Raw genomic sequence first — 144,179 nt, 5'->3', positions numbered from 1 at the left:
TATAAACAAAAAAGTACACAAAGGTATAAAATGATACATACCACTGCAGCAAAAATCTTTTTTTTTTTTTTTTGCAGCAAAAATCTTAAATCAAGTTTTAAAGTCTAAAAAGTATCATTTAAATTATGGTATGGCTGTAAAGAGAAAACCATAAAGACTAAGACATGCTCATAATGAACCACACACTATTAACAGTGAAAAAAAAAAAAAAAAAAAAAAAAACAAAAAAAAAAACAGTGAAATAGAGGGAAGGTGAGGGGCTGTAAGAAAAAAAGCTTTTCTCCCTTAATTTTATAACCTTCCTCTTATTTGAATGTACCATATGGGTGACCTGAATTTATCATTAAAAGGAAAGTTAAAACGTCAAAACAAGCACAAGTATTCCGGGCTAGAATTAAATAAGAATTGGAAAAATTTTATATTTATAGATTTAATAGGTGTATTAAAGAAATCCTATTAAGATATATAACATGTCAACAAATATATATAATATAAGGAAATTATATTAAATTGTATTAAAGTTATAAAATTTATTTTAAAAATAAGATTTTAGCAATTCCTTTTCAAATGAACACTTTAAATTCTTAACCTACCTCTATGTCGGCCCAAATCTTTTCTTTGTCCCCTCTCCAAATCTTTCCTTTGTGATGAAAGGAAGTTCCTCTGTTCAATGGCTTTTAAAGCACATTCTCTGGAAATGTCTTTTATTTTTTCCCTTTGATCACTGTGAGTTAACTTAACTGTAAAAGAAATCATTCTTAAATAATATAAATCATTTTTTAAACTGCTCAACAAAAGTACAAACTGAACTATATAAAATTCTTAAGATGTTATATATTAAAAACAAAATATAAAGTATAGAATGAACTCATTTTTATGTTTAACCAAAAAACTCAATGTGATTTATCCTGACACTGTAGATGCATGTTGACTTTTAAAACTTCTTGTATAGCTCCTAAAGCTAGAGTAAAAGGAAAAAGAAGAGATCTTGTATTGAAATAATAAAAGTAAAGGTAACTGAGTGGTCGCTATGTATCAGACATTATTAAAGTCTTAACTCATTTACTTCTTTGAGGTGGTACAATTACTGTCTCCATTGTGGATCAGGAAATAAGGCACGGAGAAGTTAAAAACTTGCCCAAGTTCACATAGCTTGTAAATGTGAACCAGGATTATGAACCCAAGTTGCCTGGTTCTGATGTTGTGTTTGTAATCACATACATAGTTTCTGAGCTTAAAAGTAGTCCTCTTTTGACAAATAGCTTAATCTAAGAGTATTAACGATATTGACGGTAACAGTAATACTCCATTAAGAACTTTTTTTTAAATTTTTTTTCCATTAAGAACTTTTAAAAGCATTTACTATAATTCTTTGTTGACAACAATTGTTAATTCTAGATCCTACCCACCTTGATTAAATGGGTCACTTTTATGGTTAGACATTATTTCATTAATGGATTTTAAAGGTGCTCATAAAATCAAAGTTCAATGTATTTCTAAACCATAACTATACACATCATGCTGCAATGTCTCATTTTGGACCCAAGTCACAGAACTTGGTTTGTGAAAATCAAAGTTGTGGGATGATGATAACGAGGGAGACTTGAATAAAAATGAGGTTAAGTATCAAGTATGATTATAATAACTTTGAACTACTGTTGCATTCACTAATGGCAAATTTAAATTTAGCTCGTATGCTTGTGTTTTTCCTCTACAAGTTAATAATTAACTCCTAGAAGGAAAGGCCACATTATGACTTTCTTTGGTAACTGTCCAGATTGCCTCCAGGATGCTGTAGCTCTGAGTGTATGGAGAAACCCAAACAGTAGTCAAGTTCTGGCTGTTCGGATCAAACTACAAGTCTGAGAGAAATGCATAAGTTAAAAGACAAAATCTTGTTATCTAGCTGTTATTTTTTCTTCATGGTCAAGGTGAAGCACTCTTTTTTTATATGGTACTTAGCAGAAATTACAGATGCAGTAAAAAAAGGAAGGGGGAAGTGTAATTACTCAGGGACAATGTAAAAATGATGATTTAAATACATACCTGGTCCTCCACCACCACTTGTTTGAATATGGCTCCGACTAAATGCTGAAATATTATCTGTTTGAAATTTCTGATTTTCTCTCTGTTTCGCCTGATCACAAAATCCATTTTCTTTTGAATGATCTGACTTATAAATTGAGGGCTTTTCACATCCTTAAAGGACAAACAAAAATGTATTATTCCTATCCTCCTCCCCACCAGAAGAAAAGAAGTTTGAATATTTTTTTTTTGGCAATTTCTACACCCAATGTGGGGCTCCAGCGCACAACCCTGAGATGGAGGGTTGCATGTCCGACTGAGTGAGTTGGCCAAGTGCCCCTGAATCATTTTTAATACTGGGGATAATTAGTTATTAACTCAAAGGATTGACATTTTTAAAGGATTTCTACATGCTTTGTAATGCATCCAAAAATGGCCTAGCTCCTTTAGACTTTTTTCAGCATTATAACTCACTTTAATTCCCAATATTTACTACTAGAAAGTTTGCAGTCAAGTATCCCCTTCTGTGCTTGTGTGATCACAGAAGTGGGTAGCTCCTGAGTGTGCTTTAGAGGCCACTGGTAAGGAAAGGCTTCCTTATAAAGATTAACTCAAAGTAAAAGAATTTTCCTGAACTCTGCTTCACTGAAACTGAATTTTAAAATTATCCTCAAAATTCATTTTATCTTCAGTATATTAATACTTAGTATGACTATGATACTAAAAGAACACTAAAAAGAACTTTTAAAAATTACCCATGTTTTCTGCAACGGATTTATAATGTGACCAGTTGATGACCTGCCTAAGCGCATCTTCAGTAGAAACTGCTGTGCCATCTGGGTTTGCGTAAAACAAAAGCAGTGGCTGGAAATGGCATCGGATACATTTGGAGACCACATCCTTCCATCTAGTTCCAACCTTTAAAAAAAAGCCACGATGAATAAGAACAAAACAAAATACTGTAATCAATGTGCTACACATTTGAATAGCAGAGACTAAATTACTTTGTATACTAAAAATTTTTTTAAGAATTCAGGTAACAGCACTTCAGCTGTTCATATTATATGATTACTTTTATTTTAAACTAGTCTAATAAACATCTTTTAAACAGTCATTATAAAACTGATGGGCAAAATTATACACTTACTATATCAACATTTAGACTATCAAATTTTAAAAAGCTTTTCTACATACATGATAGATTGACTTTTGACAAAGATTTAAAGGCAATTTAATGGAGAAATTTAAGAGTCTACTAAGCAATGGTTCTAAAACAACTGGATGGCCATTTTAACCTTGGAGAAGGTAAAGATTTCTTAGGACATCAAACAGTGGCTCAGTTGGTTAGGCATCTGACTCTTGATTTCAGCTTACATCATAATCTCAGAGTCATGGAGTTCAGCCCTGAGTAGGGCTCTGCACTGAGTGTGGAGCCTGCTTGAAATTCTCTCTTCCTTTCCCTCTGTCCCTCCTCAACCTTTGCACATGCACATATGCTCTCTCAAAAAAATAAAATTTAAAAAAAGGCAGGATATGAAACAAACCACGTAAGAAAAAAGTCTTAAAATGGGCTTCATATCAAAATAAATTAGTAACTTCTGCTTATCTTTAAAGGTTACCATTGGGCAGCCCGGGTGGCTCAGCGGTCTAGAGCCACCTTCAGTCCAGGGTGTGATCCTGGAGACCCAGAATCAAGTCCCACGTCAGGCTCCCCGCATGGAGCCTGCTTCTCCCTCTGCCTGTGTCTCTGCCTCTCTCTCTCTGTGTCTCTCATGAATAAATAAATAAAATCTTAAAAAAAAAATAATAAAGGTTATCATTAAGAAAATGAAAAAAAAAAAGCCACACACATCTAATAAAGGATTTGTGTGCAAAATAAAGAACTCCTACAATTCATTAATATGAGGATCCAACTTAAAATGGACAAAATATCTGAAGTCACTTCACCAAAAAAAATATATATATATAACAATGGCCAATTAGCACACACAGAGGTACTCAAAACATTATTAATCATAAGGGAAATGCAAATTAAAACATCATTGAGATAACATTGTACATTCATTAAAAGGGCTAAAATTAAAGACTAAAAACATAAAATACTGCTGAGAATACAGAGCAACTAGAACTCTCATAAACTGTTAATAGGGATGTGAATTGGCATAATCACTTTGAAGATCAATCTCCCAGTTCTTTATAAAGTTTAACATATACTTATCATACAACCCAGAAGTTCCACTTCTGAGTATTTAATATATATATATATATTTTTTTTTTAATTGAGAGAGAAAAGGGGGGGGGGGGGAATGGCAGAGGGAGAAAGAGAGAAGAGAGCAGGTTCCACATCCTGCTCAGAACCCAACGTGGGACTCCATCTCATGGCCCTGAGATTATGACCTGAGCCAAAATCAAGAATCTGATACTTAACTGACTGAGCCACCCAGGCATCTCCACTTCTGAGTACTAGCTAAGAACAATGGGGAAAAAATTATGTTCACACAAAGTAGTCATACTTCAAAGGTAAACGGATAAATTGTTACACAGCCATGTAATAGAACACAACAATTAAGCACTGACATAACATGAATGAAAAAAATTTTTTTTCTGAACATGAATGAATCTTAAAAGGTATTATGCTTGGTAGAGGAAGCCAAATACAAGGAATAGAGACTGTGAGACACTATTCTTACAAAACGGTAGAATGAGAAAGACTAATCTACAGTGAGATCAGTGATCTCCTAGGGCCCAAGATAGGGTGGGGGTTTGGCAGAGAAGGGATCTTTAAAAGTCCTTGAGCTTTTTCAAACCACACATATTTAGCTGTTTACCCTTCTTATCTTGGATTCTGAGATACTTGAGGAACTAAAGTAATTCAAAAACAAAACAAATGTAAAACTCATAGTGACTATACACCCAGTTCTTCCTTCAAATTTTGACCATTTAAACTATGTGGATAGTAAGGAGTGCCAAAATGTTGCTACATACTAACTCAAGATGGAACTTGTTAATAAACTGCTCTATCAAAGTACTAAATAACTTGAGCAAATTGTTTATTTTAGAATATAAATATCCTTTTCTCTGGCTTTGAATATAATTTACATGAAATACAACTACCCAGTTACAGTATACCAATGAATTTTGACAAATATATACATGTAATCATGTATCTCCTTTAATAAACTTTCTTTGTACCCCCTTTGCAGTGACTGGCAACCGATGATTTAAATTTGTCACTTTGTTTTTTCTGTTTCATGAATTTTACAGAAGCAGAATCAGTTGTTGTTGTTGTTTTTTAAGATTTTATTTATTTATTCATGAGAGACACAGAGTGGCAGAGACATAGGCAGAGGAAGAAGCAGGCTCCATGCAGGGAGCTTGATATGGGACTCGATCCTGAGACTCCAGGATCATGCTCTGGGCCAAAGGCAGGCACCAAACTCCTGAGCCACCCAGCCACCCCCAGAATCAGTTTTTATGTCTCACTTCTTTCATTTAACATACTGTTTTTCAGATTTTTCCACATTGTTACATGTATCAATAGTTCATTACTTTTTTTTAAAGATTTTATTTATATATTCGTGATAGACACAAAGAGAGAGAGAGAGAGAGAGAGAGAGAGAGAATAAGAGGTAGAGACACAGGCAGAGGGAGAAGCAGGCTCCATGCAGGGAGCCTGACATGGGACTTGATCCTGGGTCTCCAGGATCACGCCCTGGGCTGAAGGCGGCGCTAAGCCACTAAGCCACCGGGGCTGCCCTCTACATGTGGTTGAGTCTGTTTCTTGGTTTGCCTTTTTCCTTTTGCTTGTTTCTTAAATTCCACATGTGAGTGAAATCATGTGGTATTTGTCTTTCTCTGACTTATTTCATTTAGCGTAATACTCTCTAGCTCCATCCACGTCACTGCAAATGGCAAGATTTCATTTTTTATGGCTGGGTAATATTCGTGTGTGTGTATGTGTGTGTATGTGTGTGTATACACCACTTTTTCTTTATCCATTCATCAGTTGATGGACATTTGGGCTGTTTCCATAATTTTGCTATTGTAGACAATGCTGATACAAACACTGTGGTGCATATAACCTTTTGAATTAGTATTTTTTGGAATCCTTTGGGTAAATACCTCATAGTGCAATTGCTGGATCATTGGGTGGTTCTATTTTTAACTTTTTGAGGAACCTTCACACTGCTTTCCAAAGTGGCTGCACCAGTTTGCATTTCCACCAACTGTGCAAACCATTCTCTGCATCCTAACATCTGCTGTTTCCTGTGTTATTGATTTTAGCCATTCTAACAGGTGTGGGTGATATCTCATTGTAATTTTGATTTGTATTTCCCTGATGTTCAGTGATGTTGAGTAACTATTCATGTGTCTACTGACCATCTGTATGTCTTCTTTGGAGAAATGTCTGCTCATGTTTTTGGCCCATTTTTTAATGAATAATACAAATTCATTTTTTGGGGTGGTAAATTCTGTAAGTTCTTTATATATTTTGGATACTAACCCATTATCAGATATGTCATCTCCAAATATTTTCTCCCATCCTGTAAGCTGCCTTTTAGTTTTGTTGACTGCTTCCTTTGCTGTGCAGAAGTTTTTTATTTTGATGAAGCCCTAATAGTTTATTTTTGTTTTTGTTTCCCTTGCCTCAGGAGCCATGTAGAAGGAAGTTGCTATGGCTGTCAAACAGGTTACTGCCTGTGTTTTCCTCTAGGATTTTTATATTTTCAAGTCTCATATTTAGGTCTTTAATCCATTTTGAATTTATTTTTGTAGATCGTGTAAGAAAGTGGTCCAGTTTTCCCAATACCATTTTTTTTTTTTAAAGATTTTATTTATTCATGAGAGACAGAGAGAGAGAGAAAGAGGTAGAGAGACAGGCAGAGGGAGAAGCAGGCTCCATGCAGGGAGCCCGACATGGGACTCGATCCTGAGTCTCCAGGATCATGCCCTGGGCTAAAGGCGGCGCTAAACTGCTGAGCCACACGGGCTGCCTCCCAACACCATTTAAGTGACTGTCTTTTTCTCACTGCATATTCTTTCCTACTCTGTTGAAGATTAACTGACCATATAGTTGTGAGTTCCAAGTTTTCTATCTTGTTGCATTGATCTATGTCTATTTTTATGCCATTATCATATTGTTTTGATCACTACCGCTTTGTGATATAACTTAAAGTCCAGAATTGTGATGTATCCAGCTTTGCTTTGCTTTTTCAAAGTTGCTTTGGCTATTTGGGGTCTTTTGTGGTTTCACACAAATTTTAGAATTATTTGTTCTAGCTCTGGAAAAATGCTGTTAGTATTTTTTTAGGGATTATTATTAAATATGAAAATTGCTTTAGCCAGTATGAACATTGTAACAATATTTGTTCTTCCAATCCATGAGCATGGAATGTTTTTCCATTTCTGTCATCTTCGATTTCTTTCATCAGTGTTTTATAGTTTTCAGAGTACAGGTCTTTCACATCTTTGCTTAGGTTTATTCCTAGGTATCTCATGGTTTTGGATGCAATTGTACATAGGACTAATTCCTTGATTTTTCTTTCTGCTTATTTGGTAATTTTTTACTGAATACGATCTTGAAAGGACATATTGAAATTTAAATTTTGGGGTGACTTTTATTGTGTTCCTTTAAAAAGTACTGGACTTCATTCCACCATTTGTTAAGTTATGTGGGATCATCTTGGTCCTTTGAAGGCTTCATTTTAAGCTTTTTATGTCAGGTCCAGAGCAGTATTCAGTCTAGGTATAACTTAGCCCCACTATTAAGATGATACTTTTCTGAGGATTCTATTTGTTAGCTGTATGCATTACAGTGTCTTTCCACTTTTGCTGGTGAGGATGCAAACTATTCCTAGCCCTGTGTGAATTTGAAAATTGTTTGACCTCTTTTCCAGTAATTCTTTCCCCCACCCTGTACAGGTCTGCCCCACATATATCAGATCACTCTTCAGCCAAAGATTCACCACTCTATCAGTCTCCAGAAATTTCCCCCTGTGCAATCTTTCTGGTAAGCTGTCCAGTGATTTTAGCTATCTTGGCCTCCTTCCTGAATTCCGAGTTTGGTTTCCTCAACTCACTAAGACTTCTAGGGTTTATCTGAATCCTGCCCCCCTGCATTGTACAAACTACCTGTAGGGAGTAAGCAGTAGGCTCATCTTATTTGTTTCCTTTTTTCTGTTCAACTGCCTGCAATCTATCTAATGTCTAAAATTGTTTCATCTATTTGGTTTTCTAATTTTTGTAATATTCATCCTTCACAGAAAGAATTAGAAATCCACTAAATACTGAATATTTGACCTTCTACTTACTTAGTAATTCATAATGCTGATAAATGGCCCTTTTATATTAAAATGAAAGCAAATGGAATTGTACATCATTTGCTTATAACAATGAAATAACCTGTACGTTTAAATCCATTTACTGCTTAATGATAGGATTCTCAAAGCCAATAAGCCTAGGAATAGTCTTGACAAGATCAACAGTTTTTAAATGTACAAAATCTGAATCTCCTATAGAACTTTTTTTTAAAAATCGGGTATTGGCCTCTACACCACTGAATTGAGAATTTAAGAGTCCAGGCAGGTCTAAGTTTTTTCAAAAGTTTCAAAGGTAATTCTGATACAAACTCCTTATTATAAACCATTACTCATGAGTTTTCTAAATATTATAATTTTTTTTTTTAATATTATAATTTTTAAAAAAGATTTTATTTATTTGACGGTAAGAGAAAGAACACATAAGGAAGAGGGAGAAACAGACTCACTGCTGAGCAGGGAGCCCAACTCAGGCCTCAGTCCCAGGACCCTGGGATGATGACCTTAGTCGAAGGCAGACACTTAACTGAGCCACCCGGGGACCCTAAAATATTATAATGCTTGAATAAATTATTTACCAAAAGGTATAATAGGTATATCTAATTCTAAATACCACAAAGGTTGAAAAGGCAGTCATAATTTAAAAAACAAGCAGATTTTCATCACTAATTATACAAAACAATTGTGAATCATTCACAAAGAAATACAAAGAGCGACTATGTATCAGACACAAAATGTTTCAGACATACAGATCATCGATAGTTACATATTTGCATTCTAAGATTTATTAGTCACCTTTTTATTATTCTGGAAATGGACTGGTTTAAAAGTTGGCTTTAAAATAAACCAGATTTGGGATCCCTGGGTGGCGCAGCGGTTGAGCGCCTGCCTTTGGCCCAGGGCGCGATCCTGGAGACCCAGGATCGAATCCCACATCGGGCTCCCGGTGCATGGAGCCTGCTTCTCCCTCTGCCTGTGTCTCTGCGCCTCTCTCTCTCTCTGTGACTATCATAAATAAATAAAAAATAAAAATAAAATAAAATAAAAAAATAAAATAAAATAAACCAGATTTCAAAAATCAATAAAAGGAAGTATGAACTTAACAATGCTATTATCATTAAGGTCATTTATTATTTTATATAATAAAATATGATCATTATTTCACATATTATGTAATATACATTTTATATATTATTATTTAATTTACTCCTAAAAAGTAAAAGTCAGAATAATTATCCCAGTTAGTGGGATCCCTGGGTGGCTCAGCGATTTAGCGCCTGCCTTTGGCCCAGGGCATGATCCTGGAGTCCCAGGATCAAGTCCCACATCAGGCTCCCTGCATGGAGCTTGCTTCTCACTCTGCCTGTATCTCTGCTTCTCTCTCTCTGTGTGTGTCTCTCATGAATAAATAAATAAAATCTTTAAAACAAAACAAAACAAAACAAAAATTATCCCAGTTAGTCAAAGTGTCACTTACCTCTTTCACATTTGCATCATCAAAAAATACCCATTTGGAACTCTTGGTATGAAAGGCAAAGGCACAATAATGTCGGCTGGTGTAGCAGATCATACCAACTAGGTGAAGTTCACTATTTTTGGCATTTTCATCAGTAACTCTATAAAAAAGCTGTTTAAAAAAATAACAATGTACATTGAATTCTGTATTTTTTTAAAATAAGGAACAGTAACTTGATGAGTCACACATTTGACTACCTACGAAAAATATTTCTCATGACAAGCTTCCCTAATCCAATATTATATTGGATTTAATATTATATTAGTAATATACATACATAAACTGGAAATGTGGGATAAATTAAACAGTTCCTAACAAATTTTGATTAAATCACATATTTGAACATACATTAAACATATTATCTTAAAGTTTAATTGTAATATAAAGCAATTCAAAATATATTGATGTTAATAAGCATATTAAGAAATTGGTGCTATAGATGGTTTTTGAATCTTAAATCTTTCTAGGTTAATAGTCATACGTGTCATTACCATACACACACACACAAATCACTTGTCATTCTAGAATGATAATTAGAACATGAGATAGTTTATAATTGAAAGCCATTACTAGTCTATGCAAGAAATACATTGCAGTTAGCCTGTTTTGATGAACTTTATCAGCATTACATACCAATGTTATTTCCTTTAGGAAGAAAATTTAGTTCTGAAAAACAGTGTATTATAATATATGAGTATGTTTTAAAAGAATTTAAAAACAAAAAAGAAGAGAATGAAAACAGTTGAGATACCCCAGGAAGATAAAGATGTGTTGCCAGATTCCGAACAACATCTTCTGTCAAGTCAGAATGCTCAGAATCCCATACTAAACCAATTGTAACAATCTCTGGGCAATTCATTAAAACACGGCGAATTTTTATTTTTTGGCCACAGTTACTCTAAAGAAAAACACAAAGGGCAAATTTTGAAATTATTGAAACAGATATATCACAGGTAATAATACCTTGCACAGTTCATATTAAACAGTAACGATATTTACATGTATCAGAAAATTATTCAGCCTATTAAAATTGACTTTTATCAAATCATTTGTCTAATTATTGATTAAACAGGAAGTTTATTTTAAATCAAAGTACTTTTCTTTGGCATTTTTAAAATCTGTTAATACAAGAATTCAATCTAAAAATATGAGAAATAAAACACTGAAGTCATTAATATTACATTAGAAAAGAATGGTACCACTTGTAATGTTTAAATGAAGAAAAGAAACTTTCTCTTTAATCAAATAGATTTCAGAACCTAAAAAAATTAATCAGGGGCACTTGGGTGACTCAGTCAGTTAAAGTGCCTGACTTTAGATTTTGGCTCAAGTCATGATCTCAGGGTCATGAGATGGAGCCTCACCTATGGCCTCACATTCAGCAGGGAGCCTGCTTGAGATTTTCTCTCTTGGTCTCCCTCTGCCCCTCTCCCAACCCCTGCTTGCATGCTCTCTCAAAAAAAATTAATCAGCAAACACCAACTTAACTCCTTCACAAAGTTTTTAAATAAAGAGTGCTCAAATAAATAGCTCACATGGTATAAAGAGTTGCTAAAAATAACACTGAAAAAATAAATTCCTAAAATTAATTTCATGTATAATTAATATTGGTAAGGTAATTTCTGAATGTCTATTTTCAAATTTACAAACATAGAAGCACACTGATATTCTCCAAACTCTACTTACAGGACATTTCCTATAGTCATCAGTTGTATTTGCTGCTTGCAGCAATTCTGCAAACATTTCAGGTTTAAAACGTTCGTGCCTTTCCATCATTCTTTCTACTTCATTGCTACAAAAGAAAGAAGCAGTCTCAAATGTGTCCTATGAACTTTAAAAAGATCTAACAAATTATGCATGAAAAATACGAAGTTATCAACATGGGAATGATTGCTTTTTCTATCTTAAAACAGGTTTTGTCTGAAAAATTAACCATAAAGTAAATTTCCATACAGTGAAAAATTATGAAATTTGGCAGGTGTATGATGAAAAAAATTAGGTCAAGAACAAAATAACACTAAATTTTACCATTGTTTGGGACTACACGAATGAGGCCATTAAGATGATCCATCCACAGGTAGTTTTAAGTCAATTGTTTCTTTTACATCATTATTTAACAAGTAGGGACTTGAATTTAAACTTTGGCTTAAGAAGAACAACAAAGTGTTGGAAAGGCTTCCTCTCTGATCTAAGGTTCTCAGAAACAAAGTTATCATTTTTAGCTAACAGAAGGGCTCTTTGCTAATTAATGTAGAAATCAAAACCAAAACTATTTAGGTCAGGTTTGTGCCTTATGAGTGCTAACCATTTCATTAGAACCTAGGCAGAATATTTGTGCCACTTTTTGTTTAGTCTACCTTAGAATCAAGTTTTTATATATCAAGGTATTAAGTATCCTTAAACAACTATTTGAATATTTCCAAAAAAAATGTTATATAAGCTCAAATATCTTTACTACTTTCCATTTTAGATGCTCTGGTTCTCCTTAGCAGTAATATTAACTGTCCTAGAGCTGGATATATTTTACAGTTCCATGGTTTAATATACAATATTCAATAACAACTAAATAACACTCATTCTTCTAAAGCACTTCACAAGTATGTTGGAAAGCACTAAATCTGACAAGCTCATTCAAACTGTACATTCAAAACAGTGTTTTAGTTCACATTAAAAGTGACAACTTATGTAAAGCCTAGAATTTAGTAATTGGTATTCAATACTTATTACCAATTTGAAAAAGTGATTATAGTAGACCTTTAAAGGACATGGGGAAAAGGGATGTCAAACCTTATACAGTCCCAAATCCCCATATAACTTTTGACCCCACTCTCAAAGTTAACTTCTAATAGTCTAATATTAACCAGAAGTCTTATCAATAATAGTCAATTAACACTTTGTATGTTTTATGTATTATATACTGTATTCTTACAAAAAAGCTAGAGAAAAGAAAATGTTATTAAGATAATCATAAAGGGGGCACCTGGGTAGCTCGGTTGGTTGAGCATCCAACTCTTGATCTCAGTACTGGTCTTTATTTATGGGTTTTGAGACTGAGCCTTGCATCGGGCTCCACAAACAGCAGGGAGTCTGCCTGAGATTCTCTCTCTCCCTCTCCCTCCGCCCCTGCCTCTACTCATACATGGGTGTGTGTGCGCTTTCTCTCTTTAAAATCTATAAATAAATCTTAAAAAAAAAAAAGAAAATCTAAGGAAGACAGTATGTTTACAGTACTGTACATACATTTATTGAAAGAAAAATCTGCACCTAAGTGGACGTGTGCAGTTCAAACCTGTGTTATCGAAGGGTCAATCACAATTAGAATCAAAAGTCTGGTTTCTTACAATTGGTGGTGTGGAATAGGGAGAGACTGATGGGCTCCAATTCTTGTCACATAAAATACTGCCTCAGAGTGCTGTCATTTTATATGAGAATTTCAGAGTAGACTAAAGTTTTACAGTTTTTAATGTATGGCCTATCCTTGTTTAAACACCATCCTAATTTTCATATAAAATGAAAAAAAAATGAACCTATAATTCCCTAAACCAATGTTCCCCATCTCTGTATATATTAAGACACTAAACACATTCAAATAATCAAATTGCTATTATTCAATAATCTTTAAGAAATACTGTGTCAGATGCAAAAAAGCCAGGAAGTTTAATAATATAATGAAACAAATAAGCAACTGACACCCATTTTGCACAATGATAAAAATATTGGTCACATTTAGTAACTAACTATTGTACTAATGTATTGATTGACAATTATTGATCCATGTTTTGTTTTATGTATCAAAACATCTGTAAACATTTATAATTTTATTTGATGTTATCATATATGAAATATTTATATTTTCAAATACCTGTTAGAAACTGTTTAAATAATCCCTATTATGCAATGTCTAGGGAACTCTAGATCCCCAACTAGCTAATGTTTCTTGGGCAGGGAGGGAGGAGACAGGCAAGCATGGCAAATTTTTATTTTAGGTGAATATTGAGGCCTTAAATGCACTTTTTTCTTACTTTTCTGCTTACCCTAGCTTCCATCACCATGAAGGGACATGAAGCTGATTGGAAACAACATCATACACAGCTCCATTTACCAATGAGCTTGTCATTTCAAGATCTTTTTCACAAGTCCAAAAACTTGCTGCAAATATAAAGAGATGCAAACTTTGACTACTATATGGTACATTTCATCAAGTATACATTTTTGGCCAAATCAGAAACAGCCAGCTGAGACAGACATCATTAGTACCTCTGATAGTAGCATATTTCCATGTCTAAGAGAGTAGATATTCACATATATTATGGTTTTATAAAATAAATGTTCAATATGCTTAAATGTGTTATTAACATCTTTGGTAAACATGCTTTAATAGATTCTTACCATAGGGCTGTTGTAGAAATGTACCGCACAAATTCTGTAAAAGGTAGAGGATCTGATGATGCTCCACAGCTACGACACACACACTACAGGTAAAAACATATGTTTATCAGTCATAAAACATAAATATATATGTTACATATATTTATGTTATATATACTTTATATATGTATAAATGTACACAAATAAATATAGTAATAAATATAATATCTAATAAAGTGGTTAAGATATCTCACCTGTTCATACAGTGTCATAGCAAACTTCTGGTGAGTGATACAAGATTTAGAGGTACACATGTCTGCATCTCTGCTTGGCACTATATGAAAATGAATCCTCTCCAATATATTTTCCTGATTTAAAAAATTAAGACAAATGAGTTGTGAATCTTACAGATGACACTTTACAATATAACTCTTTTTAACTCTACAAAAATCTTTTTACAATTTTCCAAAGTGTTAAATTTAATAGTGCTATATATACTGTCAGTTTTTCAGCTTTCCTCCTTAATCAACCCTTCAAATGCTGTTCAATTATTCATCCTTTGTAGCATTAACTTTTTAAAAAAATGTAATAAAAGAAATATAATGTCACATATGATTTTAATAAATATTTTTAAAATCCTTTAAAAACCAATTCATGGTAGCTAACACCTAGAATTTAATATTAGAAAACATAAGTTTCCTATGTTACCAGCATTCTCACATTGAGGAAAAGCAGTTAATCTTTCAAAAATCCTACTTGGAACATTTTTATAGTCTATAAAACTCACATTAAAATAGCAGCAATAAAGGTTTACATATCTACACTAATATCCTAATGCAAGGAATCTGCTCTGCAAACAAATTTCATATGAAATTTCAAATTTGTAATACAGATCAATAAGGAGTAGTTATTTCTTTAGCAAATAATCCTTCTTTTTAGCAAAGCTTATCTAATGGATTCTTTAATTAGCTAACTTTCCCCTCCTTTGCCCCAGGAAATTTAAAACCATTCCATTATTTAAACTGAAATTTCTAGATATTCTATAAATTATCATATCATGTATTAGTACACTTCATTTAAGTGAAACTAAACTACAAAGTTTGGTATTGTACAAAATATATTTTAAGTAACGAATCAATTAGGAACATGAGAAATATGAAAGCATATGACAATGTGTGCTGTTTTTGACACATTTTAATCAACATGGAAAGTATGCTAAGCAGTACACTAGTCAAAAAGCTTTCCATCTGTCCAAGGAGACAATAAAGATGCTTATTAGAAAAATGATAACAACAGGGGCACCTGAGTGCCTCAGTTGGTAAAGTGGCCAACTCTTGGTTTCGACTCAGGGAGCAATCTCAGGGTCCTGGGACCAAGCCCTGCATCGGGGTCTTTTTGGGGATTATGCTTGGGATTCTCTCTCTCCCTCTACCTCAATCCCTCCCCCAACTCGTGCTGTCTCTCTCTCTCAAATAAATAAATCTTTAAAAATTGATAATAACATATAAATGAAAAACGAATTTTTTATTTTTTTAAATAATAAATGGGGTAAGGGCAGAGGGGAAAGGGAGACAAGCAGACACCCCATTGAGTGGGGAGCCTGATGAGGGGCAACACCAAATGAATTCTATACATAAGAAATTCTACACAAATCCAGTGAATTTAAAATGTGTTTGAGGAATATAACCATGTCATTAGGAGGGAAAATTCCAGGAGAAAACGAAGAGGTAAACTGGAGTTAACTGTAAATGGCCTTAAATGTCAGAAGAGAGTCCAGATTTTTTTTTTTTTTAAGTTTTTAAATTTTTATTTATTTATGATAGTCAGAGAGAGAGAGAGAGAGAGAGAGAGGCAGAAGGAGAAGCAGGCTCCATGCACCGGGAGCCCGATGTGGGATTCGATCCCGGGTCTCCAGGATCGCGCCCTGGGCCAAAGGCAGGCGCCAAACCACTGCGCCACCCAGGGATCCCCGAGAGTCCAGATTTGAATCACAGGAATATCTGAAGGGCAAAGATTAATCTGAAGAAAATTTTATTAACCTGTTGATCATTAAAAAAACACTCTAAGGGGATAGGCTGAAAGGATACGAGTACTCCCTGCTGAGAGTAGGGGTCTGAACTAGTAAGAAGTGGTTTCATGGAAATAATGTGTCAAGGAAAAACTCAAGAGGTTTTCTGATGAAAGAATTTATGGAATTAGCTAAACAGATACAAGACTAAGGAAAAGAAATGACTACCTCTTTAAATATAGGTAACATTGATAACACTGACACATTTAATAATCAACACATATACTGTAGAAGGTATATGAGGTTTAGTTACTATTCAAAGGAATGCTGTCCTTATCAATATGGTGGTAACACAAAGTCTTGGAACATCAACCCCAGTCAGTGATTCTCCACCCAGAATGAGATGTATATCAGAACTGCTGCCCCTGATAGCTGCCCACCAAGATCCTCTTCTCTTCCAAAGAGAATCATTGCATGTCATGAGAAATGCTACTGCTCAGAATACATTGCACATAAACCCTATGGAGGCAGAACACGGACTTAAGTGACATAATTTATATTTAATAAATGTCTGTTCCAATAAATAAATTTTAAAATATTCCAGGAGTCTAATACCCAATAAAAATGACAGTAGCACAAATAACCAAAATCAAAAGTCATGAGACACAGATGGTCTTAAACTGAACTTTGAAGGGCAGGTAAGACATGGATCCATTGAGCAGTTATGATTCTTTCCCACTGTTAGAAATTTATGCTCCATTTGTCTCATAATTCATATCATCTAAGGAAAAGGAACTAGTATCCTGATTTAAGGATTATCTGAAATACTTACAAAGCATTCTGCAGCATCATCCATAAGACCCAGCTGAAATCGCTGCTCATCTTTGAAGCTTTCCGCTAGAGCGTGCCTTATGTTATCTGAGGGAAGTGCTTTTTCTCGACTGTGTTGAAACTGTGCAAATATTGTCTGGGGATCAACAAGTACATCAGTAAGTTTAAAGCCAACAACTAAAAGAACAGTTCAGTAATTTCATTATAACACAGTGAAACTCGTAACACTAAACCCAGAAACTAATAGTCTTTTGCTCTAAAATTCCATATAAATATTATTTATATCAGTAATGTATAGAAATGCATGCCCCAGCCTCAAAATCAAATGTTAGTGTGCACAGAATTAAGTGAGTTTTCAGTTCCTATCCTCAGAGATTCTGATTGAGTATGCTGAAGTGAGGGCAATTTTTAAACTGTTCCCAGCTATTCTGACTCAAGTTGTTTTTTTAAAAAGATTTTATGTATGTATGTAAGAGAGAGCATGCACAAGAGAGAGCACAAGTGGAGGAGAGAGGCAGAGGCAGAGAAAGCAGATGCCTTGCTGAGCAGAGAGCCTGATGCGGGTCTCAAGCCCAGAACCCTGGGGTCATGACCTGAAACTAAGGCAGATGCCAAACCCACTAAGCCATCCAGGTGCCCCTGATCCAAGTTGTTTAATGAATTCTGAGATAAGTTGCTGTAAATCTAAAAGTATGTATAGGAATTAAAGTTATGTTAACCAAAAATAAATATATAATAGCATAAAAATTAGTAGGAACTCACTAGTCTTTAAAAAAAAAAGTAGCTTAAACGAACTTTTAGAATTTTTTGTTTCTCCCTAAATAAACCTCAGAAAATTACAAACTCTGATTATATAAACAAAAATTGTATAACTTCAATGGAATGACAATTTCCTGCTAATCAAGTTTGCTTTCAAAAACTGACACTACAATTTGCATGAAGTGAGAAAAAAGATTACTTTTGATTTTTAAAATAGTTTTTTTTCAAATCATCAGTTTTCCTCACTTAGAACATTATTTCTAACCTAAGCCTAGGAAACAGTGAAAACATTCAGGAACATGTGATTATAGATGTTAATCTGGTTTTCCACTTTCCTTAGACTTTAAGCAAGAAAAACTTTCTAATAATTTCCAGTTTTATGACATTCATCTTAGGGGAAAAAGAAGATTTTCGGTGACAACCAACCATATAAGGACTGGCCATATTAAATTCTTAATTAATTAGCTCAAGGGGTATGTCATCTCAAAAACATTTTTTTTCCAGATCAATATATGGCAGGCTAGGAAAATATTTCAAAAAACTGTTCCACTATTGCAAGAAAATCTAATTTGTAAATTAAAAATTTAAGAATAAAGATGACAAATGATATTAGATATCTAGAACTATAATTTTTCAGCTATGATTACAAATATGAAAAAATAAGTATTTTCAGATGTCATTTCTTATTTATGTAATTAACTTTTCAAGGTAATGTTTAAGATATTAGTCCTACACCTGAGTATCATTCATTTGTCATCTGTTTTCTGGTTTTTTTTTTTTAAGATTTTTATTTATTTATTCATGAGAGACAGAGAGAGAGAGAGAGAGAGAGGCAGAGGCAGAGGCAGAGGCAGAGGCAGAGGGAGAAGCAGGCTCCACGCAGGGAACCTGATGCCGTCAATCCCGGGACTCCAGGATCACGCCCTGAGCCAAAGGCAGGCACTAAACTGCTGAGCCACCCAGGGATCCCCTGTCATCTGTTTTTTGACTTAGTATATGTGAGGTATCTTCACTAGAAAACAAAAACCCTGCCCTTATGGGGCATACATTCTAGTTGTAATAAGGAGAAGGCAAGTAAGTAATTATATAGAATGTCAGAATATGATAAACACAATGGAGAAAAATAAATAAATAAAATACAAGAGAGACAAAGTATTACAATAGAAATAAAGATGCTGAGAGTAGGAGGGAGGTTAACTATTACTTAGGGTAGTCAGGAAAGGCCTGATTGATGTCCACATTTGAGGATTAGCATAAAGGAAATAAGGTGTTAGCCACAAAAACATCTAGAAGATAAACATTCTAGACAAAAGGAATAACAATATGAGTCAGCCAGGCTATCTAAAGAGCAATATGTGAGACAGAGAGTGTGTTTTGGGTAAGTGGTAGGGAGGTAGGCAGGTGATTGTGTAAGGCCATGAAAAGATTTAGGCTAGAAATTTTAACTATATGAGTTTTTACAAATGGACAAAATATCCAAAGTTAACTGTGGCATAAATAAAATGTGATACTGTAATTTGATCTAAGTTTATTCTTTATTCCCTAACAATAACCCTATTTGCCATGTTCTAAAAAAGAGAATATAAAATTGTCTTCTTTGGTGAGTTATATACAGGAACATAAATCAAAATAAAGCAGGAAAATGGTTTTTATTTTCTTGTATGTACGTATGCATTTAAGAATATTCAAGAATGTAAAAGAATGAAATGTTTATCTCTGTAACATGTTAATAAAATCTTAAATTCTTGGGCAAACAATGACATAAATGAGATACTAATATATACATGATTCCCTGCTTCTACCTTTGTCTCTCTTCTATTTATTCTCATCCAAGTAGCCAAAGAGATCTAGTCCAAACATTCTATCTAGTTCAAACAGATTATATCACTCTTCCACTCAAAACAATCTAGAGACTTCCTAAAACACTCAAGAGAAAAAGCCAAGGTTCTCACATAGGTCTTGAAGGATCTATACAATAAGGACTCCCATTCCAGATAACATACAAACCATAACAAACCACCGCAAAACTCAGTTACTAAAAATAACATTTATTTTGATCACAAATCACCAAGTTCTGTGAGGATAGCTCTACTCTGCTCCACTGGGAGTTATCTGGGACATTATGAATGCTGGGACCTAGAATCATCTGACTGTTGCTCACGTCCATCAAGCAGTTGATGCTGGTTGTTGGTGCTGCCTGTCTGCTTAGACTTCTGCTTTAGCTGTGGCCAGCCTGGCTTCCTCACCACATGGTGGCTCACTCCCAAGAATGACACCCTAATTTACAGCCAGGTGGAAATTTTATCACCTTTTCCAATCTAACTTAACCTCAGATGTCTGCAGCATCATTTCTGTCAGTTTATTTGGTGAGCGAATTGTTAAGGCCAGCCTATATTCAAAGAACTAGACTCTACCTTTTGATAGGAAGAGTGCAGAAGAGGGGTGCCTAGGTGGCTCAGTTGGTTTGGTGTCCAACTCTTGATTTCCACTCAGGTCATGATCTCAGGCTTGTGAGGATCAAGCCCTGTGTCAGGCTCTGCCCTGGCATGACAGTCTGCCTAGGATTCTCTCTTTTTCTCTGCCTCTCCCCGCTCATGCTCTTTCTTTAAAAAAAAAAAAAAAAAGTACAGAAAAATCTGCGGTCATGTTTTATTTTTAAAGTATCTATCTATCTATCTATCTATCTATCTATCTATCTATCTATTTAGAGCTGCAGGAGTGTGGGGATGGGTAGAGGGAGAAAGAGAGAGAACCTCAAGCAGGATCCTCACTGAGTGCAGAGCCCAAGGTGAGCCTTCTCAATGTCACAACACTGAGATCATAACCTGAGCCAAAATCAAGAGTCTGATGCTTAACCAACTGAGCCACCCACACGCCCCTGCAGATATGTTTTACAATCACCACAACTTACCTTACTTCTAAGTTCATCTGTTATCACTCTCTGCCTTGCTCACAAAGCTTCTGCCACTGAGATTTCCTTGAATATGTCACCACGTTCACCTCAGGGCCTTTGCAGTTACCATTTCCCTGCTTGCTCAGAATGCATCACTCCATCACCTTTTCCAGATAATGGTTTAAACTTTCCCAGTGAGGCTTTTCTGGCTATTCAACATTCTATTCCCTTTCCCTGTTTTATTTCCCCCCTCCCCTTTAAATTATTAGCATCTAACACACTTTATATTTTGCTTACTTATTTTCTCCTCCCCTACAAGAATATAAGCTCCATGAGAACAGAGGTTTTATCACCTTGTTCACTGCTGTAAACTCAGTAACTACAGCAGTGCACAAAATTCAGTAATAGTTCAAAAAACATTTCATAAAATGAATAAAGAATTCCTCCAGGGCACCCCGGGCGGCTCAGTGTTTTAGTGCCACCTTCAGTCCACGGCGTGATCCTGGAGACCCAGAATTGAGTCCCACATCAGGCTCCCTGCATGGAGCCTGCTTCTCCCTCTGCCTGTGTCTCTGCCTCTCTCTCTCTCTCTCTCTCTCCTTCTCTCTGTGTCTCTCATGAATAATAAAATCTTAAAAGAAAAAAAGAATTGCTCCAAAATAATGAAAAATGTAACATTTCTAATGTTTCTATACTATTTAGAATATTTTTAACTGCCCTTACATAAAAGTGAGGGAAAAAAACCCATAAACCTGAATAAATCATACTTTAAGAATTCACATTCAAAGCTCTAAGTCACTTGACAATGAACTTTATTTTCAAATAAAGTGGCCAAATATGTCAAACCAAACAATCAAGTAAAGTGAAATTTTTGGCAAAACAATTAATAGTAATTTTCCAGTACTATTAAAAGGTTACCTTTAATGCACAAAATATGCAGGCATCTCCCTGACAAACATGCCCAGTTAGAACCCGCAAGCTTCTTCGAAATATATCCAATTGCCATAAAACCTAAGAAATTATAAGAAAAAAACAATGAAAAAGGAAATACAGTAAAGTGTTTCTCCCTATAATAAAAGATAGATTTGAGTATTTTTTAAATTGCAGAGGGCTAATAACTTCTTTTAATCTCTTGTGCACAATCAGACATATGTAACTACTGAAACTAACAGCAATTATTAAACTGCTATATACATCTAGTGAATATATGAAAGATGGATTTAGAAGATATTCCTATTGATTCACATGTAAAAACTGACAGACATGGAATAAGAAAAAACTAATTCCTCAGCTAAGGATTTTATATGAAGAGGAAACATGGGACACTGAATAGAGGACTTGGCAGTGACATGAAAGAGGAAGTGATTATAATACTTGGAACAGACTGAACTTTAGGAAGGAAATATAATTGGAGTTGAAAGCCAGGGTGTATCAAATAAGGGTCAGTAGGTAACAGCCAGAAAAAGTGAGCAGAGGCCTGTGGTCTCTGTATATTGAATGACAAAGTGCCCAGCTGTGTGGTAACAGAGGGACAGTATGGTAAAAAGCATCAGTTAAGGAATAATATGAATGTATTTGCTGCAATTATCCATTCATCATTCGCTGCTGAAAGACAAAAACAAATAACATCGTAATAGTTTAAATAAATCAGTCCAGTATTTAAAATCATTCTAAAAAAATTTGAAAACTATACAGTGGGGATAATTTTGCCTGGCTCATGGCATTCTTATAAGGATTAAATAACATGTATTAATATATAAAGTGCTTAGAGGAGTGCCCAGTACATAACTGGCATGCAATGAACGCCAGCTGCAATTTGTTGCTGTAATTACTACTATAAGGAACAGATCGCCAAGTTTCCCTATATCTTTCCATCATTTCCTTTTTAATATTTTTTTTCTTTATTTATTTATGATAGTCACAGAGAGAGAGAGAGAGAGAGGCAGAGACACAGGCAGAGGGAGAAGCAGGCTCCATGCACCAGGAGCCCGACGTGGGATTCGATCCTCGGTCTCCAGGATCGCGCCCTGGGCCAAAGGCAGGCGCCAAACCACTGCGCCACCCAGAGATCCCTTTCCATCATTTCCTAAATAATATAACTTAGAAAATCCATTTGTGTCGTCTCATTTCCCCCAACTAGAAACAAAGATTAAGAAAAACAAATAATTTTAATACATATCCTATATTTTCAATTACTCAATAATTGAAAACGGCCTCAATAACTAAAGGCCATTTCAGAATTTCCCTTTGACAGTTTTTTTTTTCTTAAGGATCACAAATAATTCAGTGTTTTTGCAAAGCACTTGAAAATGTTTAATAATTTTCTTGTAAAGCGCACACCTCTGATCATAACATAAAATACACGACATTGGAATTCATTCATCTGTCAAGATGAAGACCAGGACAGCACAAACTTGGAAAGTAGGCTTAATAATACAACATCTGAAGGCAGGCTGCCTGGGTATTAATTCTGGATTTACTAATTACCACCTCTTGGGCTGACTTCAGCAAATATTTTCTGAAACTCAATTTTCTTATCAGTAAAATGAAGATAAAAGCAGTACCTACCTCTTAGCATTGTTTTAAGAATTGGAGTACAGAGAACATATAGTGTTCAGGAAATACCAACACAAGTAAGAACACAATAAATATTAGTTATTAAAGATTATGACTTTGCTTTTAACTTAGAGAATTTAAAACCACACCATATGTCATAACTACTTAATTGTAGTCATGTCATCAGATAAAATCCTAAAATATTCAGCCAAAAAAGAATACCCTCCATAATGTTTATAAGACTAATGAAGTAACTCTTTCAAATATAACTGGAATGTTTTCTGGATTAGCAAAATGTTTAAGTTACACTAGATCCAAACTACAGAAAAAATATTTTATGTGACTTCTCTATACATAATTCAGTATAATCATTTAACCCCTATTTTTAAAAAATCTGTATCAAAAGTTATTCTAATTGTAGTTAACCCTTATCCTACTTCATTTTAAAATGTTGATTATAAACAACCAATAGGTAAACAAAGAAATCTTGCTATTTGCAACAACATGGAAGGAACTGGAAGGCATAATGCTAAGTGAAATAAGTCAAAGAAAGATAAATACCATTATGATTTCACTTATGTATGGAATTTAGGAAACAAATGAACAAACAAGGAAAAAAGGAATCCAACTAAACAAGAGACTCTTGAAGAGTTTGGGGATGGATTAAATAGTTAAAAGGGATTAAGAGTACACTTATTTTGATGAGCACTGAGAAATGTAGAGAACTGTTGAGTCACTCATAGTACGTCTGAAACTAAAATAACACTGCATATTATTTACACTTGAATAATAAAAAGACTCGGGTAGGGTTGAGGAGAAGTGCTTAGAAATGTGAAGGGGGTAAAAAAAAAAACAACCCTAGGACAAATGAAAATGGAAACACAACTTTTTGAAATCTATGGGATACAACAAAAGTAGTTCTAAGAAAGAAGTTCATGGCAATACAGGTTCTACCTCAAGAAATAAGAAAAGTCCAAATAAATTAACTTTACATGCAAAGACTCTAGAAAAAGAGCAAAGCCCAAAGTTAGTAGAAGGAAGGAAATAATAAAGATCAGTGTAGAAATAAATGAGAGACTTAAAAGGGAAAATTAGAAGAGACCAATGAAATTAAAAGCTGGTTCTTTGAAAATATAAAAATCAATAAACCTCTCACCAGACTCATCACAAAAAAAGAGAAGACCCAAATAAACAAAATCAGAAATGCAGGAGAAGTTACACCTGACACCACAGAAATACAAAGGACCGTTAAGAGACTACTATAGATGATAATAGGCCAACAAACTGAAAAACCTAGAAGGAACAGATAAATTCCTAAAAAAACACAACCTTCTAAGACCAAACCACAAAGAAATAGGAAATCTGAACAGAATGATTACAAGTAATGAAATTGAATCAGTAACTTAAAAATTCCCTCAAACAAAAGTCCAGGATCAGATAATTTCATGGTGAATTCTACTAATCACTAGAAGAGTTGGTTGGGGTGCCTGGGTGACTCAATTGGTTGGGCATCTGCCTTCAGCTCAGGTTGTGATCCTGGGGTCCTGGGATTGAGCCCTGTGTCAGGCACCCTGCTCAGTGGGGAGCCTGCTTCTACCTCTTCCTCTGCCCCTCCCCCTGTACTCATTCTTTCTCACTCTCTCAAATTTTTAAAATCTTACAAAAAGAAAGAGTTGGTAATTATCCTTTTCAAATTATTCCAAAAAACTAAAGAGGAAGAAATACTTCCAAACTCATATATTACCAACATTGCCAATATTACCCTGGTATTAAAACTAGACAAAGATACAGGAAGGAAGGAAGGAAGGAAGGAAGGAAGGAAGGAAGGAAGGAAGGAAGGAAGGAAGAGGGAAAGGGGAGAGGGAGGGAGGGAAAAGAGGGAAAGGGAATATAATAGGCCAGTATCACCAATGAACATAAATACAGAAGTCCTCAACAAAATATTAGCAAATGAAATTCAACAGTACATGAAGAGGATCATATGCCATTATCAAGTGAGATTTATTCTAGGGATGCAAAGATGGTTCAACATCTATAAATCAATCAATGTATTACACATTAAAAACCAGAATAATCATATAATCATCTTTATACAGAAACAGCATTTGATAAAAATTCAACATCATTTATGATAAAAACTCCCAACAAAATGAGTATAAAAGAAACATACCTCAATATAATAAAGGTCATATATGACAAACCCATAGTGAATATCATACTCAACAGCAAAAAGCTGAAAGCTTTTCCTCTAAGATCAGGAACAAGACAAAAACACCCACTCTCATCACAGCTATTCAAGAAGTCCTAGCCACAGCAATTAGGCAAGAAAAAGAAATGAGGCATCCAAATTGAAAAGAAGTAAAACTGTCACTATTTGCAGATGACATGATACTATATATAGAAAACCCTAAAGACTCCACCAAAAAAACTATTAAGTCACAGAATACAAAATTAACATAAAGAAATTAGTTGTGTTTCTACATACTAATAATAGGCCATCAGAAAGAGAAATTAAGAAAACAATCCTATTTATAATTACATCAAAAAGAATAAAATACCTAGGAATAAATTTAACAAAGGAGGTTTAAGACCTGTACAGGCATACTTCTGATATATTGCAAGTTCAATTCCAGGCCATCATACTAAAGCTAATACTGCAATTAGCCAAACTTTTTAGTTTCCCAGTGCATATACATAAGCTATGTTTATACTATATTGTTGTTCATTAAACATGCAAGAGCTGTATGACTAAAACACAACGTACATACCTTAATTTAAAAATATTTAATTGCTAAAATGTTAACCATTATCTGAGCTTTCAGAGTTTTTTTTTATTTTTATTTTTTTTTAGCTTTCAGACTTATTATTTTTTTTTTCAGACTTTTTATTTCTTAAAATAAGACAATAATGAAATTTGATTCACTCTTCTTTTCATCAGCTATTTTTATATAGCATGCAATGTTTGGTAGAATTTTACTCACAGAACTTTCAAAATTGGACTCAATCCTCAAACTCTGCAACTGCTTTATTAACTAAATTTATTGAAATATTCTAAATCCTTTGTTGTCATTTCATCAATGTACACAGCATCTTCACAAAGTAGATTCCATCTCAAGAAACCAGTTTCTTTGCTCATTCATAAGATATTCTTACCCATTACAGTTTTATCATGAGATTGCAGCAATTCAATCACATTTTCAGGCTCTATTTCTAATTCTAGTTCTCTTACTTTTTCCACCATATCTGTAGTTACTTCCTCCACTGAAGTCTTAAACCCCTCAAAGTCATCCATGAACCTTGGAAGTAACTTCTTCCAAACTCCTATGAATGTTGATATTTTGACCTTTTTCCATGAAACCTAAATATTTCAGTAACATCTAGATTCACATTCTTCAAGAACATTTTCAATTTACTTTGCCCAGATCCATCAGAGAAATCACTACCTATGGAACCTATAGCCCTATGAAAACTATAGCTTTATGAAATTTCTTAAATAGTAAGACTTAAAAGTAAAATTACTCCTTGATCTATGAGCTGCAGAATGGACATTGTGTTAGCAGGCATAAAAACAACATTACTTGCATTGTCCATTTCTATCAGAGCTCTTGGGTGACCAGGTACATTGTCAATCAACAGTAATATTTTGAGAGGATTTTTTATTTTTTTTTTCTGAACAGTAAATTTCATCAGCAGGATGATTCAGTAAACCATGTTGTAAACAGTGTGCTGCCATCCAGGCCTTGTTGTTCCATTTACAGAGCATGAGCAGAGTAGATTTAGCTTAATTTTTAAGGGCTCTAGAAATTTCAAAATGGCAAATAAGTATTGGCTTCAATTTAAAGTCACCACCTACATTATCTCATAACAAGAGAGCCAGCCTGTCCTTTGAAGCTTTGAAGCCAGGCATTGACTTCTCCTCTCTAGCTATGAAAGCCCTAGATGGTATCTTCTTTCAATCGAAGGCTGTTTTGTCTACACTGAAAATCTATTGCTTAGTGTTAGTCACCTTCATGAATTATCCTAGCTAGATCTTCTGGATGGCTTGCTGCAGCTTCTACATCAGCACTTGCTGCTTTGCCTTGCACTTTCTGTTACAGAGATGGCTTCTTTCCTTAAATCTCATGAACCAATCTCTGCTAACTTTGAACTTCTCTTCTGCAGATTCCTTACCTCTCTCAGCATTCATAGAATTGAAGAGAGTTCAGGTTTTTCTCTGAATTAGGCTTTGACTTAAGGGAATGTTATGGCTGTTTTGATCTTCTATCCAGATGAGTAATACTTTTTCCATATCAGCAAAAGGCTGTTTCACTTTCTTATCATTTGTGTTTTCACTGGAGTAGCACTTTTAATTTCCTTCAAGATATTTTTCTTTGTATTCACAACTTGGCTAACTGTTTGGCACAAGAGGCCTCCTTTCAGCCTATCTTGACTTTTGATATGTCTTACTTACTAAGCTTAATCATTTCTAGCTTTTGCTTTAAAGTGAGAGGACATGAAGTGCCTGGGTAGCTGAGTTGGTTGGGTATCCAACTCTTGATTTTGCCTCAGTTCATGGTCTCAGGGTTGTAAGATCAAGCCACACAGAGGCCAAGTTAGGCTCTGTGCTCAGCACAGAGTCTGCTTCAGATTCTTATCCTCTCTCTCTCCCCCCATTCATGCTCATGCACACTCTCTCAGTAATAAAAAAATAAAATCTTTTAAAAAACAGAAATTAATAAGAGGACATGAACTCTTCCTTTCACTTGAACACTTATAGGGCACTGTAGGGTTACTAACTGGCCTATTTTCAATGTTGTTATGTCTCAGAGAATAGAGAGGCCTAAGGAGAGGGAGAGAGATGGGGGAACAACTGGTCAAGTGAAGCAGTTAGAACACATACAACATTTATCAATTAAGTCTGCCATCATATATAGGTGTAGTTTGTGGTGCCCCAAAACAATTACAATAGTAACATCAAGATCAGCAGTCACAGACCACCATCACAAATATAGTACCAATAACAAAGTTTGAAATATTGCAAGAATTACAAAAATGTGACAAAACCACACAAAGTGAGCAAATGCGATTAGAAAAACAGTGACATGTTTGACAAAGAGTTGCCACAAACCATTAAAATGTAAAAAAAAAAAAAAAAATACAGTATCTGCAAAGTGTAATAAAGTGAAGCACAATAAAACGAAGTCTGTACTCTAAAAGCTGTAAAGCACTGTTTCAAGAAATAAAAAATGACACAAATAGATATTCACGGATTGGAAGAGTATTAAAATATCCATACTACCCAAAGTAATCTACAGATTCAATGCAATGCCTATCAAAACAGCAATGACACTTTTCACAGAACAAATAATCCCAAAATTTGTATAGCACCACAAAAGATCTTGAATAGCCAAAATAATCTTGAGAAAGAAGAAGATGGCTGGAGGCATCATGCCTCCTGATTTCAAAATACACTACAAAGCTAAAGTAATCAAAATGGTATGGTATTGTCAGAAAAACAGATACATAAGTCAATGGAACAGAATAGAGAGCCCAGAAATAAACCCATGCTTATATGGTCAATTCATGTATGACAAAGGAAGCCAAGACTATACAATGGAGAAAATACAGTCTCTTCAATAAATGGTGTTGGGAAAACTGGACAGCTATGTGTGAAAGAATGAAACTGAACCACATTTACGTGACACACAAAAATAACTTCAAAATGGATTAGAGACTTGAATGTAAAACCTAAAACCATAAAATTCCTAGAAGAAAAGAAACAGAGTATGCTCTCTGACATCAGTCTTAGTAACAGCAATATTTTTTTGGACCAGTCTCTTCAGGTAAGGGCAAAAAAGCTTAAAAAAAAAAAATGGGATTACATTAAAGTAAAAGCTTTTACACAGCAAAGGAAACCATCAACAAAACAAAAAGGCAACCTATTCGATGGGGGAAGATATTTGCAACTCATATACACCAATAAGGGGTTGTTATCCAAAATATATAAAGACTTATAGAATTTAATATCAATATCAACAACCAACAACCTAATTTAAAAAATGGGCAGAGGACTTGAATAGACATTTTTCCAAAGAAGACATACAGATAGATAGCCAACAGACACATGAAAATATGTTCAAGAGGGAAATGCAAATCAAAACCACAATAAGATATCACTTCACACCTACCAGATTGCCTATTATAAAAAAAGAAGACAAGAAATAACAAGTGTTGGTAAGGATGTAGATTAAAGGGAACCTTCATGCACTGTTGTTGGGAATGTAAATTAGTGCAGCTACTATTCAAAACAGTGCACTTTAATGATGTCCACTTTTAGTAATTTCTTACTAGATATATTCTATAATTTATTTCTCAGCAGTTTTTAAAACTATTCAATCAAATTGCATAATAATATTTATAGTCCGCATTTTATAAAATGAAGTCAGGCCTTTTTTTTTTTTTAGTCAGGCCTTTTCTAACAGAAAATCTATATTTGAATAGTTGTTTGTTAGTGAAGACTGGCTTTGCAAATTTGTTTTTATGGCAGACACTTTAACATCTGGGCCAGCAGATCTCCTGAGTTGAAGAGAGAAGTGGAAGTTCGGGGATGTCAAAGCAGCTAGAATTGGCAGGGAGGAGTGCTGCTAAGGAGAGAGCTACACAAAGAGTGAACATCACATCTCTCCAAAAGGTCCCTCTCGAGTATTCAGGCAAATACTGTGAGGAAACTACCTGAGGCTGGTCCCAAAATTAGAGGAAATAGTGCCAAGAGCTCATACCTGCGGGACTGTGCCTGCTCCTAAGAGCCAATGTAAAATGCTTCATAATTCACAGAGCACTGGCTAAAGAAGGGTCTTACTCAGGAGTAGACAAATTAATCTTGGAAGAAACACAACTCTGGGACTGTTTAACAAAGCTTAAAAGTAAAGTGATCAAACTGTTTTCAAATAAAGCAACCCTATCCCCAGAACAAAGTTAAAGAATATTTCTAGGAATATAAAAATATCCACTGTCCAGTAAGATAAAACTCAAAACCATCTAACATTCAATAAAAAATCACCAGGCATTAAAAGAAACAAGAAAATATATCCCAAATTAGGAAAAAAATCATTTAAAACTCAGAATTTGCAGAATGACAGACTTAGACAATTAGAGCAATCATTAGAACTGTATTTTATGTTCAAAATTTCATAGAAGAGTCCAAACATGTTAAGTATAGACTTGAAAGAGATTTTTAAAAGACCCAGATCAAACTTCTAGAGGTTAAAATTACAATGTCTGAAATTAAAATACACTGGATGGGATTAATAGCAGATTAGACATCGCAAAGGAAAAGATTAATGAAGTTGAAAACACAGTAATAGGAACCATACAAAATGAAATGGAGGGAAAGAAAAAAAGACTGAAAGTGAAAATTAAGAGAGCATCAGTGAGCTGGAGGACAACCTCAGGCAACCAACTTTATATAACTGCAGTCCCTCAAAGGAGGCAAGAAACAGAAAAATTTGAAGAAAGAATGGCCAAAGACTTTCCAAATTTGATTAAAATTATAAACCCCACAGTTCTAAGATGCTCAATAAACCCAAACACAGAAAAAGATGAAGAAAACTATGTTAAGGCACATCAATATCAAATTGCTTTACAGTAATGAAACGGGGAATTCTTAAAAGGACCCAAAGAAAAAGGACACGTTACACACAGAAGTACAAAGAATGACAACAGTTTTTCATTAGAAATAATGCAAGCTAAGACAAAAGGACCAGATTCGTTAAAAGTACTGAACAAGTAAAACTACCAACTTAGACTTCTTTAATGAGTAAAAATATCTTTCAAAAACAAAAGTGAAACAGATTTTTTTCCAGAAACCCAAAAGCTAAAGAACTCACCAACAGACTTGATGTACAAGAAATGTTAAAAGAGGTCCTTGAAGGAGAATAAGTGATACCAGATGGAATGCTGAGTCTACACAAAGGAGTGGTAAACAGCAGAAATGATCATAACTATGTAGAAGAACATAAATAACCTTCATGGTAAAGATCAATGGAATGTTCATTTAAATATATATATATATATTTAATCATTGGAATACTTCTTCATTTTCCTTACCAAGTAAGTGTCCTTCTTTACTCAGAATTTTCTGTTACAACATTCTTTCCATCTCACTACCTACACACAGCATTTGGGGAGCCAAAGAGACAGAAATAGAGGGAAATATATAAACGTAAAAAAAGAACTGGAAAAGGGTTAATAGAAAAAGATTTAAAGTGATAAAGCCCTTTCCCACAGCCTGATTTAAACAAAAACACTTAATTCTAAGTCTTTTGGTATACAGTATTTCCCTAAATCCAATGCTATTCAATAAATATTTGTTTGCAATTCTCATAGCACTTAATGCCAGTAGGATCTTTTGGCCAGAGTAGAACAGTGACCACCATTTAAGGGTCTCAATGTGTATTATTAGAATGCTGCCTTAATACCAATTAGATCTCTTTCCCTGAGTGCCTTATAGAACTTTCAAATTTGACATCTGACAGAGAACAATTGAGAAAACAAATCCGAGTCAGCTGTCTGAGCACCTGACGCATTCTAGGTATGTTCACTTATCATATGAGTTAATTAACCAATATTTCTTTTTCTACTCTGTTTTCAGAAGGGGGGGGAAACTAGTGGAAAATGTATAAGTGATTTATTTTAAATAAATTCTTTTAAGGTATAATCTATGGTCAATAGAATAACACTCCACTATTCTAAATCTTCCTCCTCTTTAGTACTATAAAGTCAATGGTCAGAAAGATACAGGATCCCACAAAATCTGGAACTACTGAATAAAGACTACATCTTACATAAGAAAGGATATTTATCTAAAGAAGAAAAGCAGGTTAGTACATACTTGTTAATTAAAAGAATTTCAACAAGGACTGAAGCAAAATGGATTAATCTTCAATTCCACTAAAACAGTGGTGTCCAAATTATGATTCCAGAGAATCAATTTAAGGCCATAGTGGATGGAGGCTGAAGGGAGTTTGAGTCCTGAGAATTAAAACTGCATTCTTATTTCAACCCAAGCTCTCTATGGGGATTAAAAAAAAAAAAAAAAAAAAAAGAGGGTGGGGGGAGGAAAGGAAGATGAGCTCATTCAAAAAAATTACTTTAGAAACATAATTTTAATTTACTAAGTAAACATTTTAAGTCAAAAGATATTTTTATATCAGAGTGATACATTATTCTGTTGCAAAAATCATTCCCATTTGTATTAAATAAATATCTAATCCTATTTATAATTTAAAAAAACAAAATTCCAAGTCAAAATATTTTTGATACCATTAAAAGTGATATTAAAAAGTCATTCCAGGCAATAATAACTTTATTCTTACAATATAAGAAACACTAAACAAAGGACTTCCTGAAAAGCATTTTTGTAAATTTAACAAGAAATTATGGTCTCACCTGTACAGCACTATTAAGAAAGCAGCTGTTTTGTCCTGGTTCATTTAACAAGCCTTTGGTAGGGGCTAGGGATAGCATACTTCCAGGTTGATAAACTTTTCCAAGATTGCCACTAGGTTTCCGTAAGAATTTTACCCATGCCATTTTCAAGAAAATTTGTTTACATCAAAGTTAAGAATTATGTATTTATGTGATATTTCTGATGATAAAAGGGATGATGTCTTGAAGTGTCCACTTAAATTCACTGCAGTCAATTACAGTAACATAAGTTTCCAAGTCCATATCCTTCCTGATGGTATAAATTTCTGACGACTTTGTCAAGCAAAAATGGGGTAAACATCCTAGTTCTAAAAAAGGAAGCTATTATAAACAGGAATTTAAAGATTTTTATATGTATTAAATTTTATGAGAGTTGTATATTTACGGTAAAAAAATTTTTTTTTTAAATTACTAAAAATAATGTTGATGAAGAAATAATTTTCCTTAAAACACAAGCCATTTGTCGTGATGGTTTAAAAAACAGATGATAAAAAAGATGTTGAGTTCGCATCCGGCATGATTCCTTTGGTCATTGTTTTCCTTATGTTTTTTTAGTAAGAAAGAAGACTCTCTCTTTCATAGGTGAAGTTATCAAAGGTGACTCCATATTTCTTATCAATGTGACCTCAAAGCAAATCTACAAGAAAGAAAATAAATGTTTAGATAAAAGTAAAGGCTAATCAAGAAGGGCTGAACAAAATTCCTACTTTATTATACGAACACAAATATTGAATATGTAATCACAAAAGGATTATAACTAATAATGTTCTAAAATATAAAGATAAAAGCATTATTCTTCATTAAAATTTTTTAAAATACCAATGTACATCAATCGCTACCTACTTCAAAATTTCAGTGGCCATTGGTTTCATAAGGTAAATATTCTAGAGAAAACTGTAAATTAGATCTCAGGTAGTATTTTTAAAAGTACCAACTTTGTTGTCAACACTAAATTGCTTTGTTTATTAAAACAAATACATGTACAAAGACTCTATGTTGTTGCCTGTCTTACACAGAATCATGGTATTTTTCAAAAAAACTGTAGATTTTACATAAATTGGTATACATTAAAATTCAGAAGAAACCATATATTGGTAAACAAATACTAGTGAGCTAAAGTACATTTCTGCATTAATCACAAATGCATGCTCCTGACGAAAAGGACTTTAAACTTCATTAAAAGCAAGTATTACTAACAAAGTCTTGTTTAACCAATTAAATTTCTTTCCTATGTTCATTCACTCAACAAACATTTACTGAGCCAGGTACTGTGCCAGATCCTGGACTAATTTAATGAGGAAAGGCAGACATTAATATAATGAATAACAAATTGTAACTTGTACTAGAAGAGTTATGTGCTGAGTGCTAACAGAAAAATAATGCAAGGAAAGAGGATGGGAAATGCATATAATGTGAGAGAGTTTGCACTTTTAAATAAGATAGTCATGGAAAGTCTAATTGACCAGGTTACCTTTGCATAAACATTTGAAGGAGGCAAAGATGCCACCTGGGAGAAGACATTTCTAAGAGAGGGAATAGCATGCTTGGCATGTTGGAAAAATAGTAATCAGTCCAATATGGTAGGAGAAATATAAACAAAGAAAAGAAGATAAAAAGGAAGGATGGGAAACAGATCTGTCAGGTACTGAAAATCCCGTGTAAGGACTTTGGCTTTAAATTCTTTTAAAGTCAGTGAGTTTCATTTTCACAGCACGAAAAGACAGAATGGCATAGATCAGTTCAATACCATTTGTCAAATACCCACTAAAACAGGAAAGCACTAGGAATAAAGAAACATCTTATCTAAAGAATTAAACTCAAGGCTTGTTTCCAGCCCCACATATTAATCAGCTCATCACTTATTACTTGTTTGGTCTTAGATAAATCCTTGTCCTCTCTGATGTATAGCTTCTTTATCTATAAAATGGGGACAACAGTAATAGCCTGGATTAAAATAGGTTAAATGTTTCAAAAATTCTAAAACACTATACGATGTTAAATGTTTTCTTTTTAACTGTAAGTTGCAACCTTCTCTAAAGTGATCTGAATGATCTCCAAATCTTACATACAAATTAAGTTTTTAACAAATGCATAATTTTACAACATTAAGGGAGCTCTATATTGGTAGTAATTTTTTTTTTTTTTAAGATTTTATTTATCCATGAGAGACACAGAGAGAGAGGCAGAGACATAATGCAGAGGGAAAAGCAGGCTCCCTGGGGAGCCTGATGCGGGACTTGATCCCAGGAGTCCAGGATCACGACCTAAGCCAAGGCAGATGCTCAACCAGTGTGCCACCCAGGCATCCCGTAAATTTGTATTTTTAATGAAAGAATCCTTTTGGGATGCCTGGGTGGCTCAGTGGTTGAGCATCTGCCTTTGGCTTGCGTGGTGATCCCGGGCTCCTAGAATCAAGTCCCACATCAGGCTCCCCACAGGAGCCTGCTTCTCTCCCTCTGCCTATGTCTCTGCCTCTGTGTGTCTCTTATGAATAAATAAATAATTTTTTTAAAAAAAAGAATCCTTTTGAGATGATATTCTTTCATCATTTACTAGGCACCAGGTTTATACCATGAACTGTCCTAAGGTAAATAAAACAATCCCTACCTTTACTGAGCTTAGTTTGGTGAAGAGCAAAACACGAACCGGTAATTTAAAAATACTGCAGCTTGCCTTCTTGTGCAAGATGTCAAACTAGTATATGCTCCTGTTTCCCTATCTCCAGCCCAAGTCTGGAGATTACACAAAAGCAACAGGTAGCCTAATGAGAAGCAGGGAGAAAAGGACACCAAAAATAACTGGTTTCTAAAGTGGGAGGGAAACAGTAGCTAAGAAATAGAGAGGGCCAAGTGTTACAGACTGGAAAAGTCTTTCTGGTTCAAGATCTTTTCCATTCCTCACATTTCTCTGGGCAGAGAATTCCCACCCCACACAATGCAACAAAATAGGAAAGTCCAGCTACCACCTATTGCCTTCTGGAGGATAAGGGAGATTATAACAGTAGAAAAGCACTAGAGCACAGCCCACAGTCAGTTTGAGAAATGGTAACAAGTGTGGGTACCTGCAAGGCCCCTGTGTGTTCTGCACTCACCCTTACTTCACAAATAGAACAGAGAACAGTACAATCTGGAGAAGATCATGCCACTAGGCACAGCAACAGAAAGTTCTTTTTGGAACTAATTCTCAAGCTGTATCATTCTAATAGCCCTTCTATTTAACATCCCAACTCTACTCACTGAAATCATCCAAAGAAACACAAATAAGAGCCTTGTGTTTTCACCCTTCTCATGTAAATATTACTAGTTTGTAACTTGGTACTTCAGGTAAAAGAGAACCAGATACTTGAAGAGGACCAGCATTGTGAAAGGCAGGCACAAACTGAACACTGTATAACACGAAAAACAGAGTGAACAGACCAAAGGAAATAGAGATTTGAAATAAACTTAATAAATATCCACAAATTGAATATGACAATTTAAAAAAAATTACCAAAGTTTTGTAAAAAGAATGAGTTAACTAGCAAAATGAATAGAAGTGAAAACCATATTAATGAGAAGTAAGTTCAGGTCAGGAAATTTTCCTACAAAGCACTAAAAATTGAATAAAGAAGTAGAATATATAAACATTCTGAAAAAGCTAAGAGGCATGGATGAAATCCATACTATCTAAAAGGATTCCCAGAAAGATAAAGTAAATTGGGTTAATAACTTCAGAAATGACTAAGACTTTTCCAGAATTAAAGACCAAAAAAACTCAGAGAAACAAAGAAAATAGACAACTCAAAAAATCCAAACATGATACGGGGAAGAAAGCAGGATGAAAATTATGAAGTTTTAAACCGAAAAGAGGGATCCCTGGGTGGCGCAGCGGTTTGGCGCCTGCCTTTGGCCCAGGGCGCGATCCTGGAGACCCGGGATCGAATCCCACGTCGGGCTCCCGGTGCATGGAGCCTGCTTCTCCCTCTGCCTGTGTCTCTGCCTCTGTCTCTCTCTCTGCGACTATCATAAATAAATTAAAAAATAAATAAATAAATAAAAAATAAAAAAATAAAAAAATAAAATAAACCGAAAAGAGAAAGAGAAAAAAGAGATTTTCAAGCCATTTATAGGCAAACAACAGGAAAAAAAAATAAACTAAACTTTTGTAAAAACTAATATAACAGATAAAATCTTCACAAGCCTGATTAAGGAAAGAAATGAAAACAGGTATATAAACACTAAAGAGATAGATAAATGAGAAATAACCAGAGATACATAAGCAACCAAAAGAACTGTAAAAGAGTATCACATAAGTCTTATGGCAAGGACTTTTAAAATCTAAAGGAATAGGTAATTTCCCAGCAAAACACATATTAACAAAATTAATCCAAGAAAAAATGGAAAACATTTTTACAAACTAGAATAATGTGGAAACAAAAGTTCTCCCATTGAAAAAGGCATCTAGATCAGATGGATTCAAAGTTCAATTTTATCTAAACATTAAAGAATTGTTAATTCTAATGTTATACTATTGCAGACCACAGAGAATATACAAAATTTCCCAAATCATTTCATGAAGCTAACACAACCTTAATATCAAAACTATATAAACCTCAGACTAATGTGACTTGGATACAAAACTTATAAATAAAGCACTAGCAAACATAATCTATCAGTGTCAAAAGAATAATGTACACTATTCAAAAGAATAATAATCAAGGAGGCTTTATTCCAGGAATGCAAATGTAATTCTATATTTACTCTTTCAATAAATATTTGGGAGGTTATGCAGAAAAGAGCTAACACAGCAAAGTTCCTAACAGCCAAAAGGTGGAAACAACCTAAATGTTCATCAACTAATGAATGGATAAACAATATGTGGTGTAAGTGTGTATGTGTGCATACATATTCATACAATGGAATATTATTCAGCTGTAAAAAGAAATGAAGTACTTTCACATGCTACAATATGGATGAACATTGAAAACATTTTGCTAAGTGAAAGAAGCCAATCAGGAAGGACCATGTGTCACAATTCCATGCATTCAAAATGTCCAGAACAGAGAAATCTACAGAGACAGCCCGTAGATTAGTGGTTGCTTACACTGGACAAGTGGGGCTATAGAGATAAGAAAGGAAGAGTGAGAGCTAAAGGGTACAAAGATTCTTTCTGAGGTGCTGAAAATGTTCTAAAATTGTGGTGACAGGTTTACCTTCCTGTAAATATACTGAAAATGAAACTGTACTCTTTCAATGAGTGAATTGTGTGACATGTGAATTATATTTCAATAGAGCTACTTAAGAAAAAAAAGAAAAATACAATATAGCAGCTCAAAGATTGCTATCCTTAGAAAAGCCTGCTCACAAGGTTTTAGGCTTTTGGAATTTAAATTTTTGGGAGGATTCCCACTACAAAAATAAGTGAGAGTTGGTCACTGTGCCCAAACTGTGCAAACAATGTGGTTTATCCTGAACACCTGCTTTCGTTCTGGAAGTCTGGAATTCTGATAACAAATGAGGTAGAGGATAACTATGTGAACCACTTCGCAATAAAGACTCTACCACTGAGTCTCTAAACAGCTTTCTGGTAGATGACATTTTACAGATGTCACCACAATTTGTTGCTGGAGGAACTCATGTGTCTCATGTGACTCCACTGGAAGAAAATTATGAAAAACTTGTGCCTGATTTTCACCAGATTTCCTCCCATGATCCTTTTCCATTTGCTGATTTTGCTTTATTTCCTTTCGCTGTAATTAAAAAAAGCATAGCAGTAAGTACAACTACATGTTGAGGCCTCGTAATTCTACAAAATAAGCAAACCTGGGAATGCCAGAGACCTTGGAGACCTCAACACAGGGATAAAATCAAAATAATTAAGAGGCACTTTGTTTCTTTCAATCAGCTGGCAAAAACTTAAAAGAAACAGTCTTGGTGGAGATAAATGGAAAGAGCTACTTTCCCTTATTGCTAATTAAAAAATGTAATTATACTATAATACCCTTGTAGCACTATTATATCAACCTAGCAACAACTAAAATTAAAAATAAACATTTTAATATAAAATCTGAGAATCTATGCCTTCTCCCCAAAAAGCACTACCTTATTGAGATATATATAGTTGGTCAGTGCAATAAGTAAGAAACAAAATGAATGTCCAGGGGATTCCCTGGGTGGCTCAGCAGTTTGGCACCTGCCTTTGGCCCAGGGCACGGTCCTGGAGTCCCGGGATCGAGTCCCGCGTCGGGCTCCCTGCATGGAGCCTGCTTCTCCTCTGAGTCTCTCTCTGCCTCTCTCTCTGTGTGTCTCTCATGAATAAATAAATAAAATCTTTAATAAAATAAAAATTGTTTACAAAACGAATGTCCATAAATAGGGACATAATTATATAACAGGTGTTTTGAATGACAAAGGCAAAATACAGAAATGTACTATAATCCTATTTTGGTAAAATAATATATGCAAAAATATATATGCTTCGTATGAACATCTGAGCAAGAAGGAATGTGTATACATCTTATTAAAATGGGGATGGACAGCCAAGCTTGAAAATAAAAGTGGAAAAAAAAAGCACGTACTAAAAAAACCTGTAGTATGTATATTATAGTTATATTTATGCATTATGTGTATATACACACAAAAATAAAATTAAAATGATATACCAGAAATATATACACCAAAAGAAACTTGATGTAGCAATTTTAGGGTCAGATAAAATTGAACAAAAATGTAACTGATCTCTATATGTTGATTTTGTATCCTGCAACTTACTGAATTCAAGTATTAGTTCTAAGTTTTAGGTAGAGTCTCTGGGTTTTCCACATATATGTCATCTGCGAATAACCATAGTTTTACTTCTTCCTTTCCTATTTGGATGCCATTTATTTCTTTTTTTTAACTAGTTGCACTGTTCCAGTGCTACGTCAAATATATGGTGAGAGTGGGCACCTTTTTTTTTTTTCTGATCCTAGACGAAAGGCTTTTGACTTTTCACAGCTGAGAATAATGTTAGCTGTGGGCTTGTCATATATTGCTTTTATTATACTGAGACATATTCCCTATGTATCAATTTTGTTGAGAATTTTCATACTGAAAAGATATTGAATTTTGTTAAATGCTTTTTCTGCATCTTATCTTTCCTGCTTTTAACGTGATTTATGACTTTTACTGATTTGCAAATGTTCAACCATCCTTGCATGCCAGGTATAAATCCAACTTGATCATGGTATGTGATACTTTCAGTGTGCTACTGAATTTGATTTGCTAATATTTTGTTGGGAATTTTTCCATCTATATTCATCAGGGATATTGGCCTGTATTTTCTAATAGTATCCTTATTTATCTTTGGTATCAGGGTAAAGTTGGCCTCATAAAATGAGTTTGGAAGTATTCCCTTCTCTTCATTTGAAAAGTGAATATTAAACTATAAAAACAAGTTGAATTGTGTACACCAAAGTCCTAACCTCCAGAGTTTGTGAACATTTGGAAATGGGGCCTTTGCAGATGTAATTGGGTTAAGATGAGGTCATCAAGGTGGGCCCTAATCCAGTAAGACTAGCAGTTATTATTAAAAGAGAAACACACAGAGAATATACTGTTTAATGACAGTCAGGGATTGGAGCAATACAGCTACAAGTCAGGGAACAGCAAGGATTGACAGCAACCACCAGAAACTAGAAAGGGGACAAAAGACTTCTTCTCAGAGCCCTTAAAAGAAACCAACTCTGCCAAACCTTGATTTTGGACTTCTAAGCCTCCAGAGCTATGGGAGAATAAAATTCTATTGTTTTATGCCATCCAGCTGGTTGTACTTTGTTATAGCAGCCCTAGAAAACTAATATAATAGCTGAAAAAGCCACAAGACTCTTTTGCTCTTTTACATTTATTGGGTTTTGATTATAAAACAGAATATTATATAGATTTCTAAAACAACATAGAAGTACTGCATAAATAAAATTAGAAATACCCATAATCCTACAGAAGTATAGAACTGCTGCTAATAAAGCTATGGAAACTATTCTGGCCTAGCCATCAAATTGTAATGTAAAATTTCATTTTAACATATTTTCACTAATAAGAAATACAGCAACTCAAGGATATACTGAAGACTTTTTACAGATATACTACAACTGTTCATCTAGCTAGTAAAAGTACTTAAGGTTTAATTTTCAATAACTAGATAGTAAGGTAAAGATGCATAGCAAGTTGAAACAATTAAAAATCTAATTTATTATAGAAATATCTTCACTTTTATAAGATGAAGGATTAAAGAAGATATAATTGAAGAATAGATGTCCTTTGATGTACAAAACCACTGTCAGTCTGCAATTGGAGGTACTGGAGAAAAGTATACCAGAAAATTTATAAAACAAAGACAGGAAATGAGGTTAAAGTAGTAAGAATACACTGTACCACCACCAACAAAACCAGCAAATTTTAAGTAATCTCCAATGTTCTTCATTTTTTTGCATTATTTCTTTTTGTTCAAAAAAAGAAACATGTTTTGTCTTCTGGTTTTTACCTACTCATTAGTTTCCAGTGGTAACTAATGAGAGAAAGATATGAGTTCATGTATATCCAGAATATAGAGCATGAACATTAAAAACAATGGGTTTTAACAATCTGTTCTGAGATACATCTCCTGAAGAGGATTATGCCAAAGCATGCATAATCTAACATTTCTTTGCCTTAACAAAGTGCAAAAGTGGATTCTAGCTTTATCTATACCTTCCTTCCCCATCTCAGTTGATGGTAACTTTGTCTTTCCAGTTGCTCAGAACAAGTATCTTGGCATGATCTCTGACTCTTCTTTCTCACATATTTCTATTAGAATGTGACCAATTCTCATCACCTCCACTTCTATGCTCATCTTACCTATCTTCAAATCTTACCTAGATTGCTAGAATAGCCTAATTATCTCCTAGCTTCTACCCTTACCCTTCAAAACCTATCTTTAGGAATAGACAAAAAAGTCCTTCTAAAATTAAATCATAATGTCATACCTCTCCCTATAACCTTTCAGTGGGTTTTTATTACATTCATATTAAAGCCCAAAAAGTCTTTATAATGGTCTCCAAGGCCCTGTACTGCTTGCTAAAGTAAAAATAATTTTCTTCTATACTCTCACAGCACTTGAGACCAGACGGGTTTTTCCACAACAAGCCATTCTCTAATTCTCAGTCAATACCAACAGGGTACCCTGTCCTACTATATAACTCAGTTTTGACACTATCTAATTGAAGGTAGTGTCAGAACCCAAGTCAAGGGCTAATTCCCACAAAACCATCCCTCCCACTTTAGACACTGATCACATGTCCCAATTATCACTTGTACTTCTGGTCAATTGCCTATAATTTGGGGGTTCCCACAACCTTTTCCATGGATGATTAATTTGGTTGATTTGTTAGCATGGCTCACAGAACTCAGCTTACTGACTAGACTTCAGGTTTATTTTTAAAAAATACTCAGAAACAGCCAGATGGAAGAGATGCATAGGCAAAGTATGTGGGAAGGGCCATGGAGTGTCCATGCCCCCTCCAGACATAGTGATTAGCTCAACCTCCACCAGACTCACCTCCCTAGAGGTGAAGGAAGGTGGGAAAGCTGAAAGCTCAATTTCTCTAATCACACAGTTTGTTCCCCTAGCAACCAGCCCCCATCCTCAGGCTATCCAGGAGCTCCTAACCACAGTCATTAGCACGCAAAAAACCATCACTTCCAGAAATGTTCCTAGGGTTTTAGGAGCTGTACGTCAAGAAATGGGGCCAGAGGGATGCCTGGGTGGCTCAGTGGTTAAGCGTCAGCCTTAGGCTCAGGACATGATCCAAGAGTCTCAGGACTGAGTCCCACATTGGGCTCCCTGCATGGAGCCTGCTTCTCCCTCTGCCTATGTCTCTCTGCCTCTCTTTCTCTGTGTTTCTCATGAATAAATAAATAAAATCTTAAAAAAAAAAAACAAAAAAAAAGAAATGGCCAGAGAGCAAATATAAGTCTAAGTCTTACTATGTCACACCTGCCCATTCCCTCACCTCCATCTCTAACTACTTTGCCTTTACTTTTTCTATTGCTGTTGAATCAGACTCCTTATTTCTGAATATGCCATGCAAACACCTGCTTTAAAGCCCTTACTCTGGCTATTCATCTGCCGGGAATACACTTCTCCTTGATGCACACATGGCTTCTCCCTGGCTCCACCCTCATGATTGCTTTGTTCAAAATCACTTTCTAAATGAGGTCTAACTTGCAATCCATCACAACCTCCACTCCACACTCCCAATCTCCATGCCTGCTTGACCTTTTCTTTTCTCCTTGGCATTCATCATCATCTTATATACTATATAATTGACTTATTAGGATTATTATTATTTTGCCTCCCAAACACCTTAGGATGTAAAGTGAATTCCAGGCACGTAAACGAGTGCACAATACACAGTAAGTACTCATTAAATATTTAGTGAAGGGGATGCCTGGGTGGCTCAGCAGCTGAGCGTCTGCCTTCAGCCCAGGGCGTGATCCTGGAGTCCCAGGATCGAGTCTACATCAGGATCCCTGCATGGAGCCTGTTTTTCTCTCTGCCTAGATCTCTGCCTCTCTCTGTGTGTGTCTCTCATGAATAAATAAATAAAATCTTTAAAAAATATATTTAGTGAAGGAAGCTCAGGCAATAAAGTGAAACCTTAACCAACAAACCAGTGTTCCTAACAAAAATGACCTAGGCAATCAGAGTTCAGGACAATTTCCCTGTCTGGCAGCTAGGTCAAGGTCAAGACTACTGATTAAGAGGTAAGATTATTTCAGGCCTATACAGCATACTATACAGGAGGAAAAAATCTTAGGGTTCAAAGAGTCTACTTGCCTAAAAACAGGGAAGGTCACCATGAGAGGGGGAGTTTATTACACAGGCTAAGAAGTCTAGAAGAAGCCAAGGCATAAAGCATCTAGTGGACAAAGAATGCCCTGATAGGTTCTTGACAAAAACGGAATCTATGTTCTGATTCTGATCTCATGTGCCCCACAATTACTTATTCCATCTGATAAAACTTCCAGTAGCAGAGAACATTACTCAACTATTCAATCATTAAAATCCTATCAGTTACATAATCTATAATTACATAAAAGGTTCATAGTTATAAGTATCATAAACATTGTATGTAACACCTAATAAATGCCCAAAACATAGTAGCATTCATAAATGTAAGCTAATTATGATAGCAACAACACTATCTTTGAGGTAAAATTATTTTTAATAATATAAACAAACATTTGAATAGAAAGTAAAAGCTGTATCATGATATTTTATACCTCATTTTGCTATCTTTCCCCATTTCCTTAAACTGATTTATCAATCCTGACTATAGTCTTAGTTAGGTCAGATATATTGTACAATAAAGTAACCAATTTCTAAATTTTAATATGTTATTAAGTCATTCTTAGTAGAAAATAAGTGATTTCATCTACAGAGCTATCCTACTTTAAGAAAACATGAAAAATTCTAATTTATAAGAAAATGTTTGGGAATGCTTCATTTTACAAGTGGATTCATCACACTATTATTTTAAGCATTCATCTATAAACTTTTGGACTAGAGAAGGAGAAACTGAGTTAAAACGTTAGAAGGCAATGTATAAAAAATAAATGGAAAGTAACTGATATAACAATGTAAACAACAGAGATTTAATTTTTAAAAATTCAACCTATGTACAACTTTTCAGAAAATAACTCCAAACTTCCTTAACGACAGTTTTAATTCATAAATAACATAATCCATCGAGCTATAAAAAATAGCTAGAGGACCCAAAATGTACCTGAATATTGCTCTCATCCAGTCTCTGGGTCCCCTAGAAAGCTCCTCTGCCTGCCTACCGTCCTTTGTGCTGTCCATATGGTACTTTCCTTACACTTAGATGACGGTACATGTACCATAATCTCCACATTCCCTTATTCTGTCTTCCTGCTACAGCAACACAGTATATAGATCTTCCTATGATACAGATCAAAGAACAGTGGCAACACAAAGTAATAATCTGTCTTTTGATGGATTAGAAAAATACAGGTGTAGCATGGGTGACTGGGAAGTTGAAAGGGAAATGGGAAGAGGAGAAGCAGCTTCTTGCAAAGGCAAGGGTACAAGAAAAAAAAAAGACTATTTTATCTTTGGAAACTCAGTTCAGTTGGGGGAAAACTGGGAACAGCCAGAGATAAGGCTCAGATAAGGAAGAACTCAAATTTTTTACTAATGTCTTATTAATTTTTGAATCTCTAGTGTCTAGCATAACAATAGATCAATAAATGTTCATTGAATAAATTTGCTAAATCAGAAAATCACAAAAAGTAAAAAGGTTTCCAAATTTCAAAGGAACGGTATTTCTTCAAATTGATTTTTGCAGGTCAGTATTTACAAAATAGAAGTAAACAGAAGTTACATTTACAAAATGTATTCAAAAATATCAAACTGATTCAAAACTACAACTCAGATAACTGAAATGATAGCTAAGAGACTGAAATATGGTTTACGTTGCATAATATTTTATTTTCTGATGAATTACAAATATGAATATATGCAGCAACTTATCTGAAGTGACTTAATCAAAAACAAAAATTCTTCAACCAGGTGCAATGGTGTGAAGCAGTCTTCTGAATGTCAGAGACACTTTTGGTGGCTCTTCTAATGAGGCCTATGGGCTCCTCAGACTGATGTTTGTAAATGCATAAAATAAAATTCATAGGATTGAAAGAAAGAAAAAATCATAAGATCACAAAGAAAACCAATTATATTAAAATTCAGTTCTAATCACAGACCACAGCTCTAATCATAGACCCTGCTTTAAGAACTCCTGATAGAAGATATGGGTTAACTTAGAAAAGCAAAGACTAGACACTTCTTCCCTAAATAGTCTCTCTCTATATATATAATATTCCCATTATCTTAAGAGAAACTCATAACAACTTGCCAAGATTAGGATATCATATAAAATTATTTAAAGTTTAAATAACCTTTGGAAATTTTATCTGTGGTAGAATACGCTGCATTCATTTCTTGTTGCCACTATGTGCATCTTTTGTAACACAAACATTTCTAAAATCCTTACATCTGTATAAAATTAGTAACAACATATTAATGCTTCATTTGTATCATCACTAATCTCTAGCTAGTTCTCCAAAGATGACATAAATTAGTACACTTCTCTTAATCCAAGAACTCATGAGAACCAGTAGGCTAGACTGACAATCTTTTGGATCCTAGCAGACCTAGCACACTCTGGATTCAAAATACTTTTTTTTTTTTTTTAAGATTTATTTATTTATTCATGAGAGACACAGAGAGAGAGAGGCAGAGACATAGACAGAGGGAGAAGCAGACTCCTCACAGGGAGTCTGATGTGGGACTTGATCCCGGGACCCGGAGATCATGCCCCGAGCCAAAGGCAGACGCTCAACCGCTGAGCCACCCGGGAATCCCTCAAAATACTTTCAGATGCACTACATAAACGACCTTGTGGTAGATTGTCTTTGAGGTTTATAATTAAGAAACACCTTATAGTTAAAGCTGTCAAATAACAAGATCTGCTAAGTATTGTTATAAGTAAACGTCTTGGTAGGTTAGCTTCATCTACCACTTTACGGATTTCAAACACACTTTTGGAAAATTGTAGGGTAAAGCAAGCAACATCCTCCCTAGCATCATAAGTGAGTTCGTTTCAACAGAAAAAATAACTCTGATTTTGACTTTTTAATGTGTACATCATCCTAAAATAAATCAGAATTTTCATTTTTTAACTCTTTGTCTTACTAAAACAAGCTTCTAAATCATAATTCTGGGGAATCCCTGGGTGGCTCAGTGGTTTAGCGCCTGCCTTTGGCCCAGGGCATGATCCTGGAGTCCCGGGATCAAGTCCTGCATCAGGCTCCTTGCGCGTGGGGCCTGCATCTCCCTCTGCCTGTGTCTCTGCCTCTCTGTGTGTGTCTCTCTCATGAATAAATGAATAAAATCTTTAAATATATATATAAATAAATCATAATTCTGAAACTGTATTTCCTGATACTACAGTTTAAAAGAAACAACTGACACTAATACAAAAGACCTTGAATCATGTACATACTAAAATCATAAGAGTTTTTGAAAAGAGATTTTCTTTTTTTTAAGGAATAGAACTAGGTGGAGGGATCCCTGGGTGGCACAGCGGTTTGGCGCCTGCCTTTGGCCCAGGGCGCGATCCTGGAGACCCGGGATCGAATCCCACGTCGGGCTCCCGGTGCATGGAGCCTGCTTCTCCCTCTGCCTATGTCTCTGCCTCTCTCTCTCTCTCTCTCTGTGTGTGACTATCATAAATAAATAAAAATTAAAAAAAAAAAGAACTAGGTGGAATAGGGTACCCCCTCACATTAAAATAGCTATCTTTTTTTTTTAAAAAAAAAAACATGTTTTGTATCTTCTAGAGAAAATAATATTAATGAAGTGACTATTAGTGTCAATTTCTATGAACACTACACATTTATAAAAAGGTTTTAAATTGATAGAGAAAAAGGTCTGTTCTTGGTCACTTATTTTTACACTGTTGGAAAAAATACACATAGTAACCACCAATGGGTTTATGAACAAATTCAAATAAATCATTTTCATGGTTTATTATCACTAATCATGAAGGTAGGCAAATTGTTTAAGAAGCTCATTTTAAGAGTCTCTAAAATGTAAAACAAAAACAAAAACTGTATTTTTTCCAGACTATAATTAACTCTTACCTACAGTGAGTGTGTCTATTTGGAATTCTTAAGACAACGGCGGATAAATCACAAATTACTTTTGCAAAATAAGTTTTGTTCTTTAATTTCTCTTCCACAGGATGGAGGAGCCTAGGCCATCAGCAGGGAACTGAAAATAGAAAACTAAACTAACAAGCAAGCATCTCAGTTTAGCCAAAAGTACATTCGATCAGAATTTGTGTTAGCACTCGCTAACTCCTTTTAAATACTGAGAACTAACGATGCTTTTCTTTAAAGAACAGAATTAAAAGCGAATCTGAGTCTAATCACCCAGAACTTCCCAAGTTCAAACATCCTTCACAAGCAGCCTTGAAAATCCTTTGAGATATACACACACACACACACACACACACATATATATATTTTTTTCCCCCAGATAAGGAAACATTTTGGCATACTCTACTAACAAATAAAGCCTTGCAGTACATTTTGCAAGCATTAATCAGACTTCTGCATTGATACAGAAAACCCTGTAGCAGGATAACAAAACCTCAGAACATGCTCGGATTGCAGGCTTCAGAAAGCCTCCCCAGCACACCTGTACAAGTACTTCCTGTTACCAACGATGTTTAAAAGTAGTCTGATAAACGTCCCATAAGTCGCCGTTTAGAAGCTACACATTAACTTTGTAAATTACAACTACCACCCAGAAGCCACCAGCCCAAAGATTCTCACGAATCCAGTTCTCTCTCTTCTCCCCCCAGGAGCGCCCCGGAACCATCCGGACCCCTTTCAAAAGCTGCGGCTCGGGCGGGGCAGTGGCTGCGCCGCAGGTGACGGGCAGGGGCCAAGCCCAAGTAATATGCACAACCCCAACGCGCTAAGCGACCCGGCAGCCGGACTCCGGGCTCTGCTGGAGCAGCCGTCAGACACGCCTGCAAGGAACCGCCACGACCCGGTAAACACGGCTCCTCCTCCCGCCTCCCGCCTCCCGCCTCCCGCCTCCCGCACGCCTCCAGCCCGGCCGCGGGCATCTCCTCCGGGGCCGGGACCCGGCGAGGAGGAGACGGGAATGCGGCGTGACCTCGGGTGACTGAACCCGGGTAAAAAAAAAAAAAAAAAAAAAAAAAAGTCCTCGGAGCTGGGGGCAGAGGATGTCGCAGGGCTGCCAGGAGAGAGGCAAGGTCTGGGGCTGGAACGACGGTCTCCACTCGGGCCCGGAGCGGGGGTCGCAGGTCGTGGGGGCTCGATCCAGGGACTAGTTTTGGAGACTCACCTGGAGCTCTGCCCTCCTCACGAGCGTAGCGTGTGCGATCCAGGTGAAGAAATACGGGGCCTTCCACTTCCGCGGGGCTACCTCCCGCTGGCGCCCTCCGCCTCGAGCCAGCCCCGGCGGACACTACCAGCCGCCGCCGCCGCCGCCGCCGCCGCTCACCGGGAACTGAAGCGGAGGCGTCCGGCCTCGCCGCGCAGAGCTCGACCCCGCGCAAGGAGCATGCGCACACGCCCCAACACCCAGGGCCAGTCGGGGCAGCGGCACCTGCGATCAACAGGTCCCGGGAGACCCGCCCCGCTCTCCGCCCGGCGCCCGCCCCGCCTCCCCGGGGAGGGCCCCGCCTCCACGCTCACCGACCGAGCTGACCCCGCCCCGCCCTCGCCTTCCCGGCGTTCCGGACCCGGCGAGCAGTATTCCCGCGGGGGTTCGATGGGGCGCGCGATCCGCTTGACTTACTCCAAGGCGCGAGATCCCGCGAGAGCCGGAGCTGGCCCGTTTCCCCTCGGGCGAGAGCGGGGGCTGCGCTCGTGGGAAGGGCTCGCGCGGGGTGGCCGTCTCGTGGTGGAAGGAAGGAGGGGCTGGTTCTCCAGAAGCGGAGGTGATTGCTCCTGGCTTCTTGGTAGGTATATAAGGGATTTCCTCAGCTCAGGAAGGCGGACCCACCGAGGGCCGGGTTAGGTGTCGTTACCCGAGCAGAACCCTCTGTGGCGCCCGGCACCCAAACGGCGTGCGGACCCGCAGCTCCTGGAGCTCTCTGCGGATCCCCGCGGTCTGCTTGCCCTGAATGGCTTCCAGGGATGGGCTTGAGTGCATCTGCTCCCCAACCGGTGGTTCCGTGACTAGTAACAAAATGAAAGCTTGAATAAGCGTGTTGACTCGGTTAATAGTCAATTGTGGTTAAGGAACATTGGGCTGCCTCCTTACTCTGCTTTAGAACAGGTCTTAAGTTACCAGCTACTGCTGGGGAATTGGGCTGAGCTTTGTTTTGTGATAGTTTTTTTAAGAATAGAATTAAAAAAAAAAAAAAACAAAACAAACCCCACTGCCATCTTGAGTAGCAAAGATCCCTCCGTAAGTAGGAAACACAATGTCGGAACTCATTTCAAAGCTGGTACAGGTAGAACGTACAGGTTGTGACGATTTAAGTAAGCTTATAGGTCACTAAAAGTTTATTTGAAGAATTAGAAAGGGGAAACATCTTACACTGATATGGGTGCATTTTGCTTGAGACTGATGAGTATTTATTGAGCATTTGCTATATTCCCTTCACTGAATTAAGCGCTAAAGGAAATACAGTGAAAGTTAAGGCACAGTTCCGCCTTCAAGAAATTTTAAACTTCTGGAGGAGGAGCATTTTAAAAAACTGCATTAAAAAATAGGAACACTTAGGCAACCCCGGTGGCTCAGCGGTTTAGCGCCGCCTTCAGCCCAGGGCGTGATCCTGGAGACCCGGGATCGAGTCCCACATCGGGCTCCCTGCGTGGAGCCTGCTTCTCCCTCTGCCTGTGTCTCTGCCTCACTCTGTCTCTCATGAATAAATAAATAAAATCTTAAAAAAAAAAAAAAAGTAACACCATTAACTCTCCTCTTGGTTTCCCTGATACCATTATTTCTTGGTTCTGCGGTTACATCTGTTACATTTTAAATGTTTTTAAGGCCTTCGCTGTTCCCAAACTCTCCATTTTCTTTTGCTGTCTGACTTTACTGTTGTATCCTTCAGCAACCTCTTTTCCATCATGAACTTAGCTACTAGGTATCGCAGTGCACCAAGGACACCCAGATGTATATCTTAAGGTTAGACTATTTTAAGCAACAATATCTTCGTTTGGATATCACACAGATACCTTACATAGGTCTCAAATTTACATTGCTATCTTTAACATTCTTTATTCCTGATACCATGACTCTCTCCACCCATCTGGAAACTAGCCCATTTTCGTACCCTATTTCAGATAATGGCGCGTAGTTACCCAAATCCAGAAATCCTTGAGTACCCTTATATTACATTTCCTTCACTTCCTCTAACCTAATATCAAATTCTATTGACACTTATCTCCTTAAGTATCCCTCAAATCCAGGCTTCTTCAATCTTCACTCTCACTGTCTTGGTCCATCTAGTAATTAACACCTCTCCTGACTCATCTCCCTTGGACAATTGCAGTAGCCTCTTGTTATTTCCCACTGCAGTGCAACCTACTACATTCTATTAATAATTCGTCTAACATGAAAATATGATCGCAATATTCCTTTGCCAAGAATTTTTCAGGAACTTCCTTCACCAGCAGGGCCTTTCATGATCTGGCCTCAGACTGTTAACATCATCTGCCATTCTTGCCCGTCTACTCCACAGTAGCCATTCTGAACTCCTTGCTTTTCTGTGATCCTATCACATTCTTTCCAGATCCTTTGGTTCTCAGTTGAATTAAATACCTACCTCCTTGATAGAACCTTTCATAACTTTCTAAGACAGACTTGCCTTTCTTTCACCCTTTTTGGGACTTATTTCTATTATAACAATTATATTGCACTTTATTTATTTACAAATGTAGTTGACTAGTCAACCCCTATCTCCACTCTTGAAAAATAATTTGAACTGTGGATGATAAAGACTCATAGTATTTCCTTTCCTCATTTAGGGATTACAGAAGAATGCCCTTTAGTTCACCCTGCATGAGAATTTGACTAAACCCCGACCGAACACTTTGTTAATACTCGAAGTTCAAATTTTGGGGGGATCCCTGGGTGGCTCAGCGGTTTAGCCCCCGCCTTCGGCCCAGGGTGTGATACTGCATGGAGCCTGCTTCTCCTCTGCCTATGTCTCTGCCTCTCTCTCTGGGTCTCTCATGAATAAATAAATAAAATCTTAAAAAAAAACTCTCTACCACTTTTTGATATATCCAAGTACTGAGTTTTACATGATAGGCATGTAAAGGTCACAAGTTAAGCATCAAGAGGGCAGTCTGAAGCAAACAGATGGGAAAAAGGAAAATTGATACTGCTCTACATAACCCACCCAGAAAACTTTGTAGGTAGGAATGTGTTTTCCTGCTTTTAATAATAACACAACCACAAGTTTTAATAATAATTTAGCCACATGGTGGGAATAACTCCAAGTGGGATATTTCACCCTTTACTAGCCCAGTGATTGATGTATGGGCGATTTAGGCTAATCAGCATCCTTTCACAGGAGCTTCAAATTGGATCTTTTCTCTGGTTACAAAAGTAAAGATGGGAGCTAGCTCAGAGCTGCTTGTGGTAGTTTATGTTGCTATTTGGAGTAGGTGGTCTGAAAGAATAATATAGATAGGGGAGGAAGTGCAAAAGAGAAGAGAGTCCCTGAAAGTTCTCTATCCTCTTATAAAATAGGAAATTCGTGAGTTGAGTGCTCAGTAGACTCCTCAAAATGTTTAACATTTTGTTAAACATCAGAAGGTCAAATTCAATATCCTTAGCATCTTAGCCAGCTCTTCCTTAGCCAAAACTTGACTAGCCATACATCCCAATACTTCTAAGCCTCACCTATACCAGTGTTAACATTTGTTAGTTAACCACAGTTGGTTAGGCAGTGGCCTCCTTAATTTTTGCTGAGTAATTGTCAGCTTAGGCACTTTTATAACCCTTATATGTTATTTCACTTTGAAAGATTCTAATTTTCTTATCTGTAAAACTCTGATGAGAAATAATACTTACATATGCTGTCTTTTGATACTGCCCCAGATAAAAGCAAGTAAAGTCCTATACTGTGTTATTATGGCCATTAGTGCTATTATTATGATTACCAATAATACTGTTGCCATCAATGATAATGTAATGCTGTAAGAACTTATGTATTGTTTTTCTTGCTGTACTATGTATTTTATTACAATCTCAAAGATGTGGGAAGTTTTAGATTACATCTGGCCCATCCTCCCACTCACTCAAGGGACGTCTCCATCAGTGGTTAAGTTCTGTTCAAATATACTGACATGATAGAAAACTTGATGCTTTGTGAGGCAGCCTATTCCTTTTTAACAATAGCCTATTGCTTTTTAACAATAACTCTTAAGAAATTTTCATCACAATGAATTGAAATCTATCGGTAATTTCCACATGCTGATCTTATTTCTGTCCTTTGTAGCAACAGAAATCTATATTCTCTTCCATAAGACACTGTTTGACCATGAAAATACTTTTGTTTTTTCAAGCTAAAATTATTCAGATCTCTCAATTTTTTGAAGGCATCGTCCTACAAAGAATTTGTTTTAAGATTGATTGATTGATTGATTGATTGATTTATGACCGAGAGAGAGAACACAAGGGAAGAGGAGGGTCAGAGGAAGAGGGAGAAGCAGACTCCCCACTGATCAGGGAACCTGACTTGGGGCTCAATCCCAGAAAGAAGTCTGCGTGCGATTGCAGGTCTGCGATCATGACCTGAGGCAAAGGCAGATAGATGCTTAACTGACTGAGTCTCCCAGGCACCCCTTATAGTGAATTTTCTAAAGAATAATGATAATAAAATGAAATCAAACCTATAGTGTAAAGTAGTGATGAAATATAAATGAGTCAGAGCTATGAAAAATTAAAATACAAGTAGAATGTAAATGATGAGAGCCAAAGAACAAAAATATGCATGAGCCTGTAGCTTAAACTTGTTGAACTCTGATCTAAAATCAAAAATGGATATAATATTTAAGGTACCAGTAATAGGAAAACATTTTTCTGTCTTCATCTAAAATATTTTTTTCCCATGTGGGCCTTCCTCTCATCTAAGGAGGCTCCACTGGCCGTGGACTCATCAACATGTCCCTGGAAAATGCAGTAACAGGCTTCATATACATCCATGAAACTGAACCCAGGATGTACTTTTCCTGTCAACTTTTGAAAAAATATGACACCAAAAATTTTTTTTCAACTAGCCCAATTTCCGTTTATGCATAAATATCCTTTCTCCATGGGGCACCTGGGTGGCTCAGTGGTTGAACATCCCCAGGTCTGATCCTGGGGTCCTAGGATCAAGTCCTGCTTCAGGCTCCCAGCAGAGAGCCTGCTTCTCCCTCTGCCTATATCTCTGATTCTTTCTGTGTCTCTCATGAATAAATAAATAAAATCTTTTTTAAAAAAATCCTTTCTCCTTAATTTTTTATAAAACAAGTTTTATGAAATGTTTTACATACAAGGTTCTTTAGAATCTTAGAAAGGATCTTAGAAATTAAAGTCTCTCAGGACACCTGGGTGGCTCAACGGTTGGGCATCTGTCTTTGCCCCTGGGCATGGTCCCGAAGTCCTGGGATCCAGTCCCATATTGGGCTCCCTGAGTGGAGCCTGTCTCTCACTCCGCCTGTGTCTCTGCCCCCCCCCCCCCCGCCCACCTTGTGTCTTTCATGAATAAATAAAATCTTAAAAAAAAAAGAAATTAGTCTCTTATTGTACAGATGAGAAAACTTAAGTTCAGGGAAGTAAAGTTACCTAAGCTTGTGCTGGACACTAGTAGAACCAGAATTGAAACCCAATTCTGAAACACTTGGAATTGGCCTGTGTGAAATATTTTCCTTGAAATATTCTGAGGTTTCATAGAAGACAGTACTCTTTTGTTTCTTCAAGTGCAATGAGGGGCGCCTGGGTGGCTCAGATGGTCAAGTGTCCACCTTCAGCTCAGGTCATGATCCCAGGGTCCTGGGATTGAGCCCCACAACAAGCTCCCTGTTCTCTAAAGAGCTTGCTTCTCCCTCTCCCTCTGCATGCTGCTCTCCCTGCTTGTGTTCTCCTTCTGTCAAATAAATAAAATTTTTAAAAATAAAGAACAATTAAAGTTTTTCTATATTCAAGTATTGGTGATAAACATACTTGTCATCTTTGTGTCCTTTTGTTGTTGTTTTTTTATTTTTTTAAAGATTTTATTTATTCATGAGACACAGAGAGAGAGAGAGGCAGAGACACAGGCAGAGCGAGAAGCAGGCTCCATGCAGGGAGCCTGATGTGGGACTCAATCCCCGGTTTCCATGATCACGCCCTGGGCTGAAGGTGGCCCTAAACCGCTGAGCCACCCAGGCTGCCCCTTTGTGTCCTTTTGAAAGACAAGAGAAGGGGAATATAAGAAGGAAGTCCAGAGCATTTCACAAGTAAAGATTTTCTTTTTCTAAATTGTGATAACTATGGTTGTACTTTGACTTCTTTATGAAAAATACTAAGATATTTGGAAATTTACCAAACTTATTTTCTCACCCCTGGGAAGCTAACAAATCTAAGCCGCATGCGTGTACGCATAAACACGTGCGTGTGCACACATACACACTTTACGTCTTGGACTGACTTGTTTTTAAAATAGTTCTTTAAGAAATACAATAGTAGAATAACACCATATCTTTTGCTCCTAGCATATTGGCTGAAGCACTGAATCCAAAGGAAGTTGCCCTGGAGAGCACTTTTCTTTGTAAAGATGACAAAAATATTCAGGGCACCAGTGTTTTCAAGTTGAACTTCCTTCTTGAAATTCACTTCACAGTCAAAAGACATACAACATTTTAAAAAATAGAGTGATAAGATTGTTGGAAAATATTCAGTGGTAGAAATACTTAAAAGAATTATAGGTACATATAAAGCCGAAATTCTAAAGGACTAATTTTATTTTTATTTCTCAACTATTAGTGTTCTTGAGTCATTCATTTTCTTATCTATAAGACAAGCCCTAAAGCTGAAATTGTTTTTGGGGAAAACAATCAAACTCTTGGCAAATAATATCCCAGGAATATTAATATGTTAAAGACTTTGTACATTTTATTTTATTTTTTTAAAGGTTTTGTTTATTTATTTGACAAAGAGCACAAGCAGGGGGAGGAGCAGAGGGAGAGGGAAAAGCAGACCTCCCCCGCTGAGTGCGGAGCTAGACTCAGGACTCCATCCCAAAGTCCTGGGATCATAACCTGACCCAAAGGCAGACACTCAACTGACTGAGCTACCCAGGTGCCCTACACTTTGTACATTTTAAAATCAAAGTTTTCTGATTAAATTGTGTTCCACAAGTTTTGTTCTGTTGCTGTTTCAAATTCTTTTATTCTGAGTAACTCTATGGAATTAGTTGTAATAGTTTTAACATAATGAAGAAAAGCCATTTCAGTTGCTAAAAACTGTGCTGACATTTAAATTTCAAACAGCAGCTAGCAGTAGGTAGAACAATAGCTTTCAAACATCACAGACTGCAACCTAGAGAAAGCAGTATATTTTATATTATGATTCTGTTCTTATGGACATGTATAAAGCAAAATCAGTGGTTTCTTAAAACAATATTACTGTGAGTAATACACTCTGATATTTTATTCTTTTCTATTTCATTTAAAAATGTTCTGATCATAACCAATGAAATTGATTTCTAGACCCCCTAACAGAACATAATTATAGTTTGAAAGATGTGAGCAGGAGGTTTGTAATAGAAGGAGCAGTTCACCCTTCAGTATGATGTGGAAATTTACTGCCTTCCAGTTAGAAAAAATATTCTTTTGGTTTGACATTATCATATTAACTATTTTTCACTGATTAAAAACTTCCTAACATTAGGGATCCCTGGATGGCGCAGCGGTTTGGCGCCTGCCTTTGGCCCAGGGCGCGATCCTGGAGACCCGGGATCGAATCCCACGTCGGGCTCCCGGTGCATGGAGCCTGCTTCTCCCTCTGCCTGTGTCTCTGCCTCTCTCTCTCTCTGTGACTATCACAAATAAATAAATAAATACCTTAAAAAAAAAAATTTAAAAAAAAACTTCCTAACATTATAAAAAGGCTTTTATTCTTTAGCTCCACATTTTACTAACATTACCCCTATTCACAGTTTTAATTCTCTATGGTTAATGATAAGATGTACAAATTTATGTAAGTCTCTATCCATATAGTTATAGATAAATATGAAATCATTCCAGTATAACATCAGAAGTATGTGAATAGATGTGAATGACTATGCTCTCAACTGAGATAGGAGAGAGAGAATAAGATAGGAGGAGGAATATGAGATCAGAAGCAGAATTCTTGGGTCCTACTTTTAGATATGCAATGTGAGATTGAGCTAGTTTCTTAACTTCTCTAAGCTTCCATTATGTAAATGAGGGAACTGATCTAGAATACTTGAAGATAGTATCTAAAGTTCTTTAATTCTTTGATGGTTGTTTATTTAAACCAAAGAGAATGTTTTATTATCCTATTAACATAGTACTAGTAGATTATATCTGGCAATATAATAACTTGTTCTGTGCTTATTATGTTTAAAATATTAACGTCCTTTGCTATGCTAACAAGAGAAGGATTAAGTAAACATCAGGGTATGGAATTGTACAAATTGCATAGTCTAATAATTCGATAATTATAATCATTAACCATAACTGATACATTTATACATACATGCATCTGAGAATATGATGATTTTTCTGTGTTGCTATGTGTCTTCATCTGTCTGGACTACTATAACGATATCATAGACTGGGTAGTTTATAAACAATAGAAGTTTATAACAATCTTTCTATGTATCAGAAGTAAAGAATATTTTTCTTAAAGAAGTGTGGCCATTGTTCACATTTGACTTTATGTTCCAAAATAGGTGCTGATCCTGGAGTGCTGTATGGCCCAGAACAGAGCCTTGCCCAGGAGGCCTGGGACCTAAGGCAAACCGGCTATGTTGTAGAATTTTCATTAGCCCCGATTTTTCATATAGGTAGAATTAAGGTAAAATGGATATTAGAAAGTGAGTTTTAAAATTAAGCTTGAGAGTGAAAATTGGGAAGTATTCCCGCCTGCTTTTACAAGGTAACATGGAAAAGAAAAAAGATTATTTCAGGTACATTGCATTTAGGTGAATTTTTCATTATTTTAGCATCGGCTTATAGAGGAATCAAATCCTTCCTCTGGTTATAAACTCCAGATGCCTGATTTATTTAAGCAAGGCAGGAATTTCCCCCACTTTCCCACTCCCCCACCTCATCCCCCCCCCAAAGGGAATGGGAGTGATTGTTTTTATTCACCATACTCTAGAGATAATTCACCAAAACATTAGAATCCAGGGGCAAGGGGTGCCTGGGTGGCTCAGTTGGCTAAGCGTCTGTCTTTGGCTGAGGTCATGATCCCAGAGTTCTGGGATGGAGTCCAACATGGAGCTCCCTGCTTGGTGGGGAGTCAGCTTCTCCCTGCGCCCCTCATCTTGCTTGTGCTCTCTTTCAAATAAATAAATAAATAAAATCTTAAAAAAGTCTAGGGGCAATATGACTCTTTTTTTAAATTTCATTTTTAAGTAACCTCTACACCAACATGGGGCTCAAACTCACAACCCAGAATCAAGAGATGCAGACTCCAATGACTAAACCAGTCAGGTGCCCCAGAGGCAATATGCTCCTTGATTTGAAACTTTCCAAACAGGTCTATCATAAATAAATAAATAAATAAATAAATAAATAAATAAATCTTTAACAAAAAAAAAAAAAAAGAATTTAAATGAAAATCATTTTAGTTGGAAAAAAAAGAAAGGCTTATATAGCCATCAGTTCCATGGGAACCCCATTCTGATTGTGTGATGTGTTTTCTGAAGAGTACACTGATCAAGGAAAAGTATCCACCATATTGATTTTTAAAAATGCATAAGTGACAGGCTGCCTGGGGCACAATGGCCTCGCTATCCAAACAGGAATTCTTTCCCTCCTTACTTCAGCAACTTCACTGATGCCGGCTCTCAGCTTACCCCCAACCCGGAGCAGTAGGATGGCGCGCAGCAGGGTCTCAAGATTCTGCCAAGAACATCTTGCCATGACTGGATAGGAATCCCAGATAAAAATGCAAACCTTTGATTTGTTCACTTTGACATCTTAGAAAGTTGAATCACCATTGGAACAAAAGCTAAGAGAATTAAGAAACAGAAGGATGGAACTAACAGTTCTGTGCAAAACAGCATTTGACTTTTCATAAGACAAAATAATTTGTCCATGCCAGACCACAAGCTAAAGGCCTGGGAACTGAAGTGGAATGAGGCCCAAAATCAGCACTGGATGAGGAAGAAATGGCTGACTTTTACAAGGCATTTTTAAGTAAAAATTTTCAGAAGCACATGTTTTATAACAGACTGGCACAACCTAATTTTGCCATCACTTTCTCTATGGGGAGAATGGCCCTGGAGAGGATTTGGAACAAGCTTAGATTGAAACAAAAGATCAGAGCCCACCTGATCCACCCACCAGGGTGTCTGAGTTTCTATGGGAAGCGGTTGGTTTGGGAGCTCATTTAAGGAGGGCTCAAAAACCTGTAAGTGATTAGTGAAAACCTCTAGGTCCCCCACCTTTGTTATGCAGGCCCCTTGTATTATACCTGCACAGAGGCAGGCTAGGAGAATGTGGGCCCTGGTGAGCCATGGGCCATGTGGCTCTGTCCTGACTGTGGATTCCGAGCTGGCTCTCCTTCTGGCAGTGATAGAAAATAGAGCCCACACACTAGGAAAAAAAATTCTTAAGTGACATACAAAATATGTGAAGGCTAACAGGAAGTAAGACTATTCTATCAAGATCCAAAAAAGGCTATCTTAACTGCAATTTTGAGTCTGGAGAATGGAGCTAATACTAATGCTTATCCTAAAAAAGTAGTCAGACCACTTCAGTGTTTCTGACTATGTCTATATTTAATAAATTCCTTGCTTCAACATATATTAGTTCCAAATCAGATCCAAGTATATTTATCCCAAAGGATTTCAACATAACCTTTCATCTAACTTAGTTCTAAATGCCTTTGATTTCTTAGTGATGTTGATAAATTTTTATTATATTCATAACAATTGCAACATTTATTGGGCACTTACCATGTATGGGGTAGTATACTTTATAGTGCATTTTATTTTTAAGATACTAATATTATCCCCATAATTCATATACATTTATTATCCCATAATTCAGATACATTTATTCATTTAACAAAATTTTGTTGATCTTTACTATGTACCAGGCACAAAAGGGAGAGCAATTAATAAAAAAGGCAAAGTTTATGCCCTGGGAGAACATTTATTCTGGTGGGCAAGATAAACAATAAAGAAACAAATACATATGTTTGGTGGGCAATAAGAGTGCACCTTGCTGATGTCCAACAACATTACTGCCCAAGGGCCCCAGTTCTGGTGCACAGACCTCCATCACTGCATTCATGCCTAGGCTGCCTTCCAGTCTGCTCCCAGCCAATGACTGACTGTGACAGTGACACAAAGCCAGAACCTTTTCAGGGAAACACAGGGCCTCTCCTGCAGGTGACTTTGGCTCAAGGATCCTCCAGTAGATTTGCTGTATCTTTCCTCGACTGCATGGCAGTGTGGAACAAGTCAATGCACTTCCATTTGAAGTCTCTTGGCTCTCCCAACACTCTAGACTCTTTCCCCATATCACTTTGGAGGGCATTTTTCCTAATAAAATTTTTTCACATTTAACCCCATCTTGGCATCTGCTTCTCAGAAGATCCAGACCAACATATTATGTCAGAGAGTAATAAGTGCTACTTAAGAAAGCACAATAATGGGGCACCTGGGTGGCTCAGTTGGTTAAGTGTGTGACTCTTGATTTCTGCTTGGAAATCTTAGGGTCTTGAGACCAAGTCCCACATCAGGCTCCACACTGGACATGGAGCCTGCTTGGAATCCCCCTCCCTCTCAACTCATGTGTGCACTCTCTCTCAAATAAACAAAATCTTTTTTAAAAAAGTACAATAAGGTGTTAGAAATATATGTTCTGAAATAAGGGTGGTTAGGGAAGGTCTCAGGCAGAGGTAGCACTTGAGCCACATGAAGAATTGGAGAAAACTGACTTACAGAGTGAAGTAAATTGCTTGAGATTACATGATTACCATGTAACCATGATTACATTTTGTGGTAGATCAGCAGACAGCTGGCACCTTCAAAACAATCGCTTTTATGTTATCTGTAAGTAAATGATATAGAAAATGTTCTGAGAGTAACTGTTTGGGTGATAATTCACATTAGACAATTGTGTACATGTAGAATCAGAACTACTCCAAAAGATATGCCGAAAAGCCTGCAGAAAGTGTTGAATAACACAATTAATTCCTATCCAGGCAAACCTGTATTTCCCTTCAGCCTGCTTCATTCTGGCATTCCTTTTTTTGCCTCATTCTTTTATATTTATTTTGCTAGTGCTGCAGCTTCTATACTTGTTCTTTAATCAGCACTTTTAAAATAGGGTATGGCATTGAGTTTATCTTTTTTCCTTCTGACTTTTTCCGGCCCTATTTCCTGAAACATCTCCATCCCCTACAGTGCCTATGCTGTCACTGAAATGTGTTTCAAAATATAACACAATACAGAAAAATAAGCACATTCTTTTTTAGATCTGAACTATAACCTCTTAAAATTAGCATTTCCCCCCTTCCTGTCCATATATACCAAATCTTCCTACTGATATCACATTATATTGAGAAAGCAGAAAAAAATTCTATCGTGGGTTAAAATGTAGCCCTTCTATCTAAATTCAAATAGACACACCCTGTTCTTTATCTAAAACACCCAGCTTAAGCTCTGGAAATCTTTACACAACTTTACATATTTTTTTCTTAGTTCTGGGAAGTTTAATGTTTTTAAGTATTATAAATTTCCAAAGATTCTTTGATATATTTGTGAAGTGCTTTGATCAGTAGATTCCCTTTGCTTGTTCTTTGGGCAAAAGCTGGCACTCTTCCACCTTTCATAGAAAGCAAACAGCCCTTCTTCCTACAGAATAGAGCATGAGGAGGTCGAAAGTATTTTTCGTAAGAAAAGAAGCATTCAAAGCAATACTTTCCTAAGCTTAATAAAAAGCAGTTGTGGCTGAGAAACTGCAATGATGTCATGTAAGTTTTATCTTGCATAAGCAGCAGAGTGAGGAAATTCCAGAATTAATAAGTCTGCTGGTACAGCTGTGCCCGGAGTTGGAAAGTTCAGGATGTTCTTTTCATACTCACGACTGGACATTTTGCTCCACATTAGCCTTTGCAAGAATAATTGGCTCCCTACATTTCCAAGCTGCTAAAACATTTATAAATGGATCTATTTAGAAAATGTAAAAGTTTAAATGGATTCATTAAATGGCCACTTGGGCTCAAAATTATTGTTTATATTTGTCTTGATTCTGTAATGGCCAGTAATTAGTTATTTTTAATTATCAAGTGCTTTTCAATAGTGAATTAAGAAATGGAAAATCCTAACTTTGAGAAATTATTGAAGGGAGCAGAGTTAAAAGCCATGGTTTTTAACCATAGCTCTAGTTATTAATGTAACTCTAGTTATTATCAAGAGAACAATTGGCCAACTGATCATCAGGAAATTGGCTTACATAAAATAGGGGATATAATTTCATGATCCGGAAGTCTGTTGAACAGTATAATGGAAATTGAGAGACTATCCTCTAAAGTTTTGAAAAGTAGAAAATATTTTTCTTTAAAGGAATGGCTTTGGTGTATTATCACACTAGATGACTTCTTTCAATCTTGTGGTTTCTTAGTGTCATGCATTTCTTTCCTTTCTTTCCTGTTGGTTCTTCCTTTGCCTCTACAGGAGAAAGAAAAGAAAGATTACACAGATCAAAAGAATGCATGATGCTGAGCTGAAATGAGAAAATTTAATCAGAGTTTGCTTTTGTGTTTCTCAAATTTCAAAATTAAACATGCATGTTGCTTGCTTTATTGAGTTCATATTCAACAGCCTAAAAGCACAGCCTCCTTTGATCATGAGTGCCTGAGTGACTTTAAAGGGTGACTCTGAAATTATTTAGTTTATAGCTGTATTTACCCCAAATTAAGATAATGGAGATTTATTATTATTTTGTCTAATGTAATAAAATAGCTTAAGGCTGAATTTTATTCAGAAAGAGAAGATAAACAATGACCAGAGCATATATTTTAGATCCAGACTTACCGAGTTCTTCCCCTTCTGAGCTAGAATTAAGCAAATCACTTTAGTTCTCTAAGGCTCAGTTTTCCTATATAAAGTTGAGGTTATTTATAATACTTTCCTTGAAGGATAATTAATAAGAATACTTTTTACAAATGTTTGTTGAGTATCCTTTCTAAAACCATGAGTACAGTGCCTGGCATTTAGAAGTCCATCAACAAAAGTTATTTTTATTCTTTTACTTTTTCTTTTAGTTTTCTTTCTCCTTTATTCCATTTTTCATGTACACAAATGTGGCTGGAAAAGATGCCGCGCAGTCTGTCTGCTGTTCTAAATAGACTATCACATTTCTTCAGACTTTGAAAGATTTAGCTGTTTTTCAGGTCAATGGAAACCTATTCAGAATTCCTTTCAAATTCTTGATTGTGTAGCAACCAGAGTGTGAAATTTTGGCATTTCTAAAGGTGTCAGACAGCTGAGCTAGAATTAATAGACACTTCCAGGAAAGGAAGAAATACAATAGTGAACAGAGAGTTATTCCATCATTTTCTACCCAATCTTAAAAAAAAGAAAAAACACTTAAGATTTTCCCTTTATAAATACTCCTTTATGGTGCTGGGGGTGGTGGTGAGTATTGTTCTTTAGCTAGCATATTTAATTGCTGGGCCCCCTTTCGGTGTTTGATAGAATGGTGACATTGAGCATACAGTTTAATTATTTGGAGATAGTTGAAATCATGCAATAAAACTTAATTTAATGAGAAATAGTAACTTGTTTCAAATTGCTAATTAAAACTAAATCAGGGGTGCCTGGGTGGCTAAGTGGTTGAGTGTCTGCCTTTGGCTCTGATTGGGATCCCAGGGTCCTGGGATGGAGTCCCTCATCAGCTCCCTGCAGGAAGCCTGCTTCTCCGTCTGTCTATGTCTCTGCCTCTCTGTGTGTCTCTCATGAATAGATAAATAAAGTCTTTAAAAAAACCCTAAATCATTTCATCATAGTGCGTAATACAATATGACTAATTTTCATTTTTTAAAACATTAAAAATGGACCCACAATGGCATATTATTATTTTAAAACAGATAAACATCAAACTTAAATAAAACTAAGTTATCTTAAAGATATATTTTAAGTTATACAAATTCTCTATAATTTCAGTATGTATTAACACAATATTTTGATATTACTACTTTCTAGGGATTGCATTGTTTCATTAGCAATTAAAAAATTAAAAATTTCTCTGCTTACAAGACTAGAGGATGATTAAAACAACCACCAATTCCAACACTACATATACAGATTCTTTTGTAAGTATGTAATGTTGTTATGTGGCATTTTCCTTACTATCTACTCTCCTTCCTGAACTTAACTCTGGTGCCTAGTTTTCTATGGATGAAACACTCCTTCTCTGGCATTAACATCTATCACAGAACTCTTAACTGAATTGAAATAGGAAAAAGTGATACTTATTTTTACTAGCTCTAATGAGATCTACTCCCTCAATCATATTTCAAGACATATCTATAACTTTATATTAGTTTGAATCTTTTATATCAAAATGTTCACATATCTCATGATTGTTGTATGCTACATAGCTTTCAGATGCTTTTGTGCTCTTTCATTTTTTTGTTTTTGTTTGCATCTTAGAGCATATACTCCCTACTATTTAAGGACTTAAGTAGAATTTAAAGATTCAGCAAAATAAAAAAAGCTACTAATTCAAATTATACATCTCTCTCATGTACATATATATGTGCATGTATATGTATGTTAGCATATATTTTGTTATTACTGCTCAAAAAATGCATACATAAGGTTGAACCTGATCAACACACAGCTTTGGGATTTATGGAGCTTAAATTCCAGGTACACCCTGGAGAGAGATTAAGACTAGTTTGACGTTCATTGAGTCATTGTCTCCCTGTCTCCTTGACTTAATACCAAATGAATACAGTAACCCAACTATCTTTGGAGAATGTCATCTGGAATAGCTATCTAGTGATTCAATGCTGGTCAAAAAATACAAAGCAGTTTAGAAATTCTAAGAATGGCTGATGAAAAGGCTTTATCCAGACATGCTGTTTTATCTTTGTCACCAGAAAGGAACTCTTTCCAACTCTTTTCTCCATCAATAATGTTTGTACATTGTCTTCCATAGCTTTTACCCCTTAAAGAGAACTCCAAATGAGTCTAAATATCTTGCACTGCACTTTAATTCTAGATTCCATTATTCAAGAATTGTTCATATTAAAGGAAAAGAAGATGCAACCTTTTGTTGTCAGTTACTCTTCTAGACTTTCTTAGTGAAGAGACTGGATTATTTAGACTAGGTGAAAACAAAATTATGAATAAAGACAAGTTGAGTTGAAAGTTTTTAAAACAAGATTTCAAATTGTTTATTAGTATATGATCTGAGATAGAATTTATTTATTTTTTGAGATAGAATTTAAATGCCATAAAAGGAGAATTGCTAAATTGCTACAAAATTATTGCTACTAATGAAGAGTGTAAATGACTGTGCCGGTAAATAGAATAATAAAACAGCAACATTTATGTTTAGAGGTTTTTGTGGCACATACAACTTTCTTTTCATAGGTCTTCTGTTTCTGGTACAGTGGTATCCTCTGTAGGCTCAGTTGTTATAACTATAGGAATATTCTCAGATATCCATCCCTTTGGAGTCCTATTAAAGGACCGTCTGCCAGAAAGAGGATTGGTAAAAGCCATAAATCGGGGATCTGTTAAAAGTAGTAGCTCAAAATCTGGAACCTTGAATTTAACCATTTTTGATGCTTTTTCAAAACCTCCAAATGGAGTGGCAACTCTGTGGGAAGTGAAAAGAAAAAGAATATATTAATTAATTTTCAAATTCATTTGCTAGAAAATAGAAAACAATTTAATTCATGATTTTATGGGCATGTTGTTATCTTATGTTCTTAGTACAATTTTCAGTTTTTGATCTCTGAGGCAAGTATTATTTAAGGACCATGCTTTTAAAATAAAACAGATAATTGTTAATACATTGGTATAAAATCCCTTTGTGTGTACTCTTTGTTTGGGACTAAATTAATCTATTCTATATCCTGAGCTCATTGAAAACATTTCTTGCCTTTGTGTCTTTGCTAACAATGTTTCTCTTGCTTAGATATTTCCTCCATGCCTTCTCTCCACCTGTGTATGTGTTATGGCCTTTACATATCAGCTTCCTCTCAATTATCCCAGCCTGCATACTGTTTTTAGCCAAATTCCTGTAGCATGCACTGTTTTGTATCAGTCATTTGGGTTCTTATGATATGGTACTTTGTCTTATTAGCTTTTTGAATTTTTCATAATCTGATTTGGTTCAAGTTTGTTTTTTTGTGATATGGTTTGGTATAATGTATGAATTATAAACTCTTTGAAGGCAAGAAGTGTGTCTTTTGCATCTTTCTATCTCCACCTCAAAAACCTCACAGTTCAGGACACCTGGGTGATTCAGTAGTTGAGCATCTGCCTTTGGACCAGGTCATGATCCCAGAGTCCTAGGATTGAGTCCTGTATCAGGCTCCCTGCAAGGAATCTGCTTCTCTCTCTATGTTTCTGCCTCTCTCTGTGTCTCTCATGAAAAAATAAATAAAATAGTCTTAAAAAAAAAAACCAAAAACCTCACAACTCACAATTCTATTTTTCTTTTGAATAAAGTCCAACTTCTTATCTTGGCATTCAAGGCCCCACATAGCATTCTAGCTTTCTTTGAGTTAGCCATTTGTTTATTTATTTAGTGCCAGGCATTTCTAAATGTTAGGGATGTAACAGTGAACAATAGAGTCAAAGTTTGAGCTCTTATATTCCTTTTTTTTTTTTTTTTTTTTAAGAGAGAGAAAGCATACATGCATGGGGTCGGGGGTTGGGGGCAGAAGGAGAGGGAGAATCTTAAGCAGACTCTACGCTCAGTCTCACAACTTTGAGATGATGACCTGAGCTGAAATCAAGAGTCAGATGCCTAGCCAACTGAGCCACCCAGGCACCCCAAGCTCTTATATTCTAATGAAGAAGATAGGTGACAAAAAACAAAACAAAACAAAACAAAAAAACCCAACATATAAATAAAACATCCAATAGTAATGAGAGCTATGCAGAAAATTAAAGTGGTATAATTTACTAGGGGTTACCAGGAATGACTAGAGAGGGAAAACTTCTCTGAAGCAGTGACATTTTAAAAAATTATTTATTTGACAGAAGAACAAGCAGGGGGAGCAACAGAGGGAGAAGGAGAGCACAAGCTTAGCAGGGAGCCCAACGTGTGGCTTGATCCCAGGACCCTGGGATCATGACTTGAGCCAAAGACAGATGTTTAACTGACTGAGCCACCCAGGCACCCCAAGAGGTGACATTTAAACTGTCATTTGAAGGCAAGAAGTTAGCCTTGGGCGGTACAGCTGAAGCACATCACTATTTCAGGCATGAGGAGTAGTTAATGCAAAGAGTACGAGGCAGAAATAATGTTGATATGTTCAGGAAAAGAAAGAAGGCCTGTGTTGGTAGACAAGTAGATGAAGGTTGGTAGAGGGAAGAGAAGACAGAGAGATGGCTTGTACAGGACTCTGTCCAAATGAGGAACATGAATTTCATTCTAAGTGTGAAGCGAAACACTGTAAAATGTTAAGCAGGAAAGTAGTGTAATCTGATTAAATTTTTGTAAGGGTTACTCTCCTTGTTGTTGGCTCTGTGATAAGAGAACAAGAATGGAAGGAGAGAAGATACTGGTAGCAGTTCAACTGATAAATCATTGTGGCCTGAATTTTTAGGTGTTTTCCATGAAGACGGAAAGAAGTGGGTGGTTTCAGGATGTGTTTTAGAGTCCACAGGATTTTCTGATAAAATGGATAAAAATTGCGGAGGAAATCTAGAAATCAAGGATTAGTTGTACCTTTAGAGTTTTAGCAACTGGCTGGTGGAAGACAGAGAGGAACAGGTTTGGTGCGTGGGTGGAAAGGTCACTTATGTCTGTTTACCCTGTTCTCTTTTTATGCCCGCTTTGTTCCAGCCAAATTGAATCCACTGCTTACTCTTCCCCTGTATGCTCTCCTACCTTTAGATATACTCTTTTTTTCTCTGGTGGAGCACTCTGACACTTACTACTACATTTCTAAGTATCCTTTAGGTTATAACTTACAGTTCTAATTTGCAATTCCAAATCACCTTCAAATTCTTTAAGTTCCACATATGTTATTTAAATCATGTATTTCTTTCTTCTTGAAGCTTTCCGCGATCTCCCACAGCCAGAAGTAGCTGTTTCTCCTCTAAATTTCCATGGATTCTGTTTTTACCTCCCCTGAAACCCCATTTCCTGTCTTCCATTATATACATCGGTGTATCTGCCGTTTTGTTTTGGGTTTTTTTTGTTTTGTTTTGTTTTGTTTTTTGTTTTTGTTTTTGTTTTTGTTTTTGCCAAACTGTCCCTCTGGAGGACTGGAATTCTTTCTGATCTTTGTTAACTCATTACGGTATACTTGTGTCATGCTTTGTACCTAGAAGATCTCCATACACATTTGGACAATGGAACTGGGGAGACTACATGGATTGCCCAGTATTGTGGAGATTATTTTAAAGCCTGGAAGAGATCTGATTTTCTTTGTAGCTCAGTCACTCTCTTCTCTTTCTTGAATATCTTAACTTCTATGTGACAATAGTGAGACCATGGAGTCTGGTTAGGTAAGGAGACAGTGGTTGATGGACTTTGAAAAATGGGATGGCTTTGACATGTGAGGTGTATTATTGAAGAAAAGAAGAAATGAATGATAAAGAGGCATTGTGATAGAGAGCGGGGTGCTTGACATTGAGATTTTGAAGGCAACATGGGAATTGGTAATGACAAAGCCAAGAATGGCTGAGGGGAGACTGAGAAAGTAACCCTTAAAATGAGACAAAGACTTGAAAGGGTGGAGAGTTCAGTAAATCATATGTGGATAATGAAGCCACCAAGAAGGATGACAGGAATAGTATAAAGGAGGAAGACAGCCAGACACTAAAATCCTCAGTGAGGAGAATGTCCACAGAGTGGGTAGAGGATTTCAACTATGACTGAGCAGATGGTACATGGTGTCACATGGTTAGAATCTCTGTCTTGTTTCCCATAATTTTCTTGTCTTCTACTAATTTGCTCCTCTCTGAAGAACAGTATGTTTTATTTTCTATTGCATCTGTTTTCATGATGACTGACCTGATGATATTTCCCCCAAACTGCTGTGGAAGATATGGATAATAACAGGTCACTGATTGATGCAGTAACCTCCATCCAAGGTAGTACTTAGCAATTGTATTATGTAGAATTTCACATCCAGGGCCTAAAACCATTATTCTGGAGGTAAAAGAGATCAGTTTAGAAAAGAACTTGAAGAACTTAAATTATTATTCAAGTTCTTTATGATCATTAAATTTCAGAAGGCATAGTAATAATTAAATCTAATATTTATTGATATGCCAGACCCTTTTTTTATGTGCTTCTCAAACTTTATTGGTAGAGAAGTCACACTGTGGTCTTGCTAAAAAGCAGACACTGATTCAGTCAGTCTAGTGTGTGTCCTGAGATTCTACGTTTCTAACCAGTTCCCAGGTAATGCCAGTGCTACTGGTCTGTGGGTCATATTTGAATACAAAGGTTTTACACATTTTTTTAATTAAAAACATATAACCATATAAATCGGTTCTATTTATATCCCTATTCTATAGATGAAATGGAGACACAACTAAATTAAATGATTTGTCCAGTCATGCATCTATTAAGTTGTTTAACCAGGATTTAAACCCGGTCAGCCAGATTCATGGGACGCCTGTTTTTCTAGTCACTGCTCTATACCACACCTCCATGAGATAATTCTTGGGGAATATTGGGCCTTCTGAGATCACTTTCTAAGTAGAATAGTGTATTTAGGAATGTCAACCTACTTGGCTGTGTCTAAGTGATGTTAAACAGGTTGTTGTCCCATTCATGATGCAACTAGCTGATGCAATGTCCCACATTTCGTCATTTGATTTAGTTAATTGAAGAGTCTTTATGACTTAGAGTTGATTTAGTACATAAGTAAAACTTCTTATTCTTGGGTGTCCAAGATGTCCAAAACAATATTTTATCATTTTAGAAGATGGCCATCATGTATCAAGTCTGTTCATTTGTTGATTCAGTCATTTATTTACACAACAAATTACTTATGGCTTATTATATCTAAACACCCTTTTAGGGAATTCAAAGTGGGAAATATTGCAGTAAATCTTACAGACAAGAGTGAAACGTGAGGAAAAAAATAACACATCATTGAATAAAATAGTTGCTCCAAGAAATAGTGTCCCGCATGCAGAGAAGCTTAGGGTAAAAAGCACCTTAGTCTGCCTGGTTGGCCAGTAACCTCTTCCTTAGCTTGGAGCTACCTAATTTGCAGGCCCCAAATGAAAACTTGGGGCTCCTTGTTAAAAAATTGTCAAGAATTTCAAGGCAAAGACCGCAAAGCATTGAAAACCAAGCAAAGCTCTTCAAAGCATGGGCACCCCATGCAATTGCACACACCTCACACCCACTCGTTGGAGTTCAAGAATATATGGTTATCCATTGGATACAAAAGGCTAGAGTTCAACATTTCTGAAGATAGGCTGAATTTGGCCAATTAACCTTGTATTTAGTAATTTCAAACATGAATTTTACTCATTTATTTATTTTTCCTAAATTAACTCAAAGAAGAAATGCTCTTCTGCCACTGAAATGTAATATTTGAGTTTGACATTTAATGCATGACTTTTTATCCAGCTTGGTTTTGTTTTTCCCAATTTGTAGGTCATTTTCATTTCTTGTAAATGAAAACATTCCCTTCCATTTCATCACCTATTTCCTACCTCCTACCACTGATCCAGTGAAGATTATTGCTTGAAAAGCAGATTTTCTTTTCTTTGGCACCATAGAGATTATATCTTACTTGTTTGAATGTTTATTGGCCTCACCACACAAAATAAAGTCCATTAACAGAGATATTAAACATTCAAAGTGAGAGATTATTTGAAAGATTCTTAAGATATCTAAAAACCAGTCAAGTTTTACTCAAATTTAGTGAAGCAAAAATTTCCACTAAAAGATTTGGAATGTTCTATTGAAAGATAACTGTGCATCTCTCTAATTCCTATAACATAAACACTTTAAACAAAGATCTGACTTAAAATGATTTTTTACACTTGTCATCTATGTAGTGAGTAAGAAGTGTGTTTCACTCAGATTCACAGTTAATAGATGCCTTCTTGATTATTTTGATTGATCAGTAATGGGATTACATTTGTTAAAACTAATAGTGCTAGACCTATAATATGCCCATAATAGGGCAGCCCCAGTGGCACAGTGGTTTAGGCCTGCAGCCTGGGTCGTGATCCTGGAGACCCTGCATCGAGTCCCACATCTGGCTCCTTGCATGGAGCCCGCTTCTCCCTGTGTCTCTGCCTCTCTCTCTGTCTCTCTCTCTGTCTCTCTTTCTATGTGCCTCTATGAATAAATAAATAAAATCTTAAAAAATAATATGCCCATAATAACTTCTGATTATTCTATAAGGTAAAGAATTATGTAAAATGGTTATATATAAATAAAAATAATTTTTTCTACTAAGTAGATATTGTACATAATACATTTAAAGGTATTTATGTAATCATAGATATATACAGATGAGGAAACTAATAGGAGAGGTTCAGTGACATGCTTAAAGTCATGTAGCTTTTTGAAGCAGAACTGGAAAACTTGCTCCTAGTTTACTTTTCTTCACATGTTATAAGGGCTGAACATAGTATTGTTTGACAAAGCACAATATTTAATATAAACTCAAAATGAGTACGAGAACACAAAGTTATAGTAAACCATGGGCCATTTAAAAAATATGTGATTAGGGATCCCTGGGTAGCGCAGCGGTTTAGCGCCTGCCTTTGGCTCAGGGCACGATCCTGGAGACCCGGGATCGAATCCCACATCGGGCTCCCGGTGCATGGAGCCTGCTTCTCCCTCTGCCTATGTTTCTGCCTCTCTCTCTCTCTCTCTCTCTGTGACTATCGTAAATAAATTTAAAAAAAAAAAAAATTAAAAAATATGTGATTAGATCTGGGGGCCAATTCTTATCCAGTCATTATTATTGCTGACTGCAGTTAGACTATATCTTACCCTTATATGCCTTATTAACAATATCCAATAATCATGTGTAATAATATGGTGCTACCAAATAATATTATTTTATTCTTTATAAAGGAATTTGGGAATATTGGAAACTACTTAATTTCCCTCTCTCTCTATTACTGTCATTTATTTTTGCAAAAGTGAAAAAAAAAGATATATTAGAAGTAAGTCTCAATATAATAATACTAAATTATATTTGAAACAGAAGGGTAATTATATTTCCTATTCCATTTTATTTTTATTTTTTTTATTTTTAAAGATTTTGTTTATTTATTCACAGAGACACACAGAGAGAGAGAGAGGCAGAAACACAGGCAGAGACACAGGCAGAGAGAGAAGCAGGCTCCAGACAGGAAGCCTGACGTGGAACTCGATCCCGGGTCTCCAGGATCGCACCCCAGGCCGCAGGTGGTGCTAAACCGCTGCGCCACTAGGGCTGCCCTCCATTTTATTTTTAAAACATGTAATACTTGTGTAGAAAAACTAAATTTCTGGTCAAATCATTTTCCCATAATCTCGAGTAGTTTGATAAATAAAGTCCTGTTAAATAACATACAACAAAAAAGATATTAACCCAGTTTGTACCTGGAAATATTATTTTAATCTCTTAAATTACTGGAATGTGTTCTAGACTAATTCAAAGAATGGCTTGTATCACATCTAGCTTATAATCACCCAGATATCTACTGAGATTATTTTACCAATGTGATTTTTAAATTTAACTGAAGTGTAAGATACATTATAAAAGTATTACAGGGATCCTGGGTGGCGCAGCGGTTTGGCGCCTGCCTTTGGCCCAGGGCGCGATCCTGGAGACCCGGGATCGAATCCCACATCGGGCTCCCGGTGCATGGAGCCTGCTTCTCCCTCTGCCTGTGTCTCTGCCTCTCTCTCTCTCTCTGTGACTATCATAAATAAATAAAAATTTTAAAAAATTCTATAAAAAAATAAAAAATAAAAGTATTACAAATCATAAGGTAAAACTTGATGAATATTATTTATTTTCTAATTATTTGTTATTAGTATATTAAAATATCATTAATTTTTATGTTGGCCTTGTGCTCTGTGATTGTGCTAAATTTACTTACTAATTCTAATTACTAACTTGCTGCTTTTGAATTTCATATGGACATAATCCAGCCGTTTGTGAATGAGGATAGTTCTATTTTTCCTTTCCTATACTTACACCTTTTGCTTATTATTGTTTCATTATCTAGCATGGGTCAGAAAACTTTTTTGTCTGAAAATGTGTAAGAATATTTAATTTTGACTTTTACCTGTAAAAAATATTTTCACTGGATATAGAATTATAGGCTGGCAGTTATTTATTTAATTTTTAAAGGTGTTATTCCATTGTCTTCTATAAATTCTAGTTGTCTTATTTTTACCCTTTTAAAATGGTTGTCTTTTATTCCTTGGCTTTAAGATTTTCTCATTCTCTTTGGTTCAGCAGATTTCCAGTCATGTGCCTTTGTATGGCCTACTTTACGTTATCCTTCTTGGGCTGTGTAGGACTTCTTGAACCTAAAGTTTGATATCTTTTGTCACTTTTGAAAAATTCTTAGTCATTAACTCCTCAGATATAGCTTCTGGCTAATTTTCTCTCTTATTCCCTCATAAGACTCTAATCAAACATGTATATTGGCATTTTTTACATTTTTAAGTTCCTGTTCCAGATGCATCTTCCTCCATTTTACTGCATTTTGAATCCTTTTTTTCTTTCTGCTTCAATTGATCATTTTCTGTATCAGTTTATAAATCCTCTCTTCAGCTATGTTTAATCTGCTATGAAATCTATTTATTTAATTTTTAAAGACATTTTAATCATTAAATATAACAAAAGTACAGAAAACCTGATCAAAATGGACAACAGCTTATTATAAAGTGAACAACTTTGTGGGCAGCCTGAGTGGCTCAGCAGCTTCAGCCCAGGGTGTGATCCTGGAGACCCGGGATTGAGTCCCGTGTTGGGTTCCCAGCATGGAGCCTGCTTTGCTTCTCCCTCTGCCTGTGTCTCTGCCTCTCTCTGTCTCTCTCTCATGAATAAATAAAATATTTTAAAAACAAAACAAAACAAAAACTCTTGTAACTACTACACATGTCAAGTGTTACTCCAGAAGCCCTAAACATGTCCGTGCTCAATCCCAGCCCTCTCCTGACCCTAGTAGTTAATATTTTGACTTTTATGGTAATACCAATTTGTAAAATATTTAAAAACCTTTCCTTATATGGTAATAATTCTATATCTCTAAATACTTTGGTTTACTTTTGCTTGTCTTTTTAAATTGTCTTTTAAAACATTTTTACACTATGGAGTTTCCTTTAATCTCTTCCTCCCATTTATTTATTGAAAATCCTGGAGTATTTGTCCTATAGAGTTTCCCACAGACTGAATTTTACTGATTGCATTCCCTTGGTGTTTTTAACATGTTTCTCTGTTCTTTATGTTTCTTGTAAATTTCATATGGATCCAACCACATAATCCTTTGACTTCTTAATTTCAGTTGTTACATGAATATTCCATTTTATTGTGCTTTACTTTATTGAGTTTGGCAGATGTTGCATTTTTTTACAAATTGAAGTTTTGTGGCAACCTTGTGTCAAGAAAGTGTATTGGCACCATTTTTCCAAAAGAATTTGTTCACTTCGGGGGATCCCTGGGTGGCTCAGTGGTTGGGCACCTGTCTTTGGCCCAGAGCGTGATCCTAGAGTCCTGGGATCGAGTCCCGCATTGGGCTCCCTGCATGGAGCCTGCTTCTCCCTCTGCCTGTGTTTCTGCCTCTCTCTGTGTGTGTCTCTCATGAATAAATAAAATCTTTTAAAAAAATTTTTGTTCATTTCATGTTTCTGTGTCACATTTTCATGATTCTCACAGTATTTCAAACTTTTCATAATTATTAAACATGGTATTGTGATCTATGATCAGTGATTATGACTTGTTGAAAGCTTAGAGTTAGCATTTTTTATCAATAAAGTATATTTTAATTAAGGTAGTACATGTTGTTTTAGACATAATGCTTAATATTCTATGGTATAGTGTAAATATAACTTTTATATGCACTAGGAAACAAAAAAATTCATCTGACTCACTTTATTATGATATTCATTTAATTACAGTGGTCTAGAACAGAACCCATGATATCTCCTAGTTATATCTGTATATTTTTCACTTATGTACAATTTCCATTTGATTATCTTAAAAATATTTTTATTAAATAAATTAAAATTTAAAATATTTTACTTATTTATTAGAGAGAGCATGAGAGGGAAGGAGCAGAGAGAGAGGGAGAAGCAGGATCTCCGCTGAGCAAGGAGCTTCACACGGGGCTTAATACCACTCCCCTGAGATCATGACTTGAGCTGAAGGCAGATGCTTAACTGACCGAGACACCCAAGTGCCCCTCCATTTGATTCTTTCTTAAAACATATTTCCAATCTGCTAAAATTCTTCATCTTGTTATCTATTTTCTTGAACCTATTTATCATAATTATTTTAGAGTAGCCAACATTCCAATAATTTGATCTTTTATATGTCTGTTTCTTTTGTTTATTTTTTTTTCTCTTTGTTTTTAGTCATTTGGTCTTGTCTTATAGTATGCTTGGTAATTTTTAATTGACTGATGAGCATTATGTATAAAATACTCTAGAAATAATTTGAGTCTCTGAATGGTGTTCTCTTCCTTCCTGAAAGGATTTACTTTTGTCTGTGGCAGGCAGTTTGCCATAAAAGAGGTGATTTTTATCCGGCCTAGGATTGTGTTGATTAGGACTGGCATTTATTTTCATGAAAGCTGGTCTATTACTTGTTCACCTTTATTCCAATGGTATAGCCTGTAGGAATCCCAACTAAAAGCTTAGAATATCTGGGTCTTTCCTCCTAGCAGACCATATATTCCTGTCTTTGGCCTTCTCTGATTCAAGACCGTTGAAAAGTTCACTCACTTTCTCTGCTTCTTATTAGTTGTTGCCAATAAATCAGCAAATGCCTTAATAGAGAAAAGTGACACCAAGTGTTGGGTTTACATCTCTAAATTTCGCTCATGTCTAGGTGGCCCTTAAGTCCTTATTTCCTTGATGGCTTTTCAAACACTTATAATAACTAGCTTTTCTAGTTATGTTTTGAATTTGTTCTGATATAAAATGGTCTTCCATAGCTAGAAATGGATTTCCATTTCCTAGCTACGTAACTTTTTATAGACTATTTATTTAGCAAGCATTCAAAGCAAAAATATGGTTATACTGTACTGTTTGTTGAGTAGGCTTTTAGAGCAATGTATAAGCAACAAATAAGGCCTCAAATTTTGTGTAGCAAGGAACATATACTTTAAGGGCAAAAAGACTCTTAAAGCTACCTGTTTGGGATTGCCTATGTATCATCATATTTTGTTTCATCTACTATTTACCAATGATAAAGAATCTAAGAATCTTGCAGCATTATTTACAATAGCCAAGATACGGAAGCAGCCCAGTGTCCCTCAATAGATGAATGCATAAAGAAGATGTGGTATATATATTCCATTCGAATATACACAACAGAGTATTAGTCAGCCATAAGAAAAAAAGGATAAGATCTTGTCATTTGTGACAATATAGATGGACCTAAAGTGAATTTCACTTATATTTTGCTTATGCTAAGTAAGATAAGTCAGAGAAAAATACCATGATTTCACTTATATGTGGAATCTAAAAAAACAAAATCAATGAACAAACAAAAAGCAGAATCAGACCTACAAATACTGAGACAAACTGATGATTGTCAGAGAGTAGGGGAATTGGGAGCATGGGCAAAGTAGGTGAAGAAGAGTAGGAGATACAGGCTTCTAGTTATAGAATGAATGTTATGTGAATAAAGGTACAGCACAGGGAATATAGTCAATGGTATTATAATAGCATTACATGGTGACATGGTAGCTATACTTGTGATGAGCATAGCATAATGTAGAGTGGTTGAAGTACTATGTTGTACACCTGAAACTCATGTAACATCATGCGGTAACCATACTCAAATTTTCTTTTTTTTTTTTTTCTTTTTATTTATGATAGTCACACACAGAGAGAGAGAGAGACAGAGAGAGAGGCAGAGACACAGGCAGAGGGAGGAGCAGGCTCCATGCACTGGGAGCCCGATGTGGGATTCGATCCTGGGTCTCCAGGATCGCGGCCTGGGCCAAAGACAGGCGCTAAACCACTGTGCCACCCAGGGATCCCTCAAATTTTCTTTAAAAGTTGAGCATTACTTATGTACTGTCTCATAAAATCAGTGACTATGACTAAATAAACATTGACATATTTGTGTGAAATGACATTCGAATGCATTAAAATAATAATGAAATGTACATTGACTTATATCAATTTATGTTCATAAAAAAGAACCTAAGAATAAAATGTAATATTAACATTAAGCTCTGATATTGATGTATATATAAAAAGAAATAAAAATTTCTCAAGTAAAGGGGAGGTATTAACAGGTTAACTTTTCTTTTTCTTTCTCTCACTGAAATAGCACTCACTTGGTATTTATACAATCAATAGGCATCTCTTTATAGCCAACCCAAATATATCAATGTGTTTGTAAAACTGGAAGCAAGCTGCTCAGCAGGTATGGGGTAATAAAGCCACAAGATACACAAGAAGTCACACAGCATCTCTAAAGCGTTAATCTCAAAAACAAGCCCCAAGTATTCTGTTATTTTCTATTTTTCCTTAGTGTTTTACTTTTTATAATTTTCTACACTTTCATTTTGGAAAAAAGTTATAACATTGACTAAAATGACCCTCCAACCTCCTTTCCCTGACACTCTTCAATCCCTCCTTAAATTCTATTGTATACCTCATTTATGCAATAGATGTAGTACTAATACTATTAGTATTACTACTAATTCTAATTAGTATTAGTATTCTACTAATTAGTATTCTACTAATTCTATTGTATACCTCATTTATGCAATAGATGTACTAATACTATTAGTATTACTACTAATTCTAATTAGAATTAGTATTACTACTAATTCTAATAGTATTAGGTGTAATCCTAGTAGATCTATTACTAATAATTGGCATAATATTAATACCACTATTATGGTAGTGTGTGAAAACTAACATTCTAATAGTACAATAATTTTAAAAGCACTAAAGAAGATCACTATTTAAATGCAGGCTTTGTGGTATTCTTTTGTAAATCAAAGACTTTCATTTATTAATTTTCAAATGAATAGTGATTAGGCAGACTAAAAATTAGGTCTACTTTTCTGTGGGTTCAAAAGAGCATTATGGAGGTAGTTTTATTTATTTATTTATTTATTTATTTATTTATTTATTTATTTGAGAGAGAGAGGGAGAGAGGAGTGTGAGCGAGGGTGGGAGGGCAGGGACATGGAGGAGGAACAGAGACAAAGAGAGAGAGAGAATCTTAAGCAGACTCCATTCTCAGCAAAAGCCTGACATGGGGCCCGATTTCACAACCCTGAGATCATGACCTGAATTGAAATTGAAAGTTGAATGCTCAGCCGCTTGAGCACCCAGGTGCTTGCATACAAGAGATACTTTACTCTAAAATGAAAATCAAATGATCAAAGAATGGCTTATGAGACCATTAAAAATATATCTGAAATACTCCTGGGAACAATTAAAATTGGATAACAAGGAGAAATAAATATCTATTATGAATACTATCATGGAGATATTATTTGGCAATATTTTTAGTAACATAAATTTTGCTTTGTACATATACTGGAGTCTTGGGCCACAAATCCTTAAATTGCCTTTAATCTGGTTTAAAAAATGTAAGTTGGAACCTAGGCTTACAGAGTAATTCTCATAGTTGTATACATAAATTATTTCTGAAATTCTTGAATAGCACTGTCATTTGAATCAACACACAAAAATTAATATCAGCCTTTGAATGAGAAATTATTACTTATTTTTTTAAACATTAAATAATATGGGAGATTATCTTGATGCTATGACAGTGATAGTTTCTGAATCATTTCCTTCATTTTTGTACTAAAAAATACAAGGCTTGCCATATTAGTAATATTGCAACAATGAGACCTTGCCTAGGCTTGTGTAAGTTATCCTATATTGCTATTTTGAATCTATTCTTAAAAGAAAATTTCTGGGGATCCCTGGGTGGCTCAGCGGTTTAGCTCCTGCCTTTGGCCCATGGCGTGATCCTGGAGACCCAGGATTGAGTCTCACATGGGGCTCCCTGCATGGAGCCTGCTTCTCCCTCTGCCTGTGTCTCTGCCTCTCTCTCTCTCTCTCTCTCTCTCTCTCTCTCTCTCTCTCATTCTCCCTCTGTGTGTGTGTGTGTGTAGTCTCTCATGAATAAATAAATAAAATCTTTAAAAAAAATTTTTTTTTTCTACCAGAGAATTTAGTTCTCCATACCACTATATAGAAGCCTCAGTATTACATGCCAACAGTATCACCCAAGATAATTGGATTACCTGTTAAAGCTCCTGTAATCAGGCAGTTCTGCTTTTCCTTCAGGCATGAAAAATTTAGGGTATAAAGCCTCTAAAAGCTCCGGATCACCGCTAATGGCCTGTTCCCAGGGCGACTGATAGTACTTAGGAACAGCCGTGGTGTTGAACTTTTCAGGAGGAATCTCCTTCAGTGGTCCAGAATATCCTTTAAAAAAATAGAGCAAGAATAAATACAGAATGCCTGGGAGTCACTGAACTCCACCTAACAGTTTACCATGTTTAATTTTTCAAGCAAGAGGGAATCTATGAAGAATGCATCCTTTTTACGGTCTCTCAGAAAACAGTAGTCTGAAACTGTAAGACATTTTTAACCCCTTGCAACTTACGGAATTTTCAAAAGAAACCACTTCTCTCAGTGTTTAATTATACCAAATCATACAGTTATTTCTTCCTTGATTATCTTAGTATGCATTTGTTCCGTGAAGCTACTCACGTAATTTTGAAAATTTGTTTCCCTTACGTTAATTTAGAGAAGGCTTTGGATACCATGGAGAATGAATTAAGTTAAAAATATATATTTGGTGTCTACTGTGGTCTGGATGCTGGGGAGGAAGCAATGAAGACAAAATCTCCCTCTTCTGGGAGCTGATTCATTAGAGATAATACTTAGGTATTATCTATCTTAAACTGCCGAGTGATCTGCAAACCGTTTAAGCTTCAAAATGGTGAAGAGCCTTATTTCCACACTGATCTTCCCTGATGTGCTCATCCTATGTTTACTTTGTTCTTAAAGATTTCTTACCTAACTTTCCTGCTTCTGGTCTCACCTCAACTTCTTGTGGGAGCTGGAAATTTTTTGTAAGTGCCATTTAAAAATCACACAAATTTTGGCATAAACTTTAAACCATTTTCACATGCATCAAGTGACATTCTTCAAGTATTCAAAGGCAGCTGTGTACTCTCTATCTACACCACCATACTGCCTCATCGTGTCTTTTGCATAATTCTCTTTTCCACTATGTCAAAACCCTTTACCATTTGATTATTCTTACTTTTACATTCTTCTGATGTTCTATGTTTTCTATTTTCTCCTGTCAAATCATGCCTATCCTTCCTTTATACTAAAGAGTTTATCTCCTCCAAGATATCTTGCTGATAATGCCATCTCTAGGCAGTTATTTGCTTGCGGTAATTAAATTTTCTTTTGATTACCTCCAGGATCTCATGGTAATCTCTTCTGACAGACTTCTTTTTTCTGCTGTCCACTTACTTAGTCAAACCTCTTTTCTTATACTATACATTCTGCCTAGAAAATTCCATTTATATTCATGGTTTTAATTGTGACCTACATATTGATGACTCTTTTTTTTTTTTAATCTCTAGGCCCTTCTGTTCAACCACCCATGTATTTGTCCAAATGAATATTCCTCTTAATAATCTGTCTAGACCTATATGTAGCCATTGTCTACTACCTCTTGCTTCTTCTATATTGGTTATCTTGGTGAATGTTATCCGTCTACTCTTAGATGCCCAAGACAGAACATTATCCTAAATATCCCCTCATTCCCACAACAAATCATTAAGTATTACCAGCTGTGCTTCTTAGGGATCCTAAAATAGTGGCTATCAACCTTTGTTTCTGAGTCACTTTGGGCTCTATTTAAAATGTGTATAATGGGTTCTTCCCTCCAGAGATTTGGCTTCCGTAAGTCTCAGATATGGTCTCCAAATCTCAGGGCAAGGGATTTGTAAACAGAACATTGGGAAAACTTGCTCTAGAAAATTCCTTCTTTCCTCTTCATTTCTGTTACTACTGCCTTGGCTCAGGCCTTGGCCAGCTCTTGCCTGGGCTTTCACAATAGCCTTCATACTAAACCTTTAGCTCCCAACCCCTTCCCTGTACCCTCCACACTGCTGCTTGAGTGACCTTTTTAACTGGAAGACTGGATCACATCACTGACCTCCCTTTCTTAAGGTGCCATGATGGCTCCCCGTGACAAAAACCTAGATTACTCAACATGGCACACGTGGCCATACCCCCATCCTACCTCATCTCCTGTCATTCTCCTCTCACATATTTATGCTCCAGAACTTAGACCTACTTGACACTTGTGTCCCGTTATGCTTCTCTGCTTCCTTGTTCCATTAGTTCCCTGTGCCCGGAATGCTCTTTCTACTTCATGCCACCTGCAAATTCCTACTTTTAAGCCTTAGCTTGAGGTTCCATCTTCTACTTAGCCTTTCCTGTCTCCCCTAGGGGCGCGTTCCATTTGTTTTGTTTTGTTTTGCTTTTCCATTTGTATAGTATACATAACTCCATTATCATAACTTGCACATTTTATTTCCCATTCCTTTCCTAAAAGTGATCAGATGTCAGTCATCTAGAAACTGGAAATTTTAGAATTTTATATTTTAAAAAATTCCTTGAAATCCCACCATCCTAATACAATTATGTTACCTCTGTGTATTTTTTTCAGTATTTTTTACCCATAAACATAATGATCGCATAACTATAATTCTAGTATATATTCAAGTGTATTTTATTTCTAATCAACTTTGCTTGGAATACTTTTAAAAAAATTTTTTTATTGGAGTTCAATTTGCCAACATAAAGCATAACATCCAGTGCTCATCCCACCAAGTGCCCCCCTCAGTGGCCATCACCCAGTCACCCCAACCCCCCGCCCACCTTCCTTTCCACTACCCCTTGTTCATTTCCTAGAGTTAGGTGCCTCTCATGCTTTGTCACCCTCACTGATATTTTCACTCATTTTTCTCTCCTTTCCCTTTATTCCCTTTCACTAATTTTTATATTCCCCAAATGAATGAGACCATATAATGTTTGTCCTTCTCCGATTGACTTATTTCACTCAGCATAATACCCTCCAGTTCCATCCACGTCGAAGCAAATGGTGGGTATTTGTTTGTCGTTTCTAATGGCTGAGTAATATTCCGTTGTATACATAGACCACATCTTCTGTATCCATTCATCTTTTGAGGGATACGAGGCTCCTTTCACAGTTTGGCTATTGTGGACATTGCTGCTAGAAACATCGGGGTGCAGGTGTCCCAGCATTTCATTGCATCTGTATCTTTGGGGTAAATCCCCAGCAGTGCAATTGCTGGGTCATAGGGCAGATCTATTTTTAACTCCTTGAGGAACCTCCACACAGTTTTCCAGAGTGGCTGCACCAGTTCACATTCCCACCAACAGTGCAGTAGGGTTCCTCTTTCTCCACATCCTCTCCGACATTTGTGGTTTCCTGTCTTGTTAATTTTCCCCATTCTCACTGGTGTGAGGTGGTATCTCATTGTGATTTTGATTTGTATTTCCCTGATGGCCAGTGATGTGGAGCATTTTCTCATGTGCTTGTTGGCCATGTCTGTCTTCCTCTGTGAGATTTCTGTTAATGTCTTTTGCCCATTTCATGATTGGATTGTTTGTTTTATTGCTGTTGAGTTTAATAAGTTCTTTATAGATCTTGGATACTAGCCCTTTATCTGATAGGTCATTTACAAATATCTTCTCCCATTCTATAGGTTGTCTTTTAGTTGTGTTGACTATTTCTTTTGCTGTGCAGAAGTTTTTATCTTGATGAAGTCCCAATAATTCATTTTTGCTTTTGTTTCTCTTTTGGAATGCTTTTGAATGTTTCTACATCATGTTTATAATCACTTTAAGAGTTTCATAATTGCCTATTGCATTGAAAGATGATAAGAGGTCTAATCTTTTCACTTTTTTTTAATATTCCAGGTTTTCCAATTTCTTTTTATAGATAGAATCAACTAACTCTTTTCTTTTTCTGATATGCTGAATTATGTACAGGAAAGAATGTGCATATGTTCAAGCTTTCAGGTATATTATGGTTCAGCAATGCTACATAATAAAACTTCTTGCTTGATTTCAAAATAATGCCCTTAACACAACTGATTTAAATTCAGAGGAACTTAATTCCTGTAATATTATGGCATCATAATACTCTTATTGATTCATGTTTAAGAAAAGTTAGCTTTTGGATACGTAGCATGTTAACCAATAAAAATGTTTGCTAAATTAGGAGAAGCTAAAGTTTGCTTCCTCAATTTGCTATACTTTCCAACTTATCAACCAAGAAGGAAGGATCCGTTACTCTTGTTTCAGGACAAGCTATTTGATAACCTCTAAACTCCCCCTTTTTTTAGTCTATGTTACGTAGACATTTCTGAATATTTAATAGTTGGGTATTTAGATTTAAAGACCTGTGTCAGTTTATACTTTTAAACCTTCTCTTTATATATATATAAATATTTATATATGTGTGTATATATATATTTCTGAGAGAAAAAAATACATGCATGATATTAAATTATGTATGCAGAGAGAAAGTGAGATAACAAATGCAACATGAACTTTTGTACTGTCTCCTTATCTATAAATTGTTGAGGGTAGACATCATTTTTTATTCCTTTTGCAATTACATAGTTTATAATGATGACTATATAATAAAAGTTCTAACTTAGTGTTGAGAGTACCAGACTGACCAACACAAACTTTCTATATGTCTTCTCTTAATTGTTGAAACAAACAAGAACACTCCAAACATTAGAAAAGCAAGAGGTTGTCTAATAGTAGTTGGAGATAAAAGAGTATGCACAGTATTGTCTTTTAAGGTTATAAAGTTGATAAGGAAAGAATTAACTTTAGCTAAGTACAGTAGTTTCCCTCTTATCTATGGTTTTGCTTTCCGTGGCTTCAGTTAAAGGCAGTTTTCCAAGTCCAGTCCTGTCCCAAAGCAGATGCTCCTCCTTTTGATGCATGGTCAGAAAGTCAATAGTTGCCTAATGCTAGGTCACAGTGCCTATGTCATTCGCCTCATTTCATCTCACCACACAGGCATTTTATCATCTTACACCATCACAGGAGAAAGAGTAAATACAGTACAATAAGATATTTTGAAAGAGAGAGAGAGACCACATAAGCTTTATTACAGCATATTATAATTTTTCTATTTTATTATTGTTATTGTTGATCTCTTCCTGTGCCTAATTGATAAATTCAACTTTATCATAAGTGTGTATGGCTGGAAAAAAATGTTGTGTACATAGAATTCAATACTACCCACAATTTTAGGCACCCTCTGGGGTTTTGGGTGTATCCTCTGTGGATAAGGAGGACTACTATATTTTATTATGTATGGGCCTATACTTACCACACTTTATTTTCACAACCCTGTACAGTGAGATTTGTTTTCCTTATTTTACCAATTAGGAAAACAGAGACTCAAAGAAAATTACTTTCCTTCCCAACACAGTAGTAAAATGGGCAGAGGTGGAAAAAGCCAGAAGGTTGAACCCAGATCTAATTTTAAAGCTAGTTTTTCTTCTGTGTACTTAATGCTATACATGTAGAATCTGTTACCTGCTTTTCTGCCACCAAAAAGGCTACTTGAAAGCTATTTGCAAACTTTGCTACAGTGCTTCACTTCAAAGCTCTATGCATTCTAAGTGTGTACTTGGTCTCCTTCGGTGCCATTTTGTTATATCTATCAATACATTTTTTCATCGTGTTCAATAAGAATGTCCTAATAAACCTAAGCTCATCAATGACTGACAATTTATTTTTAAGTAACATTTAATATGATGTAGTTGCTTTACATACATATTTTCAAAAACTATTGCAGTTTAAGAAGAATTCTAGAATTGCTTTTGCTAAATTTACTATTTTACAAAAATATGACATAGATACTGCTAATTTCAAGATAGAAGTATTTGAACCTTTAAAAAATCTACTTTGTACATTACTCTTGAGGACATACTTGAAGTACTCGCTGTCAGTTATTTTGAAAAGGTATTGTCTAAATAGATCATGTTTGTGTGACAGATTTAATATTTCAAAATCTAACAATATTTCTGAACAACACATACTGACTGAATAAGGATCTGCTTCTCTTTGAAGTTAATAAATATGCAGCCTTGAAGAATTGCATTTAAGTCCTTTAAGGAAGCAGAGAATAATGAAAATAATCTCCACAAGTTCACTTTTGTGAGGCATCTGTAAATTTGGTATCTGGATTTAATTCTTGATCAGTCAATATAAGTTTATTGCCATTTATGACCTCAGTTTCTTAATTCATAAAATGAGGATTGTAATAAATATATTAGAGTTATTTTTGAAATTAAAGACCATCTACATCACAGCACTTCACAAATGGTAGTCCTATACAAATAGAATTTCAATATAACTACAAATGACTCAACTTTTAAAAAGAAGATGATTGCCAACACATACAGTGAACCATCTGAAAAAACATGGTAAATGTTTTATATGACTCCTTAGATCTAAATATCTATATTTATCTTGAACTTAACCACAAAATAGATATAAAATGGGTAAAGCCATGTCATTTAGATGCCATTTACTAAAAATCCAAATGACACGAGTGATATAGTTAAGTGCATACAATTTCTTTCTATTTATTGTTTATTTATTGTTTGTAAGGAGAAAGTTACCTGGTGCGATGTTTTCTGGGTTTGGGGGACTCCGCGGATCTGGGGTGTTGGGAGGAGTAGACGGGGCTTGTTGTGAGCCACCTTCGAGGTTGCTTCCATCCAGTTTCCCATTCTGCATGGCAATGCTGTGCTGTATGTGACCAAGAGTAAACACTGCTGAAAACTCAAAAATATTAGATGCACTAATAGGAGATACCATATGTGCAAAACTCGATTTGTATCTAGAATTTAAGTACAGTGCCACTTCCTTGTTTCTTGGGGCCTCAATAATTTATACATAGTTGATTGAGCTATTGAATGAGAAATTTTACTGATATTAACCTAAGATATGTTTAATGATGACACTCCAGTTAATAATAATTCATTGAACCTTACTATGTACCAGACACTATGTCTAGGGCTTTGTATCAATTATTTAATGTACTGTTCACAAAGTCCCTGTAAAGGTGAATCTATTAAATTTTTAATTCTTTATTAATCTAATAATATAGAGCATACTGGCCAAACATTTGGCTTTGCCATTGTTACATTACTATTTTGTTTATAGTGGGATTTAATTATATTCTTTAATTTGTCTTGTTTAAAATTTTTAAAAAGATTTATTTATTCAGAGAGAGAGGGAGAGAGAGGCAGAGACACAGGCAGAGGGAGAAGCAGGCTCCATGCAGGGAGCCTGATGTGGGACTCGATCCCAGGTCTTCAGGATCACACCCCGGGCTGCAGGCGGTGCTAAACCACTGAGCCACCGGGGCTGCCCTTGTTTTAAAATTTAATCTGAAATGTGGACACTAGTTGTGTATAAAAAATATTTATTTTTAAAGATTTTATTTATTTATTTATTCATGAGAGACACAGAGAGAAAGAGAGAGATAGAGACACAGGCAGAGGGAGAAGCAGGCTCCATGCAGGGAACCCGACGTGGGACTTGATCCCGGGTCTCCAGGATCATACCCTGGACTGAAGGCAGTGCTAAACCACTGAGCCACCCAGGCTACCCATAAAAAATATTTATACTTGAAGCTGCATAGGTGTATAAAAGGAAAAACTTGAGAATTCTAGGAAATCAAATGCTTAAAAGAGATGTTTGTCTTCCAAGCTATAGGTGAATTTGTTTTACTATTATAATTTAGGATTTATTCTATGATGATAATACAGCACTTTTTAAAACAATTTGAATTTTAATGGAGAAAAAAGACATTGTAATAGGTGTTATCCTCAGAAGCATGACTAACCCTTATCTCTATAATAAAGCATTGTTTTAATTATATTGAGAAATGTGTGTTTTATTTTATTTTATTTTATTTTTTTTGAGAAATGTGTGTTTTAAAAAGAAGCCAATCTATCTAAAAAGTACATAAAATCAAATTTTTTTAACTTCAGAAAGAAAAATTTAGTGAATAAAAACCAATTTTGACTTTTCTCTGTGTGACATAAACACAAAATATTTTCAGATGCTTTTTCACTTCTGCATTTATTTATAACATGATATGGTGAAAAATAATTTTTACATTTTATTACTTAAAGATAGTTTATCCTTATTCTCAGGCTTTCCCCACCCACAGCCACTCTCCAGGTGCCTTTTACATTTGGCTTATTCTTTGTAGCACCGTGGGGAAAGCTGCTATGGAAATGATTAGGGCACATGTTAGCAACGGTGAGCTGGCTTGTAGAAAGGGGCAAAAAAGCCTGAGAGGTCATGTTTATTAGGTGAGCGCAAGGTCTTGATTACTGGGCAGAAGAGTTTACACTTTACTCCACAAGCAATATTGTACAATTTCCTTTTTTTTTTCTTAAAGATTTTATTTGTTTCTTTGAGAGAGAGAGAGACAGAGACAGAGAGACAGAGACAGAGATAGTGACAGAGAGCACAAGCCCAGGAGGAGAGGGAGAAGCAGATAATTTGCTTAGCAGGGAGCTTGACTCAGCTCTTGATCACAGGACCCTGGGATCATGACCTGAGTAGAAGGCAGATGTTTAATGAACTGAGCCACCCAAGGTTCCTCAAAATTTAGAACAATTCCTACTGGACTCAGAAACATTAGTATTTAGCATTTTGAAAAGAGCCATTATCCTAAGTCTTAGACTTATTTGACTAGATTTGTATCTTTTCTCACTCTGAACTGACACCACCGCCTAAAACATTAGTTATAAATAAAAAGCCAGTTGAAATAAATATAAGAATATCATGCATTTGAAATTCTTTTTCGGGCAGCCCCAGTGGCACAGCGGTTTGGCGCCGCTTGAAGCCCAGGACATGATCCTGGAGACCTGGGATCGAGTCCCACGTCGGGCATGGAGCCTGCTTCTCCCTCTGCCTGTGTCTCTGCCTCTCTCTCTCTCTCTCTGTTGCTCATGAATAATGAATAAATAAAATATTTTTAAAAAATTCTTTTTCTAAGTTCCTGAAATGCGTCCATGAAATACATTGCACCTAAACTTACAAATCATCCTGTCTATGGTAATTTAAGATTTGTATTACTGACTTTCTTTGGAGACTTTTCCCTGGGAATTGGGGACCAGGACAAGCAACTGCTTCTAGCTAGTCATTAATTATCAGGAGACACCCAGTACCTCTATTGTCATCGTTAAGTATACAAACAAAACCTAATAATAGTTGGGGAGCAGCTTACTTTAGTTATGACATAAGCCTTAAATTACAGAGTTCCATCATGTGTGATTCCCTTCAGAGAAAGTTGAAATATAAATGAGAATGTATTTCCTTTTAATTTCAGTTAGGTTGACCCTAAACAAAATAAAACTAGAGCAGCATCTTATAGGTAATAACCATAGAAGTTATAAACACATGGATAATGTCTATTACATGATTTCTATTGAAATATCAATAGAAATAAAAGGATTTTCTAAAAACCCTGTTCTAAAATTTGTGCCAAATACATAGTAGAAGTTATTTTTTGCACAAAATAAATATATTTTGAGAACTCAGTATATTTAATTTAGTACTATTTTAGAATTACTTTTTATAGTATACTTTCCCTTTTCCCAGTATTATTTAGATTTCAAAGGATTTCAAAAAGCCCATAGTTACATAGATACATATGTAGTCTTTATTATAAAATGTGGATTACTTCCTCAATATCATTTTATAATGATTTATAGATGATAATTTTAATTATCATGAATCATGATTCATGATAATTATCTTCTATTTTATCTATAAGATGATATATCTTCTATTTTATCTATAAGATGATAATTATCTTCTATTTTATTATTTTTTTAATGCTCATTTTCTTCATCCATTTTATTTTTTGCCCATTGATGTAAGAATTTCATCACTTAAGGGCACCTGTGTGGCTCAGTCAGTTAAGCATCCAACTCTAGATCTCAGCCCAGGTCGTGATCTCAGAGTCATGAGTTCAAGCCCTGCATTGGGCTCCATGCTGGGCATGGAGCCTACTTTAAAAAAAGATTTTAAAAAAAGAATGTAATCAATTCATGAACTAGGGCTTCAAAATTAGCTTGTGTGGAAATGAAGAAATGTATCTTAATTTAAGAAAGCACATTTCCTGTTATTATTTATGTCATAAGGTTTGTGTGGCTTGAATTTGCCAGTTTCTCAGCAGTGGAGTAAGACCAAAGCTGCCCTTATTTTTTTAATTTTTAAAATGATAATATTTCAAAAAATGGCATTAAATTACCAGGGAGTTGCCTATATTTTCATCTAATGATGTCCTAAACATTTTAATAAAATAAGAAATGTATATAGAGTTAAATAATTATTTTGAGGGAAGCAGAAAAAGCTCATTTCAAAAAATGTAGTCAATAAATTAGGAAAATATGACATAAATCATTTTAAGATGATTCAAGAAGTAGACTATAAGTAATACTTTTTTCTATCTTTCAATGTTATTTTGTTTCTCCTTCACTACACAAAAGCTGTATTTATTTATCTTTGAGCAACCAGTATTGTATCTAGAACACAGTAGGCACCCAATAAATATTTGTCAAAAGTATAAATAAATGAATGGAAATAGACCTGAACCTAACATTGTTTTTAAAAATCCTATCCTATTAATAAGACTTGCTCCAAGTTGTAATCTAGTGCCTTGATAAAGCAAATAATATTATTATATAATGTGACTCACTATTTTCCTCAATGATCATTTGAGGTCATTTTTAGAATTAAACAAAAATTGTTAAAGAAGGCACTTTAGAGAACATTTGAGTCCATTTCCTTATTTTCTAAATATAAAAAGAGGTCCATGAAACCAAAGAAACTTTTAAATTGACTCAAAATTGCATGACTATCCTGGTTTCCAGCCCAGTTTCCTTTAATTACACCATGGTAAGTGTCAGTGCCAAGAATTCTAGAATTCTGAGATCTGGATTTCAGTCTTCCTCATTATGTGTTGCTTAAGACAAACCAATATACTTCCTTGAACACTACTTTCCTCATTTCTAGAGAGTAGATTTCATCAGATTTTAGAGTATGTTATGTAACTTAATGCCATACTTGTTCATTGCATACATTATTATTGTTTATTGCTCTGAGTTGCTTATCCGCATTTAATTGTTTATTTCAATATGCCTATTTTGGACTATTTTATCTATTTAGTGTTCAACCTTCTAGCAATATCGAAGGCATATTCTCACATTCTTTGTTTAATCAGAACATTTGGCCACAGGTTATTGTCAATAGCATGAGATACTGGTGATGACGGAATATGTTGTGTTCATAAGGATATTTAAAAACTCATTGTGCCTTCCCCCAGAATTGTAGTTAAAGTGCAGATTAGAGATGTAAGTATAAGTTATGAAAACTGGATTTATTCATTTATTCAGAAGTCTAGACTTGAAGATGACTTCTCAAAGAATTTCCTTAAGCCACCTTATTCTATACTACTCCTTAAAGCTGCTCCTCTGTTGTCATTATTAAAAGAGTATGATTATATAATTAGACTCTATCAGCCGGGATAGGGATTATTTTAGGCTTATACCATATTAGCTACAGACATTTTGATAAGTAGATATTAGACATAATTATAGGGTAATATAACATATTTATCCATGACTTGAAGTGAAAAATCATCCCTCACAAATATAAATACTATATTTCAGTAAGATTTGATGTCTAACTGAATTCATATTTATAACTAGACTTTATCTATGGATGTTGAAGGATGCTTATTAGTGTGAAAAAGAAATTATTTAAGTTATCCCCTTGTATTTATTGTTTTTTTTTTTTCCCTTGTATTTATTGTTAACCAGAAAAACAGATATTTTGAATGACTAACAGTGTTTGTGGGTGTGGATGTTAGTTCTGTAATGTATTTTAGTAATTGTGATGAGAGATCTCAGAGAAGCTAGTCTGTTTGTTGTAAAGAAGTGAGATGTCCACTTAAAACAACATAGTAGTGATGGCAGCTGGCAAATGTTTGAGTTTAAATTCACAAATAATCTTACAGACTTCCCATAGCTATAGAAAGAAACCCTCAGTAAATAAAGCCATAATTTATTGTAGTCACCACCACCTCTTCAAATTTAGAATCAATGCTTTATTCCTTTTTGATTCTTCATGCCTGGTATTTTATTTTTAAAGCCAATTCCCCAAAGCTAGTTGTTTTCCTACTATGAACTTCTTCCTCTACAATCTCTCTACATGACAGTTTAAAAGAATATCGTATTAATGCAATTTGTAAACTATAATGTAATTAATTTGTTCATTTGTTTATTAATTTGGAGCTGAGAAAAACTTTTGTCTAAAGAGTTTTGTCCACCTTGGTTTTGTTGTTAATAGGAATCAGACTTCCCTACACGATGTGGAATAAATGCCTTGAGTGAGAGAAGCTCAGCTATGTAGATCTCAGGCACATTTCAGTGCCAGGATGTACTCAGCCAATAAAATGCTTATGCTTACTTTGTGGAGTGCTGTGTGCTTTGGAAGTGTTTCACCCCAAACATTTAACTAGTAAAGATAAGACCATGGAAACTTTTAGTTCCACCAATCTCCATTCCCTCCCCCTCCTCTTAGCAGAGCAGACCAGCTTTTCAGTGCCAAATTTATGGGTTTGCAATGTCCCTACTGAACTAAAAAGATACTCATAACATATATAATACTTCTTTTGTTTATTCATCTAAACTATTTATTATCGTGAAAGAAAAGTCTAACAGAATTAACAGAAAAAATATGTTAAATAAATATGTAGAATACTTGTTTGGGAATGTAGTGACACATATACACTTAGAAATGCTACCCATTTATTTAGATACCACATAGTCAACTTATACCTACATTAATTTGTGCTTTAGATTCATACTGGAAATTTTCAAATGTGTACTTATCAGATCTTCTTTGTCGCATCTTAAATAGTCTGGCGCCACGGTTACTGAGATGGGATAATTCTTCCAACATGATATCTCTGGGGATGCTGACTTTTTTGCCCAGGTGCATGCCATCTACATCTGTAAAACAACATTCATGTGCATGAAACCCCAAGGTAAGCATTTTTAAATGCGTAGCTAAATTCCATAATTTATTGCCTGCTATATTCTAGTGTAGTAGGTAGATAGAGACTCTTTACTCAGACTGGGTTGAATCCTAGCTTCCTTACTTTCTAACTGTATGATTATAGATATGATACTTATTTTTCTAAGCCTGAGGCTTCTCATATTTACAAAGTGGATAATTCCTACTGAATATGCTTGATATGAAAATTAAATAAAATGTTACATATATAAATCACTTAGCTATGATACCTGGCATGTAAAAAGAGCGAATGAAAATTAGCTAATAAGGCTATTAGTGTAATTTAGTGTTTCCAAATTTAATGAATTTTCAAACAGCACAGCTCATAACTGTTTTATTTTATTTTATTTTTTAATTTTTATTTATTTATGATAGTCACACAGAGATAGAGAGAGAGAGAGGCAGAGACATAGGCAGAGGGAGAAGCAGGCTCCATGCACCGGGAGCCCGATGTGGGATTCGATTCCGGGTCTCCAGGATCGTGCCCTGGGCCAAAGGCATGCGCTAAACCGCTGCGCCACCCAGGGATCCCTATAACTGTTTTAATATGTTCTGTTTGGCACCCTACATTTTTATGTGTGTTTGAGCTATCTCTATTACTCAAGTACCTACCCTCCGTCCAGGCCAGTCCATTTCCCTGTCTCTGTCAAAATACCATTCATTCTGCAGCTACCACCAAGGAGCCCAGTATATAGTAGGCAGGTGGTAAATATTGAATGAACAAGTCCTTCTCAATCCAGCTTAAGTGCTATTTCTGTGAATCCCTTCACTAAATCTCGATTCATAATTATTCATGCCTTTTTCGTATTCCCATAGCACTGAATCACAATTACTTGATTCCATTTTACTTATTTAATGGTTTGCATTTCTTTCTCATGTTTTAGCATTTGTGTCTCCCATGCATTAAATATAGGAGATATCCAGCAAATGACTCTTATTTTCTGTTTCTAGTACTAAAGGACTTTTTTTATTTTTTATTTATTTATTTTTTTAATTTTTTTTTTAAAGGACTTATTTTAAATTGAAAAGAATGAAGCTCTCTATTTTCTCCCTTAATCAGGAATATATTTCTGTGTAACCCACAGAATCTCTTGCCACTGTAGACTGCTAGTAAATACACAGGAAAAAAAATTGGGCCTTTAGTAAAATAAATAATTATTCAGATTGATTGAGGCAATATTCTTTGATGATGTGACAAGTTAACCCTAATAATTAGGTTTTTGGAGGTATTAGGGATGAAATAACAGAATTACTTGAATTTTCTTCTTATTTCTCTTTGGGAAAAAACTATTTGTTTTCATATTTTGATGTTACATGGAGAGGACCTCCACTAATATCAAGACTTCTGCTTCTGGGAAAATAGAGTAGATATCTTTTCCCTGTACTTCTACTAAACACAATTATAAGTCCTGGATGATATGTATAAAACAAACATAAGAAGACTCTGGAAGGTAAAGAGAAAAAGGCAACTAGCTAGGAACCTCAGGACTCAAGGAATAACATGGAAGTGAATTCTCTAGGTTTTCTTTTAACTTTATAAATCCCAGACTTGGTGCTAAGATGCTAGCAGCTCAGGCACGCCAACAAGGGCAGACAAAAACAAAAAACAAAAAACAAAAAAACCCACCCTAACAAAAGACTGACCATTAGCCAAAAGACTAGGAAAAGAGCAGCCTAGAAAAACAGAAAACTTTTGGACAATAGCCATGCTACTTCAGCAAAATACCAAAGAAAAAGCATGGGTCCTATCCATATCAACAAAGCCTAAGTGAGGACCCCAGAATTTTACCCTTCTGAGGCTGTAACAAGGTGCCCCCAAATTCCCACAGGGATGGTATCAGAAAAGCCAAGGAAGCTGGGACTTTCATCCCTGTCAGCCAGTAACAACCTTCCCTCCCTGCAGTGTTAGTGAAGACCACGTGGTGATTTCAAACTACCACCCCCTTCTGTCAGTAATTAAGAACTCTTCCCCTCAAGTTCTAGTGGAAGCCAAGTGAAGAACTTGCACTTCTACTTCCACCTGACAGTGATGAGGTGGCACTCTTTCCCTGCCTCCTGCTGAAGCAGTGTCAGACTAGGATAGATGAAAAAGAAGGCTTAAATAAGAGCAAGAGTCTTAGAGCAGAATATGAAAATTTCCAAGCTCCAGTAAAGAATCTTTTCATACCAGGAACCAGGAAGATCTCAAACCAAATGAAAAAAGATGCCAATATGAGATGACTGAAATATTAAAATTATACAATTAAGATTTTAAAGCAGCCACGATAAAAATGCTTCAAGTAGCAATTACAAAGCTCCTAGAAACAAATGAAAACATAGAAATCTTCAGCAAAGAAAAAGTTATGGCAGGGAAATAAAAGATATAAAGACCCAATGGAAACTTTAGAACTGAAAATATATAACCAAAATAAAAGTTCTGTGGATGGAGTCACTAGCAGAATAGAGGGGAGAAAGGGAAAAAGAAATATGTGAACTGGGAGATAAACTAATAGAAATCACCCAATAAGAACAACTGAGAAAAAAATAAACTGAAAAAAAATGAAGAAAGGCTTAGGGAATAGTAGGACTAGAACAAAAGACACAGCATTTATGTCACTGAAGGTCCAGGAGAGTAGAAGCAAGTGAGTCTAGAAAAGTACTCAAAGAAATAATGGTTAAAAACTCCTCAAATCAGGCAAGAAAGAGAAATCTACAGATTCAAGAAGCTAAGTGTCTTGTACAAGATAAATCGATAGAATGTCACAAGACATATTAAAAACTCCTAAAAATTAAAGATGAGAAACCTTGAAAGCAGCCAGAGAAAAATGACAGCTTACCTATAGGGAGAAAAAGAAATGAAAATGATAGTGAATTTCTCACTAGAAACCATGAAAATCAGGAAAAAGTGGCACAAAGTTACTGAAAGAAAAAGGAAAAAAAAACTGTCAACCCAGAATCTGATATCCAGTCAAAATATCCTTTAGAAATGGGAGAATTTGAAATATTTTCAAATAAAGGGAAACTAGGAGAATTTGTTTCCTGGAAACCTATCCTAAGACAATGGTCAGGCAGCTATAAAAAAATACCAAAGATCGGTAGCTTCTAAACAACAGAAATTTCTCACAGTTCTGGAGACTGGAAGTCTGGGATCTAGGTGCCAGCATAATTGGGGTTCTGGTGAAAGCCCTCTTCCAGATTCCAGATTGCTGATTTCTTACTTTGTTGTCACATGGTGGAAGGGACAAGGTAGCTCTCTTGGACTTCTTTTATAAGGGCATTAATGCGCTTTCATGAGGACCCCACTGTCATGACCTAATCACTTCCAAAGATTCTATATCTTAATACCACCACAAGGGGCATTAGGGTTGCAGTATATGAATTTGGCAGGGACATAAACACTCAGATCATAGCAAACAACTAAGGGAAGTTCTTTAAACAGAAGGGAAACAATAAAATACGGAGCAAGGAAAGAATAGAGTAAGCAACAGTGTGGGTAAATACAATAACCTTCCCTTCTCCTCTTGAGTTTTCTAAACTATGTTTGCTGTTAGAAGCAAAAATTGTAACAGTCTCTGACATAATTATAAATGAATGTAGAAGAAATAGTTAAGATAATTATATTATTAACAGAAGAGAATAAAGGGACATGAAAGTAGGTAAGTTTTCTATACTTCACTTGAATTGATAAAGTGACAATATTAGTAGACCTTGATAAGTTATGTATATGTAATGTAATCCTTACAGCAACTACTAAAAAAGTTATTACAGATGGACTTGAAATTACTATAGATAAATAGAAATGGAAGTCTTAAAAATGTTCAAGTAATCCATAGAAAAATGGGAAAAAGAAAACAGAAATGAAAAACAGACACAACAAACAGAAAACAAATAAAATAGTTAAGCCCTAACACATCAATAATCACATTAAATATACATGCTCTAAATATATCAATTAAAGGACAAAGACTGCAGACTATATTTAAAAATGTGACCCATCTATATGGTATCTACAAGATACTCACTTCAAATAAGTGAGTTGAACAATATAGGCAAGTTGAAAGTAACAGGGTGATGGCCACCTGGTTGACTCAGATGGATAAATGTCTGACTTTTTATTTTGGCTCTGGTCATGAGTAAAATAAACCTCAACAAATTTAAGAGTTAAAATTGTACAGAATATGCTTTCTGGTTACAATGGAATCACATTAGAAATCAAGAACAGAAAGATAATAGGAAAATCTCTAAACATTTTGAAACTAAACAATATACTTCTAAATAATCCATGGGTCAAAGAGGAAGTATCAAGGGAAATTTTAAAAATTCATTGATCTGAAAATAAATAAATAATAAATAAATAAATAAATAAATAAATAAATAAATAATAAAAAATTCATTGATCTAAGTGAAAATAAAAATAGAGCATATCAAAATTCATGGGACACAGTTAATACAGTGCTGAGCAAGACATTTGTAGCACTAAATGCATACATTAAAAAAAAAAGAAAGAAAAAGTCTCAAATGAATAATCTAAGCTTCCACCTTACAAACCTAGAAAAAGGGGGCAACTAGGTACTCAGTCAGTTAATTGTCCCATTCTTGATTTCTGCTCAGGTCATGATCCCAGGGTCCTAAGATCAAGCCCCACAAAGGGCTCCACACTGAGCAGGAAGTCTGCTTAAGATTCTCTCCTTCTTCCTCTACCCCTCACCCTCCACCCACACCCCCACCAGTTTGCACACATGTGCACATGCATTCTTTCTATCAAAAAAAAACCAAAAAACAAAACAACTTAGAAAAAGAAGAGTACAATCAACCCAAAGCAAGCAGAAGGAAAGAAATAATAAAAATAGCAGCAGAAATTAAAAACCAGTTAAGCATGGAGTTAGATTTTGAAAGATCAATAAAATTGACAAGTCCCTAGCTAGACTGACACAGACAAAAATGTAAAAGATACAAATTACCAATGTTAGGAACAAAAGAAGGAACTACAGGAACTACAGATACTGTAGATAGCAAATGAAAAATAAGAGAATACTATGAACAACTTTATACATAAATTCACATAAATTTGAAAACTTAAAAAAACTGACCAATTTTTGAAAAGCACAAAGTATCACATTTCAAATAGATAATTGACTAATCTTAAACTATAAAGCAATCAAATTTACAATTTTAAAATCTCCCAAAAAAGAAATCTTCAAATTTAGAGAATTTCACTGGAGAAGTCTACCAAACATGTCAAGAATTAGCACCCAGTTCATAATCACTCATATGTGCTGTTGGAAATTAGAATGGTAAAGCCACTCTAGAAAGTAATTTAGTAGTTTCCGTTAAAAACCTACCATAGAACTAACAGGAATACTGGGCATTTATCCTAGTAAAATGAAAGCTTACGTTCACGCAAAAAGCTATGTACAAATGTTCATAGCATGTTTTCTTAATTGAAAACAAAACAAGGGCAGCCTGGGTGGCTCAGCGGTTTAGTGCCACCTTTAGCCCAGGGCGTGATCCTGGAGCCCCAGGATCAAGTCCCACGTCAGGCTCCCTGCATGAAGCCTGTTTCTCCCTCTGCCTGTGTCTCTGCCATGCGCTTGCTCACGCTCTCTCTCTCTTTCATTAATAAATAAATTTAAAAAATTTTTTTTAAATCTTAAAAAAAAAAATCCAGACATTCTTCAATGGGTAAATGGTTAAAAATACTGTGGTCCATCCATATCATGGTACTCAGCAATAAAAAGTATCAAAACTATTGAAACATACATCATCCGGATCTATCTCCAGAGAATTCCACTGAGTGAAGAAAGCCATTCCCAAAGGTTACACACACACACACACACACACACTATATATATATATATATATATATATATATATATATATATATATATACACACACACACACACACACAATATGTGTATATATATATATGGCTATATGTATAAGGCTATATGTATATATAAAGGCTATATGTGTATATGTGTATATATATGTGTGTGTGTATGTATATATATATATATATACATATTCTTGAAATGAAAAAATATATACTGAGCAGAATAGTGATTGGCAGGAGTCTCTTGACTGTATTAGTGACAATATTCTGGTTCTGATAGTGTAGTATAGCTTTGTAAGACATTACCTTGGGGGAAATCAGGAAAATGTACATGATGGGACAGCTATGTATTATTTCTTACAATTACATATGAACTACAATTAACTCAAAAAAAAAAAAAGGCTACGAAGCCATAAAAAGACATGAATAATACTTAAGTGTAAACTGCTAAATGAAAAAAGCCAGTCTGTAAAGGCTACATGCTAATGTCATTCCAACTACATGACATTCTGGAAAAGGCAAAAGTCCAAAAGACAGTAAAAGTGGTGCCAGGGAGTTGTGGGGTGGGGAATGAGGATAAACAGATAGAGTACAAGGGATTTTTAGGACAGTGAGCCTGTTCTGTATGATACTATAATGGCAGATACATGACATTATGCATTCATGAAAGTCCAAAGATCACTACATAGAGTGATCCCTAGTGTAAACTATGGACTACAGTGCTTGTTTTTGTTTTTGTTTTTTTAAGATTTTATTTATTTATTTGAGAGAGAGCATGTGCAAGCAGGGGAGGAGCAGAGTGAGGGGGAGACAATCTCCAGTGGACTCTGCACTGAGCAAAGAACCCGATGAGGGTCTCCATTCCCAGGACCCTGAGATCATGACCCCAGCTGAAACCGAGTTGGACATTTAACCAACTGAGCCACTCAGGTACCCCTGACTTTAGCCTTGAATAGTGTATCAATATTTGTTCATCAACCATAACAAGTATATCACACTATGGCAAGATGTTAATAATAGGGGAAACTGTGTGTTGGGAGGAGAAGGGGTATATGGGAACACTCCATACTTTCTCCTTGGTTTTTCTGTAAACCTAAAACTGCTCTAAAAAATCAAATGTATTATTTTAAAAATTTAATTAAAAATATTCATAGCCCCTCCTAATGCAATGCAAAGCAGCTTTGTCTGCTCTCTAGTATGAAAAAAAGAAGAAGAAGCTATGCTCTACAATCTCCAGGGATGGCACAGATTGCCTACTGAAAAGGAATAGGAGGAACAGAGCAAAGCAAAGGGCCCTCGTTTTATAATAGTTCCCTGGGATTTGCTTGCCAGCCCTGCTGAGCTCTACAGGGAATATTCACCTTCAGTTATTTGCAAGTGTTTGGAATCTTTGTTACTGTGTGCTTGGAACATGGAAGAAGAAGCTAGGTTATTTTTCAGCATATCTGTGAATATATACCTCAATATTATAGAGACAATGACAGAGTGGGCTCTCTCAACTTTTTTATTCTATAATCAAAATAGCAAGTTCCCTTTAGATCACAAAGGATAGAAGAAACAGTATTCCTTCTACTTAGTGCAGTTATAGGAGGGGGGAATCTCCTTTTTTAAATGCTTTTCAAAACAATTTAGTTAGCAATGAGAGAGAGAGAGAGAATGAAATAGTAACACACAAAAAAAAATCTACAGATTTTTTCCATTTAACTTTTTCTAGAAATATATATTTGATAGAATGTAATTATATATTACAAATAAGTTTTTTAAAGATTTTATTTATTTATTCATGAGAGACAGAGAGAGGCAGAGACACAGGAAGAGGGAGCAGCTGGCTTCCTGTGGGGAGCCCGATGTGGAATTCAATCTCAGGATCCCAGGATCAATAACCTGAGCTGAAGGCAGATGCTCAACCATTGAGCCACCCAGGTGCACCTACAAATGTTTTTTTTTTTTTTAATTAGGTTTTTCCTGAAAAACCTTTCTAGTATGAAATTTTCAGGAAATGGAAAATGTCCCAAAGCAGGCATCCACTAGAAAATGCCCAGTTAGCAATCTTTATAGTTATGGAATCTTTCTCCTTACAGTTAAAGCTACAAAGTTTTTCCATAAAGAAACCATAACAGAAAAGCAACTTTTTCTTCCTCCCCATTTCTGATACTAATTTGAGTCATTACAAAGGGTTAAATGAAAATAGAGATATTAGAAAAGGAATAGCACATTATTATGTTAATTTCAATATCTTCTAAATTCCAAGCTATGGTGTAAGTTTAATTCTGTGACTCTAGACAGATATTTGAGAAAATGTTTTTATTTCATTTCCCTCTTCCTAATGGTCCTCCAATATTAGCTGATTCCACCAACATTTCTGAAATAGCCATATGACTTAAGTAGATTCCATCCTGCTGGCCCCTGTGATTTACAGTAGTCTTCTGGGTTGTGTTTGACTGGAATTGATCGGCTTTGTGATTGATTCAGAAACAAGTACAAGACCTAATCCAGGCCAATGAGAATGAATATCATGACTTTTCTCTGCAAATGCTGTGCCAAAGATGCTTTCTTTACCTTGTTGCATGTAAGCACAACATAGTGAGTGGCCATCTGAAAGTATTAAAGACCCCTGGGGCCAGAAGTACTAGCTGTGCCAAAGATGCTTTCTTTACCTTGTTGCATGTAAGCACAACATAGTGAGTGGCCATCTGAAAGTATTAAAGACCCCTGGGGCCAGAAGTACTAGATGATAAGTCAGCACTAGGGCAAGCTTCTACTGGCTCACAAGAATTGACTGGTAAATTTGCAAGAATTCTGTGAGCCAGTGGTTAACTTCAGTAAACACAGCCCTAATTAAAATTAAATTATATAAATTTAATAATTAGATAAAGTATTTAAAATCAAAGGAATACTCAAAATATCACTTTCTCGGTCTTTTTACTATGTTTTGCTATTATCTGTGTTCCTGATGTTACTTATATCTGTTTGCATGTGTATGTGTATGGTGGAAATACTATATAATGTATTACTGCACATATTTTCCTAATTCTGCATTCAGTGCCTTCTTGACAGTAGATTGAAATCAGCTATGGTGAGTGTATTTAAACCATTGAAATTGGCAAACTCTAGAAACCAAGGCATTTCTCCCCCAGAGAACCAGTTGTTAAGTATTTACTAGCCAAGCACTAGACAGGGGAATATGTTAAGTCAACATATTTTGCATAAACAAACAAACAACAAAAGACATATCTAAAATCTCTAAGATTTTCTTCCCTTCCCTTCTAATAGTTAAATTTATGATGTAACGAGAGCAGGAGTTGCAAACCATTCATGAGGGGAATCTAATGTATAAACACTTTCATTACTTAAACTTTCAGAGTGAAGAACAAAGTCAACTGAGCACATAGAATCCAAGTTCAGCTGTTCCCTGCCCTTTATTGCAAACCCCTCTGCAGGGTCTTAACACTGTATTTAATCTGGATGCCTGATAAATGATATAACTTATTCAGGATACATATCCTTGCCTTGATGGATTAAAGGTTGTCTTTGTGGCATTAGATCATCTATTGAAAATAATATTGCTAGACATACTTTCCTGTTGATGTCATTTATAGTGATCCAGCATTTTTCCTTTATTCTTTAAAGACTTTATAGATTTGATATATCATATTTTGCTACTATTTCAAGAATCGGTGATTATTTATGAACAGTCAAATACCTTAATTATAAATTGACATAGACATATAAGCTAAGGGTCTGGCCCATAACCAAATTAATTTCCACAAAAAGCCCACAAATTTTCATCTACTAGAAATAATAAATAATTGTTAACCAATATTCTTCCTCTGTAGTGTCCTCATTACACTACTACTAGCCACCACTAGTGGCTTTTGTAGTTAAATTAATATTTAGAATCTCACATTAAAAAAAAAAAAAAAATTAAAAAAAAATAAAAATAAAATAAAAAAAAAAATTAAAAAAAAAAAAAGAATCTCACATTAAAATGTCCAAATATTTTGATTCTTGAGTATACTTTCCTTCTACCTTTCATATTGTGGAGCCCTATTACTCTGAGTATTAGAAACCAAATGGAAAATTGCATTTCCTTGAGACATGTGATCTTTGAAAATTCAATCAGCTCCTTTTTCAAAGCTTACTTGGATGCATAGTCTTATGAACAAACACTGGACTTAAGTTCCTCCAAAAGGAAACATTCTTTTTTTTTGCACTCATTTCAGACATTAATGTTCTGAAACTTGATCAAATGACTTATGTGTGCATAGGTAGTTCTACATATTTAATGTGAAATTTTGATCCTATCAAAATTAGAGTTAGATCAGTGAATCTAATTCAGTTTGTAAAAATATTCACTTACACATAATTGTAGTAAGACAAAAGATCTTTTTAAAAACGCTTTCCCCCTGATACCTTGGCAGCTGCAATTCTGGTGGACTGGGCAAAAGCAGTGCAGGGGAGTTAACTGAAACAGACTTGTTCTAGCATGGTCCTGTTGATTTACTTAGAAGCCTGAGGCCAAGAGATTTTCTCTGTATTTGTATCAGTCCCTTCTGCCTGTTGGCCTTTGCGGATTGAATAATGGTCCGTAAAATATGCTTTATTGCAAAATGTAACATACATATATACATATTACATAAAAGAATAATAGTCCACACTGTGATTCTGAATAATGCCTGAAAAGACTACAATTGATAATAGGGTCATAAATAACTTTTTTTACAGTAAAAAGTGGATTTTGAAATCCATTTAAGATTCTTTAATTTCCTGTTTAATATCTCTTTGCCTTGATTTGAGTCCTATGGCTGTTTTATAAAGTTTTCAAAAACTTACTATTAAAATATTATCATTTATATTTGCAAATGACGCATCAGATAAAGGGCTAGTTTCCAAGATCTATAATGAACTTATTAAACTCAACAGCAATGAAACAAACAATCGAATCATGAAATGGGCAAAAGACATTAACAGAAATCTCACAGAGGAAGACAGACATGGCCAACAAGCACATGAGGAAATGCTCCGCATCACTTGCCATCAGGGAAATACAAATCAAAACCACAATGAGATCCCACCTCACACCAGTGAGAATGGTGAAAATTAACAAAGCAGGAAACCACAAATGTCGGAGAGGATGTGGAGAAAGAGGAACCTTCCTGCACTGTTGGTGGGAATGTGAACTGGTGCAGCCACTCTGGAAAACTGTGTGGAGGTTCCTCAAGGAGTTAAAAATAGATCTGCCCTACGACCCAGCAATTGCACTGCTGGGGATTTACCCCAAAGATACAGATGCAATGAAACGCCGGGACACCTGCACCTCGATGTTTCTAGCAGCAATGTCCACAATAGCCAAACTGTGGAAGGAGCCTCGTGTCCCTCAAAAGATGGATGGATAAAGAAGATGTGGTCTATGTATACAATGGAATATTACTCAGCCATTAGAAACGACAAATACCCACCATTTGCTTCGACGTGGATGGAACTGGAGGGTATTATGCTGAGTGAAATAAGTCAATCGGAGAAGGACAAACATTATATGGTCTCATTCATTTGGGGAATATAAAAAATAGTGACAGGGAATAAAGGGGAAAGGAGAAAAAATGAGTGGGAAATATCAGAAAGGGAGACAGAACATGAAAGACTCCTAACTCTGGGAAACGAACTAGGGGTGGTGGAAAGGGAGGTGGGCAGGTGGTGGGGGTGACTGGGTGATGGGCACTGAGGTGGGCACTTGACAGGATGAGCACTGGGTGTTATTCTATATGTTGGCAAATTGAACACCAATAAAAAATAAATTTATAAAAAATATTATAATTTAACAACTGGAATTTTATAAACATTTAAGAAATGAGATTACCATTATATTGAATTACACAATTTGAATTACCCATCTACTATTGTTTATAAAATGTACATGTACAGCATATTAGAGTGAAAAAGGCCACAAAGAAACTAGCATGATAGAATAATATTGTTGGACTTAAATATTGTGATTTCTACTTGGGTGGTAACAAAAATTTAACCTAGCTCTCTGCTACTACTTTTCTGATGGATTTTATTAGAAGCTTAGAAACCTCTGGCATGCTCAGAAAATCTATGAATTCACAAGATGTTACTGCACACCAACTTCCAAAACAAAACATACTTTTTTCCTTGGGGTTATGGAATGCTAATGTATGAATTTAAACCAAGAAAAACTAATAAACTTGTACACTGAAGCATTTGGTTAAGTTCTTTTTCTCCCCCAACTTTTTATGTTTGATCTGTGGTATTTAAGGCCTTCTCGGTGTCTTAATTTTAACACTGATGGCTTGACTAGTTACAGTTTAAGATATGCTGATACAGGAGAAACAAAAGGGGTCCTCACATAATCTTTCATCTGAATTCCTAGATTTTATACTCTGTACTTTTCAAAGTGCCCATGCAATTTATTATCATTGTCTTTGTTATTGGAGAAACTCAAATACGCTGATGTCTGACTTCAGCACATAGCTCAATAAATTAGAATCATGGAATTTTAGGATTAGATGTATCAGCAAATCCAACCTTCTAATGCTCAGATGAAGAATCTGATGTCTGGTCTGGAACCCAGGGCTCCTGGTACCATATCAACAACAGCGCTCCATTTAGAACCTGGACTTCCTGTTTTCAGACCACAAAGCTAAACTCTTTCCTGAAGTCACAAAAACAGTCTGCTCAATCCTCTTCTGTGTGCTGGGAAAAGCTGTTCACCAGTCATGTGTGGAAAAATAAAAAAACATAAACAAGAAACATACCAAAAAAGCCTTCTCTGAGCCCCAGTGAAAAAAAACTGTAGGGAGACTGAAGCAGCCTTTCGAGGCACTTGGTTTTCCCTGTTTCTGAAGTTCTTCTAAACTGTCAGTTTTATCTGTGTAAGACCAACGGACAGCTTATGCCCGGTTCTTCTTATGGTTATTTTAGTTCCAATTCCTTTTTTCCACCATTTCTGGACAAATGCCAATTGCTCCAGAGAGCATCCCCTTCTATTCTCACTCCTCCTCCTCTTTCTCTGTCAACTTATGACTCCCTATCATTTTGTGCTTTCCTATCTCCTTCCCTCCTCCTCTGGTATTCAAGTCTGAAAGAGTTACTGAGAGAGAAACAGGATTAATACTAGAGAATATGTACCAATTGGGAGTAAACAGCACAGGGCTGATGGGTATGAAACTTTTATAAGCCAACTTTTCATGCCCCCACAACTAGCTCATGCACAGATAATGGCAAAACATTTCTATATTTTTGTCTGTCTTTTAGAATAGCACATGTTAGATGGCACCAACATGACTTTCATACTTCTATATAAAGCACAGTTTTGTATCACAGCAATAACACAAGACAACGACTACCATCAGCTCTACTCCTTCTAATACTAATGATGATCATCATGCTGATGATCATGATATAATGATATAAGAGATGTAAAAGTATTGAGCCTTAGTGTCAGGGGATACTTTCTATTAATTATTTGTTGGGAGTGTGGTATATTTGCTGCTGGGACATAAGTTGACATCGCAAACATAATGTATCCATAATGAGTAACAATTTGGGGCATAGTTAGTAGAGGTTGAAAGTTACCTACATTTTTACTCATTCTATCCAATTCTATATATTTTAGCCTATATAGATAGGATTTCTCATTAATTCTTTGAGGTTATTTCTCCTTCAGATAGAATGAGTTTTCTGATATAAAACCCTCCTTTTTTGATTCTTATATTTTCCTACCAATTGATTTCAGATGCTCACCAGTATAGTGTCTCTCCCAGACACAAGAACTGGAGTGAACTTCCTTCCAGTTCATGTTAAGAGACAACTGACTTAGGCAGCTTATTGTCACATTTCATTCTTCTCCAGGCTAAATGTTTTTGAAAAGTGATATAAAAAGTAAAGGAGTTATAACATACAAAAAAAAATTGTGATACACAATATTTTGTGCATCAAGGGAGAAGGGCTTTGAAAACATCCTTCTCTGTTCAGTTTTATAAAGGAAAATCCAATCCAAGTTTGATTCACTTAGTGTTATAGTTAAGATCAAAATAGTTGCATGCTCTATCTTAAGTTATCCAGATTTTTTACTGCTGTGAAGTATGTGAAAGTTTGGAGGATTATTCCCAAAAAGGCTTCTCTGCAGTCTGTCTCATCTCTGCATCCATGATACTTCCCAAGCTTCAGATCTCTAGACACCATGTCATATACAAATAGTAAAATTCCATATAAAATGTCAGAAGAAATAAGAAAGGGAAATTATTTAAGTTGTTTCATAAAGTACTACAGCTATTTTATCTGAGATGAGTTAAGAAAGTCTGCGATCATCCTGCATTATCTGGATACTTGACCTCCAAACAAAGGCAGAGCATGTGACTCCACTTAGGGGGCTGGAAATCTACCCGTGACTTGGGAAGGAGGCTTCAGCAGACTTTACATGGCCAGGAACTGCTGGTGGTAAGATAATAATTTGGAGGGTTTTTTCCCCTTGAGAGATAATAGTATTTTTTTAATATTTCACAAACACATAAGTTATAAAAAAAAGAAAAAGATATTCTTACCCTTGTTGGTCTATGTCAGGACTAACATAGAGTAGAATCCAACACATGATTTAAACTGGGAATACATTAAATGGATCAATTGATTAATGATTATAATGCAATTAGAAAATAATTTATCTCAAGTCCAATTTTAAGGTAAATAATTTATTCTCAAACTCAAGTGTCCATCTAGTTTTTCCTTATGATCAGGAAAACTAAAAGAAACAATTTCAAGTAAACTGTCTGAAGCAGGAAATATAAAGAAGCATAAAAATGTAAAAGATGTGTGAAGTTTTGAACTTTGGACTGGTACAATTTTAGTTCTAGAATCTGATTCAGAACTATTTTCACTTTATTCCAAGCTAGTCTGACATCATAGTAAAACGTGGAAACTAAGTTGAATACAGCATGCTAATTTTATGTTGCAAAAAATAGAAAATAAAACTTAATAACAGGACTCTTTAGATATGACTACATTGTATGGGAGGGCCTAAAACAATCCTTGATTTGTTCTATGCAGTGTGCTTTATGGAAGGTGAAATATGAAAACACCATACTTACCCCTGTTCCTGGCTGCCCCCACCAGATCTCATGGCTTTAGGTCTCAATAGTGTTCAGGTGAAAGGTTACATTCCTTGTCAATGGAGGGGAAATAAGGAGGCACTCTGAAAACTCCACAGATATATCTGGAATGGCTCAAACCAGCCCTTAAAAACATTTGGATATTCTACTCGTTCACTTTTAAAATTGATGCTATAGAGTTCACTTTCCTTTATAACAATCAAAATGCAATTTAGAAAGTATTGCTTTCTAGAGTTATTTGCTAGAACTTAAGGAAGGAAAAGGAGAGTAGAATATCATCTTGCCTCTAATTTATATTAAATTTTTTTGAGTTACATACTTTGAGGCTACATAAACTTTATATTTCCTTAGACATTATTAACAAAAGTACGTCTCTACAGAAAATATTGTACTAAACCAATTACTAAATATGAAGACTGGTTTCAGGGTTAAAGAATATTCATAATATGAACTCTAACTCAACAGCTTTTGTCCAAAAAGGGTGATAGAGTATATTTTTAATGTTTTATGTAATGTAAGTAAAAGAAATCAAGATATGCCATGTGGTTGGACCATGGAGACAAGTATGAGACCTGTCCAAAAAAAGGAATTGAGAGTGATATTAACTTATAATGTGAAATGTGAAAGGCAAGCCAGGCAGAATGTACATCAGCTGTCAGATTGCTTCATTCCTTTAGAGCAGTTGTTCATCTGAAAATAGCTTTCAGATGAGAAAGGATGACTACAAAAGGATTAGTTACCATAGGCTTTTCTACACCCCCTAGAGCTCCAGGTTTGTTATGACACAATAGCAAGAATTTAAAGGAAGTAATCTATAGAATACTAAATAACATCAGGAAGGATCTTCATTAATGCTGAGCTATATTAATGCTAAAGAAGGATGCTTATTGATACCATTTCCATGGATTTCCTTCATGATGGCTGATGCTTGCTGTTTTCTCTGCTTCACCATGGTATTATGTGAAAGCATGTTTTTTTTTTTGTTGTTCCCTGTAGAAAATAAAGGAACGTTATTGAGGCAACATGAAGAACTCATTTGGAGTGTCTTATAATCATCCTTTTGAAAGAGAACATCTTTGTTCCTTACTAGGAATTTATTATTGCTTTCTACTGAGTGATTTAAAATGCATTCTCTATCTGGTGACAGGGCATGTTATTCATTGACAGGCAATGTCACAGTGAACAGAAGATAATACTCAGGGTTTCAGGCCCAGTCTTATCTGCACACTTGTACAATGGTCACCAGGCAATCAGAAACAATGAAAGAGCTGCCTCCATTCCCCTCCCTCTTGCTTTTCCATGGTTTATTTTAATCTGTCATTGTTTCCTTATTGGCCTTAATTTGTGCCAGCATCAGAGTACATCAATTCCAGCAAACTCTAAGAATGAAGAAGGACACTAGATTAAACCAGAACTCATTGGTGGTGGCCTTTTAATATTAGCATCAACAGCTGCCCTTTAAAGCAAAGAATGCCCATTTATGAGTCATAACTCTGAACCTCCTTGGACAAACTGACTAATAAAACATTTTAGGAAACAATATACTCACCTTGCTCTTAGACTGTGCTTTTCAGCAGGGATGAATCCCAATTTGTGGAGGAAAGAGTGGAGATGGAATATGGATGGCACTTGGGCCCGATGGTTTTTATCCCTGAGCCTGAGACGGCATGGTCCCTAGCTCTGACTCAAACTGGGGACTGAGCCTTTCTGAAGAGACTGGCATCCAGCTGACATCAACTGACTATATATAGCACCAAATACTTCAGCTACTCATATCTTCCTGGCTAAAGGGAGGAACAGAGAAAGATTAGGTTCTCTTCATTGTGTTTCTAGTTCGGGAGGTGGTTGAATGAACATACAGAAAGTTTTTATGGAGCACCTTCTCTTTGAGGAGATAGTGGCCAAAAGGGATTTTAAAAACTTTTTAAGATGGATCTTATGCTGCATCTTAATTAAGGTGGCAAGACATATACATGAATTAGAACAGAATGATAGATCATTAACCATTAAAATGAAAGTATGGGAAATAATATCTATGGAGTTTCAAGAATGAGGAAAGCGATGTGGGGTGGATCAGTAGAGCCATCCCTTAAGCAGAAGTGAGAACTTATGCTAGGTTCAAAAAAGTAGCTCATATTTGAATGATGAAGTGGGGGAGCACTTGGAAATGATGTTCAAGGTTGAACCATGGAGCTATTTGAGTAAAAGCTTAGATGCATAACTAGGTCATACTTTTTGAAGAGACCCCGTAAAGAAAGAACAGTGCCTATAAGGTTGGCTAATCTTTGCAAGATCTGGTGTCAAGGATTCCTGTTTGGAAGTATGATAGAATAACAGGTTTGGAAGGCAGGCTTTGTTGGCCTCCTTGCTGGTCTTTGAACACAAAAGAAAGATGTTCCCATTTCTGGGCTTTTGCTTTTATTATTTCTTGCTTGCTGTAACATGCTCTTTCTCTACCCATATGGCTCACTCTCTCATGCAATCAGGACTCCACTCAACTATTGATTCCTCATAAAGCACTTCCCCAGTCATGTTGTCTAAAATATCACATGATGCCACTCTCTGGTCCTAAATTTGCTTCATTTTTCTTTATAGTTTTCATTATGATTAAAGTCGAATGGATGGGACACTTGGGTGGCTCAGGGGTTGCGCATAGTGATTCCGTATTTTTTATACATTATGAAATGATCTCCTGGGACGCCTGGGTGGCTAGAGGTTGAGCACCTGCTTTCGGCCCAGGGCGTGATCCTGGGGTCCCGGGATCAAGTCCCACATCAGGCTCTCTGCATGGAGCCTGCTTCTCTTCCCTCTACCTGTGTCTCTGCCTCTCTGTGTCTCTCGTGAATAAATAAAATCTTTAAAAAAAAATAAAGTCAAATGGAAGCGTAAGAAAAATCCCCAAAATAAATCTTAAAAAGATAGAAGTTTGTTTTTCTCACATATAAACTTATTCCAGAGGTAAATAATCTAGGATTGGTGTGATTGACATAATCATCAGGGGTTCAGTTACCTTGTAACTTTTTGCACTGTTATCCCTAAAATGCAGTCCCCTTAGGCATAAATAGCTACTCCAGCTCTAGGCAGCACATTCATATTTCAGTTAGCAGAAAAAGGAAAAAATCATGAGAAAAGCACACCATCTCTTATTCAAAACGTGTTCTGATATTGCTCAGATCTCTTTTGCTTACATCCCTCTGTCCAGAACTTAGTCAAATACCCATACAGAGCTCAAGAGAGGTTGGGAAATGTAGATTTTATTCTGTATGGCTGTGGGCCCAGCTAAAATTCATAGGTTAACTTCCAGACAAGGGAGATAAATGGTAGCTGTGTGACAACTCCCAGATTTTGACACAGGAACATGTTGACATTATTTTATCTATCTAGTATCTCTTTTTCCTACCAAAATAAAAGGCACTCCATAAAGGCTTTGGCATCAAGAATTGTGACTAGTATGTGGTGGGCACTCAATATTCATTGAATGAATGAATAAATGAGTAGGTGGGAGATTAATGTGGAACATATTAAGGGTCTGGCATAATTTTGGAATTCTCTTCCTGTTATGTCAAACACTTGGGGAAAAATTGTAATAAATGGAATTATTTCATTTATTGTAATAAATGAAAAGTAACTTGAATATCGGAAGATGGTGGCCACTTACGAGACAAGTTGTTTTGAATGAGAAACAGGTTATTTTTTGGTGCCCATCATGGCTCAAGATGGGAGAGAATAAGTTTAAGCTAACCTATTACAATTGCATTGAAGATACTAATTAGGTACCAATGAAAAACCATTATGCCAAAGCCAAATAAATTTAAATTCTCTCCTAAGCCTCTCCAGTTGCCCTTAAGTTCCTGGCTCTAGCATTTACTATAGCATGCTGTAGTTAAGTCTCTTACACTCTTAGTTTTCTTATCTATAAGATGGAAAGTATAGTTTCTACCACATTGTGTCATGAACATTTTACTTGCAATAATTTTAGAAATTTTTGATACTTAATGAAAGTTCATGAATATTAATTTTTTATTTTACTATTGTCATTCCTGCAATATGAAATGATTAGGTTACAATCAACTGCATTATTCAGTAAAAAATGAAAATATATTCAGAACACCCCAATTTTCCTAAGTGGTCACCCTCACAGGTTTCCAATTTTGTGTTTTATAGTTCCCCAGGTTGAACTGATATCCTCAGCAGATAACAATTGTTATGTTAACTTTGATTTCTAAAATGAAAGGGAATTTTAAAACATTTATTTATTTATTTATTTATTTATTTATTTATTTATTTGAGGAGGGGAGGAGCAGAGGGAAAGAGAAACCCAAGCAGACACCACACTGAGAGTGGAGCCTGATGCAGGGCTCGATGCTGGACTCAATGCAGGGCTCGATCACACAACCCTGAGAGCATGACCAGAGCCAAAACCAAGAAGCAGATGTTTAACCAACTATGCCACCCAGGGGCCCCTAAAATGAAAGGAAATATTTTAAACAATCATAAACGTTATAAAGACTATAATACTTTACTTGTTTTTTTCAATTATGCTTAAAATTGTTTGCCTTATTTTTTAAGCTCATTCGCACATATCTATGACAGCTTTCTGGTTTCTGAGTTATTATTTGTTCTGAAAAGAAGAAAGAATGAATCATTGATATTGTAACTTTCAAGCAGTGTGTCCTATCCATGTGCTTCATGGCAAGGCTAAATTTTAGAAAAGTACTTTAGTGGTTTTTATAAAGCATTTTCAGATGGTCCATTCTGAAAGCGAATGCATTTAAATTTTAAATTGAGTCACCGTTAACATATTTCTATTTCATCTGCACAGAGATCTGGCTCTAGATTAAACATCCCTCAGGTTTGTCATATTTCAATCTCCCTTTGTCCTCAGGCCCCACCCTCCTATCCCCAAGATCCAGGACCCCCCTCTCACCTCCGTACCACACACACACTATACCAGAAGAGGATCTCTCCCACCCCCACCCCCAGGATCTCAGTACCTACACTTGTCTTGCCCTATTAATTATTCTTGTCCTTGATACTTCTTCCTAAGCCTAATATAAGCAGGGGAGTACTTTAGGTTTTCCTCAAGGCCCTAAGTATTTTAAATTAAATGGCACTAACAATGAAAGATGAGATACTTTCTTGTAGGCAAAATAATGGATTCTAATGGTAGAATTTGGTGCCTTGGGAGGCTAATGAGGAAGAAGGTTTTGGCAGAACTTGTCAGTATCCTTGTAACCAAACTATTTCCAGTGCTGGGGCTTCCACAGTGTGTTTCCAAATCCTTCGCCACTTTCTTAAAGAAAAAAAGAGACTTAATAAGGTGAATTTCATTGCCAATGTACCACCTCACAAAAATCCACACCATGAAGACCATGAAAGGCAACTTTATGTAGTGAGTGTGGTAAACATGACCCCCTTAGTCAAGTGGTAAACAAGGTCTACATTGATCTTCCTCTGACTGAGCACTTGTTTTTAAATTCTATGTTTCTTCTTGCCCCATTTCCAGTTTATATTAGGTGACTGTGGGCAGTTAGAGATTAGGACAGGATCTGGGGGTGGAGAGGCCCGGATGTGGGAACTGACTGTCTGCTAGTTGGGTAGACAACCCATCATTATTAGGCTCAGCTCTGAAAGGATGCACACATAACCCAAATAGGGCAGCTGCCAGGCTAATGTTACATGACAAATCTGATAGGATGATCAGTTATTTACCAGCCTTCAGGGTATCATACTTGGCACTAACCCTGGGAGGAAAGAAAGGATAACAAAGATGTAGAAACTTACAGCCAGTGAGGCTGTCTAAGGATGCATGAGTTTTGGTTTGTGTGAAAGGCCTGTTTATTCTCCTTAGGGCTAATTGGCTTGCTGTATCTTCCATGGTTTCTATTTTTCTACATTGAGGAAGATCCAGCTTATAATCAATCTCTTTACCTAGACATAGCAAGCCCAGAATTGTTATGGCCTAGCAGTGCTGTGCTAATCATCCCACTGGCCAAAGTGAGACAATACAAGACAAACAGGTGAGTTTGCAACCAGTCTCACTATAGCAAAGGCTAAGGGCACCTACAGTGGTAAGAAAAACTATTACCATTTAGTTAACGTTTCCTAGCTGGGGCAGTTAGTCATGCATCTTCTATGCATTTGTAATCTGCTCTGTCTATAAATCAAAGGTGAAGTGTTTTATCTTAATCTGAAAGGAGAAACCAAGTCCCCCAAATTGTGTGTATAGATGTATTAAACAGCGTCATGTAAACACAAACATTCAATGCTTGGTCCAAATCAAAATTAAAGTAAGTAGAAGAGAGAGGAAGAAGTTAAATCGTATGACACTAAAAAAAAATATGATGTCTAAAGTGGACAAAGAGCTTTTTCTTAAAAAAAAAAAAAGAACTATTTACTTCATCATAGTTTTTTAGCCTTGCTCTTGTTCTACAGAGGAGGAAACTGACATTCTGAGAGATTAAGTAAAATCCCCCACGCACCATCATCTTTGTAAATTACAGAGACAGAATTAACAATTTTTTTTGTCTGATCCACATGCTTTTGTATTTTCACTAGATTGTGCAGAAATGTATCTTCCTAATCTCTGAATATCTCTGTATTGATATCTTCATAAGAAAAATAAAGAAGCAGAGTTGAGAATTGTCAGAATAATTATTTCAATGTGCTTCTTATCGATTCCCTTTAGAATGGAGCATCCCAACACGTGGTTTATTTTGGCTGAGGCATTTTTTACTTAATACATCTGTGGCTCTTTTCCAATTCATGTTTTTCTCTTTTGCAAGCTTCTAGAGTTCCTCACGGTGTCTATTCTCAGGGTACTTTCCTTTCCTTCAGCTGTGCAAATACTAAAGTTATTAAAATGCTGAACATAAACAAATGGAAACATGTGCCATTTGCTGTGCAGACCTCTCCTTCCTTTCCTGGCCAGTGTACCACACACACAAACACACTTACCACCTTCAGGGCCAAAAATAAGAATCAAATCCAACTCTATCAAAATAATCCATTTATAGGCAAACCCAGGGTTTTACCTGTCTTCCTCTGCAAATTTATTTCTCTTGCTTAAGCATTTCCTCTTAGGCTCTTAAATTAAACCTTAAGGTAAACTGGGGTGAACAGGAGAGTTAAACAAAACCCAATGACCAGCTTGTCAAAGATGGCTCACATAATAGGGTTGGGAACTTGGAAAGAAAGAAAGTTTCATATACAGGAATATTAAGAAACAAGTTGCCAAAGCAAACCCGCAAATCATTTTTTTTTCCTCTGCTTGCATAATCCCAGCATTTATCCAGAACTTTGTCACATTTCCTTTCATGATTCTAGCCAGCCTGTATTTTTCCTACAGTCTATGGAAGCATTTTCTTTGACAATTTTCTTACCTTCAAGAAAATGTACCCTTGCTTTTATATACAAATCTAGCATGACCTAGTTAAAGTTCATTAAAGAAAATATGAAGTTTTTTAAAGAATGTATGGTCAACAAAGTTTTGTGACAGAATCTGGATTTCACAGCTCTGTATCACATGCTAGAGTATCAGCAGCATTGACTATAAGATAAGGACAACCATAGAATCGATGTCATAAAGCAGTTCTAGGGCATGATGCTTACACAACGCCTGGCTCATATTGTGTAATAAATGTTAATCATTATTATTATTATTATCATCAAATATTTAACTGTAGCATAAACACGTGAAAAGATGACAAGCAAAAAAAAAAGATGACAAGCAAAATATGTGAAGTCACCTTAAATAACAATAGCTTAATTCCCATTTGCCAGTGAAACACAGAAAGGTTAAATCACATACTGGGATCCCTGGGTGGCGCAGCGGTTTGGCGCCTGCCTTTGGCCCAGGGCGTGATCCTGGAGACTCAGGATCGAATCCCACATCGGGCTCCCGGTGCTTGGAGCCTGCTTCTCCCTCTGCCTGTGTCTCTGCCTCTCTCTCTCTCTCCGTGTGACTATCATGAATAAATAAATTAAAAAAATAAAATAAATAAATAAATCACATACTGATGGTCACACAGATAGAAAAAACAGAATGACTCCTCAACTGGGAAAGATGGATATGACTTGAGCTGTGGTATTAATGTAAGTAATTGAAGCATGTGGAGATCAGAAGAGGGGTTGATAAGAAATAAAGCATCCAGAAATGAACAGTGAAGGTCCTGGTGTACTTGATAGGTACATATCCTATGTGAGAGCAATTTATCAATATATCACAACTTAATGGCATTAATGAATGAATGGGAATAACTCTCCATATTCTGAATCTGCTAACCATCCAAGCGTCCACTAATTTGCTGGTTTCCCATGTTAGTTTGCCTAAATCCAACCCATTTACTACTTTTTCTCATTAAACTATGACACATTTTAAGAGTAAAAAAATTCAGTACCTAATAGATGTTGAATGAACAAGAGAGTAAAAAAAAAAAAAAGAAAAAACGAATAGGAAAAAGTTAAAAGAAATTAGATAAGAACCAGGAGAGCAAAGTTCAAAAGAAAAGAGAATTTCCAGGCACTGACAATTTCTACAGAGAAATCACAGAGAAGGACATATGAGAAAAGGTCATTGGATTTGGCAAGAATTCAGTCTTTGGCAGAATAGAGACATCTTTTTAATGTGGTAGTCACAGAACCCAAATAGAAAGGATTTAAGGCAATTATAAGTGGATAGGAAGTGTAAGCTGCCAATAGAAACTATTTATTTGAAAGGACTGGCCATAGCTCAAGGGGAAAGAGCGTTCAGTCGCTAAAAGGAAAGCAAGTTGCACATGTACGTGTGTGCATGCATGTTTTGGAAGAGAAAACGTGAACATGTTTGGAGATAAAAGGGAAACAAATATTCATTTGTGAAGCAATAAGAGTTTTAATAATTTGAGATTTGGAGTGGTACACATCATGGTAGATGTAGGTCTATGGTGGTTGATCATTGGAGAGAAATCCCAGTAGGAGGAAAGAAGTATATGACATGCAATGTTTAAAAGGAAATGTGCTGTGAGGTTTGGTATTAGGGCTGAGTGATGCCATCAGGAGGGTTTCCAGCATGCCATCACCAAGACAAATTTGCAAGGGACCATGTTCTGAGCAGGTCTAGACATGCCAACTTATGAATTTCATTAGTCTTAGTAAGGCTGTGCCCCATCAGTTCATGAAATTATGTTTACATAATTTACTAAGTGGGCCAACCCTGACCTATCTCCCAGTCTTCTCACCTGTATTTCCAAACTGTAATTATAGCCCCCGTTTTGTGTCCTGCAAATAGCATAACATTAACATATCTCAAACTGAACTCATTGCCTTTCCTCTCAAATGAGTCCCTTTTCCTGAATCTCCAATAGACATATAGAGAAGGTAGACATCACTACCTACACCACAGAATGACTCAGGAATCATCATAGAATCCTCTTTTTTCCCTTTCCCCCTACAATCTAGTCAAGCACTTTAATCACTTTTAGACTGGGGAAAAGTCTACCTCTACCCCATCCCTCTCACCCAAAGGAAGAGAGGTGATAATAACCTGAGTATTGTCTCCCAAGACACAAATCTGGCCTGGTTAGGTGGTGACTATAGTCACAGTGTGTTGATATGACAAACAACAAGGCATTGTTCCATTACTTGCTCTCTATTCCAAGCATGCAGCAACAGTTGCAAGGTAACTGCAGTCCCAGCCTTCTTGCTCTTCTCTCCTATTTTTCATTTCATATGATTGACAAAATTATATAAATATTATGTTTGGGCTTGTGTTGTTAGGCTCTTAGGTCTCTACTCATGTTCCTTATTTTGGAACTTGAAGGTCTGCTAACAATAGGTTTTTCCATCTACTTAATGAGCTCCTTTGGTGAGTTTCCACTGATTTTTTGATTGCCTCCATCTAAAATAGTTTCACCTCCTTGTAACATTTTCTGACCTTCTCAAGTAGTTTGTGCTTGCTCTTGGATCACTTGATCTGCTCGGTTATGTTGTATTATGTTTAAATGTCCAATACATCTATTATGTGTTCAATTTCTTTGTTCTAACAAGACTCTAATGTTTTATTCCCTAATAGATTTAAGTCACTTTGCAATCCGAGTGCTTAAGATCATGATGGCATATGGTAGTCATGTGGCAAATATTGATTGGATAACATAGTACAATGCATGACACAAAGCAGGAATGTTATGGATTTTAGTTCCTTTCACCACTGTTGTTCACTCTGCATTCTTATCTCCTGATTCCATGATATGCAGTGGTGATGCTGGTTAGGAGAACTTTAGCTCCCTTATTTTGTATCAAAACTCATGAAGCTGAAATTGTGTGCATGCCTGCAAACACAACCTCAATCCATCTCAAATGTATGCATATATCATCAGTCAAAAATGCATCTTGAGGGACACCTGGGTGGCTCAGTGGTTAAGCGTCTGCCTTCAGCTCAAGGCATGATCCCAGGGTCCCGGGATTGACTCCCACATTGGGCTCCTTGCATGGAGCCTGCTTCTCCCTCTGCCTCTCTCTCTCTCTCTCTCTCCCCCCCATCTCTCATGAATAAATAAATAAAATCTTTTTTAAAAATGCATCTTGAGTATTAGAAAGACTTTATTCTTTTTTATTGAAGTATAGTTGACACATAATGTTACAGTAGTTTCAGGTGTTCAGTACAGTGATTTGACAACTCTATACATTATACTGTGCTCATAAGTGTACTACCACCTATCACTATATGATACTGTTATAATACAAGAAGCTTTGTCTCAATTCCAGGAACCCATATACTCCTGGTTTTCCTCCTCTGTTTCTTCTTAGTTTATTCATTCAACAAATATGGATTGAGCAACTGGCATGTATTAGGTACTATTCTAGGCACTGAGTAGTAAATAAAATTTTTAAAATTCCCATCTTCATGGAGCTTACATTCCAGTGGAAAGGGTGGAAAGGCATAGGGCAAGATAAACAAGTAAAATATACCATATGCTAGGTAATGATAATTACTAAGAAAAACAATAAAGTAGAGAAAGCAGGCAGCATTGTTGGCAGGAGGGATTGTGATTTTAGGATGACCAAAGAAGGCCTCATTAAAAAGGTGACATACGAATAAAGACCCAAAGGAAGGACAAGAAGAAGCTATGTGGATATATAAAGAGAAGAACATTCCAGGAAGAAGGAGCAAGTACCTCAAGGTGTTAACATGTCTGGCATATTTGAGAAAAGTGAAGAGTAGGGAGAAAGAAGTCAGGAGATTGATCAGAGGTAGATCGGTCTTCTATTTCTCCATGTATCTTACTTACGTGTCTTCTCAAAAGGTAGCTAGAACCTTCTAAAAATTAAAACCAGGGCAGCCCGGGTGGCTCAGCAGTTTAGCACTGCCTGCAGCCGGGGGTATGATCCTGGAGACCAGGGATCAAGTCCCGTGTCGGGCTCCCTGCATGGAGACTGCTTCTCCCTCTGCCTGTGTCTTTGCCTCTCTCTCTCTCTCTCTCTGTATGTTTTTCATGAATGAATGAATAAATAAAATCTTTTAAAAAATAAAATAAAATAAATTAAAATTAAAACCAAATTTCACTCCTCTGCTCAAACATGCTCTAATGGCTTCGTATCCTAGAGTAAATCCAGTCCTAAGAATAGCCTAAAAATATCCTCCATGTTCTTACCATCTGATAATTCTATGACCACATCTTCTGTTCTCTTCTGCTCTTACTGTTCTAGACCTCCAGGCTTCTTTGCTTTGCTCAAACATTCCACACTGTTCCTTCTGTCAGGACCACTTTCTTTTGGCTTTCTGTGTGGCTCTCCCAAGTCACCTTCTCAGTAAAGCATTCTTTGTCTACACTGTTATAGAATACACTTCCTCCCTCTAGAATTCCCCAACCTCCCTGAGTTAATTTTCTCCATAATACTATTCACTATCTACCATATTTATGTAAATGCCACAAAGGCACAAACTATTATCTGTTTGTTCTCTGCTGTATTTCTAACACCCAGAATAGTATCTGACACATTGTTGGCACTTAATATATTTTAATAAATGGATGGATGGGATGAATGAATGCAATAAGCATACAATCTAAGCAAAAAGCCTGCTTGCTATGCAAATGTTGTTTCAAACTGATTTCCCATACCCTTTTCCCTCAAAATTCCCTCACTTAGCCTCCTCCTAAGTGAAATGCTGAAACACCCATAGATGGTACAGTAGAAAGTATATGTGGTTAGGGCTCAAGAATCATACTGTGGCTTCATTAGGTTATGCCTATTTCAGGCATTTATAAAAATGAGTAATATGTGGTTTTTGTCTTTTGAGGATGTCATAGTCCCTTTGGGGAGAAAGTTGTATACTGTGTGACTTGCATAAGAAGAAATTTTTTTTTTTTAAGATTTTATTTATTTATTCATGATAGTCACACAGAGAGAGAGAGGCAGAGACACAGGCAGAGGGAGAAGCAGGCTCCATGCAGGGAGCCCGACGTGGGATTCGATCCCGGATCTCCAGGATTGCGCCCTGGGCCAAAGGCAGGCGCCAAACTGCTGCGCCACCCAGGGATCCCAAGAAGAAAGTTTTAATGTAAATATTCACAACTTTCCCTTTGGGTGGCATTTCCTAAATAATTTTTTGAGCTAAGGCAGCAGGGAGCAGCAAATTTGAAACTTGCCTGATTTACAAGACAAAGGAAGAGGAGTATTTCAAGAAAATTTTTCTTCTGCAGAAGAAAGGCCATATTGGAAGTGAAAGAATTAGATGGTGATAGTAAGATGGATGGAATATGATCAAGCATACTTATATGTGCTGAGATTTTAGCAACAGAGTGCCTGGAGAGGAATGAAAAAGAAAGATTTTGGAACTGCTTCCATAAGAATTGGAGGAACCAAGTGGATAAAGAAAAGTTTTAGATATTTATGGGTCAAGCAGAGGAATTTTCCTTTCCTTCCTCTAGAATATTTCAGTTTAAGGGTATTTTTTCTTTGTAAGAGCACCCAAATGACTTAGTTGCAAATATCCCTCTAAGAAGCTGAATCAGTTTTTATGCAAGGACTTATTAACTGATTGATGAACTGGTCCAAACAAGGACCAGAAAGACCCTTTTCTATCTTCCCTGTTAAGAGATTATCATTGGATTAATTGGATGAGGATTTTTTTTTTTAATAAAAAAAATCTCAACTCATTCTTATAATTTCCAAATTGAACATTAAAACTTACTTGAATTGGCTAGGATACTAGGACTCTGAGACTACTGGGGGAATAACTAGAAGTTCCCAGGTGATGCATTTATAGAGGGAAGCATTGCTACCACCACCATCACCACCACCATAACCATTTATAACAACTATCATTTCTATACCCCTTATGGTGTATCACATACTGTTCTAGGTGTTTTATGTAAATTACCTCATTAATCAGCTCTTATTTTACAGGTAAAGAAACAGAAACATAGAAGTCTAAATAACCTACCCTAGCTCAGAAGCATTGTTGCAAGGATTCAAACCCAGATTGTTTGGCTTCATAATAGATGTTCTTTACACTGTCTTTAATGGTAATGATGGTCCAAACCATCACAATTCATATCTCCCCATTAAACTTAAAATCTTTAAGGTAGGCATGTCTTTTACTCCTAGTGAGATGCTTACTGTCTTATGTATACCTGTTGCTATAAAAACTTGATGTTTTAGGAATAAAGCTGTTAGCAAGAGAAAGACCTTGAATAACCAATTTTGCTGCTTCTGGGATAGATTCTACTTTCTGTGTGCAGAAAATTTATAAAGTAGCCATGAATTGGAACTACTTTGCAAACCTAGGAGCCAAACAGAAATCTATAGGTACCATCTTTCCACTCCTCCAAACAAAAATCCTTTACATACTCTATGTGCCAAATACCAGACACCCAGGTATACGAAGGTGAATAAAATCCAACCTCTGTTCTTTTTCCAAATCAGAGTACAGATTACATTTAGAAAGGAATAGAGATTAGTTATCTCATAGTTACACTATGCTGTAATCAAAGCCTTTGTGAAGAAAGTAGAAGCACCAGTCCATTTAAATTACAAACAGGCATCCCTCACAGAGGATGGATTTCAAAAACATGCCTGTGGCTTTAGAATGATGCACTTGCACCACCACCACCCCCCACCCAGTGCCTTTTCATACTGCACAGGATATGCAGGACTCTGTCACTGTTGGGAGTTTTTCTCACTACTCAGCTAGAGAGGAGGAGGGAGCGCCAGGGGAATAATTAGGACAGCCAAGAATTCTTCCTAAAGCTGTAGAACACTCCCCTCCTTTCTGGTTGCTATGTCACCTCATCAGGGTTACAGGGCTGCCTTCCGGAAGCTCCTTAAATGTGGATGACATTCCCAAGTCTTACCTTAACAGTTGAGGCTTGAACAACATGGGTTTGAATCGTACCGATTCAGTCATACACAGATTTTTTTCTGATAAATACAGTGCCATACTGTAAGTACATCATTTTCTCTCCCTCATGTTTTTCACTTACATTTTGCCCAACTTAAGAAATAGACTGCTATCAATGCTACTGAAGCCCTATCTGTCCCTTCTATCTTCTCCCTGCTTCCCTGTCCCTCTCCAGAAGTCTCATAGTAATTAATACTTTAAGTCATTTCCTGGGTCATCTTCATGGGTTTTCCCATGAGCATGTATGCATTGCTAAAGTATGTGGTTTGTTTTGGGCTATTTTGGAACTTTATAAAATATTAACAAATTATCTATGTTCTTCTGCAACTTCCTTTTTTCACTGGAAAAATGTTTCTAAGATTTATCCATGTTATGTTATAGCTGCTGGTTCCTGATTTTCACTACCATTTAGTATCCATTGTATAAATATTCCACGCTTTTACTAATCCGTTCTCTTACTGAGAGGTGTTTGTTTTCTTCCATTAGAAGCAGTGTTCCTATAAACACTTGTACATGTCTCTTGGGGTCATTTATGCAAGAGCGTTTCTTAATAAAGCTAGGAGTTCAGTTCAGAGCTCATAATGATTATACCAATTTATGTTCCTACTAGCAGCAGATATGAGTTCTACTCCATTTTGTTCCTCCACACCTGGCAGATTAGACTTTTATAATGTCACCAATCAAATAGGTGTAAAATGTGGTTTCATTTGTAGTACCCCAATAACTACAGTAAGGTTGTGTCCTTCCCAAGTTTATTGGACATTCATTCATATTTCTCTTTGAAAAATGTCTGTTCTTATCCTTGTCTCTTTTTCTATTGGGTTGTTTGTATTTTTCATCTTGATTTTTAGGAATTGTTGGGCAGCCCGGGTGGCTCAACAGTTTAGCACCGCCTTCAGCTCAAGGCGTGACTCTGGAGACCCGGATGGAGTCCCACATCGGGCTCCCTGCAAGGAGCCTGCTTCTCCCTCTGCCTGTGTCTCAGCCTCTCTTTCTCTCAGTGTCTCTCATGAATAAATAAATAAAATCTTTAAAAAAAAAAAAAAGGAATTGTTAAGTAGTCTGGTAACTAATCCTTCCTTAGCTATTTGTATAAGTGAATATTTCTCTGCTTTCCTTCTTCAACTTTGTTTTGACATCTTTTTTTTTATAGATTTGGTTTAAACAAAGTTTAACCTTTGATGTATTTGAATACATCAATCTTTTGTTTTATGATTGGTGCTTTTCCTGTCTTTTCTAAATGGACGTCATAAATCTATTTTCGTCTAAAATTTACAAAGTTTTGCTTTTTCACATTAAAACCTTATTCCATCTGAAATTAACTTTCTTGGCAGGTATGAGGTAGTGATCCAATTTCTTATACTCAAATGGGCAACACTTGTCCTAGCTTCAATTATAGAATGTGCATCTTTCCTACCTAGAAATTCAACTCTGTCATATATTAAGTTTTTATTTATGTTAGGTCTGTTTCTATGACAGCTGTTATTTTCCATTGGCCCACTAATCTATTTCCATTTAAATATTGCACTCTCTTAAATTATATAACTTTATAATGAACCCATATTTAGCAAGGCAAGTACCCTCTTCCTGTTCTTCTTTAATAAGATTTTGGCTCATTGTAGATCTTCTACATACATTTTCAAATTATCTTATTCAGTACTGTGAGAGCAGTGACATTTTACCATACTTGCAAGCCAACAAGTTATCTTACCACAGACTCATAGACACTGGCAGAAGATATGAACTCCTGAGCTGGAGATAAAGGACTTTACTTAAGACACAGCAAGTAGCATAAGCTTTATGTTTGCATCAGTTCTTGTTTCCAACTCCACTTGGGCAGCATGGATGGGCTCAGATGGATGCTTACATATGCACTGGGTGGCATTATAGGAGAGAAACCCTAAACCTAGGGAACCTGAATCTTTTTTAATTGGCAGTAAGTGTGACTGCTTTTTGCTCCAGAAGGAGACACTGTATCTTTTATTAATTAATTTTATTTTTATTTTTAAAAATATTTTATTTATTAATTTGAGAGAGAGAGAGAGAGAGTGAGAGAGCATGAGCAGGGGGGAGGGGCCAAGGAAGAGGGACAAGCAGACTCTCCACTGAGAGGGGAGCCCAATGTGGGTCTTGATCCCAGGACCTTGATCATATCCTGAACCAAAGCCAGATGCCCACCTGACTGAGCCACCCTGGTGCCCTGGAGTTACTGTATCTTCCAAGGCTATTCACTATGCAAACATCCCTGACAACTCCAGAACAAAAGACAGTGTCTCTTACCTTATGTATTCTCTTATCTTTAAACTTTCTGCTGTATCTGGAGTATTACACATTTTCATTCCTCCTATTGTTGATTTTTTTCCTTTACCTTTTTGTCTGAATCAAATTTGCGAGGGGTTTGCTATTTTTATTAGTCTTTTCAAAAGCCAACATTTCATTTTTGTTTCTCTTCTATTACATGCTTGTTTCTATTTCCATTCTTTTCCATATGATTTTCCTTTTCCAACTTTCTTTGGGTTTATTTATTTTTAATTCCAATATTTAAAAATGTTTATTACACTCTTCTCTTTAACTCTTGAGTTACCAGAATTGTGTTTAAAACTTTGCAACTGGAGAAATTTTTAGCTCTCATCTTATTTTTATAATTTCTGTGTTCTCATGATAAGCTGTCAGTCACAACAAACAATTCCAAATTTAAAAGGCTTAACACAGTACATGTTTATTTCTTGTTCATTCAAAGTCCATCCTAAATATTTCTATGTGTGACACATAGAATAGGTTTCTTCCTTTTTTTAAATTGCCAACATTCTCAACATGCAGCTCTGTATGTTTTAGATGAAGAGGAAGCAAGAGTGTAGAAGATTGTACAGGATATTCTGTGTTCAGGCCTAAAATACATGCATCACTTCTACCTACATTCCACAGGACTGATCTAAGTCTCCTAAATATAAAAGAGTTTATAAAACTGGGGTTTAAGTCCACACCCAGGATTGATAGGAAAATCAGAACCCTTGCCACAATTTCTAATGGTCAGAAAATGTGTTCTGTCTGATACCAATTCTTTCCAATTACTGGATGTAGACTTCTATATGTATCAATGAAATCAATTTATTTTTATTGTTCACATTATTTGCAACCTTACTGGTTTTTCTTTTTATATTCCCCCATTTTATTTTTTATTGAAATACATTTGATGTGCAACATTGTGCAGATTTAAGGTGTATGTGCCAATTTTATCAATTTATATATAAATAATATAAATCTCTAAGTATGATTTTTTAAAATTATATCCTGTTATTTTTATAGAGTTTTCTTCTTTATTATTAGTATTTTTTCCTTTAAAGAATAATTTTGTCTGACATTAATTATGGCTATATTACTTCCTTTTGGTTAAATTTGCCTGGTGTCCTGAAACTCTGACTAGATATATTTTGAACTTTATTGGTTTTCCTTGTGTCTTCAACTCTTTTTAACATTTTTCCCATCTTTTATCTCTATTGCTTTTTTCTGAATAATTTCTCTTTTTGCCCAAGAATTTTCCATTTTATTAATTCTGTCCACCATAGTATTTATCTGCTGTTTGTTACATTGAATATTTACTTTTAATTGCTATACTTTTATTTCTGGATCTCTTTTCCCAAATCTACCTAATCTGTTGCTTATTTGTGAGGTTTTTACCTCCTCTTTTCACCTTTTAAGAATTCTTTCAACATATAAATTTATTTTCTAGTATATTCTCTGTATTTGTACATTTCCAGGACCCAAGTTCCAATTGTTTATAATTTCTATGACACTGTTTGTGGTGGCTTAGTTTCTCATGTGTTTTTGTGATTTTTCTTTTATTGTAAACTTTTCTTCACAATACAACACAATCCTTTGGACTTTCCTAACTTATTCCTGTGTTTCTTTCTGGCACATATATGAGGCCATTACAGACCTGAGTCTGGTTTAAATGGGTCCAGAAATGAAAACTTTTAGCTTGTGATTTTCCATATCATATAGACAGTGAAAATTTTGATTCTAAATCCATGGTTGAATCTTCCAGTGGCTACAAATTCCCAGGAGAGTTTTTGGCCCGTATTTAAATCTCTTTTAGATAGTTTTCTTTGCTGCTTGCCTCTGTGAGGAAGGGTTGTTTATTCAATTATTTATAGTGAATACTTTTCCTGTGTACCTGGCTTTTCCTGAGCACCTAGCTTTTCCTGAGCATGGCTTTCATGCTGGAGGGTCACTAATGGAGATTTCTGCTCTGGGAAGATGCAAAGTTCAAGGCATCCTGGATATATACGTTCTCCTAGGGCACCCAGTTGCTTCTTACTTACTTCCCTGGACTCATACGCCTGCTTAATTCCTGGCAGCTTCTTCCATTTATTAATAAAGTGCTTTTAGGATTTTATCTGGCATTTTTCAATGAGTTAAGAGAATTCTGAAAGAATGTCTTTGTTATTTTTTTAAGTGGCATTTAAATACTGTTGAAAACAGTACAGCTATTTGTGGGAGAAATCATCGTTTTTGTAATCTACTGCTAAAGCTTGGTGCCTCAGTGAATTGGTGGGTCCCTTCAAATGACTCTACCAATGATCAGAATTAGTGAATTCTGAATGGCATATAGATTGGGACTACTGTTCATATGAGGCATGTGAAAATCCAGTGCTTGCTCTCCTACTAAGTGACTTTGTTAAACTTTCTGGTGTGAAGCCACCTTTTGGGGCTTAAGTTTTCTCCTAAGATGCATTGATTTATCTAGTATATCTTCTCGAGTATTATGGGTTACAGAGATTCTGGGAGATACTGAGCTCTTTGACACCTACCCACTGGCAGCAGGAGCCCCTTAGCCAGTCACCTATAGTCTCTTTATCCCAATGTGCCACACAAATACCATTTTCTGTGTGCACTCTGTCATGGAAAAGGTTAAGAAGTATGGTCTAGAAAACCTTCTAACAGTCTTTCTGTCACTAAAACTCTTGATTCTAAAGTTAACTTTAGAAGGGATCAACTATTAATGCACTTTTCTTCTCTGGGCACTTGTTCAATGAATGAGCATATTGTACCCAAGAGAAAGGAGGGTGGGTTTTGCACAGAGTTACTTTGAACTAAAATCTTCAAAAGGAGTTGCATATCTTTTTGAATGAGGAAAATCCCAAGAATTTTGCACTAAGTGACTTGTTTAGAGCTAGTAATGGCATTCTAGGATAATAGTTTTGCTGATTTGAATAAGCCAAGGCCCTTGGTGGCTCCTTGACACAAATCATTTTTTTTTCTAATAACTAGTTTCATTGTGCTTCTTCACCTCCTCACTTTTTTCCCCCATGAGTACAGTGTTATAGACACAGCTTACATGACTTTATATCCTTTTCTTTCTTTTTTTTTGTCTATATTTAATAATTTATTCCTTTGTTTTACTTTTTTCAATCCCTCCATTTCCCTGGTATTTTTGAACAGCTTGAAATAACAGAAGCTGATTTCACTTCCCAAAGACTCATTTGCATAAAACCGATGAAAAACAATGATTGGTTTTATTAATACCTGAAAGTATGGGTCCCAAGATGCTCCACTTCTGGCTGTTTCTAGCATGATCCTGAGTCATGCTTTAAGAACAATGTTTAGCACTCAGCAATGCAGAGTTCAGTCTGGCCCAGAACTGAACCGCATTCAGTCTGGCATTGTTTATTTTGGGATGTAGTGAGTTTTTAAAACAACAGATTCCTGTCTCCACTCCACTTCTGCAAAATCTGAACCTCCATTAGTAGGGGTCAGAGAATGCAGTTTTACAAAACTTTAGTTAGCTTTTGGGATGACTTCTATGGAAACAGCTGAAAGAATGAATCACTTGGCTGGAAAATGGAGGAAATATTGAATATATATACATTATATATACTTTATATATAATATATATAATATCTGTAGTTTTTAACTGTATAAAATAAATATACATTTGTCCTTGAAGGATATAGCAAATATTTGCCTGATAAGGAAGACTGTAGTAGGATATTTTGGTCAGAACAAGTGGCATGAGTGCAGAGTGAGAGTCGATGGTATATCTTTGAGAACCATGAATTGTCTAGTGTGACTAGGCTGATGCCAGATACAAGAGGTAGAAATGACAGAAGATGGGTCAGGAGAGTATATTAGGACTAAACTGTGAAAAGACTTGAGTGATAAGGAATTGCATTTTTATTTCATAGCCAATAAAAGTTACCAAAAGATTTATAAACATGACAATAAAAAAAACATGACAATAATGTAGCAAGGTTTTTATTTCATAATATAATCATGACAGCAACATGGAGGGTAAATCCAAGGGAAAGCAATGAAACCAATTACAGATTATTAGAGTAGCTCAAAAGAATGATTATAAGGCAGAAGCCAGGGACACGGAGAAACGGGGCATAGATTTGAAATTATTCATTTACTCAGTAAATATTTGTTCACTATGTGGTAGGCCCTGTGCTAGCTGCTAGAAAAAAAACCAAAACAATCTATGAATGTTCTAAGACAAATTAATATGTAGCATGTGGTGTGCATGTGAATGTGCAAGTGTATGTATATGAATAGAAGAGCTATTTTTTAAATAATGGTGTTTTCTTTGTGCAAGAAATATAAATAAATTCACATTTTTATTGGACATTATTGAGTTTTCTTTTTTTAAAAATTTATTCATGAGAGACACACAGAGAGAGGCAGAGACATTCGCAAAGGGAGAAGCAGGCTCCTCTCAGGGAGCCCAATGCAAGACTCGAACCCCAGACCCCAGGATCATGCTCTGAGCCGAAGGCAGATGCTCAACCACTGAACCACCAGGCATCCCATTATTGAATTTTCTTTATTTTTTTTTTAATTTTTTTTTATTTTTTACTGGGGCCTTCCTTCTGCTTTTCTTTTTTTTTTTTTTATTTTTTATTGGTGTTCAATTTACTAACATACAGAATAACCCCCAGTGCCCGTCACCCATTCACTCCCACCCCCCGCCCTCCTCCCCTTCCACCACCCCTAGTTCGTTTCCCAGAGTTAGCAGTCTTTACGTTCTGTCTCCCTTTCTGATATTTCCCACACATTTCTTCCCCCTTCCCTTATATTCCCTTTCACTATTATTTATATTCCCCAACTGAATGAGAACATATAATGTTTGTCCTTCTCCGACTGGCTTACTTCACTCAGCATAATACCCTCCAGTTCCATCCACGTTGAAGCAAATGGTGGGTATTTGTCATTTCTAATAGCTGAGTAATATTCCATTGTATACATAAACCACATCTTCTTTATCCATTCATCTTTCGTTGGACACCGAGGCTCCTTCCACAGTTTGGCTATCGTGGCCATTGCTGCTATAAACATCGGGGTGCAGGTGTCCCGGCGTTTCATTGCATTTGTATCTTTGGGGTAAATCCCCAACAGTGCAATTGCTGGGTCGTAGGGCAGGTCTATTTTTAACTCTTTGAGGAACCTCCACACAGTTTTCCAGAGTGGCTGCACCAGTTCACATTCCCACCAACAGTGTATGAGGGTTCCCTTTTCTCCGCATCCTCTCCAACATTTGTTGTTTCCTGCCTTGTTAATGTTCCCCATTCTCACTGGTGTGAGGTGGTATCTCATTGTGGTTTTGATTTGTATTTCCCTGATGGCAAGTGATGCAGAGCATTTTCTCATATGCATGTTGGCCATGTCTATGTCTTCCTCTGTGAGATTTCTGTTCATGTCTTTTGCCCATTTCATGATTGGATTGTTTGTTTCTTTGGTGTTGAGTTTGAGAAGTTCTTTATAGATCTTGGAAACTAGCCCTTTATCTGATATGTCATTTGCAAATATCTTCTCCCATTCTGTAGGTTGTCTTTGAGTTTTGTTGACTGTATCCTTTGCTGTGCAAAAGCTTCTTATCTTGATGAAGTCCCAATAGTTCATTTTGGCTTTTGTTTCTTTTGCCTTCGTGGATGTATCTTGCAAGAAGTTACTATGGCCGAGTTCAAAAAGGGTGTTGCCTGTGTTCTTCTCTAGGATTTTGATGGAATCTTGTCTCACATTTAGATCTTTCATCCATTTTGAGTTTATCTTTGTGTATGGTGCAAGAGAGTGGTCTAGTTTCATTCTTCTGCATGTGGATGTCCAATTTTCCCAGCACCATTTATTGAAAAGACTGTCTTTCTTCCAATGGATAGTCTTTCCTCCTTTATCGAATATTAGTTGCCCATAAAGTCAGGGTCCACTTCTGGATTCTCTATTCTGTTCCACTGATCTATATGTCTGTTTTTGTGCCAGTACCACACTGTCTTGATGACCACAGCTTTGTAGTACAACCTGAAATCTGGCATTGTGATGCCCCCAGATATGGTTTTCTTTTTTAAAATTCCCCTGGCTATTCGGGGTCTTTTTTGATTTCACACAAATCTTAAAATAATTTGTTCTAACTCTCTGAAGAAAGTCCATGGTATTTTGATAGGGATTGCATTAAACGTGTATATTGCCCTGGGTAACATTGACATTTTCACAATATTAATTCTGCCAATCCATGAGCATGGAATATTTTTCCATCTCTTTGTGTCTTCCTCAATTTCTTTCAGAAGTGTTCTATAGTTTTGAGGGTATAGATCCTTTACATCTTTGGTGAGGTTTATTCCTAGGTATCTTATGCTTTTGGGTGCAATTGTAAATGGGATTGACTCCTTAATTTCTCTTTCTTCAGTCTCATTGTTAGTGTATAGAAATGCCACTGACTTCTGGGCATTGATTTTGTATCCTGCCACGCTACCGAATTGCTGTATGAGTTCTAGCAATCTTGGGGTGGAGACTTTTGGGTTTTCTATGTAGAGTATCATGTCATCGGCGAAGAGGGAGAGTTTGACTTCTTCTTTGCCAATTTGAATGCCTTTAATGTCTTTTTGTTGTCTGATTGCTGAGGCTAGGACTTCCACTACTATGTTGAACAGCAGTGGTGAGAGTGGACATCCCTGTCTTGTTCCTGATCTTAGGGGAAAGGCTCCCAGTGCTTCCCCATTGAGAATGATATTTGCTGTGGGCTTTTCATAGATGGCTTTTAAGATGTCGAGGAATGTTCCCTCTATCCCTACACTCTGAAGAGTTTTGATCAGGAATGGATGCTGTATTTTGTCAAATGCTTTCTCTGCATCCAATGAGAGGATCATATGGTTCTTGGTTTTTCTCTTGCTGATATGATGAATCACATTGATTGTTTTACGGGTGTTGAACCAGCCTTGTGTCCCAGGGATAAATCCTACTTGGTCATGGTGAATAATTTTTTTAATGTACTGTTGGATCCTATTGGCCAGTATCTTGTTGAGAATTTTTGCATCCATGTTCATCAGGGATATTGGTCTGTAATTCTCCTTTTTGGTGGGGTCTTTGTCTGGTTTTGGAATTAAGGTGATGCTGGCCTCATAGAACGAATTTGGAAGTACTCCATCTCTTTCTATCTTTGCAAACAGCTTTAGGAGAATAGGTATGGTTTCTTCTTTAAACGTTTGATAAAATTCCCCTGGGAAGCCATCTGGCCCTGGACTCTTGTGTCTTGGGAGGTTTTTGATGACTGCTTCAATTTCCTCCCTGGTTATTGGCCTGTTCAGTTTTTCTATTTCTTCCTGTTCCAGTTTTGGTAGTTTGTGGCTTTCCAGGAATGCGTCCATTTCTTCTAGATTGCCTAATTTATTGGCATATAGCTGTTCATAATATGTTTTTAAAATCGTTTGTATTTCCTTGGTGCTGGTAGTGATCTCTCCTTTCTCATTCATGATTTTATTAATTTGAGTCTTCTCTCTCTTCTTTTTAATAAGGCTGGCTAATGGTTTATCTATCTTATTAATTCTTTCAAAGAACCAACTCCTGGTTTTGTTGATCTGTTCCACAGTTCTTCTGGTCTCGATTTCGTTGAGTTCTGCTCGAATCTTTATTAACTCCCTTCATCTCTTGGGTGTAGGATCTATTTGCTGTTTTTTCTCTAGCTCCTTTATGTGTAAGGTTAGCTTCTGTATTTGAGTTCTTTCCAGTTTTTGAATGGATGCTTGTATTGCGATGTATTTCCCCCTTAGGACTGCTTTTGCAGCATCCCAAAGATTTTGAACGGTTGTATCTTCATTCTCATTAGTTTCCATGAATCTTTTTAATTCTTCCTTAATTTCCTGGTTGACCCTTTTATCTTTTAGCAGGATGGTCCTTAACCTCCACGTGTTTGAGGTCCTTCCAAACTTCTTGTTGTGATTTAGTTCTAATTTCAAGGCATTATGGTCTGAGAATATGCAGGGGACAATCCCAATCTTTTGGTATCGGTTCAGACCCGATTTGTGACCCAATATGTGGTCTATTCTGGAGAAAGTTCCATGTGCGCTTGAGAAGAATGTGTATTCAGTTGAGTTTGGATGTAAAGTTCTGTAGATATCTGTGAAATCCATCTGGTCCAGTGTATCATTTAAAGCTCTCGTTTCTTTGGAGATGTTGTGCTTAGAAGACCTATCGAGTATAGAAAGAGCTAGATTGAAGTCACCAAGTATAAGTGTATTATTATCTAAGTATTTCTTCACTTTGGTTAATAATTGATTGATATATTTGGCAGCTCCCACATTCGGGGCATATATATTGAGGATTGTTAAGTCCTCTTGTTGAATAGATCCTTTAAGTATGATATAGTGTCCCTCTTCATCTCTCACTACAGTCTTTGGGGTAAATTTTAGTTTATCTGGTATAAGAATGGCTACCCCTGCTTTCTTTTGAGGACCATTTGAATGGTAAATGGTTCTCCAACCTTTTATTTTCAGGCTGTAGGTGTCCTGTCTAAAATGAGTCTCTTGTAGACAGCAAATAGATGGGTCCTGCTTTTTTATCCAGTCTGAAACCCTGCGCCTTTTGATGGGGTCATTAAGCCCGTTCACATTCAGAGTTACTATTGAGAGATATGAGTTTACTGTCATCATGATATCTATTCAGTCCTTGTTTTTGTGGACTGTTCCACTGAACTTCTTCTTAAAGGGGAATTTTAAGAGTCCCCCTTAAAATTTCTTGCAGAGCTGGTTTGGAGGTCACATATTCTTTTAGTTGCTGCCTGTCTTGGAAGCTCTTTATCTCTCCTTCCATTTTGAATGAGAGCCTTGCTGGATATAGTATTCTTGGTTGCATGTTCTTCTCCTTTAGGACCCTGAATATATCCTGCCAGCCCTTTCTGGCCTGCCAGGTCTCTGTGGAGAGGTCTGCTGTTACCCTAATACTCCTCCCCATAAGAGTCAGGGATTTCTTGTCTCTTGCTGTTTTAAGGATCTTCTCTTTATCTTTGGAATTTGCAAGCTTCACTATTAAATGTCGAGGTGTTGAACGGTTTTTATTGATTTTAGGGGGGGATCTCTCTATTTCCTGGATCTGAATGCCTGTTTCCCTTCCCAGATTCGGAAAGTTTTCAGCTAGAATTTGTTCAAATACATATTCTGGCCCTCTGTCCCTTTCGGCGCCCTCGGGAACCCCAATTAAACGTAGGTTTTTCTTCCTCAGGCTGTCGTTTATTTCCCTTAATCTATCTTCATGGTCTTTTAATTGTTTGTCTCTTTTTTCCTCAGTTTCCCTCTTTGCTATCAACTTGTCTTCTATGTCACTCACTCGTTCTTCCACCTCGTTAACCCTCGTCGTTAGGACTTCTAGTTTGGATTGAATCTCATTCAATTGATTTTTAATTTCTGCCTGATTAGCTCTAAATTCTGCAGTCATGAAGTCTCTTGAGTCCTTTATGCTTTTTTCTAGAGCCACCAGTAGCTGTATAATAGTGCTTCTGAATTGGCTTTCTGACATTGAATTGTAATCCAGATTTTGTAACTCTGTGGGAGAGAGGCCTGTTTCTGATTCTTTCTTTTGAGGTGAGGTTTTCCTTCTAGTCATTTTGCTCAGTGCAGAGTGGCCAAAAGCAAGTTGTATTGGGAAAAAGAGAAAAAGAGAGGAGAGAAAGAAGGAAAGAAAAGAGAAAGAGAAAAAAAAGGGAAGAAAAAAAAACGGAAAAAAAAAGAAGAAAAAGAAAGAAAAAGAAAGGAGAAAAAAAAGGGGGTGGGGGAAGGAAACAAATCAAAAAGCAAAACAAAACAAAAAAAAAAAAAAAAAAAAAAAAGAAGAACCACCGGGGAGTATCTTCTGATTCTGTGTACTTTAAGTGCCTTGGCTTCTCCTGGAAGTTGTCCGTCTAGCTGGTCTTCTGGGGGAGGGGCCTGTTGTGCTGATTTTCAGGTGTTAGCAGTTGGGGGAGCTGCTCTGCCCCTGCCTGGTGCAGGGCTCAGTGGGGGTTGTTTACCCCGTGAGGCCGCAGGAGGAACAGCCCCAGTGGCGGGGCAGCTCTGGAAACCTGGATTCAGCCCCCGCAGTAACTCCCGAGCTCTCCGTCTGCAGGGCCTGGAGGCTCCGGGACGGGCTGCTGTTCTGCTCAGCTGGGGCAGGAGCGTCCTCGCTGTCCTGGGGCCTCCCGGCCTCTGCCTGTCCCGGGGGAGGCCGGATCCTGGGCTGTGTCCCGGCGCCCTGTGCTCCGGAGCCTGCGCTGGTGGATTCGCGCTCCCGGGCCGCGCAGCCCCCTCCGCGGAGCTGCCGCCCAAGCCCCTCCGAGCTGCTCCTGGAACCGCGCAGCCCCCTCCGCACGGAGCCTCTTCCTCCGCCCGAGCCCTTCCGAGCTGCTCCCGGGGCCGCGCAGCCCCCTCCGCGGAGCCGCCCCCGAGCCCCCCGAGCTGCTCCGGGTCCCGCAGTGCGCGCTGCAGCCCTTAGGGAGCTCGGCGCATCTCCCGGGGCGCAGGTGTCTGTTAGTGTCCCCGGGAGCCCGAGGGCATCCCCGCCCTCCTGGGTCCTGCTCCAACTCCCTGGAGCCCCTTTCCACCCGGGAAGGTCGGTGCAGCTCCTGCGTCTCCGGGACGGGGCTCTCCTGTCCTGGGGACAGTCGCCCCGGCCTCAGCCTGGCTCCTCGCGGGCCCCTCCCCCTTGGAGGCCTTTGTGTCTTTATTTCTTTTTCCCCGTCTTCCTACCTGGATAGAAGCGCGAACTCTCCTCACTGTAGCGTTCCAGGTGTTCTCTCTTTAATTCTCAGGCCGAATTCATAGATTTTCAGGATGATTTGAAGGTTTTCTAGGTAATTTGGTGGAGACAGGTGATTTGGGGACCCTACTCTTCCGCCATCTTGCTCCTCCCCCCCCATTATTGAATTTTCTAAGGTGTCTACAATAAGAATGTGTCACATTTTTAAAATGTTATAATTTTAAAATGTATATATTGGTTTGCCTCTCAGAACAGTAGTGAGAAGATAGATGTATGAACAAACAGCTATATAGTTATAAGGCAATTGTTATAATAGAGAAATATTGACAAATTGCTGAAAGTATGAGAGCCCTAGCATCGAAGTGTGCCATCAAGAGACAGGGAATCTTCATGAAGGAGGCAGCATTTCAAGTGAAGCTTGTAAGATTTGTTGGAGTCCCAGAAAATAAATACTCCAGAAAAGGGCAATAGCATTGGAAGATTAATATAAGTAAATAAGCAGACATCAGATTCTGAAGAGTCTTGTATTTTTTGCAGAAGTGTTCAGAATTTATTTTATATACTCCATTTTGAAAATGCAAGCAGGAGAAAGATAAGCAGATGTTCATGCCATAAATGAAGTTACACATTAGCAGTACAGATGTTAGGTTGAAGTGATGTGGACCATGGGATGAAATTAGAGGCAGACAGGAAAATCAGTAAAGAGACACTTGTGATAGTTTAGGTGATAATTAACAGGTAACAGTGATTTGATTGGTTGGGTAGTATGTGTCTGCACACATGTGCACATATGACACATGTGTTTGATGGGTAGATGGCCAAAGGAGCAGAAATTACTTTTTTTTCCCTTAAATGAGAGGATAATGGTGTTATTCACCATAATAGGAAATACATGATTAAGAGACTGATGAGAAATTATGGTGAATTTAAGGTACATGTGGGATCTCCAAATGGAAAATTTTAGTAGGCAGATGTGTATATGAATATAGACCTCATGAAAGAGATAAAGAGTTAAAAAGTCTGTAAGATTCGATGATTGCTTATATGCAATTGGAGGGGATGGTTGTGAGATACTCAAATACAAGATAAAGAATGAGGAAAAGTTTCTTTCTACCCCCCACCCCCAAGAATGAGGAAAAGTTTAAAAGAGGAGTGAAATACTGAGTTTGACCTTGGACATGTTATAAATTATTGTGATTATTAAAATGTAAACTCTCATGATGCTCCAGACTGTCTGGGTTCAAATCCCAGCTCTAGCACATGTTGAGCATCTCCCCATGAGCAAATTATATAACTTCCATGAGGCTCAGTTTCCTCATCTATATAATAGAATTAATATTAGTCTTAACCCATAGAATAATTGCAAGAATTAAATGAGATAGCTTGTGGAAGGCACGAGAAGTAATATCTGGAGCATAATAAGCGTTAGTTATTATTTGGATTACTTGGAAAAATGAAAGAACTTGGGTCTTAAATGGTGAAAAATGTAGCTATGTGAAACTCTTCTTGTACGAAGAAAACGTTCTTTGTTGTGTAGTTACCATAGAGAAGATAACCTCTCTATCTTTATTTTGGTCCATGTATCAAAATGGTGCAAAACAAGTAGTTTTCAATAGAAAGAATAACTGACATGCAGTCAAGTTTTTGAAATTCAGTTTGCAGTTGTTCAGAAATAGATGATAAGAAAACAAATTTGTGATTGTTTCTCAAGACAGGACTTTGTTGTATCCATCATGACCATGAGGCTCTCTTGCTGTTTTCCAGGCATGGTAGATTATTTTGATCTCCAGGTAGGGTAGTTGGAAGACACCTTTTTCATTTAATGTCCTTAATCATCATTTCCTTTTTCTTACGAGTAAGTATTGCAGATCCAGAAGTGAGCCACCAAAGGGAAGAGAAAGCCTGGAATATGATGTTGTTTAGTCATATCCTCTGAATTACTGAGTCATGTTGTTATATCTTTTTGTTTCTTAGAAGAAACTGCAAAGGGATCCCTGGGTGGTGCAGCAGTTTGGCGCCTGCCTTTGGCCCAGGGCGCGATCCTGGAGACCCGGCATCGAATCCCACGTCGGGCTCCCGGTGCATGGAGCCTGCTTCTCCCTCTGCCTGTGTCTCTGCCTCTCTCTCTCTCTCTCTCTCTCTCTCTCTCTCTCTGTGACTATCACAAATAAATAAAAAAAATTAAAAAAATAAAAAAAAAGAAGAAACTGCAAAGAAATGAGTATTTAGGCTTTCAAGGTTTTCTTGATCTTATCTTCTTAAATGCAAAAAATAAGTGGATTTTAAGAGAGGTGGATAAATTTTGAAGTTTTTTTTTTTTTCTGAAAGAATAAATGAATCATATGGTCTGATTATTTAAATATCTACCTCTGGTGATAATAAAATTACCAGCCGATTCACATATCTCTTCAGATCTTTATTCTTAGAAGAACTAATACTTGTGTCTATTGCATCATTGTTCTAGGTACTCTGCATATTTTAATGAATTTAATGTGCACAACAGCTCTGAGGGTGAGGTAGGAGCTATTGTTACATACAATTTTAGAGATCAAGAAATTAATTTGCCCTAGTAAGCGGCAGTTTGACTCAAAAGTTTATGAGCTTAATCCTCATACTCTAATGTATATTATTTTAAAAGAATTGATGAAAAATCATGATGAGGGTTATAGATATGTGTTTTGAGTTATAGATGTATTTTTAAAGAGTTTGAAAAAAATATATAAATATATTAGGAGCCTCATTACATATCTTTAGTAAAGGCTGTACAAAATCATTACAATTTTTAAAAGTATTTTACATGTCTTTTGGTATTCACAACAACTCTATGGGTAAAGCAGAAAACAATACTTTTGTCCCCATTTTCAAATAAGAAAATGAGATTCAACAAGCTTGCATGGCATATGGTAGAGTTGGGACAAGAATATAGATTTGTCCGGTGTCTTACCCATCAGGCCATCTTCCTACTTTCATAAACAGTAATCCCATGGCACCTTTGCAGAGTAGAGAAATCATAGGGCAAAATGTGACATTTTTTGAAATAGATGTTTTGCTGAACCACAGGTAAGTACAAAGTAAGGTAAACATTTACTATTGGTACTGAATTTAATGCCAAATCTAAATTTCAAGTGAAGAGTAGCTAAATCATTTTATTCATTTACGTATATATCTATCATCTATCTATCTATTGGAACTATAAGATCCAATCTTATCAATTCAGTTTTAGAAATGACAGTTTTTCAAAAGGAACATTTTGGAAATTAGACTATCTTCATTGCCTGTTGCTCTTTTAAATATTTTTTCTTAAATAAATTTAAAGTGTTTCTAAGAAGAATCAAAAATTATATTTGATCTCATTTAAAGCCATTCTAAAAACCAATCTCTCCATGTTATTATTCACTGAGAGTAGTTTTGAAATAATTACTTATGATTGTATCATAGATTAGTACAATTTATCCCTTTTTGTTCGTTTGTTTTTAAAATTCACGATACTCTTGGGAGGTTAATCATGTTGCTCTGCTACACATTGTGCATTAATAAAATAATAGTGTTTAGAACATTCTAGAGCTATCTTTTCCAAGTTGCTACTTCAATTCAGTAAACCAGGTTTCCTTCCAGTCATAGTGATTTTCTGGAACCTACTCTGAAAGCAAGAACAATAGATATGCCCTGAGTTTGTTACAAATCTGAGACATAACTATTGGAGAAAATTGATAAATGAGATATAGAAAGGCAAATAAATTAAGGAAATGGATGAGGGTGGAGAGGGAAGTGGTAGCAGTAGCTAAAAAATTAGGACAACTTTTTTCTTGCTAGTTTACTCTTCCTGAAGAAAAAGTCTAATCAAAAGTCTAATCAGTCTATGCTCTCAAAGGACTTAAGAACATGCCTTCTGGCTAGCAGCTTCATCCTTGAGTTAAATTTTGTCTACAGTGAAGCAGACCAGATAATGAAGGAAAGGCTAGCTAATGAAGTCACATAAAGTTGATCTATTTATTTTTTGTTTGGTTTTTTCTTTATTTGGTTGTGTTTTTTTTAATTTTTATTTTTTATTTTAAGAATGTCAAAGTTATTCCAAGTTTATTGAGAATCCGAATGGTCTTACAGAAAATAAAGCCTTAGGCCCTGATCAAGTAGACTGATGCAATGATAAGCATTGCACCACATAGAAATAAAAGGTGACAGTGGCTTTTTTTTTTTAAGATTTTATTTATTTATTTGAGAAAGAATGTACATGTGCACACACACTAGCCTAGTTTTTGAGGGAGTGGAGGACAGAGGGGGAGGGAGGGAAAGGGACAAGCAGACTTAAGCTGAATCCTATGAGGGCCCCATCTCAAGACCCTGAGATCAGGACCTGAACCTAAATTAAGAGTCGGACGTTTAACCAACTGAGCCACCCAGGTGCCCTGTGACAGTTGATTTTTAAGTTGGTGTGTAGTGTCCATGTATATAATCACTCCGTAAATTCCCTCACTCTGTATTATGCATGAGACAATCCTCTTTTTTACATATACTTCTCAGCATACAATCTTTCTTATTCTGACGGATATTTTTTAAATTTACCATATCTCCCATACCAAAATTGTGGTGAAGGTGAAGTAGTGTAGCTGAGGGTAATGGAGTATCCACCCTTCCTTGTCCATGTCCTCCTATAGACAGTCTTATATGTGTCTTCCTAAAAATCAAATAAATTCTCTGTTTGCCTATATTTTATTTAATTTTCTCTTTCTCCTCTATGTTCTTACAGCATTTAACTCATGCTTCTGCTATGGAATCTGTTACCTAATATATATGCTTTATATTTGTCTCTACTGCTTGATAATAGCCATCATATTATATTCATCTTCATATTGTTCTCTTACACCCAGCAAAATTACTCCTTGTGCATAGTAGACATTTAATAATTGTGAGATTAATCCATGAGAACACTACTTCCCTATATTTTCTTTACCTCTATTTTTTTGTGAAGCATATTTTCTTCTATTTTCCTTTTTAAGAAACAAAATTAGATTTTGTTATATGAAGAATGTGCTAAATCCTAGATCATTCCTTTCTTGATGATTAGTATAACAGTCCACCAACAGGAAGCCCCCAAGAGATTTTTAGAACCATACCTGAAACAGATACCAGAAGCAGATATCAATGAGTCTAGATATATGTCAGAAAGAAAAGTCATCATTAGTTGATTATCACTTTCTGTGCAAAATTTGTCCTAGTCCTGTTCTTGTAAGGTCCTGCAAGCCCTGTTCTTGACTGGCATGTTGATTAGCCTTAATGCTGTGGCTAGAGAAAAGGGATGGTTAGTGGTAGCAATGGACATACTAGGCACTGTACTTTCCACATGCATTATTTCATTTAATCCTATGTGGTAGGCACAAAGAATGTAAGTGATTATCCCAGTATCACACATTAGCACGTGAAGGAGCCTGGCATCCAAACCCACATAGTTTGCTTCTAGCCCTTACACTTAACCACAACATATTCTGTTCCTGTCAAGTTTCCCTTTCTGGAGAAAGAATGAATTGAAATGATAAAAGGCAAATTGAATTTTCTCATGGAAATAAAATTAGTATGGAGCGTTATTTGCTAGGTATGTTTAATGGTCCTTTTCCTAATATTTTTTAAAAGATTTTATTGATTTATTCATGAGAGACACAGAGAGACAGGCAGAGACAGGCAGAGAGAGAAGCAGGTTCCATGCAGGGAGCCCGATGTGGGATTCCATCCTGAGACTCCAAGATCACGCCCTGGGCCAAAGGCAGACGCTCAACTGCTGAGCCACTCAGGCGTCCCCCTTTACCTAATTTTTAATAAAAGTGACTATGAATATATTTAACCTATTGAACATATTTAACCTATTGAGTGCATGACATGTACCAATATGTGTATGTGAATTAGGGCAACTAAGTAATGAAACATCTTAAATTATAATAAATGTACACTATTTCATTATACTGTTTGGAAGGGTTCTTCTTAATCTGTGCCTTATTTTCTACAAAGCAGAAGAGGAAGTAATAGTTTTTACTATAACTATGTAATTCAGAAAGCCTTCTCTGGTGGGATATTTATAGACATTCTCAAGGAGGATATTGTGAATACTGGGCCACTTCATAGATTTTTGCAGTTTTTCTTTTCATTCAACAAAGCTTCCCATAGAAAGAACAAATAGAGAAGATCAAATTTTTAATTATTATATTTTATACATGTTTCAAAATGAAGATCTATTCTTCTTTTATTACTTTTTTAGATCTTTCTATCCTTGACTTATTTCATTGTCATTCATAACTTTATCTTAGCTGAATTTTTAACTATTTAATTCTTTACCACAATTTCACTATACAGTTGATCTTCGAATAACATGGGAGTTAGGGGTACCAATACCCAGGCTGTTGAAAATTTCTGTATAATTTTTGTCTCCCCTGGAACTAAATCGTTAATAGCCTATTGTTGACCAGAAGCCTTACCAATAACATAAATAGCCAATACATATTTTTTATGTTACATGCATTAGATGCTTGTATTCTTAAAGTAAGCTAGAGAAAGGAGTTATTAGAAAATCATAAGGAGGGGATCCCTGGGTGGCTCAGTGGTTTAGTGCCTGCCTTTGGCCCAGGGCATGGTCCTGGAGTCCCGGGATTGAGTCTCACATTGGGCTCCCTGCATGGAGCCTGCATCTCCCTCTGCCTGTGTCTCTGCCTCCCTCTCTCTCTGTGTCTCTCATGTATAAATAAATAAAATCTTTTTTTTTTTTTAAAAAAGAAACTTATAAGGAAAAGAAAATACATTTATACCACTGTACTATAAAAAAATCTGCATATAAGTAGACCAATGCAGTCCAAACCTTTGTTGTTCAAGGGTCAGCTGTACAATATATTTTAACCCTGAAAGCATTAATGGTGTTCAAACTGAAACATGACTCAGATTGATTCTGAATCCAGAAGTATAAAACTTTTAATCTTGCTTTCGAATCCTGCATTTTGTTTTCTGATTGTGTATAATGCTAATTTTCAAATGGGTAATTTTGCCCCCTGGGGTCGGTCATTTGACAATGTCTGCAGATATTTAGCTGTCAGGACTTGGGGTATTACTGGCATTTAGTGAGTAGAGGCCAGAGATGCAGCTAATCATCCTTTACTCCACAGGAACCCCCCCCACCCAACTCCCCCAGTTATCCCATCCAAAATATCAAGAGTGTTGAAGATAAAAATCTTGATTTATTCACACCCTTATTGAGAACATTGCTTTGCTACCTTTTCAGCTACTCTGAAGGATTTTTAGACATTGTACAGAAAAGTTAATAGGTCTGATTTGTGAGGGAATTTTTACATTCAAACGAAAGTCATGCTTCAAAGTCAAAGAGACAGGGGATCCCTGGGTGGCTCAGCGGTTTGGCACCTGCCTTTGGCCCAGGGTGTGATCCTGGAGACCCGGGATCGAGTCCCATGTCAGGCTCCTGGCATGGAGCCTGCTTCTCCCTCCTCCTGTGTCTCTGCCTCTCTCTCTCTCTCTCTCTCTATGTCTATCATAAATAAATAAATAAATCTTAAAAAAAAAAAAGTCAAAGAGACAGAAGACAGAATGAAAACTAGACCCTAGCTTGAGGAGCTTGCTTTTTTCTCAGGAGAAGGAAGTTTTTCCATAATGAAAGCAGGAAAGAAGGAAACAATGGGTGAAGGTGCAGATAATGTTGAAGATGTGCAGATATAAATTTCCAGATATTTGTATCAAATGTCTTCTGTTCACTCTTGGGATAGGAGGTTAGATTATCTGTTGGGAGACTGAAAGGTAGCAGTGGTAAACTAGGTTTAAGAATAATAGAAGTTGAGGGGATCCCTGGGTGGCGCAGCGGTTTGGCGCCTGCCTTTGGCTCAGGGCGTGATCCTGGAGACCCGGGATCGAATCCCACATCGGGCTCCTGGTGCATGGAGCCTGCTTCTCCCTCTGCCTGTGTCTCTGCCTCTCTCTCTCTCTGTGACTATCATAAATAAATAAAAATTAAAAAAAAAAAGAATAATAGAAGTTGAGGGGATCCCTGGGTGGCGCAGCGGTTTAGCGCCTGCCTTTGGCCCAGGGCGCGATCCTGGAGACCCGGGATCAAATCCAACGTCGGGCTCCCGGTGCATGGAGCCTGCTTCTCCCTCTGCCTGTGTCTCTGCCTCTCTGTGTGTGTGTGTGTGACTATCATTAAAAAAAAAAAAAAAAAAAAAAAGAAGAAGAAGAATAGAAGTTGAAATAGCTTCTGTAGAGAATGGGCAGTGGCTGGGTTTGAAACTAAAGGGACAGGTGCATCTTGATTCAGAGAGCTCATAAACTTTGTGCTGGAAATAAACAAGGGCTCATTTCTTGCTGAGTAGACTAGAATGCAAGGCAGTGTTCTAGCTATAGCAAGGCACTTGGGAAACCAATAGAAAACTAAGGAGAAGCACAACTGGACAAAAACAATGATAGTTAAGGGAAACAATTGTATCTTTTTTTTTTTAATTTTTATTTATGATAGTCACACACAGAGAGAGAGAGGCAGAGACACAGGCAGAGGGAGAAGCAGGCTCCATGCACCGGGAGCCCGACGTGGGATTCGATCCCGGGTCTCCAGGATCGCGCCCTGGGCCAAAGGCAGGCGCCAAACCGCTGCGCCACCCAGGGATCCCGAAACAATTGTATCTTGATTGACACGGGAGGTCCCAGGTTTATGGTGCAAGATTGATTCTTAGTCCCAGCTGCAGATGGGAAGGGAGGTCTTACTCATGTTTCAAGCATTAGCTCCACACTTACTAGAATAAAGTGTAGCGTGTTGTTGTTGTTGTGGATGCTCAATAAATATTTGTTGAAATGAATAAATGCCACATACTGTACTGGGCACTGAAGATATATACATTGCTAAAGAAAACAGTCTTTTCTTGTATAAGCTGGTTTGATTCATATTTTTGGCCTTTTGAGACTGAAAGAGAAATACATGATATAAGCAAGAAGCACAGTGTTCTCTAACCAAAGGAGGGCCATTTGATCCAATCTCAAGAGTTCAGAGACATATTCCCAGAGGAAGTGAGATTTGTACAGTATGTCAAAGATGGGGCAGTATCACTTTATTCTTGTAAGGATGGGTCCATGTGGGCTAAGGTAGGCAGAAATTCACCCCCTTCCCTGAATTCCTTTACCTTCCTCACCAGAGAAAAGTTGTTCAGGTCTGGAAAATCCAACAGAAGCTTCTAGTCTGGGTAAGCTTTACACACATTAATTGTGAGCCACCTCCCTATCTTAAATACTTTAGCAAGTACCATATGTAGAAATTCCAAAGTTAAATTGCACTAAATTAAGGACAATTGATTGAAGATGAGATGAAAGTCCTGAATTTGGGGTGGGAGACAAGGATTTTATGTTAAGTATCATCACTTGAGTAATGTTACGAACCATAGCAGGGGAGCTGTTGAATATTCCTACTTCAGTTCCCTTTTAGGCAGCATGAAATTTGTATTGTCTCTCATGTGATATTAATCAGTACCAAAAAAAGGACTCAGAATGCTTGGAGCAAGGAGTACTAAGAAAATTCATTTTCTTATTCAAGATACATGTTCAGGTACATTTACTGGAAAACACATTTCTCTGTACTAACCCATAATTTAGATATTAGATTATAGAGCAAAAATAGCTGTATTTTTCTAATGAAATAAAAAAATTTTTCTCCTTCAGGCTTATGTTTTAAATTGTTGGACTTAATTCTTGCTAATGTGTCTTTTTTATGT

General features: G+C 36.2%; 2 protein-coding genes and 1 long non-coding RNA gene across 6 annotated transcripts in view; 1 reads left to right on the top strand and 2 right to left on the bottom strand.

Annotated features, from left to right (window-relative positions):
- The window catches only part of USP53 (ubiquitin specific peptidase 53), a 65,099-nt gene extending 16,109 nt beyond the window's left edge, over window positions 1–48,990 (bottom strand). Inside the window, exons 1-12 of one of the 3 annotated variants that reach the window (XM_072810126.1) lie at window positions 48,693–48,990; window positions 32,700–33,375; window positions 21,636–21,728; window positions 17,067–17,201; window positions 14,481–14,594; window positions 14,248–14,330; window positions 11,545–11,650; window positions 10,610–10,756; window positions 9,820–9,969; window positions 2,781–2,943; window positions 2,047–2,199; window positions 594–740 (exon numbers count right to left, since the gene is read on the bottom strand). In XM_072810126.1, coding sequence (XP_072666227.1) covers window positions 594–740; window positions 2,047–2,199; window positions 2,781–2,943; window positions 9,820–9,969; window positions 10,610–10,756; window positions 11,545–11,650; window positions 14,248–14,330; window positions 14,481–14,594; window positions 17,067–17,201; window positions 21,636–21,728; window positions 32,700–32,843 — 1,435 coding nt within the window. In that variant the 5' untranslated portion in view covers window positions 32,844–33,375; window positions 48,693–48,990. Of the gene's footprint in view, window positions 1–593; window positions 741–2,046; window positions 2,200–2,780; window positions 2,944–9,819; window positions 9,970–10,609; window positions 10,757–11,544; window positions 11,651–13,892; window positions 13,990–14,247; window positions 14,331–14,480; window positions 14,595–17,066; window positions 17,202–21,635; window positions 21,729–32,699; window positions 33,376–47,455; window positions 47,586–48,692 lie in introns of those variants that run through there. The other 2 variants (XM_072810127.1, XM_072810128.1) reach the window with 2 other exon arrangements.
- Window positions 48,991–64,921: 15,931 nt separating this feature from the next.
- On the bottom strand, window positions 64,922–108,912 carry MYOZ2 (myozenin 2). 2 transcript variants are annotated; one of them, XM_072810123.1, is made up of 6 exons: window positions 108,616–108,912; window positions 107,961–108,056; window positions 91,895–92,064; window positions 85,642–85,771; window positions 79,174–79,357; window positions 64,922–65,374 (listed from the first exon to the last, which is right to left on the bottom strand). In XM_072810123.1, the coding sequence occupies exons 2-6, from the start codon at window positions 108,034–108,036 to the stop codon at window positions 65,140–65,142; spliced, it is 795 nt and encodes a 264-aa protein (XP_072666224.1). In that variant the 5' UTR covers window positions 108,037–108,056; window positions 108,616–108,912; the 3' UTR covers window positions 64,922–65,139. The 2 variants fall into 2 exon arrangements, with proteins under 2 accessions (XP_072666224.1, XP_072666226.1); XM_072810125.1 differs by lacking the exons at window positions 107,961–108,056; window positions 108,616–108,912 and adding an exon at window positions 107,046–107,172.
- A 12,456-nt stretch (window positions 108,913–121,368) lies between these two features.
- Window positions 121,369–136,838, top strand: LOC140623650 (uncharacterized). The gene is made up of 2 exons (XR_012023198.1): window positions 121,369–121,488; window positions 136,414–136,838. It is a non-coding gene; the product is annotated as an uncharacterized lncRNA (long non-coding RNA).
- The last annotated feature ends 7,341 nt before the right edge of the window (window positions 136,839–144,179 follow it).

Source organism: Canis lupus, chromosome 33 (genome assembly GCF_048164855.1).
Source record: "Canis lupus baileyi chromosome 33, mCanLup2.hap1, whole genome shotgun sequence".
NCBI lineage: Eukaryota > Metazoa > Chordata > Mammalia > Carnivora > Canidae > Canis > Canis lupus.
Note: the sequence above shows the minus strand (reverse complement) of the source record. Positions and strands in the feature narration are given on the sequence as shown.

What these genes read in the sequence shown, in the direction of transcription:
- MYOZ2 (XM_072810123.1), bottom strand. Translation starts at nt 108,036, where the DNA reads ATGCTTTCACATAATACCATGGTGAAGCAGAGAAAACAGCAAGCATCA. An exon ending in AATCTAAAGCACAAATTAAT is followed by an intron (nt 85,772 to 91,894) that starts GTAGGTATAAGT and finishes GGTCACATACAG; the next exon opens with CACAGCATTGCCATGCAGAA. An exon ending in CCCAGAAAACATCGCACCAG is followed by an intron (nt 79,358 to 85,641) that starts GTAACTTTCTCC and finishes ATTTTTTTAAAG; the next exon opens with GATATTCTGGACCACTGAAG.